The 141,809-nt window shown below is 54.3% G+C and overlaps 1 protein-coding gene across 1 annotated transcript; it reads left to right on the top strand.

The window, feature by feature from the left end:
* Positions 1-20,548: 20,548 nt before the first annotated feature.
* GFRA2 (GDNF family receptor alpha 2) lies at positions 20,549-66,485 on the top strand. Its single transcript, XM_085559155.1, has 9 exons — positions 20,549-20,875; positions 32,971-33,330; positions 39,399-39,482; positions 47,274-47,622; positions 63,644-63,753; positions 63,828-63,968; positions 64,045-64,220; positions 65,591-65,644; positions 65,750-66,485. The coding sequence occupies exons 1-9, from the start codon at positions 20,836-20,838 to the stop codon at positions 65,876-65,878; spliced, it is 1,443 nt and encodes a 480-aa protein (XP_085415281.1). The 5' UTR covers positions 20,549-20,835; the 3' UTR covers positions 65,879-66,485.
* The last annotated feature ends 75,324 nt before the right edge of the window (positions 66,486-141,809 follow it).

Here is a 141,809-nt window from a genome sequence, read left to right as displayed (position 1 = left end):
GGATGGAGGAGCACAGTGAGAAGTTCATGGAATGCTGATCCCGTTGGATTCAGGACCGGGATGGAGGAGCACAGTGAGCAGCCCATGGAATGCTGATCCCGATGGATTCAGGACCAGGACGGAGCAGCCTGGCAGGGAGGGAAGGCCCAGGGAAGCACAGTGAGAAGTTCATGGAATGCTGATCCCGATGGAATCAGGACCGGGATGGAGCAGCCTGGCAGGGAGGGAAGGCCCAGGGAAGAACAGTGAGCAGCTCATGGAATGCTGATCCCGTTGGATTCAGGACCGGATGGAGGAGCACAGTGAGAAGTTCATGGAATGCTGATCCCGATGGATTCAGGACCGGGACGGAGCAGCCTGGCAGGGCAGCGCCGGGTTTATCCGGCAGAGCTGCCGGGAGCGCCGGGCTGCGCCTGTGAATCAGCGCCCGCAGTAATCGGGTTAGGAACTCCATCAGCGGCGCCCAGCTCCGCGTTTCCATCATCCCAGGCGCATGGAGTCCCCAGACTCCCGCCTGTTTCCAATTAGGCCGGAGCTGCTGGCCCCGTGCCCGCGACAGTCGGGCTCTCATCATCCTCCCCCCGTTCCCTGGGCTCGCAGCCCCGAGGGAAAACGGGGAATGGAATCAGGGAATCTCAGCACGGAGCTGAAATCCCATGGGCAGGGACCCCTCCATGGGCAGGGACCCCTCCATGGGCAGGGACCCCTCCATGGGGCAGGGACCCCTCCATGGGCAGGGATCCCTCCATGGGGCAGGGATCCCTCCATGGGCAGGGATCCCTCCATGGGCAGGGATCCCTCCATGGGGCAGGGATCCCTCCCTGGGGCAAGGACCCCTCCCTGGGGACCCCTCCCATGGGGCAGGGACCCCTCAATGGGGCAGGGACCCCTCCATGGGGCAGGGATCCCTCCTTGGGGACCCCTCCCATGGGGCAAGGACCCCTCAATGGGGCAGAGACCCCTCCCTTGGGCAGGGACCCCTCAATGGGGACCCCTCAATGGGGCAGGGACCCCTCTAAGGGCAGGGACCCCTCCATGGGCAGGGACCCCTCAATGGGGACCCCTCAATGGGGCAAGGACCCCTCCCTTGGGCAGGGACCCCTCAATGGGGACCCCTCAATGGGGCAGGGACCCCTCAATGGGGCAGGGACCCCTCTAAGGGCAGGGACCCCTCCCTGGGGCAGGGACCCCTCAATGGGGCAGGGACCCCTCAATGCAGCAGGGACCCCTCCATGGGGCAGGGATCCTTCCATGGCAGGGACCCCTCCATGCAGCAGGGACCCCTCCTTGGGGACCCCTCCATGGGCAGGGACCCCTCCATGGGCAGGGACCCCTCCATGGGCAGGGACCCCTCCCAGGGGCAGGGACCCCTCCCTCCATCCCGGGCTGGCCTGGGGTGCTGCCGTGCCCAAGGTTTGGGCACCCCATGGATGGAGCCGTGGGGATGAGGAGAGCCTGGGATGGGATCTGGGATGGGATCTGGGATGGGATCCGGGATGGGATCTGGAATGGGATCTGGGATGGGATCTGGGATGGGATCTGGAATGGGATCTGGGATGGGATCCTGGCCCTGCTGCCCTGATACGGAATCTGGAATGGGATCTGGGATGGGATGCTGGGATCCTGGCCCTGCAGGAAGCAGAAGAGCTGGCCCGATATGGGATCTGGGATGGGATCTGCGATGGGATTTGGAATGGGATCTGGAACGGGATCTGGGATGGGATCTGGGATGGGATGCTGGGATCCTGGCCCTGCAGGAAGCAGAAGAGCTGGCCTGATATGGGATCTGGGATGGGATCTGCGATGGGATCTGGGATGGGATCCAGGCCCTGCAGGAAGCCGCAGAGCTGCCCCTGCTGCCCCGATATGGGATCTGGGATGGGATCTGGGATGGGATTTGGAATGGGATCTGGAATGGGATCTGGGATGGGATTTGGGATGGGATCTGGGATGGGATCTGGGATGGGATCTGGAATGGTATCCTGGCAGAGCTGCCCCTGCCTCCCCGACATTCCCATCCCCGCTGCTCTTCCCCTTCCAGGCTCATTCCTGAGCAGCCGATTCCCATTTTTCCTGGAGAGTGCCGCGCTCCCCCATTACCCTCGAACCTTTATCCCATTCCTGCAGCTCCTTTTCATCCCTTTGCTGTCCCCAGAGCCCCGTTCGTGTCCCCCCTCCGCAGGGCTCCTGCCTCTCTCCCTCCTGGATCATCGATCCCAAACCCCCTCCAGGGGCTCTGCTCTCTCACCGCTCCACTTCCCTGCGGCTGCACATCCCCAAACCCCCCACGGCATCCAGCCGGGATTGGGAATTCCAGGATTTTGTGGGCAGAGACCAAAGCAGGAGAGGAGACGGCTTCGAACAAACCCCCCGGGCAGGCGGCGAACCGCGGGACTCAGATCCAGTCAAAGAGAGAAACGAGAGTTTCCAGCCAGGCAGAAACCTGGGAAAGAGATAAATAAGAATGTAAATAATTCTTTATCTCTCTTGTTTCTCACATTGTTCATAGTGAAGTTCTATCGCTGTGTGTCAAGCACTGTACACCAATGAGTTGGGTTGTTTTCACTTCAGGACCAATGGATTTGGTCCTCACAAGCTCTGTATAAAAGAACGGGGTATTTTAAATAAATCAGAGTTTTGCTCTCAGTTTTTTTCCATTAGTCCAATGGATTTGGTCCTTGCGAAGCTCTGTATAAAAGAGCGCTGTATTTTGAATAAATCGGAGTTTTACTCTCAGTATTTTTTCCATTGGACCAATGGAGTTGGTCCTCACAAGCTCTGTATAAATGAGCGGTGCATTTTGAATAAATGGGAATTTTACTCTCAGGAGTTGGTCCTCAGGAAGTTCTGTATAAAAGCATGGTGTATTTTGAATAAACCAGAGTTTTACTCACGGTATTTTTTCCATTGGACCAATGGATTTGGTCCTTGCGAAGCTCTGTATAAAAGAGCATTTTGAATAAATTGGAGTTTTACTTTCAATTTTTTTCCATTGGTCCAATGGAGTTGCTCCTCACAAGCTCTGTAGAAGAGAGCGCTGTATTTTGAATAAATGGGAATTTTACTCTCAGGAATTGGTCCTCAAGAAGCTCTGTATAAAAGCACGGTGTATTTTGAATAAACCAGAGTTTTACTCTTAGTTTTTCTCCATTGGTCCAATGGAGTTGGTCCTCACAAGCTCTGTATAAAAGCACCGTGTATTTTGAATAAATCAGAATTTTACTCTCACAGACTTCCGAGTCGAGTCTTCTCATTCCCATCCTGCCTCGACAGCGACAGCAAGCAGAGTTTCACCTGTGCCGGGAGCGCTTTCCTTGGGAAAAAAGGGGGGAAATTCCCAAAACCCACCTTGCCACACCCCAGAAAAAGCCAAAATCAGCCTGAACATCCCCCAACGGGGCTTTAAAAAAAAAAAAAAAAGCAGGAATTATGGAGAGAGCCTGGGGAATGGGGGGAAAATGTGCCGGGAATGGGGTTTGGAATAGGATTAGGGTGTTCATACCCTGGACAGGAGATGTGGGATTGAGAAATGGGGGAAAATGAGCTGGGAATGGGGTTTGGAATAGGATTAGGGTGTTCATACCCTGGACAGGAGATGTGGGATTGAGGAATGGGGGGAAAATGAGCTGGGAATGGGGTTTGGATTGGGATTGGGGTGTTCATATTACGGGAAGGGGATGTGGGACTGAGGAATGGGGGAAAACGAGCTGGGAATGGGGTTTGGAATGGGATTGGGGTGCTCATACTGCAAACAGGGGGTGCAGGACACAGGAATGGGGGAAAAGGAGCTGGGAATGGGGTTTGGAATGGAAAATTGTGTGTTCATACCCCGGGGAGGGACTGTGAGACCAAGGAATGGGGGAAAAATGAGCTGGGAATGGGGTTTAGATCGGGATTGGGGTGTTCATACCCTGGTGAGGGGCTGAGAGATCGAGGAATGGGGGGAAATGTGCTGGGAATGGGGTTTGGAGAAGGATAAATGTGCTCACACCATGGGGATGAGGCTTGGAGCAGGATTAGGGCGTTCACACCGCAGACCGGGGATGTGGGATGAAGTAAAACGAGCCGGGGATGGGTCTGGAGCGGGATAAGCGCGTTCACACTGCAGACAGGGAATGTGGGATGAAGGGATGGGGCGGCACAGGAGCCGGGGATGGGTCTGGAGCGGGATAAGCGCGTTCACACCGCGAACAGGGAAAGTGGGATGAAGGGATGGGGTGGCACAGGAGCTGGGACTGGGGTCTGGAGCGGGATAAGCGCGTTCACACCATGGACAGGGAATGTGGGATGAAGGGATGGGGTGGCACAGGAGCTGGGACTGGGGTCTGGGGTGGGATAAGCGCCTTCACACTGCAGACAGGGGATAGGGATGAAGGAATGGGGTGGCACAGGAGCCGGGGATGGGTCTGCAGCGGGATAAGCGCGTTCACACCGCGGCCGGGCAGCGCCCTGCTCGCCCACGCCGCTTCCCCTCCACCACGGGCGGCCGGAGCTGCTCCCGCAGGCCCCGGCAGCGGCCGGGCTGCGGCAGGGAAGATTAGGGCTGTTTCCTTTTCGCCGCCGAGGAGCCTAATCCCCGCTTTGAAAGGCGCATCCTGCGCTTGATGCTTCCTGACATCAATATTATCATCCCCGAGCAGCCGCAGAGCCCGGCTGTCGCCCGCGATTAGGGCGCTGACACAGATCGCTGCCAGATCTCACGGGCGGCTCATTGCGGCTGACTCGGGCTCGGCGAGGCTTCCTGGAGCTCCGCCGGCACCGAGCTGCCACCCGCGGGAGCTGCTCCGCCCCGGAATGCCGGGCTGGGGGCTGGAGCCGGAATGGGAAGGGTTAAAGGATGGCCGGAGCCTCGGAGGGGTGAGAGGAGCCCCCAAAATCCTCTGGAGAGTCAAACTGGTTCCAGTGGAAGAGAGGAATTGGAGCAGGGCTGGGAAGGGTTAAAGGATCTCCAGAGCCTCGGAGGGGTGAGAGGAGCCCCCAAAATCCTCTGGAGAGTCAAACTGGTTCCAGTGGAAGAGAGGAATTGGAGCAGGGCTGGGAAGGGTTAAAGGATCTCCAGAGCCTTGGAGGGGTGAGAGGAACCCCCAAAATCCTCTGGAGAGCCAGAGAGGTTCCAGTGGAAGAGGAGGAATTGGTGCAGGGCTGGGAAGGGTTAAAGGATCTCCAGAGCCTCGGAGGGGTGAAAGAATCCCCTAAAATCCGGGTTTTCTGGAGAATCAGAGTGGTTCCAGTGGGAGAGAGGAATTGGTGCAGGGCTGGGAAGGGTTAAAGGATGGCCGGAGACTTGGAGGGGTGAAAGGAGCCCCCCAAAATCCTCTGGGGAGTCAGAGCAGTTGGAGGAGGATCTGTCAGGGGTGTGCTGCAGGTTTCTGGGGTTAAAGAATCTTCAGAGCCTCGGAGGGGTGAAAGGAGCCCCCAAAATCCTCTGGAGAGTCAAACTGGTTCCAGTGGAAGAGAGGAATTGGTGAACGGGTGGGGTGCGGGGGGTTAAAGGATCTCCAGAGCCTCGGAGGGGTGAAAGAATCCCCTAAAATCCGGGTTTTCTGGAGAAGCAGACTGGTTCCAGTGGGAGAGAGGAATTGGTGCAGTGCTGGGAAGGGTTAAAGGATGGCCGGAGACTTGGAGGGGTGAAAGGAGCCCCCCAAAATCCTCTGGAGAGACAGAGTGGTTCCAGTGGTAGAGGAGGAATTGGAGCAGGGCTGGGATTTGGGTTATAGGATCTCCAGGCCCTAGGAGGGGTGAGAGGAGCCCCCAAAATGCTCTGGAGAGCCAGAGTGGTTCCAGTGGAAGAGAGGGATTGGTGCAGGGCTAGGCTGGGGGGGTTAAAGGATCTCCAGGCACTTGGAGGGGTGAAAGGAGCCCCCCAAAATCCTCTGGAGAGTCAGAGCGGTTGGAGGAGGATCTGTCAGGGGTGTGCTGCAGGTTTCGGGGGTTAAAGAATCTTCAGAGCCTCGGAGGGGTGAAAGGAACCCCCCAAAATCATCTGGAGAGTCAGAGAGGTTCCAGTGGAAGAGAGGAATTGGTGCACTGGTGGGGTGGGGGGTTAAAGGATCTGCAGAGCCTTAAAGGGGTGAAAGGAACCCCCCAAAATCATCTGGAGAGTCAGAGAGGTTCCAGTGGAAGAGGAGGAATTGGAGCAGTGCTGGGAAGGGTTAAAGGATGGCCGGAGACTCGGAGGGGTGAAAGGAGCACCCCAAAATCATCTGGAGAGTCAGAGAGGTTCCAGTGGAAGAGGAGGAATTGGAGCAGGGCTGGGAAGGGTTAAAGGATGGCCGGAGACTCGGAGGGGTGAAAGGAGCCCCCCAAAAACCAGTCTGGAGAATCAAACTGGATCCAGTGGAAGAGGAAGAATTGCTGCAGGGCTGGGATTTGGGTTAAAGGATCTCCAGGCCCTTGGAGAGGTGAAAGGAACCACCCAAAATCCTCTGGGGAGTCAGAGTGGTTTGAGGAGGATCTGTCAGGGGGATGTCACAGGTTTGGGGGGTTAAAGGATCTCCAGACTCTTGGAGGGATGAAAGGAGCCCCCAAAATCCGGGTTTGCTGGAGAATCAGACTGGTTCCAGTTCCAGAGGAGGAGCTGGCACAGGTTGGGGGGGTTAAAGGATCTCCAGACTCTTGGAGGGATGAAAGGAGCCCCCAAAATCCTCTGGAGAGTCAAACTGGTTCCAGTGGTTGGAGGAGGATCTTTCAGGGGGATGCTGCAGATTTGGGGGTTAAAGGATAGCCAGGCCCTGGGAGGGGTGAAAGGAGCCCCCCAAAATCCGGGTTTGCTGGAGAATCAGACTGGTTCCAGTTCTAGAGGAGGAGCTGGCACAGGTTTGGGGGGTGAAAGGATCTCCAGGCCCTGGGATGGGTGAAAGGAGCCCCCCAAAATCCTCTGGAGAGTCAAACTGGTTCCAGTGGTAGAGGAGGAATTGGAGCAGGGCTGGGAAGGGTTAAAGGATCTCCAGAGCCTCGGAGGGGTGAAAGAATCCCCTAAAATCCGGGTTTTCTGGAGAAGCAGACTGGTTCCAGTTCTAGAGGAGGATCTTTCGGGGAATGTCGCAGACTTGGGGGGTGAAAGGACCCCCAGACCCCTGTGGGATGTGGAGGGGAACGGGGCTGTGGAATGGGAACCTCTGGAATTCCGGGATGGGCACTGGGATGCTCTCGATGCAAACCTGGCTCAGGAAATTATGGAATCCCAGGCTGGGAGCTGGGATGTTCCCGGTCCATCCCACCCCAGATGGGAACCCGTGGAATTTTCCCAGTCCATTTCATCCTGGATGAAAACCTGTGGAATTTTCCCGGTCCATGACAACCTGTGGAATTTTCGTGGTCCATGAAAACCCGTGGAATTTGCCCCGTCTCGGGGGTGCCGAACTCTGAGGAGTTTTTTGGAGCCTCCCCCGGGATTTGCGCCTCCCCAATCCCGGTTTTTGTGTTCTAGGGACGCTTTTTGGGGCCGGGAATCCCAAGAACGCCGCGAGAGCCGAGCTGCCGCCGCCGCCCGGGAATTCTTTCCGCGCTCCCTGAGCGGGAGCGGGACCGCGGACACCTCGGAGCCGGGGATGCTGCCGGGGATGCTGCAGCTGCCCAGAGCGGCCTAATTAACGATAAATCATTAATGACGAGCCCTGCCTCGCTGCCAGGCTCCTGGTGGCACGGGTTTGGCAGCGGGTGACGATCCCGTGGGTGCTCCACGCGGATCCCACGGGTGCTGCCACCTGAAATCCTCCCCACCCCTTCCCGCGTCCCTTTGTCCCTCCTGCCGCTGGCGAGAGCGGCCTAATTAAGGATAAATCATTAATGACGAGCCCTGCCTCGCTGCCAGGCTCCTGGTGGCACCGGTGGAGATGTGGCACCGGTTTGGTGACGATCCCGTGGGTGCTCCACGCGGATCCCACGGGTGCTGCCACCTGAAATCCTTCCCACTCCTTCCCGCGTCCCTTTGTCCATCCTGCCGCTGGCGAGAGCGGCCTAATTAAGGATAAATCATTAATGACGAGCCCTGCCTCGCTGCCTGGTGGCACCGGGGGGGATGTGGCAGCGGGTGACGATCCCGTGGGTGCTCCACGCGGATCCCACGGGTGCTGCCACCTGAAATCCTGCCCACCCCTTCCCGCGTCCCTTTGTCCCTCCTGCCGCTGCTGAAGCCCCGCTGTGACATCTCCTCCCGACGCCCAGCCCCAGCCTTGTCATTAAATGGAAATTACCGGGAATAATCGCTGCCGGGAGCAGCCAGGAGTGAAATCGGGATGGGCTCGGAGGGGAAAATGGAGAGGGAAAACAAAATCTGGGCCCTTGGAAAGAGAAGGAGCGGCCACTTCCCCCTCCGGGCTGCTGGCCCAGCGGCGGGGGCGCCGCTGCCGCTGGCCCGAGGGGTGGATGGAGGGAGGGGAGGAAGGGCCGCTCCCTGTCGGATCCCAAATCTCCTTTTCCCGCAGCCCCGGAGCCTCCAGCGCGGCCCCGGCTCAACCCCCTTAATCCGCTCCTGTCAGCTGCTGCAGCGAAACCGAAATCCGCCTCCCTAAATCCGGCAGGAAAACGCCAGGCGGGGAGGGAGATGCTATCAGCGCTCCCGCTCCTTCTTCTCTTCTCTTCTCTTCTCTTCTCTTCTCTTCTCTTCTCTTCTCTTCTCTTCTCTTCTCTTCTCTTCTCTTCTCTTCTCTTCTCTTCTCTTCTCTTCTCTTCTCTTCTCTTCTCTTCTCTTCCCTTCCCTTCCCTTCCCTTCCCTTCCCTTCCCTTCCCTTCCCTTCCCTTCCCTTCCCTTCCCTTCCCTTCCCTTCCCTTCCCTTCCCTTCCCTTCCCTTCCCTTCCCTTCCCTTCCCTTCCCTTCCCTTCCCTTCCCTTCCCTTCCCTTCCCTTCCCTTCCCTTCCCTTCCCTTCCCTTCCCTTCCCTTCCCTTCCCTGCAGGAATTCCTATTTTGGGATTCAGGAATTGCTGGTTCTGGAATTCTGGTTGGGGATGCAGGAATTGCTGCTTTGGGGTGCAGGACCTGGTCTCGGATGCAGGAATTGTGGTTTGTTTTGGGATGCAGGAATTCCTGTTTCAGGATGCAGGAATTGCTGTTCTGGGATGTAGGAATTGCTGGTTCTGGAATTCTGGCTGGGAATGCAGGAACTCGTTTTTGGGATGCAGGAGCTGGTCTGGGATGCAGGAATTGCTGTTTGTGTCAAGATGCAGGAATTTCTGTTTTGGGATGCAGGAATTTCTGTTTTGGGATGCAGGAATTTCTGCTTTGGGATGCAGGAATTTCTGTTTTGGGATGCAGGAATTTCTGCTTTGGGATGCAGGAATTCCTGTTTTGGGATGCAGGAATTGCTGTTTCGGGATGCAGGAATTGCTGTTTCGGGATGCAGGAATTTCTGTTTCGGGATGCAGGAATTGCTGTTTCGGGATGCAGGAATTGCTGTTTCGGGATGCAGGAATTTCTGCTTTGGGATGCAGAAATTGCTGTTTCGGGATGCAGGACTGGAAGGAAGGAAGGAGGGAAGGGAGGGAGGGAACAGGGATCAGTGGATGGATGGATGGGAACAGGGATCAGTGGATAGATGGAACAGGGATCAGTGGATGGATGGAACAGGGATCAGTGGATGGATGGGAACAGGGATCAGTGGATAGAAGGGAACAGGGATCAGGGAATGGATGGAACAGGGATCAGTGGATGGATGGGAACAGGGATCAGTGGATGGGAACAGGGATCAGTGGATGGGAGGGAACAGGGATCAGTGGATGGATGGATAGATGGGAACAGGGATCAGTGGATGGATGGGAACAGGGATCAGTGGATGGGAACAGGGATCAGGGAATGGATGGAACAGGGATCAGTGGATGGATGGATGGGAACAGGGATCAGTGGATGGATGGAACAGGGATCAGTGGATGGATGGGAACAGGGATCAGTGGATGGGAGGGAACAGGGATCAGTGGATAGATGGAACAGGGATCAGTGGATGGATGGGAACAGGGATCAGTGGATGGAAGGGGACAGGGATCAGTGGATGGGAACAGGGATCAGTGGATGGGAACAGGGATCAGTGGATGGATGGAACAGGGATCAGTGTATAGAAGGGAACAGGGATCAGTGGAAGGATGGGAACAGGGATCAGTGGCTGGATGGAACAGGGATCAGTGGATGGATGGGAACAGGGATCAGTGGAAGGATGGGAACAGGGATCAGTGGATGGATGGGAACAGGGATCAGTGGAAGGATGGGAACAGGGATCAGTGGATGGATGGGAACAGGGATCAGTGGATGGGAACAGGGATCAGTGGATGGATGGGAACAGGGATCAGTGTATAGAAGGGAACAGGGATCAGTGGAAGGATGGGAACAGGGATCAGTGGATGGGAACAGGGATCAGTGGATGGATGGAACAGGGATCAGTGGATGGATGGAACAGGGATCAGTGGATGGGAACAGGGATCAGTGGATGGATGGAACAGGGATCAGTGGCTGGAAGGGAACAGGGATCAGTGGAAGGATGGGAACAGGGATCAGTGGCTGGATCTGATCTTTCCCATCCTGAAGAATTCCCGGATCCCACAGGAACAGAGGGAGGAGACTCCAGCCCTGCCCCTGGACACGGCCGGGAGCTGCAGGATCCAAACCCATTCCAGGCTCATCCCAGCGGCTCCAGGGGCAGCCCTGCAGGGCAATCAAGGCCAGGGCGCTAATGAGAGGCCCTGAGTTAATTGGCAGGAGCCGCTGCCTAATGAAGTTCCGCGTGCGCGGGAGGAGCCGGGATCGGCCTGGATTCCGAGCCGGGCACATCCAATCTGCGCCTGCAGCAGCCTCGGGAAGCTCAATTAAGCTGCTCTGGCTTTTCTCATCAATCCCACCCCGCTCCCCCCGGCCTGGTGAGGGGGTGAGGCCACCAGGGCCATGCCCGGAATCCGATTCCTTTGGAATTGCCATCCTGGGATCCACGGGCAAAAGGGAATTTCCTCCCCTTATTTGTATTTTGATTTTTTTTTTTTTCTGGACTTACGAATCAACCCCCAGGTTTTCCTTTGGAAAGGAGCTCCTGGAAAAAGCAGGTTTGGCTTTTGGATGGCGCTGGAAACGTCATTCCCAAGGGAGACGGTCTTGGAGCTGCAGGATCTGCCTTTTCCAGAGGCTTTGGATTATTTGGAATATTCTCAGGGCACCCTCTTGCCCTCCTGGAATGTTCCTCAGGGCATTGCAGGAAAATGTGATTTTCCCATCGGGGAAGTGGAGCCTTTGCTCTGCAGAAAAGGAGGAATTTCCCAAGGTTTCTCCAGCAGGGATTCCCCGGTGCCTCAGGGGAGCGGGGCAGAATTTGGGATGGGGGTGGAGGTGTGGATGGATTCCTTGGGCTCTTGGAGCATCCCCGAGCTCCTGATTTCCCCCATGGATCCTTTCCCTTGGGAACGGCCTGAGGGGCAGGAAAACCTCCCCAGGGCAGAGGATTTCCTCCCTGAGGAAGAGGCTGGAGCGGCCGCAGGCCGTGCTGGGATCAGCCGGGTGAAATCCCATTTTCCCCGCAGCCAACCCGGGCCGGCCCCGCTCTCGTCGAGGGGTCGGCGGAGCTGCTGAGCGCCCCAGCTCCCTCCTGACCCCCAAAAGATCCCGAATTAAAGTGGGAAAGGAAAGCGGCAAATCCCAGCTGGAGAGCCCCGAGCGCATCCCCGCCCTGCGCATCCCTGGGAATTCCCAGGGCACCTCCCGAGTGGCATTTCCCGGGTGGAATTTCCCGAGTGGCATTTCCCGGGTGGCATTTCCCGGGTGGCATTTCCCGGGTGGCATTTCCCGAGTGGCATTTCCCGAGTGGCATTTCCCGAGTGGAATTTCCCGGGTGGCATTTCCCGAGTGGCATTTCCCGGGTGGCATTTCCCGAGTGGAATTTCCCGGGTGGAATTTCCTGAGCGGCATTTCCCAAGTGGCATTTCCCGAGTGGCATTTCCCGGGTGGCATATCCCGAGTGGCATTTCCCGATTGGCATTTCCCGAGTGGCATTTCCCAAGTGACATTTCCTGAGTGGCATTTCCTGAGCAGCATTTCCCGGGTGACATTTCCCGAGTGGCATTTCCCAAGTGGCATTTCCTGAGTGGCATTTCCCAAGTGGCATTTCCCGGGTGACATTTCCCGAGTGGCATTTCCTGAGTGGCATTTCCCGAGTGGCATTTCCCGGGTGGCATTTCCCGTGTGGCATTCCCTGGGTGACATTTCCCGAGTGGAATTTCCCGAGTGACATTTCCCAGGTGGCATTTCCTGAGCGGCATTTCCCGGGTGGCATTTCCCAGTGACATTTCCTGAGTGGCATTTCCTGAGCGGCATTTCCCGGGTGACATTTCCCGAGTGGCATTTCCCAAGTGACATTTCCTGGGTGGCATTTCCCGGGTGGAATTTCCTGAGCGGCATTTCCCGAGTGGCATTTCCCGAGTGGCATTTCCCGAGTGGCATTTCCCGAGTGGAATTTCCCGAGTGGCATTTCCCGGTTGGCATTTCCCGAGTGGCATTTCCCGGGTGACACTTCCCGAGTGGCATTTCCCAAGTGACATTTCCTGAGTGGCATTCCCTGGGTGGCATTTCCCGAGTGGCATTTCCCGAGTGGCATTTCCGGGGTGGCATTTCCCGAGTGGCATTTCCGGGGTGGCATTTCCTGAGCGGCATTTCCCGGGTGGCATTTCCCGGTTGGCATTTCCCGAGTGGCATTTCCCGGGTGGCATTTCCCAAGTGACACTTCCCAAGTGGCATTTCCCGGGTGGCATTTCCCGAGTGGAATTTCCCGAGTGGCATTTCCCGGGTGGCATTTCCCGAGTGGAATTTCCCGAGTGGCATTTCCCGAGTGACATTTCCCAAGTGGCATTTCCCGAGTGGCATTTCCCGAGTGACATTTCCCAAGTGGCATTTCCTGAGTGGCATTCCCTGGGTGGCATTTCCCGGGTGGCATTTCCCGAGTGACATTTCCCGGGTGGCATTTCCCGGGTGGCAGGGCGAGGAGCCGGGATCTGTCCCTTGGCACAGAAAATTCCCGAGCGCTTCCCCCGGCCGAGGGTTGGGATGGAAACGTCAGCGGCGATTTGGGGCCGCCGAGGCTGAGGAGAGCGGCGGAGGTGACAGCGCCTCGGGGAGGGGACACGCCTGTCCCCCCGGGGCCACCAGCGAGTGGCTCTGCCATGTGCAGGTCACTGCGAAATCCCAAAAATTCGGGGACAGGAGGGAGGTGGCTGCACCATCCCTGGTGGCACTGGGTCTGTCCCCAACTGGGGACACCAGCGAGTGGCTCTGTCGTGTGCAGGTCACTGCGAAATCCCAAAAATTCGGGGACAGGAGGGGTGGTTGTGGCATCCCTGGTGGCACTGGGTCTGTCCCCATCCAGAGCTATCTGCCATGTGCAGGTCACTTTGAAATCCCAAAAATTTGGGGACAACAGGGAGTGGTTGTGATATCCCTGGTGGCACTGGGTCTGTCCCCAACCAGGCCCATCTGCCGTGTGCAGGTCACTGTGAAATCCCAAAATTTCGGGGACAGCAGGAGGTGGCTGCACCATTCATGGTGGCACTGAGTCTGTCCCCCCCGGGGCCACCAGCGTGTGGCTCTGCTCTGTGCAGGTGTGAATTCCCAAAAATTTGGGGACAACAGGGAGTGGTTGTGGCATCCCTGGTGGCACTGGGTCTGTCCCCATCCAGAGCTATCTGCCATGTGCAGGCCACTGTGAAATCCCAAAAATCTGGTGACAGGAGGAGGTGGCTGCATCATTCATGGTGGCACTGGGTCTGTCCCCAACTGGAGCCACCAGTGTGGTGGCTCTGCCATGTGTAGGTCACCTCTAATTCCCAAAAATTCAGAGGGAGGTGGCTGCACCATCCCTGGTGGCACTGGGTCTGTCCCCAGCCAGGGCCACCTGCCATGTTCAGGTCACCTCAGACCCCCAGAAATTTGGTGACAGGAGGGGGTGGCTGCATCATCCCTGGTGGCACTGGGTCTGTCCCCAGCTGAGGCCACCAGCGAGTGGCTCTGCCATGTGCAGGTCACCTCAAACTCCCAAAAAATTTGGGGACAGCACGGGGTGGTTGTGACATCCCTGGTGGTACTGGGTCTTTCCCCAACTGGAGCCACCAGCGTGTGGCTCTGCCATGTGCAGGTCACTGTGAAATCCCAAAAATTTGGGGACAGCACGGGGTGGTTGTGGCATCCCTGGTGGCACTGGGTCTGTCCCCAGCCAGAGCCACCAGCCATGTGCAGGTCACTGTGAAATCCCAAAAATTCGGTGACAGCAGGGGGTGGCCACAGCAGCCCTGGTGGGTCTGTCCCCAGCTGAGGCTGCCTCTGTCATGTTCAGGTCACCTCAAACTCCCAAAAAATTCGGCTCCATGAGGGGGTGGCATTTATAGGGTGACTCGGAGCCGTCAGGAAGCAGCAGGGAAGGGCTCGGATTCCCCGGCAGAGGTTAAAGAGGCAAAATCAGCTCAGAGAAAACAGCAGCGAGGGCGAAAATAGCCGGAGCTCTGCGTGGAGCTGTCGGGGCCCATCAGTGTCGGGGCGCTCCGAGGACTCGCGGCGCCCCTGGCCACGAGCCGGCTGCTCCCCGCGGGATCGCCCGTGGGAAGGGCGAGCTCGGCCGGGCCCGCGGCTCCGAGCCCCGGGGCCGAGGGAGGATGAGGATGAGGATGAGGATGAGGATGCGGGGCTCGCCCGGCTGCGGGAAGTGACAGGAGCTCCGGGCAAGGGGAGGGACACGCGATGTCCCCAAGGGTGTCCTTGTGCCCGCGGTGAACCTGCTGGGGCGAAGCTTGCCCCGAGTGAAAAATGATATTAAATGCTGGATCACATCTGCAAGGGCAGGGAATTGTTATGTGCAGGAGATAGAACTCGTGCCATTTCCAGTATGATAGATGTGATATTGAATATTTGTTGGAGTGTACACGTTTGTATCAGGAGTGACCCAAACCTGGTGTGTGTTGGAACCCGATTTACGAGTAAAAGGATGTGGCTGGGCAGGAGATGGGGATGGGCCATGGCTGGAGAGATACATCACATAAACAACCGGAGATGGAAATCATGGAAATCATGGAAATCCTCGGGCAGATCCGTGTGAATGCAGCGTTCCTGTAAACCAAATCTGGACACTGAATTGTTCTTCCTCATGTTATGTGCAGGAGATAGAACTCGTGCCATTTCCAGTATGATATGTGTGATATTGAATATTTGTTGGAGTGTACACGTTTGTATCAGGAGTGACCCAAACCTGGTGTGTGTTGGAACCCGATTTACGAGTAAAAGGATGTGGCTGGGCAGGAGATGGGGATGGGCCATGGCTGGGGAGATTCGGGACCCCAGGCGCTGATCACCGCGTGAACGACCCGGGATGGATCTCATGGAAATCCTCGGGCAGATCCGTGTGAATGCAGCGTTCCGTAAACTCCATCAAGGGATTCACCAACTCCTGACACTGAATTGTTCTTCTTCATCACCAAAAAGAAAATCTCATTAGCCTATGGACTCTGGATGGAAGAAAAGCCTGACTGCTGAAATCTTGGCCTCAGGAGGAATTTTCCCTGTAAAAACCGCTGGTGGCAGGATGGAGGTGTGGGCATGGAGGAAATCCTCTGCTGAGGCTGACTCCTCGCACACCCAGGGCCGACCCCGGGCTTGGTTCTGGTTTTTGTTTTGTTTTTTGTGGCTGGCTAGATAGACTTTGACTGCTAATAAAACTATTTTTATTTTGAATTTGGCTGAATAAATTTTGATTTATAACAGTGGCGCTTCCAGGGAAAGAGGCAGGGAGGGATCCACCCGTCCCGTGGATCAACTCCCCTGTGGGAACAAAGGCACCCAGGGAGGGCTCTGCATCCCCCAGGGATCGCTGGAGCCCTGGGAGCGGGATGGATTTGGGAGCACTGGGAGCACTGGGTGGGACTGGGAGCACTGGGGGCACTGGGAACACTGGGAGCACTGGGGGCACTGGGTGGGACTGGGAGTACTGGGAGCACTGGGGGCACTGGGAGCACTGGGAGCACTGGGAGAACTGGGGGCACTGGGAGCACTGGGAGGGCACTGGGAGCACTGGGAACACTAGGTGGGACTGGGAGCACTGGGAGCACTGGGAGGGCACTGGGAGCACTGGGAGCACTGGGAACACTGGGAGCACTGGGAGCACTGGGAGGGCACTGGGAGCACTGGGAACACTAGGTGGGACTGGGAGCACTGGGAGCACTGGGAGGGCACTGGGAGCACTGGGAGCACTGGGAGCACTGGGAGCGCTGGGAGCACTGGGGGCACTGGGAGCACTGGGAGCACTGGGGGCACTGGGAGCACTGGGAGCACTGGGAGCACTGGGAGGGCACTGGGAGCACTGGGAGCACTGGGAGCACTGGGAGCACTGGGAGCGCTGGGAGAACTGGGGGCACTGGGAGCACTGGGAGGGCACTGGGAGCGCTGGGAGCCGGCTGTAATCGGCTTTGCTGATTAACCTCGTCACCCCACAAAGGCCGGGAATAAAGTTGTGGAGCTTCTTGTGGTTTTGTAGGGTTTCTATATGGTTTCTGTACAGTTTTTGTAGAGTTTTGTAGGGTTTTGTAGGGTTTCTCTAGGGTTTTGTAGGGTTTCTATATGGTTTCTGTAGGGTTTCTGTAGGGTTTCTGCAGGGTTTCTGTAGAGTTTCTGTAGAGTTTCTGTAGGGTTTCTATATGGTTTCTGTAGGGTTTCTGTAGGGTTTTGTAGGGTTTCTGTAGGGTTTCTGTAGGGTTTTGTAGGGTTTCTGTAGGGTTTCTGTAGGGTTTCTGCAGGGTTTCTGCAGGGTTTCTATATGGTTTCTGTAGGGTTTTGTAGGGTTTTGTAGGGTTTCTGTAGGGTTTCTGTAGGGTTTCTGCAGGGTTTCTATATGGTTTCTGTAGGGTTTCTGTAGGGTTTCTGTAGGGTTTCTATATGGTTTCTGTAGGGTTTCTGCAGGGTTTCTATATGGTTTCTGTAGGGTTTCTGTAGGGTTTCTGTAGGGTTTCTATATGGTTTCTGTAGGGTTTCTGCAGGGTTTCTATATGGTTTCTGTAGGGTTTCTGCAGGGTTTCTATATGGTTTCTGTAGGGTTTCTGCAGGGTTTCTATATGGTTTCTGTAGGGTTTCTGTAGGGTTTCTGCAGGGTTTCTATATGGTTTCTGTAGGGTTTCTGCAGGGTTTCTATATGGTTTCTGTAGGGTTTCTGTAGGGTTTCTATATGGTTTCTATATGGTTTCTGTAGGGTTTCTGTAGGTTTTTTCCCCTCCTCCCCCAGAGGAGAGGTTCCTGCTCTCCATGAGGCCTCGCCGCTCTCCTCTGAGCCCAAAACCCGTCTCTGATCCCACCCTGACCCCTCCGAGCTTCTCTTTTCCTTCCGACCAGGAGAAGCAGCCCCAGCAGAGTCCCCTTGTGCTGGGATGGCCGCGATGTCCCCTGCGTGTCCCCTCCCCGAGCCGCCCCCGCTGCTCGCAGGGAGAATCCGACCTCCCGTTCCCCCCAAAACCCGCCCGAGGAGGGACGAGGATCCGCGGGGCGCCGCCCCCCGATTCCGGGAGCCGCCGGGCCGTAATAAATCCCGAATTATTTATTTGATTCATGATTGATCAGGAGCCGCCTGCTCCTGACAAGGCGCCGCGATCCGTCCCGCAGCGGGAACGCTCCGGGATCAACCCCTGAGCCCCATCCCACCCCTCCCTCACGAGCCAATTAATTAGCTGATTAATTAGTCCTTGGGTAATTAGAGGGGCGTTTTAGCTGGATCCAGGGGTCCAGGAGGGATTTATCCAGACATGGGTTATCCAGGGATCCAGGCAGGATTTTTCCAGGGATTCAGGCAGGATTTATCCAGACATGAATTATCCAGGGATCCAGGCAGGATTTGTCCAGACATGGGTTATCCAGGGATTCAGGCAGGATTTTTCCAGGGATCCAGGCGGGAGTTATCCAGGGATCCAGGTGGGATTTGTCCAGACATGGGTTATCCAGGGATCCAGGTGGGATTTATCCAAATATGGATTATCCAGGGATCCAGGAGGGATTTGTCCAGACATGAGTTATCCAGGGATCCAGGCAGGATTTATCCAGACATGGGTTATCCAGGGATCCAGGCAGGATTTTTCCAGGCATTTATCCAGACATGAATTATCCTGGGATCCAGGCAGGATTTATCCAGACGTGGATTATCCAGGGATCCAGGCAGGATTTATCCAGGAACCCAGTCAGGATTTATTCAGGGATCCAGATGGAATTTTTCCAGGGTTCCAGGCTGGATTTTTCCAGGGATCCAGGTGGGATTTTTCCAGGGATCCAGGTGGGATTTTTCCAGGGATTCAGGTGAGAATTAACCAGGGATTAATCCAGGCTGGATTAATCCAGGCAGGCTTTATTCAGGAATCCAGGCTGGATTTATCCAGGGTTCCAGGTGGGGTTTTTCCAGGGATCCAGGTGGGGTTTTTCCAGGGATCCAGGCTGGATTTATTCAGGGTTCCAGGTGGGATTTTTCCAGGGATCCAGGTGGGGTTTTTCCAGGGATCCAGGTGGGGTTTTTCCAGGGATCCAGGTGGGGTTTTTCCAGGGATCCAGGCTGGATTTATTCAGGGTTCCAGGTGGGATTTTTCCAGAGATCCAGGTGGGGTTTTTCCAGGGATCCAGGTGGGGTTTTTCCAGGGATCCAGGTGGGATTTTTCCAGGGATCCAGGTGGGGTTTTTCCAGGAATCCAGACTGGATTTATCCAGGGTTCCAGGTGGGATTTTTCCAGGGATCCAGGTGGGGTTTTTCCAGGGATCCAGGCTGGATTTATTCAGGGTTCCAGGTGGGATTTTTCCAGGGTTCCAGGTGGGATTTTCCCAGGGATCCAGGTGGGATTTTCCCAGGGATCCAGGCAGGGAAGGAGCGGGAATTTTCCCTGCTGAGGAAGAGGCAGAGGGAGCTGGCCGTGGCCTGGAGCAGCTCCCGCTGCTGCGATCCCCGCAGAGCAGGGAGGGGAGGGAGCACAGCGGGATCCGTGTCCTGGGAATGGATTTTGGGAATCCGGCTGCAGGTGGAGCACCCAGAGCAGCGAGTCCATGGTCACTGCTGGCTCCTCCTCGGGGATGGGCAGAGCCCGGCGCTGCACCCCCACCCCCTCCTGCCCCCCAGGCCCTTTTTGGGGTGATCCCAGTGCAGCCTTCCTCCTCCTCCTCCTCCTCCTCCTCCTCCTCCTCCTCATTCCTGCTTCCCAGGATGGGATCCCCATCGCTGGGGCTGGGAGGGTCCTGACCCCAAATCAGGGGTAGAGGGAGGGGAGAGAGCTTCCAGCACCCCCTGGGGCTGGGGATGATGATGATGATGATGATGATGATGATGATGATGATGATGATGAGGAGGAGGAGGAGGAGGAGGAGGAAGGTGCCCCGTGACCCGCAGTGGGGTGGTGACCCCGTTCCCACTCCCGGCGTGGGGCAGAGGGGCTGGACACCGGGAAGGATGAGCAGGATGCCGTGCCGGGAGTGTCCGATGGGAATTTGGGGTTCCCTGCCTCGGGGGTGTGTGGGTGTGACCCCCTCCCCCCAAAAGAACCCCGCCCCCGCTGGGTGCCCTGGCAGCGGGTGGCACCGCGGCCCCTCTCGCGTTCCCGGGGCTCTCACCCACCCAGGGGTGCGGCACCCCGGCCCTGCCACCCTGGGATGTCCCCCTGCCATCCCAGGGTGTCCCCCTGCCATCCCAGGGTGTCCCCCTGCCACCCCGGGGTGTCCCTCTGCCACCCTGGGGTGTCCCCCTGCCATCCCAGGGTGTCCCTCTGCCATCCCAGGCTGTCCCCCTGCCATCCCAGGGTGTCCCTCTGCCATCCCAGGGTGTCCCTCTGCCACCCTGGGGTGTCCCCCTGCCATCCCAGGGTGTCCCCCTGCCACCCCGGGGTGTCCCCCTGCCACTCCAGGCTGTCCCCCTTCCACCCCAGGGTGCCCTAATTTCCCGTCCCCAAGGTCCTCCCTCACCCAGGGACCCTTCCCCACCCCACAGCGTCTCCCCTCTCCCGTTCCCGGGGCTGTCACCCACCCAGGGGTGCGGCACCCCGGCCGTGCCACCCCTGGGTGTCCCCATTTCCCGTCCCCAAGGTCCTCCCCCACCCAGGGACCGTTCCCCACCCCACAGCGTCTCCCCCCTCCCGTTCCCGGGGCTGACACCCACCCAGGGGTGCGGCACCCCGGCCCTGCAGCCCCCCCGGGTGCCCCCTCCCATCCCCCGCCCCTCGGACGGAGCACCCGGGGGGCGGAATTTGGGGCGGGCGGAGGGGTCCCCCGGTAGGGTCCCCCGGAGGGGTCCCCAGGTAGGGTCCCCCGGAGGGGTCCCCCGGAGGGGCCGGGCAGGTGCATCCCAGCCGGGAGGGATGGATGGGGAGACGGGCGCGGAGGACGAGGAGGACGGGGAACCGCACGGAGCCCCCCCCGACCCCCGCCCCGGGCGGAAGGGCGGCCCCGGGCCCGGCGGAGGGGCGGGGAGGGGACGGCGGCCCCGGCGGCTCTGCCCCTTGGCCGGGGCTCGGCGGAGCGCGGCCGCCCCTCGCCGCGCCCCCTCCCCGGCAGCCGGAGCGCGGCAGCAGCCGGCGGAGCCCGGCGGAGCCCGGCGGAGCCCGGCGGAGCCGCCGAGCGCGGAGCGCGCAGCGGAGCCCGGCGGGGATGCGGCCGGCGGCGAGCGGCTGAGAGCCGGCTCCGCGCCGGGCGGAGCACGCCCCGCTGCCCTCCGCTGCCTTCGGGATCTACCGGACCGCCTTGGGAATTATCACGTTATTTTTTATTGTCCTCCCCCCCCCTCCCTTCCCTCCCCCCCCTTTTTTTTTTTTTTTTTTTTTTTTTGCCTGATTTTTACCATATTTTTTTTCGCACACGTGGAGGAGCGCGTGGATTTCCTACCATGATCTTGGCAAACGCCTTCTGCATCGTCCTCTTCCTAGGTGAGCGGCCCCAGCGGGGGTGCCGGGGGCGGGGTGGCGGCTGTCGCCGGGCCGGGGTGGCGCGTCCCCCGCCGGGCACGGGGGCTGCGGGGGCTGAGGCGGCGAGCGAGCCCCTCCGAGCTGCCACCGGCGCTGCGGCAGCGCAGGGGCACGGCCGGGGGCTGAACTTCATCTCCTATTCCCTGCCAACTTGAAACGGGGAGGGGGACACGGGGGACACGGGGGACACGGGGGGACACGGGGGGACACGAGCCCCGCCGCCCCCTGGGCGCCGGAGCGGGCAGGATCGGGCAGCAGCCGAGCCCTGCCCGTCTCCCATGCCCGCTGCCCTCGGCAATCCAGCCGGGATTTGGGGGAGATCTCCCGGTTCTCCCCCTCCCAGCCGTGCCTCCCGCTGCCCTCCATCCTCCCCCCGCGCCGTTCCGGAGGTTGGGAACGCGGCGTGGAGACTCGGAGGGGAAAGTTGAGCTGGCGGCTCGGGGAATCGCCGGCTCGGCTCGGCTCGGCTCGGCTCGGCTCGGCTCGCCTGGGCTGGGCTTGGCTGGGCTGGGCTGGGCTCGGCTCGGCTCGGCTCGGGGCTTTGTGCCGGGAGATCGCTCCCGCTGCCAGCGCAGCCTCCCCCGGCGGGAGCCGCTGGAACGGGGAGCGGCCGCAGCCCGCGCCGGGTTTGGGGTGAAAAGGGAAGGAAACGGGAATGCTCGGGCAGCGCTCGGGCAGCGCTCGGGCAGCGCTCGCCCTCCGCGCCTCGGGCGTGTCGCGCTCCCGGGGCCGTTCCCGGCTCCCGGGGCCGTTCCCCACTCCCGGATCCGTTCCCGGTTCCCGGGGCCATTCCCCTCTCCCGGGGTCATTCCCCACTCCCGGATCCGTTCCCGGCTCCCGGGGCCGTTCCCGGCTCCTGGGACCATTCCCCACTCCCGGATCCGTTCTCGGCTCCCGGGGCCGTTCCCCACTCCCGGATCCGTTCCCCTTTCCCGGGGTCATTCCCCACTCTCGGGGCCATTCCCCACTCCCGGATCCGTTCCCCTTTCCCGGGGTCATTCCCCACTCTCGGGGCCATTCCCCACTCCCGGATCCGTTCCCCAATCCCGGATCCGTTTCCCAATCCCGGATCCGTTTCCCACTCCCGGGGCCGTTCCCCACTCCCGGATCCGTTCCCCAATCCCGGATCCGTTCCCCAATCCCGGATCCGTTCCCCACTCCCGGGGCCGTTCCCGGCTCCCGCGGCTCCCTGGGATGCGATCCCGGCTCGCTGCAGCGCCCCGGGAACTTCGCGGAACCGGCCTGGGCTCGGCGACAGGGACAGGGACAGGGACAGGAGACAGGGGAGAGGGATATGGATAGGGGACAGGGACAGGGGAGAGGGGACAGGGACAAGGGACAGGGACAGGGACAGGGACAAGGGACAGGGATATGGATAGGGGACAGGGACAAGGGACAGGGACAGGGGACAGGGGACAAGGGACAGGGGAGAGGGGACAAGGGACAAGGGACAGGGACAAGGGACAAGTACAGGGACAGAGGGCAGGGATATGGACAGGGGACAGGGGAGAGGGATATGGATAGGGGACAGGGACAGGGGAGAGGGGACAGGGACAGGGACAGGGGACAGGGACAGGGACAGGGACAGGGACAGGGACAAGGGACAGGGATATGGATAGGGGACAGGGACAAGGGACAGGGACAGGGGACAGGGGACAAGGGACAGGGGAGAGGGGACAAGGGACAGGGACAGGGGACAGGGGACAGGGGACAAGGGATAAGGGACAAGGGACAGGGACAAGGGACAAGTACAGGGACAGAGGGCAGGGATATGGACAGGGGACAGGGACAGGGACAAAGGACAGGGACAAGGGACAGGGACAGGGGACAGGGGACAGGGGACAGGGACAGGGACAGGGACAGGGGACAAGGGACAAGGGACAGGGACAAGGGACAAGTACAGGGACAGAGGGCAGGGATATGGACAGGGGACAGGGACAGGGACAAAGGACAGGGGACAGGGACGGGGACAAAGGACAGGGGACAGGGGACAGGGCCAGGAGGCCGCTGAGGGAGACTTGAAGGTTGGCACAGCCTCGTTCCTGGGGGGCTCGGGGCGCGCTCCCGGCTGGAACGGGGGGCACCGGCTCTGCCCAGCTCCCAGCACCGCCCCAGCGACCGAAGGGTGCCCGGGGGGTTCGGGTGCCCCCCAAGCCTTTGGGGAGACGGGAACAGAGGCCCGAGCAGGCGGGGCCGAGCCCTGGCTGGGGGAGCCCCTGCCCGGGGGTGCCGGGCTCGGGGGGTGCCCTCAGACAGGGGCGCTCGGGGGGCGGGGTGGGGTGGCAAGGGTGCTCCAGCTGGCTGGGGGCACAGCTGCACATCTGGACATGTGTCCGGGCACAGCTGGATGGCTCAGGGAGAGATTTGGGGTGCAGGGACCTCCGGGGGGACAGGGGTGCCTCACCTCAGGCATCCAAAGCAGAGCCCACCCGCCCTCCCAGCGGGGCTGGCATTGAAGCAGGACCCTGTGTGTGTCCCCCTGCCCCACCCCTGGGTGTCCCCCCTACCCCATTACTGGGTGACCCCCCCATCCCTTTGTGTCCCCCCCATTTCTGGATGTCCCCCCAGCCCTGGGTGTCCCCCCATCCGTGTGTGTCCCCCCCATTTCTGGATGTCCCCCCCATCCCTGGGTGTCCCCCCCACTCCATTCCTGTGTATCCCCCCCCATTTCTGGATGTCCCCCCCCATCCCTGGATGTCCCCCCGCCCCATCCCTCTGTGTCCCCCCCATCCCTCTGTGTCCCCCCATCCCTGGATGTCCCCCCGCCTCATCCCTCGATGTCCCCCCGCCCCATCCCTGGATGTCCCCCCGCCCCATCCCTCTGTGTCCCCCCCATCCCTCTGTGTCCCCCCATTCCTGGGTGTCCCCCCGCCCATTCCCGGGTGCCCCCAAGGTTCTGCGGGCACAGGGCGAGGAGCTGGCCCCCGAGCAGGGACCCTGCACCCCCAAATTCAGGGTTGGGCTGAGCAGGGCGTCTGCACGGCGTGGCCTCGATTTAGGGAGGCTCTGAGCATCCTGGAGCAGGGAACATCCAGCTCTTCCCAGCCGGGATCATTCCCGGGGAGCCAGAAAATCCTTTCTGCTCCTGGCTGGGAATTTGCGTGTTCCGGAGGGATCCTGGCGAGCAGAAACAATTCCCGCTGAAGCTGCCGGGTGTCCGGAGGTCTCCGGCAGAAGCGGAGCGGGAGAAGATGGATTAGGGCTCGGGAAGAGGCTGCTGGAGCCGGGAGAAGCCGTGCGAGCGGCAGGAAAAAGAGGCCGGCGCCTTCTGCAAATCCTCGCCGAGCTCCGGCACCCTCGAGCCTGCCGAGGATGAGCCTCGGTGGGATCGAGGAGCCGGGAGGAGCGGGGGGCTCCAGGGAAAGATCCCAGCCCGGAAAAATCCCCAATCCTGCGGGATTTGGGGGCAGCACAACAAAGGGATGCGCCCGCCCTTCCCGCTCCGGGATCCGCCGGCGCTGCCCGGGGACTCGCAGGACCCCGTTCCCCGCAACAGCGTGGGAGAAAAGTGGGAAAAATGGCAAAAAAAACAGGAAAATTTGGGCCAGCTCGCCCACGCCCCCCATCCCTGCCGCTTCCAGAGGGAGGAATTCTTGCGGGATTCCCAGGATTTTCCAGGTGGGGCTTTGGTGCCAGGGCAGGGAGGTGGCCCTGCCCTGCCCATGGGGACAGGAAGGCGCCGGAGGAGGGGATTTTTGGGAAGAGGCTTCTGGAGAAGCGGGAGCTGGGAGAGGATGGAATGTGGTGGAGCTCTGGGATGGCTCTGGGGTGGCTTTTCCCAGCCCGTTCTCCGAGCCCAGCAGAGCTCAGCAGTGGCTTTTCGTGCCCGGTGGATCGGTGGAATTGCTCTCCGTGCCTGGTGGAGCTCTGGAATGGCTTTCCATGGAATTCTGGAACAGCCTCCGTGCCCATGGAATTCTGGAATGGCTCTCCACGCCTGGTGGGGCTGAGGGATGAATCTCCAGTTCTGCTGGAGCTGTGGGATGGCTCTCCATGGGATTCTGGAATAATCTCCATGGGATTCTGGAATAATCTCCGTGCCTGGTGGATGCCTGGAACAGCTCGCCACACCCAGAGGAGCTCTGGAATAATCTCCATGGAATTCTGGAATAATCTCCATGGAGTTCTGGAATAATCTCCATGCCTGGTGGATGTCTGGAACAGCTCGCCACACCCAATGGAGTTCTGGAATGATCTCCATGGGATTCTGGAATAGTCTCCATGGAATTCAGGAATAGTCTCTGTGGAATTCTGGAATAATCTCCATGGAATACTGGAATGATCTCCATGGAATTCTGGAATAGTCTCCATGCCTGGTGGATGCCTGGAACAGCTCGCCACACCCAGTGGAGCTCTGGAATGATCTCCATGGGATTCTGGAATAGTCTCCATGGAATTCTGGAATGATCTCCATGGAATTCTGGAATAGTCTGCTTGGAATTCTGGAATAATCTCCATGCCCAATGGATGTCTGGAACAGCTCTCCACACCCCGTGCAGCTCTGGAATGATCTCCATGGAATTCTGGAATAGTCTCCATGGAATTCTGGAGTAGTCTCCGTGCCCGGAGGATCTCTGGAATGTCTCCAGTGCCCTGCAGGGTTTCCCGTGGCCATGGCCCAGCAGGTCCAGGTTTTCCCACTGGATGCCTCGGGATGGGATTTCCCAGCGTGTGAAGCCGCAGAGTCCCAAAGGATCATCCCGAAGCTTCACCCCTGGCGTGGTGGGGCTCCGGCATTCCCGGCGCGGGGCTCCGGCATTCCCAGCACGGGGCTCCGGCACCCCTGGCGCGGCGGGGCTCCGGCATTCCCAGTGCGGGGCTCCGGCATTCCCAGCACGGGGCTCCGGCATTCCCGGTGCGGGGCTCCGGCACTCCCAGCACGGGGCTCCGGCATTCCCGGCACGGGGCTCCGGCACTCCCGGCGCGGGGCTCCGGCATTCCCGGCGCGGGGCTCCGGCATTCCCGGCACGGGGCTCCGGCACTCCCGGCGCGGGGCTCCGGCATTCCCGGCACGGGGCTCCGGCACTCCCGGCGCGGGGCTCCGGCATTCCCGGCGCGGGGCTCCGGCATTCCCGGCGCGGGGCTCTGGCACTCCCGGCGCGGGGCTCCGGCATTCCCAGCGCGGGGCTCCGGCATTCCCAGCACGGGGCTCCGGCATTCCCAGTGCGGGGCTCCGGCACCCCTGGCGTGGCGGGGCTCCAGCATTCCCAGTGCGGGGCTCCGGCATTCCCAGTGCGGGGCTCCGGCATTCCCAGCGCGGGGCTCCGGCATTCCCGGCGCGGGGCTCCGGCATTCCCAGCACGGGGCTCCGGCATTCCCAGTGCGGGGCTCCGGCATTCCCGGCGCGGGGCTCCGGCATTCCCAGCACGGGGCTCCGGCACTCCCGGTGCGGGGCTCCAGCATTCCCGGTGCAGGGCTCCGGCATTCCCAGCACGGGGCTCCGGCACTCCCGGTGCGGGGCTCCGGCATTCCCGGCGCGGGGCTCCGGCATTCCCAGCACGGGGCTCCGGCACTCCCGGCGCGGGGCTCCGGCACTCCCGGTGCGGGGCTCCGGCACTCCCGGCGCGGGCTCGGCGCTCAGGCGCCTGTTCCTCCGTGGATCCGTGTGGAACCCAATCCTTCCCAGGGGAATCTGCGGCTCCGGGCTGGATCGAGCGAGGGTCTGGGGGCTCCCGGACACCCCGGAGCTGGCGGGACCCGGCGGGGCTCGTCTGGGCACATCGGCCGGGCGCCGGCATCGGTGGGGTCCGGTCCTGGCAGTGCCGGCACTGCCACCTGGGCGCTGCCCACCCTGCTCCTGTCCCTCCTCAGAGCCCCCCGGCTCTGCCCCGAGCGGGGCAGAGATGGCCACAGCCACCCGTGCCGTGCCACCCGTGCAGTGCCACCCGTGCCGTGCCACCCGTGCTGTGCCACCCGTGCAGTGTCAGCCGTGCCGTGCCACCCGTGCCGTGCCACCCGTGCTGTGCCACCCGTGCCGTGCCACCTGCTGCAGTGTCACCCGTGCCGTGCCACCCATGCCGTGCCACCCGTGCAGTGCCACCCGTGCAGTGTCACCCGTGTCACCCGCTCCTGTGCCACCCGTGCAGTGCCACCCGTGCCGTGCCACCCACTCCTGTGCCACCTGTGCAGTGCCACCCGCTCCTGTGCCACTTGCTGCAGTGCCACCCATTCCTGTGCCACCCATGCAGTGTCACCTGCTCCCGTGCCACCTGCTGCAGTGCCACCCACTGCAGTGTCACCCGCTGCAGTGTCACCCGTCCCGTGCCACCCGTGCCCTGCCACCCGTGCAGTGACACCCGTGCAGTGCCACCCACTCCTGTGCCACCCACTGCAGCGTCACCTGCTGCAGTGTCACCCACTCCCATGCCACCCACATCTGCTCCAGGGCCACCCACATCTGCTCCAGTGTCACCCGCACTGGCTTCAATGCCACCCACACCCGCTGCAGTGCCACCCACACCTGCTCCAGTGCCACCCACACCTGCTCCAGTGTCACCTGCTCCCGTGTCACCCACTCTAGTGCCACCTGCTCCAGTGCCACCCACACCCGCTCCAGTGTCACCTGCTCCCGTGTCACCCGTTCTAGTGTCATCTGCCCCAGTGCCACCCACACCCACTCCAGTGTCACCCACACCCGCTCCCGTTTCACCCGCTCCCGTTTCACCCGCTCCCGTTTCACCTGCTCCCGTGCCACCCACACCCGAGGACGCAGTGGGACGCGACGCGTGCCCACCCGGGGGTGGCAGGGCAGCAGCCCCACCCGTGGGGGGACACTCGCGTGGCCCGTGTCGCGTTCCTGCAGGTGCCACTGTCCCCCCGCCGGGCTGGGCAGGGGCTGCCAGCGGCGGTGCCACCGGGAGGGGACAGCGACGGGGACCCCCGAGGGGTCACCCCTGCCCATGGGGCACAGAGCGGGGTCCCCTCCGCGTCACCCCCGGAGGTCCCCCCAGGTCCCCCCAGGTCCCGTCATTCCCGTTTTTCCCTGCTCCAGGGTTTTCCTGGCCCTGGAGGCCGGAGCGGGCCCAGGGTGCCAGCGGGTCCTGCCCGCCCTGTCCCCATCCCCGCGGGGGTGCCTGTCCCCAATTCCCCCGAGCGGGGACGAGCCGGGCTTGGCCCGGGCCGGATTTAGCAGGAATATTTCCAGAGGGAAAAGCAGAGGCGGAAGTGATGGGGATGGCTGTGGGAATGCGGGGGCAGGGACAGGAGGGGACAGGGACGGGGCTGGCCCGGTGCCACCCCGGGAAGCGCCGGACGGGAGCCGCAGCTGCCCCGCGGGGCTGCCGGGGCCGAGCGCTCCAACAGCCGGGAGTCAGATCCCCCAAAAATCCCGGGATGGGCCGGGAGGGATGAGCAGCCAAATGCAGGGCGTGCGCGGGGGGGAGCCGGGATCAGCCGGGATGGAGCCGGGATGGAGCAGGGATGGAGCCGGGATGGAGCCGGGATCAGCCGGGATGGAGCCGGGATGGAGCAGGGATGGAGCCGGGATGGAGAAGGGATGGAGCTCCGGGATGGAGCCGGGATGGAGTCAGGATGGGGCAGGGATGGAGCAGGGATGGAGCCGGGATGGAGCCGGGATGGAGCCGGGATGGAACCGGGATGGAGTCAGGATGGGGCAGGGATGGAGCAGGGATGGAGCCGGGATGGAGCCGGGATGGAGCCGGGATGGAGCAGGGATGGAGTCAGGATGGAGTCGGGATGGAGAAGGGATGGGGCCAGGGAATGGAGCCGGGATGGAACAGGGATGGAGCTCCGGGATGGAGCCGGGATGGAGCAGGGATGGAGTCAGGATGGGGCAGGGATGGGGCTGGGATAGAGCCGGGGCCCCGGGGAGCTCCGGGATCAGCCCGGTACCGATCAGCTCTCGTGGAACGAGGAACACGAGCAGCATCACGAGCACCCCCCGGGCTGAGGTGTGGGGTTAACCCCACACCTTCAACCCCACCCGGGAATCTCGGGGGCAGGGACATCCCTGGGAGTGCTCCAGGCCGGGCCGGACGGGCTGGGAGCAGCCCGGGGCAGGGAGGGTGGCCCTGCCCGTGGTGATTTCCCACCCAAAGCATTCCAGAACTGTGGGAGCCCAGTCCAGACCCTGCCATGGGCAAGGACACCTTCCACCATCCCAGGGTTCTCCAGGGTGCCTGGAGCACTTCCAGGGATGAGGCAGCCACAGTTCCTGTGGAAATTTCATCCCAGCCACTCCCAGAAAGGAATTTTTCCTTCCTTTCCTTTCCTTTCCTTTCCTTTCCTTTCCTTTCCTTTCCTTTCCTTTCCTTTCCTTTCCTTTCCTTTCCTTTCCTTTCCTTTCCTTTCCTTTCCTTTCCTTTCCTTTCCTTTCCTTTCCTTTCCTTTCCTTTCCTTTCCTTTCCTTTCCTTTCCTTTCCTTTCCTTTCCTTTCCTTTCCTTTCCTTTCCTTTCCTTTCCTTTCCTTTCCTTTCCTTTCCTTTCCTTTCCTTTCCTTTCCTTTCCTTTCCTTTCCTTTCCTTTCCTTTCCTTTCCTTTCCTTTCCTTTCCTTCCCTTCCCTTTCCTTTCCTTTCCTTCCCTTCCCTTTCCTTCCCTTTCCTTCCCTTCCCTTCCCTTCCCTTCCCTTCCCTTCCCTTCCCTTCCCTTCCCTTCCCTTCCCTTCCCTTCCCTTCCCTTCCCTTCCCTTCCCTTCCCTTCCCTTCCCTTCCCTTCCCTTCCCTTCCCTTCCCTTCCCTTCCCTTCCCTTCCCTTCCCTTCCCTTCCCTTCCCTTCCCTTCCCTTCCCTTCCCTTCCCTTCCCTTCCCTTCCCTTCCCTTCCCTTCCCTTCCCTTCCCTTCCCTTCGGAAAATTCCTCTCCTTCGCTGGGAGAAAAAAGGCAGAAAAAAGCAAATTAAAACCCGCGCTGGATAATCCCAGCTGCTCCAGGCACAGGCACAGCTCCTGCACCGTCAGCTCCAGCTTTCCCACCCTCAGCTCCGGCTTTCCCACAGAATTCCAGAATTCCCGGCCCATTTTAGGCTGGAAAATATGAGGAAAAAAATCTCATCGGAGCCCCCCTGCCACGGGCAGGGAGCTCTGCTGCCGGCCCAGGGGATTTTGGCACAAACGCAGCCGGGTCCGGGGGCTCAGCGCTGAGGCGCCCACCTGGAATTCCTGGGGTTCCACCTGGATTTCCTGGGGTTCCACCTGGATTTCCTGGGGTTCCACCTGGATTTCCTGGGGTTTCATCCGAATTTTGTGAGGTTCCACCGGAATTTTGTGGGGTTTCATCCGAATTTTGTGGGGTTTCATATGAATTTTGTGGGATTCCACCTGAATTTTGTGGGGTTTCATCCGAATTTTGTGGGGCTCCACCTGAATTTTGTGGGGTTTCATATGAATTTTGTGGGGGTTTAATCTGAATTTTGTGGGGTTTCAACTGAATTTTGTGGGGTTCCATCTGAATTTTGTGGGGTTTCATATGAATTTTGTGGGGGTTTAATCTGAATTTTGTGGGATTTCATCTGAATTTCCTGTGATTTTCACCTGAATTTCCTGGGGGTTTCACCTGAATTTTGTGGGATTTTCATATGAATTTCCTGGGATTTTCACCTGGATTTCCTGGGATTTTCACCTGAATTTCCCGGGATTTTCACCTGGATTTCCTGGGATTTTCACCTGAATTTCCTGGGATTTTCACCTGAATTTCCTGGGATTTTCACCTGAATTTCCTGGGATTTTCACCTGGATTTCCTGGGATTTTCACCTGAATTTCCTGGGATTTTCACCTGAATTTCCCGGGATTTTCACCTGAATTTCCCGGGATTTTCACCTGAATTTCCCAGGATTTTCACCTGGATTTCCCGGGATTTTCACCTGGATTTCCTGGGGTGCCCATTCCTCTTTCCTGGTTCATCTGCCCTACCTGGGGGCTCACCTGGGTTTTTAATCTGAATTTCCTGTGGCTTTTGATCTGAATTCCTCAGGGGTTTTAATCTGAATTTCCTGGGTGCCAATTTCTCCTTCCTGGGGGTTTTAATCCGGATTTCCTGGGGGTTTTAATCTGAATTCCCAGGGATTTCGATCTGAATTCCCGGGGGTATTAATCTGAATTTCCTGCCCATTTTTCCTCCCAGGGTCCCCATCTGCCCTTTCAGGGGTGCTCACCTGGAGTTTTAATCTGAATTTCCAATGGGTTTTAATCTGAATTCCCGGGGGTTTTAATCTGAATTCCCGGGGATTTTATCTGAATTTTTTTTTATTTTCACCTGGGGTTTTAATCTGAATCTCCCATAGGTTTTAATCTCAATTTCCCAGGGCTTTTATCTGAATTTTTAAAATTTTCATCTGGAATTTTAATCTGAATTTCCAATGGGTTTTAATCTGAATTCCCGGGGGTTTTAATTTGAATTTCCCAGGGGTTTTATCTGAATTTTTTTGATTTTCACCTGGGGTTTTAATCTGAATCTCCCATGGGTTTTAATCTCAATTTCCCAGGGCTTTTATCTGATTTTTTTTTTTCATCTGGGGTTTTAATCTGAATTCCCGGGGGTTTTATTCTGAATTTCCTGGGGTGCCAATTTCTCCTTCCTGGAGATGTCAATCCGGATTTCCCGGGGTAATCTGAATTCCCCGGGATTTTAATCTGAATTTCCTGCCCATTTTCCTCCCGGGGCCCGCCTGCCCTTTCAGGGGTGCTCACCTGGGGTTTTAATCTGAATTTCCGATGGGTTTTAATCTGAATTTCCTGGGGCTTTTATCTGAATTTTTTATTTTCATCTGGGGTTTTAATCTGAATTCCCGGGATTTTAAGCTGAATTTCCTGGGGTTTTAAGCTGAATTTCCTGGGGTTTTAAGCTGAATTTCCTGGGGTTTTAAGCTGAATTTCCTGGGGTTTTAAGCTGAATTCCCGGGGATTTTATCTGAATTTTTTTTATTTTCATCTGGGGTTTTAATCTGAATTCCCGGGATTTTAATCTGAATTTCCTGGGGTTTTAATCTGAATTTCCTGCCCGTTTCCCTCCCGGGCCCGCCTGCCGTGTTTGGGCTGCTCCTGCAGGGCGGTGCGTGCCTCCCTCGCTAACCTGTGCCCTTTCTTCTCTTCCTCCCTCACCTGTGCCCTTCCTCCTCTTCCTCCCTCACCCGTGCCCTTCCTCCTCTTCCTCCCTCACCTGTGCCCTTCCTCCTCTTCCTAACCCGTGCCTTCCTCCTCTTTCTTCCTAACCCGTGCCCTTCCTCCCTGACCTCTGTCCTTCCTCCTCTTCCTCCCCAACCCGTGCCCTTTCTTCTCTCCTCCCTCACCTGTGCCCTTCCTCCTCTTCCTCCCTCACCCGTGCCCTCCTCTTCCTCCCTCACCTGTGCCCTTCCTCCTCTTCCTAACCCGTGCCCTCCTCCTCTTCCTCCCCAACCCGTGCCCTTTCTTCTCTCCTCCCACACCTGTGCCCTTCCTCCTCTTCCTCTCTGGCCGGTGCCCTCCTTCCCTGACCTGTGCCTTCCTCCCTGACCGTGCCCTTCCTCCTCTCCCTCCCTGACCTGTGTCCTCCTCTTCCTCCCTTACCCATGCCTTTCTCCCTGCCCGTGCCCTTCCTCCTTTCCCTCCTCTTCCTCCATGCCCGTGCCCTTCCTCCTTTTCCTCCTCTCCCTCCCTTCCTCCTTTTCTTCCTCTCCCTCCCTGCCCCGTGCCCTTCCTCCTCTCCCTCCTCTCCCTCCCTTCCTCCTTTTCCTCCTCTCCCTCCCTTCCTCCTTTTCCTCCTCTCCCTCCCTGCCCCGTGCCCTTCCTTCTTTTCCTCCTCTCCCTCCCTTCCTCCTTTTCCTCCTCTCCCTCCCTTCCTCCTTTTCCTCCTCTCCCTCCCTTCCTCCTTTCCCTCCTTTCCCTCCTTTCCCTCCTCTCCCTCCCTTCCTCCTTTCCCTCCTCTCCCTCCCTTCCTCCTTTTCCTCCTCTCCCTCCCTTCCTCCTTTCCCTCCTTTCCCTCCTCTCCCTCCCTTCCTCCTTTCCCTCCTCTCCCTCCCTTCCTCCTTTCCCTCCTCTCCCTCCCTTCCTCCTCTCCCTCCTCTGCCTCCTCTCCCTCCTCTCCCTCCTCTCCCTCCCTTCCTTTCCCTCGCTGCCGGTGCCCAGACGAGGCGCGGCGCTCGCTGGCCGTGCCCGCCGTGCCCGCCGTGCCCGCCGTGCCCGCCGTGCCCGCCGCTCCCTCCCCGCCGCCGGGGCCGGTGCCGCCGGGCGGGCGGGCGCCCGTGGACTGCGTGCGAGCCACGGAGCAGTGCGCGGCCGAGCCGGGCTGCAGCTCCCGCTACCGCACCCTGCGGCAGTGCCTGGCCGGCCGCGACCGCAACACGCTGCTCGCCAACCCCGAGTGCCAGCTGGCCCTGGAGGTGCTGCACGGGAGCCCGCTGCAGCGCTGCCGCTGCAAGAGGGGCATGCGGAAGGAGCTGCAGTGCCTGCAGATCTACTGGAGCATCCACCTGGGGCTGGCCGAAGGTACGCCGGGGTCCTGAAAGCGGAGTTTTGGGGTGGGGGGATCCTAAAGGGAGAGTTTTGGGGTGGGAGGGGTCCTAAAGTGAAAGTTTTGGGGTGGGAGGGGTCCTAAAGGCAGAGGTTTGGGGTGGGTGGAGTCCTAAACAGAGAGTTTTGGGGTGGGGGGATCCTAAAGGTGGAGTTTTCGGGTGGGGAGATCCTAAACTGAGAGTTTTGGGGTGGGAGGGGTTCTAAAGGGAGAGTTTTGGGGTGAAGTGGATCCTAAAGGGAGAGTTTTGGGGTGGCAGGGGTCCTAAACTGAGAGTTTTGGGGTGGTGGTGGTCCTAAACTGAGAGTTTGGGGTGGGCGGAGTCCTAAAGTGAAAGTTTTGGGGTGGGAGGTGTCCTAAACAGAGAGTTTTGGGGTGGGGGGATCCTAAAGGGAGAGTTTTGGGGTGGGAGGGGTCCTAAACTGAGAGTTTTGGGGTGGACAGAGTCCTTAAGGCAGAGTTTTGGGGTGGGGGGATCCTAAAGGTGGAGTTTTCGGGTGGGGAGATCCTAAACTGAGAGTTTTGGGGTGGGAGGGGTTCTAAAGGCAGAGTTTTGGGGTGAAGTGGATCCTAAAGGGAGAGTTTTGGGGTGGGAGGGGTCCTAAACTGAGAGTTTTGGGGTGGTGGGGGTCCTAAACTGAGAGTTTGGGGTGGGCGGAATCCTAAAGGGAGAGTTTTGGGGTGGGCAGAGTCCTAAATGTGGAGTTTTGGGGTAGGGAGATCCTAAACTGAGAGTTTTGGGGTGGGGGGATCCTAAAGGGAGAGTTTTGGGGTGGGCGAATCCTAAAGGGAGAGTTTTGGGGTGAAGTGGATCCCAAAGTGAGAGTTTTGGGGTGGGCAGAGTCCTAAATGTGGAGTTTTGGGGTAGGGAGATCCTAAACTGAGAGTTTTGGGGTGGAGGGGTCCTAAAGGGAGAGTTTTGGGGTGGGGAGATCCTAAACTGAGAGTTTTGGGGTGGGGGGATCCTAAAGGGAGAGTTTTGGGGTGGGGGGATCCTAAAGGGAGAGTTTTGGGGTGGGGGGATCCTAAAGGGAGAGTTTTGGGTGGCAGGGATGGGGAGTCCCTGAATGGATCGGCGTGGGTGATGGAAAGACTCTAAAGGAGCGCCCTGGGGGTGAAGGCGATGGGGAGACCCCAAATGGAGAGTTTTGGGGTGGGAGGGGTCCTAAAGTGAGAGTTTTGGGGTGGCTGGAGGTCCTAAAGGGACATTTTTGGGGTGGAGGAGATGGGGAGACCCTGAATGAAGAGTTTTGGGGTGAGAAGGTCCTAAAGGGAGAGTTTTGGGGTGGTGGGGATGGGAGACCCCGAATAGAGAGTTTTGGGGTGAGCAGGATCCTAAAAGGGAGAGTTTTGGGGTAAGGCAGGTCATAAATTGAGAGTTTTGGGGTGGGGGGTTCCTAAAGGAGAATTTTGGGGTGGATCCTAAAGGGAGAGTTTTGGGGTGGCGGGGATGGGGAGGCACCAAATGGATCGGCGTGGGTGATTGGGAGGCCCTAAAGGAGCGTCCTGGGGGTGATGGGGAGACCTCAAAGGAGAGTTTTGGGGGTGATGGGGATGGGGAGACCCCAAAGGAGAACCCTGGGGTGATGGGGAGACCCTAAAATGCACCCTGGGGGTGATGGGGATGGGGAGACCCCAAAGGAGCACCCTGGGGTGATGGGGAGACTCTAAAAAGCACCCTGGGGGTGATGGGGATGGGGAGACCCCAAAGGAGAACCCTGGGGTGATGGGGATGGGGAGACCCTAAAAGATCATCCTCAGGGTGATGGGGAGACCCCAAAAGAACACCCTAGAGGTGATGGGGAGACCCTAAAAAGCACCCTGGGGTGATGGGGATGGGGAGACCCCAAAGGAGAACCCTGGGGTGATGGGGAGACCCTAAAAAGCACCCTGGGGGTGATGGGGATGGGGAGACCCCAAAGGAGCACCCTGGGGTGATGGGGATGGGGAGGGGTTTGCTGGAGGTTTGAGGGGGTTTGGGTGAGTGGGGGGAAATGGGGTGAGGGGTGGTTAGGCAGGTGGGCAGGCCAGGGATGAAACCCCACAAAATTCAGGTGGAACCCCACAAAATTCAGGTGGAACCCCACAAAATTCAGATGGAACCCCACAAAATTCGGATGAAATCCCACAAAATTCAGATGGAACCCCACAAAATTCAGATGGAACCCCACAAAATTCGGATGAAATCCCACAAAATTCAGGTGGAACCCCACAAAATTCAGATGAAACCCCACAAAATTCGGATGAAACCCCACAAAATTCAGATGGAACCCCACAAAATTCAGGTGCAACCCCACAAAATTCAGGTGGAACCCCACAAAATCCAGGTGGAACCCCACAAAATTCAGATGAAATCCCACAAAATTCAGGTGGAACCCCACAAAATTCAGGTGGAACCCCACAAAATTCAGATGAAACCTCACAAAATTCAGGTGGAACCCCACAAAATTCGGATGAAACCCCACAAAATTCAGGTGGAACCCCACAAAATTCAGGTGAAACCCCACAAAATTCAGATGAAACCCCACAAAATTCAGATGAAACCCCACAAAATTCGGATGAAACCCCACAAAATTCAGGTGGAACCCCACAAAATTCAGATGAAACCCCACAAAATTCAGGTGGAACCCCACAAAATTCAGATGGAATCCCACAAAATTCAGATGAAACCCCACAAAATTCAGGTGGAACCCCACAAAATTCAGATGAAACCCCACAAAATTCAGGTGGAACCCCACAAAATTCAGGTGGAACCCCACAAAATTCAGATGAAACCTCACAAAATTCAGGTGGAACCCTACAAAATTCAATTGAAACCCCACAAAATTCAGGTGGAACCCCACAAAATTCAGGTGGAACCCCACAAAATTCGGATGAAACCCCACAAAATCCAGGTGGAACCCCAGGAAATCCAGGTGGAACCCCAGGAAATCCAGGTGGGCGCCTCAGCGCTGAGCCCCCGGACCCGGCTGCGTTTGTGCCAAAATCCCCTGGGCCGGCAGCAGAGCTCCCTGCCCGTGGCAGGGGGGCTCCGATGAGATTTTTTTCCTCATATTTTCTGGAATTCTGTGGGAAAGCTGGAGCTGAGGGTGGGAAAGCCGGAGCTGAGGGTGGGAAAGCTGGAGCTGAATGTGGAGGAGTTGTACCCAAGGATGTGGGAGAAATCTTCCAGAAAAGCTTTCCCAGAGGGTGGGAAAACTCTTTTGAGGGGTGGGAAAACTTTTCCAGAGGTGGGAAAACTCTGCCAGAGGAGGGAAAACTCTGCCAGAGGTGGGAAAACTTTTCCAGAGGGTGGGAAAACTCTTCCAGAGGCAGGAAAATTCTTCTGAAGGTTGGGAAAACTCTTCCAGAGGATGTGGAGGAGCCGTACCGGAGCCCGGGGCCCCGCTGGGTGAAATTCCCTTCAAATCCGGGTCAGCGCAGGCAGCAGAGCCCCGAAGCCCGGCCCAGAGCAGGAATTCGGCCCGGATTGTTTCCTGCCGCTCACGAGCTGCCCTCGTGGAGCGCTTTCCCGAGGTTTTGCGGGAATCCCTGAGGGAACGGGCCGGGAATGGCACCCGCAGGAGGAGGGCAGCGCCGCGACCCGGCCGAGCTTCGCGGAGAGGCAGAGGCTTCGCGGCCATCCTTTAGCGGCGGAAAAAGCGCCAATTTTGAGCCTTTTTGGGGAGATTTTGGGGCTCCCCCCCCCCATCCGAGCTCCCCCTGCCATTAGGGAGGCTCCAATTAACCCCCTGCTTCCCGGGGGTTAATTGCGGCCCCAGGCGGCTCCAGCGCCCCGGTAACGCTCGGTAATTTCCCCGGCGAGCAGCGGGAGCCAAGCGGGGGTTTAATTATTGATGGAGCGTTGGAGGAGGTTACCGGCAGCCGAGACGCTCTTTTTTCCAGCGGGAGAGCCGGAGAGGGAGAGGGAACGGCCTGGAGCGGGATTTGGATCCCGTTCCCATTCCCAGGGAGGATCAGGAGCGGCTGGATCCACCCTCAGGGCGTTGTCCCCAAATTCCATCGCCCTGGGAGCGGTGGTGACCCCGCTGGGAACCCGCAAGGAACAGGGACATCCCAGCTCCCTCCTGAATTCCCCCATTTCCATCCCAAATTTCCCGGGAACAGCCTGGAGCGGGATTTGGATCCTGTTCCCATTCCCAGCGAGGATTAGGAATGGCCGGAGCCGCCCTCGGGGCGTTGTCCCAAAATTCCATCGCCCCGAGAGCAGCGGTGATGCCGCTGGGAACCCGCAAGGAACAGGGACATCCCCGCTCCCTCCTGAATTCCCCCATTTCCATCCCAAATTTCCAAGAAATGGCCTGGAGCGGGATTTGGATCCAGTTCCCATTCCCAGCGAGGATCAGGAGCGGCCAGAGCCGCCCTCGGGGCGTTCTCCCCAAATTCCATCACACTCGGGATGGGGACAGCTACGGGCTCTTTCCGTCCCAAATTTCCTGGGAATGGGCTGGAATGGGATTTGGATCCTGTTCCCATTCCCAGCGAGGATCAGGAGCGGCTGGATCCACCCTCAGGGCGTTGTCCCCAAATTCCATCGCCCTGGGAGCGGTGGTGACCCCACTGGGAACCCACAGGGAACAGGGACATCCCAGCTCCCTCCTGAATTCCCCCATTTCCATCCCAAATTTCCTGGGAACACCCTGGAGCGGGATTTGGATCCTGTTTCCATTCCCAGCGAGGATTAGGAATGGCCGGAGCTGCCCTCAGGGCATTGTCCCAAAATTCCATCACCCCGAGAGCAGCGGTGATGCCACTGGGAACCCACAGGGAACAGGGACATCCCAGCTCCCTCCTGAATTCCCCCATTTCCATCCCAAATTTCCCAGGAATGGCCTGGAGCGGGATTTGGATCCCGTTCCCATTCCCAGGGAGGATCAGGAGCGGCCAGAGCCGCCCTCGGGGCGTTGTCCCCAAATTCCATCACACTCGGGATGGGGACAGCTATGGGCTCTTTCCATCCCAAATTTCCTGGGAATGGGCTGGAATGGGATTTGGATCCCGTTCCCATTCCCAGGGAGGATCAGGAGTGGCTGGAGCCGCCCTCGGGGCGTTGTCCCCAAATTCCATCACCCTGACAGCAGCACTGGGAGCCCACAGGGAACAGGGACATCCCAGTTCCCTCCCAAATTTCCACCTTTCCTTCCCAAATTTTCCCCTTTCCCTCCCAAATTTCCCGGGAATGTCGCCAGGCTCGGAGCGAACCCTCCTGCTTTGCTCCCTGCCTGGATTTCCTTACGGGGGTTTCCAAGGATTCCCAAATTCCGTTTTTAGGTGGTTTTTTTAGGGGGTTTTGAGAACAGGTTTTTAGGGTTTTTTTTTTAATATTTTTTGTGGTTTTTTTAGGGGAATTTTTAAATATAAAAGAACTCAGAGTTGAGAACAGGTTTTTAGGTTTTTTTTTAATATTTTTTGTGGTTTTTTTAGGGGAATTTTTAAATATAAAAGAACCCAGAGTTGAGAACAGGTTTTTAGGGTTTTTGTGGGTTATTTTTTGTGGGTTTTTTTTCAGGTTTTTAGGTGTTTTTAGAGGCTTTTGTAACAATAAAAGCACCCAGAGTTGAGAACAGGTTTTTAGGGTTTTTTAGATATTTTTTGTGGCTTTTTAGGGGAATTTGTAACAATAAAAGAACCCAGAGTTGAGAAAAGGTTTTTAGGGTTTTTGTGGGTTATTTTTGGTGATTTATTTTTAGGTTTTTATAGGGTTTTAGGTGGTTTTAGAGGATTTTGTGACAATAAAGGAACCCAGAGTTGATTGGTGACCCCAAAACCTCCAGCCTCGACTCAGTGTCCCCCCTGGAATACCCCAATCCCAATTCCCTCATCTCCTGGAATCCTTTAGGACTGACCACCCCCAAACCTGGCTGGCCCCCAAAAAATCTCCCAAATCCCCTTTTTCCTTCCATTCCAGCGCCTGGAAATCTTTTTGCTTTTCCCCCGCCGAACCAGGGGGGTGCCTGCGCCTGCGACCGGCTGCGATTATTCACCGCGGGCTTTAATTTGCTTTTTTCTCCCTTTTTTTCCCCCTGCCTTTCCTGCCACCAAGGAGAGGAATTTTATGAAGCCTCCCCGTACGAGCCGGCCACCTCTCGTCTCTCTGATATATTCAGGCTCGCTTCAATTTTCTCAGGTAATGAAAGCGCCGTGTTTTATCTCCGAGCCAGGGAAAACCTCCCCCTCCGTCCCCCGGGCGCCGTCCTTTGCTCCTCCAGCCTCTCCTCCCCTCCGTTCCCCCCAAATCTCAGCATCCTTTTGGGCGTTCGATGCGTTTTTGGGGTGGATTCCTTCGGTTTCGGGTCACGCCCGGCTGGGATTTAGGATTTTAGCTCTTTGCCTCCGGTTTGGGTTGATACGGGGTTGCTGAAATTCCCTGAATTCCCTGGATTTGTGCTGTGGGGGAGGCACAAACCCACTGTGCAGCCCCTCCCGGGGAATTCTCAGCGGAATTCTTGTCCTGGAGGATTCGGGAGCCTCGGGATGGGGTTGAGGAGCTGAGGGGGGCCCGGTTTGCTGAGCCCTCCCGGGGCAGCAGCCGCGAGCCGAAATCTGGGAAGCTGCTGGGAGAGGGAGGCTGGGACCTTGGAGCATCCCTGGGGCCCCTTGGAGCAGCCCAGTGTTCCTTAGAACCCCTTGGAGCATCCCAGTATTCCTTAGAACCCCTTGGAGCAGCCCAATGTTCCTTAGAACCTTTGGAGCATCCCAATGTTCCTTAGAACCCCTTGGAGCATCCCTGGGGCCCCTTGGAGCATCCCTGGGGCCCCTTGGAGCATCCCTGGGGCCCCTTGGAGCATCTCTGGGTCCCTTTGGAGCATCCCAGTGTTCCTTAGAACCCCTTGGAGCAGCCCAATGTTCCTTAGAACCCCTTGGAGCATCCCTGGGGCCCCTTGGAGCATCCCAATGTTCCTTAGAACCCCTTGGAGCATCCCAATGTTCCTTAGAACCCATTGGAGCATCCCTGGGGCCCCTTGGAGCATCCCTGGGGCCCCTTGGAGCATCCCTGGGGCCCCTTGGAGCATCTCTGGGTCCCTTTGGAGCATCCCAGTGTTCCTTAGAACCCCTTGGAGCAGCCCAATGTTCCTTAGAACCCCTTGGAGCATCCCTGGGGCCCCTTGGAGCATCCCTGGGGCCCCTTGGAGCATCTCTGGGTCCCTTTGGAGCATCCCAGTGTTCCTTAGAACCCCTTGGAGCAGCCCAATGTTCCTTAGAACCCCTTGGAGCATCCCAGTGTTCCTTAGAACCCCTTGGAGCATCCCTGGGGCCCCTTGGAGCATCCCAATGTCCCTTAACACCCCTTGGAGCATCCCTGGGTCCCCTCTCCCACCTCTGCCACCGCTGTCACCTCTGTCACCTCCCCGGCAGCGCTGTCCCATCCCCCTGCTCCTTCTCCTCCTCATCCTCATCCTCCTCCTCATCCTCCTCCTCATCCCCCTCCTCCTCCCCTGTCCCCAGCGGCCGCGGGGACACGCAGAGGGGACCACTGGTGGCCCCAGGACCGCTGGTGTCCCCAGGACCGCTGGTGTCCCCAGGACCGCTGGTGTCCCCAGGACCGCTGGTGTCCCCAGGACACCTGGTGTCCCCAGGACCACTGGTGGCCCCAGGACCGCTGGTGGCCCCAGGACCACTGGTGGCCCCAGCGCTCCTGCCCGGCTCCTCGGCCGCCCTTTCCTCCTCTGCTCATGCAATCTTCATGCTCGTGCTTTATTGCCGGGCTCCGCGGGAGCGCGGCGCTTCCCAAGCCGCGGCTCCGCCGCTGGGACGCCGCCGGGTCCCCGCGGCGCTCGGGAGAAGCTCCCGAGGAGGATCGAGGGGCTGCCGCTTCCCGGGGATCCCAAAATCCCGGCTCGGTGCCGCGAATCTGCTGCTCGCCCTTGCCAGGGCTGGATGATCTGGGGTGCAGGGAGGGCTCCCCGAAAACGGGGAGGAGAGAGACCCCGGTGTCCCCCACCTCTTAAATCCTCCTTTTCCCCATCTCCAATCCCCCTTTCCCACTGGAATCCTCCTTTATCCCACCTAAATACACCTTTTCCCCACCTTTTCAATCCCTTTTCCCGGCTAAATCCTTCTTATCCTCACTTCTCCAACCCCCTTTTCCCCACCTAAATCCTCCTTTTCCTCAATCTCCAATCCCCCTTTTCCCACTGAAATCCTCCTTTTCCCCACCTGAATCCTCCTTTTCCCCACCTCTCCAACCCCTTTTCCCGGCTAAATCCCATTTTTCCCACCCGAATCCTCCTTTTCCTCACTTCTCCAATCCCATTTTCCCCACTTAAATCTTCATTTTCCCCGTCTAAATCCTTCTTTTCCTCACCTCTCCAACCCCCTTTTCCCACCTAAATCCTCCTTTCCCTCACTTCTCCAATCCCCTTTTCTCACCTAAATCCACCTTTTCCCAACCTCTTCAATCTGCTTTTTCCCACCTAAATCCACCTCTTCCCAACCTCTTCAATCCCCTTTCTTCCCACTTAAATCCAACTTTTCCTCACCTCTCCAACCCCCCTTTTCCCACCTAAACCCCCTTTTTCCCACCTAAATCCCCCTTTCCCTCACTTCTCCAATCCCCTTTTCCCATCTAAATCCTACTTTTCCTCACCTCTTCAAGCCTCTTTTCCTCACCTCTTCAATCCCTTTTTTCCCACCTAAATCCATCTTTTCCCCACCTCTCCAACTCCCTTTTCCCACCTAAATCCACCTTTCCCAACCTCTTCAATCCCCTTTTTTCCCACTTAAATCCAACTTTTCCTCACCTCTCCAACCCCCCTTTTTCCCACATAAACCCCCTTTTTCCCGGCTAAATCCTCCTTTCCCCCACCTCTCCAATCCCCTTTTCCCACTGAAATCCCCCTTTTCCCCACCTAAATCCACCTTTCCCAACCTCTTCAATCCCTTTTCCCCCACTGAAATCCTTTCCCCCACACCTTCAATCCCTTTTTCCCCACTTAAATCCTCCTTTTCCCCACCTCTCCAACCCCCTTTTCTCACTGAAATCTTCCTTTTTCCCACCTAAATCCTCCTTTTCCCACCTAAATCCCCATTTCCCACCAAAATCCTCCTTTTCCCCACCTCTCCAACCCCCTTTTCCCCACGAGCTGTGTTCATCCTCTGGAGAAAACCCAAACCATCCGTCCCTGCCCCATCCCGGATTTGGGATTTGGCCGCCAGGGCTGGGGTGGCGTCTCCAGCCTCTCCAGGGGTGTCCAGATCTGGAACGGCACCTTTGGGTGCTCTTCCCAAACACCTTTTCCCCCTGGATTTGGGATCTCCTGGCAGCTCAGCCTGGGGGGGCTGAGCCAGGGCGGAGGGGACAGGGGAAGCTCTGGGTTGTCCCCAAAAAATCCAAATGTCCTCCAAGGGCAGCAGGAGGTCGGGATGGCACTGGAAAGGGGCTTTGCCTTTTAATTGGGATCCCTGAATCCTTCGGGATCCCTGAATCCTTGGGATCCCTAAATCCTTGTGATCCCTGAATCCTTCAGGATCCAGAATCCTTCGGGATCCCAGATTCCTTCAGATCCCATAATCCTCAGGATTCCTGGGATCCCTGAATCCCTTAGGATCCCTGAAACTTTGGGATCCCTAAATCCTTGTGATCCCTGAATCTTTCAGGATCCCAGAATCCTTTGGGATTCCCAAATCCTCAGGATCCCCGAATCCTTTGGGATCCCTGAATCCTCAGGATCCCAGAATTCTTCAGGATTCCACAATCCTTCCAGGATCCCTGAATCCTTTGGGATCCCTGAATCCTTGGTATCCCTGAATCCTCCAGGATCCCCAAATCCTTGGAATCCCTGAATCCTTTGGGATCCCTGAATCCCCCAGGATCCCAGAATCCTTCAGGATCTCAGAATCCTCAGGATCCCTGAATCCCCCAGGATCCCAGAATCCTTCAGGATCCCAGAATCCTTGGGATCCCTGAATCCTCGGGATCCCAAATCTTTCAGGATCTCTGAATCCTCAGGATCTCAGAATCCTTCAGGATCCCTGAATCCTTGGGCTCCTGAACCCTTGGGACACCAGAATCCTTGGGATCTTAGAATCCTTTGGGATCCCCAAATCCTCCAGTATCCCCAAATCCTCCAGGATCCCAGAATCATCAGGATCCCTGAATCCTACAGGATCCCAGAATCCTTGGGATCCCAAATCTTTCAGGATCCCTGAATCCTTGGGATCCCAAATATTTCAGGATCCCTGAATCCTTGGGATCCCAAATCTTTCAGGATCCCTGAATCCTCCAGGATCCCAGAATCCTCAGGATCTCAGAATCCATCTGGATCCCTGAATCCTCAGGATCCCTGGATCCTCTGGGATCTCAGAATCCTCTGGGATCCCTGAATCCTCAGGATCCCTGGATCCTTTGGGATATCAGAATTCTCTGGGATCCCTGAATCCTCAGGATCCCTGGATCCTCTGGGATCTCAGAATCCTCTGGGATCCCTGAATCCTCAGGATCTCCTGCAGGGCCGCGCTGGTGGCTCTGGCCTTGGGGACAATGGGACAGAAGACCCCCCAGCCCTGTCCCCTTCAGGGGGGCTCACCTGGGATTTGACGTTGCTAATTAGCAGCGCCCTCCAATTAGGCCAATTAGGAGCAGCAGAAGCTGGGAGCCAGCAGAGGAAAATCCATGGATTTGGCCGGGATGTGGAGGGGAGGGAATGAGGGATGAGGAGCCTTCAAAAGCAGCACCTGGGCCGTGGAGGGTGATCCGTCATTCCCAGAAAAATAAAAAAAGAAGGAAAATTCAGCGTTTGTTCCCAGGCTGGGGCTGGGCCTCGTCTGTCCTCTCCTGAGGGATGGGATTCCTGGGATGAGATTCCTGGGATGAGATTCCCGGGATGGGATTCCCGGGATGGGATTCCCAGGATGGGATTCCCGGGGTGGGATTCCCGGGATGGGATTCCTGGGCTGGGACTCCAGGATGGATGCAGGTTGGGATTCCTGGGGTGGAGGTGAGATGGGATTCCCAAATGGCTGCAGGATAGGATTCCCGGGATAGGATTCCTGGGATGGGATTCCTGGGATGGGATTCCCAGGATGGGATTCCAGGATGGATTCAGGTTGGGATTCCTGGGATGGAGGCGAGATGGGATTCCCAAATGGCTGCAGGATAGGATTCCCGGGATAGGATTCCTGGGATGGGATTCCTGGGATGGGATTCCTGGGATGAATTCCCAGGATGGGATTCCCGAGCTGTGGGTGGGATGGGATTTCCAGGATAGATTCAGGCTGGGATTCCTGTTATGGAGGCGGGATGGGATTCCCAAATGGCTGCAGGATGGGATCCCCAGGATGGGATTCCTGGGATGGGATTTCTGGGATGGGATTTCCCGGATGGGATTCCCAGGATGGGATTCCTAGGATGGGATTCCCAGGATGGGATCCCCAGGATGGGATTCCTGGGATGGGATTTCTGGGATGGGATCCCCAGGATGGGATTCCTGGGATGGGATTTCTGGGATGGGATCCCCAGGATGGGATTCCTAGGATGGGATTCCTGGGATGGGATTCCCAGGATGGGACTCCTGGGATGGGATTCCCGGGATGGAAGCTGTATGGGATTCCTGGGATGGGATTCCCGGGATGGGATTCCTGGGATGGAGGCAGGATGGGATCCCCAGGATGGGATTCCTGGGATGGGATTCCCGGGATGGAAGCTGTACGGGATTCCCGGGATGGATATGGGATTGATCCTCTTGTCCCTTTCCTCCGTCTGGAGCTGTCCCGGTTTTGGGGAGCCCCGGGAGGAGCTGTGGGTGCCACAGTGGATTTGGGTTGATTATTCCACTTTTCGGAGCTGAATAACGATTCATTAATTAATAATTAATAATTACTCCTTGAAGAACTGACAGAAGGAAATGCTGCAAATGCACGGCCCAGAGGAACCCGGCTTGGGGGCTGTGCTGGAATGGGGTGGGGTCAGCCCAGGGACGCTGGGAGGTGACACCGGCGACACACGGGTGACACACGGGTGACACACGGGTGACACACGGGTGACACGGGTGACAGACGGGTGACACGACGGTGTTGCATCTCCCCCAGGCCGAGGGCATTCCCCCATCCTGGTTTTGAGGGCATCTCCCGGGGTTTGAGGGCTTTTCCCTGCCCCAGCTTTGAGGACACCTCTCCAGCTTCGAAGGAGAGGTCAAGGGCATTTCCCCATCCCAGGCTGGAGGACTTCCCCCAGTTTGGAGGAATTCTCCTCATCCCAGAGTCAAGGGTGATTCCCATCCCAGGAATGGGATTCTTCCCAGCTTTGAGGGCTTCTTCCCATCCCAGTTTTGATGGCACCTCCCCGGCCTTGAGGGCATCTCCCAGTCCCAACTCAGGGGCGTTTTCCCATCCCAGCTTTGAGGGCATCTCCCCAGCTTTGAGGACATCTCCCCAGCTTTGAGGACATCTCCCCAGCTTTGAGGACATCTCCCAGTCCCACTCAGGGGCATTTTCCCATCCCAGCTTTGATGGCATCTCCCCAGCCTTGAGGGCATCTCCCAGTCCCAGGTTAAGTGTGTTTTTGAGGGCATCTCCCTGGCTTTGAGGGCATCGCCCAGTCTCAACTTAAGCGTGTTTTTGAGGACATCTCCCCAGCTTTGAGGACATCTCCCCAGCTTTGAGAGCATCTCCCAGTCCCAGCTCAAGGGTGTTTTTGAGGGCATCTCCCCAGCTTTGATGGCACCTCCCTGGCCTTGAGGGCATCTCCCAGTCCCAACTCAGGGGAGTTTTCCCATCCCAGCTTTGAGGGCATCTCCCAGTCCAGGTTAAGCGTGTTTTTGAGGGCATCTCCCTGGCTTTGAGGGCATCTCCCAGTCCCAGCTTAAGGATGTTTTTGAAGGCATCTCTCCAGCTTTGAGAGCATCTCCCAGTCCCAGCTCAAGGGTGTTTTTAAGGGCATCTCCCTGGCTTTGAGGGACTCTCCCAGTCTCAACTTAAGGATGTTTCTGAGGTCATTCCCTGGCTTTGAGGGCATCTCCAATCCCAGCTTAAGGGTGTTTTTGAGGACATCTCCCTGGCTTTGAGGGCATCTCCCAATCCAGGTTAAGGATGTTTTTGAGGGCATCTCCCTGGCTTTGAGGGCATCTCCCAGTCCCAGCTTAAGGATGTTTTTGAAGGCATCTCTCCAGCTTTGAGAGCATCTCCCAGTCCCAGCTCAAGGGTGTTTTTGAGGGCATCTTCCCAGCTTTGATGGCACCTCCCTGGCCTTGAGGGCATCTCCCAGTCCCAACTCAGGGGAGTTTTCCCGTTCCGGCTTTGAGAGCATCTCCCAGTCCCAGGTTAAGGATGTTTTTGAGGGCATCTCCCTGGCTTTGAGGGAGTCTCCCAGTCTCAACTTAAGGATGTTTCTGAGGTCATTCCCTGGCTTTGAGGGCATCTCCAATCCCAGCTTAAGGGTGTTTTTGAGGGCATCTCCCTGGCTTTGAGGGCATCTCCCAATCCAGGTTAAGGATGTTTTTGAGGACATCTCCCCGGCTTTGAGGGCATCTCCCAGTCCCAGGTTAAGCGTGTTTTCAAGGGCATCTCCCTGGCTTTGAGGGCATCTCCCAATCCCAGGTTAAGGATGTTTTTGAGGGCATCTCCCTGGCTTTGAGGGCATCTCCCAGTCCCAGCTTAAGGATGTTTTTGAGGGCATCTCCTCGGCTTTGAGGGCATCTCCCAGTCCCAGGTTAAGGATGTTTTTGAGGGCATCTCCCCGGCTTTGAGGGCATCTCCCAATCCAGGTTAAGGTTTTTTTTGAGGGTATCTCCACGGCTTTGAGGGCATCTCCCAGTCCCAGGTTAAGGGTGTTTTTGAGGACATCTCCCCACCTCTGAGGACATCTCCGAGGCTCAAGAGCATTTCCCCCACCTCAATCCCATCTTCCTACACCCCAAACCATCTCCCACCTTTGCCGTCACCTCCCCAACTTTACGACCGACCATCTCTGTCCCCGGGGCAGGAATGGACCCGGCCACCGCCTCCAAGAGCAACCACTGCCTGGACGCGGCCAAGGCCTGCAACCTCAACGACAACTGCAAGCGCCTGCGCTCGGCCTACATCTCCACCTGCAACCGGGAGCTGTCGGCCGCCGAGCCCTGCAGCCGCCGCAAGTGCCACAAGGCCCTGCGCCAGTTCTTCGACCGCGTGCCCGGCGAGTTCACCTTCCGCCTGCTCTTCTGCTCCTGCAAGGACACGGCGTGCGCCGAGCGCCGCCGCCAGACCATCGTCCCCTCCTGCTCCTACGAGGACAAGGACAGGCCCAACTGCCTGGACCTGCGCGGCGCCTGCCGGGCCGACCACCTGTGCAGGTGAGGGGAGCGCCGGGGTGGGGGGGTCTTGTGCCGTGGGAGGGGTTGGTGTCACTGCCGCGGTCATCTGGGTCACCTCCCTGGCATTGGTGTCACCTCCTGGCCATCAGTGTCACCGCCGCGGTCATCTGGGTCACCTCCCTGGCATTGGTGTCACTGAGCCGGCCATCAGTGTCACCGCCCTGGCCATCAGTGTCACCGCCGTGGCCATCAGTGTCACTTCCCTGGCATTGGTGTCACCTCCTGGCCATCAGTGTCACCTCCCTGGCATTGGTGTCACCGCTGCAGCCATCAGTGTCACCCCCTGGCATTGGTGTCACTGAGCCGGCCATCAGTGTCACCTCCCCGGCATTGGTGTCACTCCTCGGTCATCAGTGTCACCCCCTGGCATTGGTGTCACCTCCTGGCCATCAGTGTCACCTCCCTGGCATTGGTGTCACCCCCTGGCCATCAGTGTCACCTCCCCAGCATTGGTGTCACCGCCATGGCCATCAGTGTCACCTCCCCAGCATTGGTGTCACCTCCTGGCCATCAGTGTCACCTCCCCAGCATTGGTGTCACTCCTCGGCCATCAGTGTCACCTCCCTGGCATTGGTGTCACTGCCCCGGCCATCAGTGTCACCTCCCCAGCATTGGTGTCACTGAGCCGGCCATCAGTGTCACCTCCCTGGCATTGGTGTCACCTCCCCAGCCATCAGTGTCACCTCCCCGGCATTGGTGTCACCTCCTGGCCATCAGTGTCACCTCCCTGGCATTGGTGTCACCGCCTGGCCATCAGTGTCACCTCCCCGGCATTGGTGTCACCGCTGCAGCCATCAGTGTCACCTCCCTGGCATTGGTGTCATCCCCGGCCATCAATGTCACTGCCTTGGCCATCAGTGTCACCTCCCCGGCATTGGTGTCACCACCACAGCCATCAGTGTCACCTCCCCGGCATTGGTGTCATCCCCGGCCATCAATGTCACTGCCTTGGCCATCAGTGTCACTATCTTGGCCATCAGTGTCACCCCCTTGCCATCAGTGTCACTGCCCCGGCCATCAGTGTCACCTCCCCGGCATTGGTGTCACCCCTTGGCCATCAGTGTTTCCACCTCGGCCATCAGTGTCACCCTCAGTGTCAGTGTCATCCCCAGTGTCAGTGTCACCCCCCTGGCATCAGTGTCACCCCCCTGCCATTGGTGTCACCCCCAGTGTCAGTGTCACCCCCCTGGAATCGGTGTCACCCCCAGCATCAGTGTCACCCTCAGTATCAGTGTCACCCACAGTGTCAGTGACACCCTCAGTGTCAGTGTCACCCCCCTGGCATCAGTGCCCCCCCCGGCATTGATGTCACCCCCCTGGCATCGGTGTCACCCCCCTGGCATTGATGTCACCCCCAGTGTCAGTGTCACCCCCTGGCATCGGTGTCACCCCCCTGCCATTGATGTCACCCCCAGTGTCAGTGTCACCCCCTGGCATCGGTGTCACCCCCCTGCCATTGATGTCACCCCCAGTGTCAGTGTCACCCCCTGGCATCGGTGTCACCCCCCTGCCATTGATGTCACCCCTGGCTCTGTTTGTCCCCGCGTTTGGCTCAGGAAGCGGCGCTGGGACAAGGCCCTGGGGACATCCAGGGGACAGATCCCAAGGAAGGGGATCCCCCAAATCCTTCCCATGGGATTGCCGCCGTGTCCCGCTGGGAAGCGCCGAGCTCCTGCCCCTCAGAGCCCCGCTGGCCACCGGCCGTGTCCCCTCGTGTCCCCCTGGGCAGCCGGTTCCGTGTCCCACCAGGAGCGGGATCTTCTCCCGTCGGGGTGATGGAGCTTCCCGGCGCTCGGCGGGGAGATAAACGCGAGCTCCGGGCCTCGCTCGGGTTTGAAATGTGGGAATGTGGCTTTTCATCAAAAAGTAATCCGGGGAGCCGGGGGCCGGGAAGAAAAGACAGCGGGAATGGCAGCGCCTCTCCATCAGCGCGCTCCGCGGCGACGGATCCGCGCTCCGAGACGGATAACGGGGCCGGGAGAGCCGGGGGGGCTGCAGGGGCCGGGCTCGAATTCCTGCACGGAACGAAATCCCACTCCAGGAGGGAAGGTGGGAAAGGGCGAAGGGGTGGCAGCTGCTGGGAGCATTTTCCAAGGCGGAAATGTGGATTTTTTTGGGGGTCTTGCTCTGGAAAGTGCCCAAAGCTGGGATTTATTTGTGTTGGTTTTGCTGTAGAGCTTTGATGAAATCTTGGGGATTTTTTACTTGGGATGGAGTATGGATGCACTCCTTGGATCTGGGTTTTTGGGAGAAAATCCCATCCCATCCGCTCCCCTCTGGCATCTCCAGCTGGGAATGTTGGGACATGAAACCCCCGTGTCCCCTCCTCTGGGAGGACAAGGCAGAGTCATGGGATTTCTCATTATCTGGGAGTTTATCTCCTGATCCTGGAGGATGAGGCAGGGCTGTGGGATTTCCCATTATCCAGGAGTTTATCCATCCCAAACTCCTGATCCTGGGGACAAGGCAGTTCCATGGGATTTCTCATTATCTGGGAGTTTATCTCCTGATCCTGGAGGATGAGGCAGGGCTGTGGGATTTCCCATTATCCAGGAGTTTATCCATCCCAAACTCCTGATCCTATAAGACAAGGCAGGGCTGTGGGATTTCCCATTATCCAGGAGTTTATCCATCCCAGACTCCTGATCCTATAAGACAAGGCAGTTCCATGGGATTTCCCATTATCCAGGAGTTTATCTCCTGATCCTGGAGGATGAGGCAGGGCTGTGGGATTTCCCATTATCCAGGAGTTTATCCATCCCAAACTCCTGATCCTATAAGACAAGGCAGGGCTGTGGGATATCCAATTATCTGGGTCCATCCCATTATCCAGGAGTTTGTCCATCCCAAACTCCTGATCCTGGGGACAAGGCAGTTCCATGGGATTTCCCATTATCCAGGAGTTTATCTCCTGATCCTGGAGGATGAGGCAGGGCTGTGGGATTTCCCATCATCCAGGAGTTTATCCATCCCAGACTCCTGATCCTGGGAACAAGGCAGTTCCATGGGATTTCCCATTATCTGGGAGTTTGTCCATCCCAAACTCCTGATCCTGGAGGACAAGGCAGTGCTGTGGGATATCCAATTATCTGGGATTTTGTCCATCCCAAACTCCTGATCCTGGAGGATGAGGCAGGGCCATGGGATTTCCCATCATCCAGGAGTTTGTCCATCCCAAACTCCTGATCCTGGGGACAAGGCAGTTCCATGGGATTTCCCATTATCCAGGAATTTCTCGATCTGACATCCCAGCCCGATGCTCATCCCGATCCGACAGGGGCCTGGCGAGGCTCTGGAGCCGGAGCAGATCCCAAAGGGCTCCCGGAGCTGGAGGTGACAGGAGACGAGATAATTCTCCTGCCAGAGTAATTAACCTGCCAGGATAATTAATTAACCCTCCTGGCTCGAAGCCTAATGAGGGAAATCCCTCTCTGGCGGGATAGGATTTTCCAGAGGGATTTTTCCTGCATGGACATCGACCCAGCCCCTGTAGGACGAGAATTCCACCCCGAAAAGAAGCAGAAGAATTGGAGGAGAGGGAAGATGAATATTCCAGCATGGAAAAGAGCTTTTCCTGGCTCTCCGTGCTGTTTTCCGATTGTGTGGGGTTGGACACCAGGGTCACAAAGGAGCCGCAGCTGCTCCATCCTGCCGGGAATGGCTCTGCCTGTGGAATGTTCTGGAGGCAGGAGGGGTTGGACCATTCCCTGTTGTCCGGGGTGTCCCTCCTCGTGTCCCCTCAAGGATTCCCATCCCAGATCTTTGGATCTGGTTCATCCTGGACTGAAATCCCGGGATTTCTGCTCCACATAAATCCATTCCAACGGCCTTGGCCCGGACTCAAATCCCACGGGAGCTGCCCCAGGAGTCCGGGAGCAGCTGAGCTGGGGTTTGTGCAGCTCCAGAGGTATTTCCCAGCTTTTCCTGCAGCTTTTTCCCAGTTTTTTTCCCTCGTGTTTTTCCACCCCAGTTTTTCCCCCCAGTTTTTCCACCCAGTTTTTCTCCCAGGTTTCCTCCCACTTTCCCCCCACATTTCCCCCAGCTTTTCCCCAGATTTTTCCCAGCTTTTCCGCCAGCTTTCCCCCCACTTTTCCCCCAGCTTTTCTTCCAGCTTTTTCCTCCCAGTTTTTCCTCCCAGTTTCTCTCCCAGTTTCTCTCCCAGTTTCTCCCCCCAGTTTCTCCCCCCAGTTTTCCCCCCCCTGTTTTTTCTGCCCATCTTTCCCCCCATTTCCGCCCCCGTTTTTTCCCCTATTTATCCCCCTATTTATCCCCCCATTTTCCCCCCCATTTTTCCCCCCAGTTTATTCCCCCTCCCAGTTTTTTCCCCCAGTTTTTTCCCCCCATTTTTCCCTCCATTTTCCCCCCCATTTTTCCCCCTCATTTTCCCTCCAAGTTTTCCCCCCATTTTCCCCCCATTTTTCCCTCCATTTCCCCCCTTTTTCCCCCCATTTTCTCCCCCATTTCCCCCCCCCAGTATTTCCCCCCAGTTTTTCCCCCCCATTTCCCCCCATTTTCCCCCCATTTCCCCCCCTTTTTCCCCCCATTCCCCCCAATTTCCCCCCAGGTTTTCCCCCCATTTTTCCCTCCATTTCTCCCCCCATTCCCCCCCATTTCCCCCCATTTTCCCCCTTATTTCCCCTCCAATTTTCCCCCCATTCCCCCCCCCAGTTTTTTTCCCCTAGTTTTTCCCCCCATTTCCCCCCATTTTCCCTCCATTTCCCCCCCATTTTCCCCCCATTTCCCCTCCATTTCCCCCCCATTTTCCCCCCATTTCCCCCATTTTCCCCCCCATTTTCCCCCCATTTCCCCCATTTTCCCCCCCATTTTCCCCCCCATTTTTCCCCCCAGTTTACCCCCCTCCCAGTTTTTTCCCCAGTTTTTTCCCCCATTTTTCCCTCCATTTTCCCCCCATTTCCCCCACTTTTTCCCACCCATTTCCCCCCACAGTTTTTCCCCATTTTTTCCCCCCAGTTTTTCCCCCATTTTCCCCTCCATTTCTCCCCCCTTTCCCCCCCATTTTCAGCCCCCCATTTCCCCCCATTTTCCCCCTATTTTCCCCCAATTTCCCCCCAATTTCCTCCCCATTTCCCCCCTTTTTTTTCCCCATTTTCTCCCCAGTTTTCCCCATCATTTCCCCCCCATTTTCCCCCCCATTTTTCCCCCATTTCCCCCTTTTTTTTCCCCCATTCTCCCCATTTTTCCCCCATTTCCCCCCCCCATTTCCCCCCTATTTTCCCCCCTGTTTTTCCCATATTTTCCCCCCCAGCTGGCAGGAGCCTGCCAAAATCGGGGATTTTCGTGCCTGATTGCAAGGGACAGCTTTTAGCTCCCGGAACACAAAAACCTTTGGCGAAGCACAAACCTCAGCGAAGGGGAAAGGGAAGGGAAGGGGAGAAAAAAGCTGATTTCAGCAGCTGCAGCTCGCTGGATTTTTCATCTTGCATCAGCAAGTCGGGAGCACAAATAATCTGCTCTTACACGCTCCAGTGGTGCCGGCGCCGGAGAAATTCCCAGCCTCCACTGGCTGCAGCTCCTCAGCATCCAAAGTCAGGATCTGGGGTCATTTCCCGAATTTTTATCTGATTTTTTGGTGTTTTTAAACCCAAGGAGGGGTCAGGGATGCTCCCCTTTGCAGGATATTTGTGTGAAGAGGATTTTGGTCAAGGCTGGAACATCCAAAGTGGGGATGTGGGGTCATTTCCCAAACTTTTATCCCATTTTTTGGTGTTTTTAAATTCAAGGAGGGGTCAGGGATGCTCCCCTTTGCAGGATATTTGTGTGAAGAAGATTTTGGTCAAGGCTGGAACATCCAAAGTGGGGATGTTGGGTCATTTCTTGGGTATTTTATCCCAGTTTTGCTGTGTTTGAGCCAAGGGTATCAGGGATGCTTCTCCTCTCAGGATATTTGTGTGAAGGGGATTTTTGTCAAGGTTGGAGCATCCAAAGTCAGGGTCTGGGGTCATTTCCCGAATTTTAATCCCATTTTTTGGTGTTTTTAAACCCAAGGAGGGGTCAGGGATGTTCCCCTTTGCAGGATATTTGTGTGAAGAGGATTTTGGTCAAGGCTGGAACATCCAAAGTGGGGATGTGGGGTCATTTCCCAAACTTTTATCCCATTTTTTGGTGTTTTTAAACCCAAGGAGGGGTCAGGGATGCTCCTCTTTACAGGATATTTGTGTGAAGAGGATTTTGGTTGGGGTTGGAACATCCAAAGTGGGGATGTGGGGTCATTTCCCAGATTTTTATCTCCATTTTTGCTGTGTTTAAATCCAGAGAAGTCAGGGATATTCCCTTTTACGGGATATTTGTGTGAAGAGGATTTTGTCAGGGTTGGAGCATCCAAAGTGGGATTTTCTATCCCAGTTTTTGCTGCGTTTAAATCCAAGGAGGGGTCAGGGATGCTCCTTCGCTCAGGATATTTGTGTGTCAAGGATGTTGGTCAGGGTTGGAACATCCAAATTGGGGCTGTTGGGTCATTTCCCAGATTTTTATCCCATTTTTTGGTGTTTTTAAACCCAAGGAGGGGTCAGGGATGTTCCCCTTTACAGGATATTTGTGTGTCAAGGATTTTGGCCAAGGTGGGAATGCTGGATCGTCTCCCGGATTTTTGTCCCCATTTTTGCCATGTTTAAATCCCGGGGGTGTCAGGGATGTTCCCCCTCCCGGGATATTTATCACCGTGATAAAAGAGCAGCTCAGCCCCTCACTGCTCCCTGCAAGGAGAGCCGGTCTGCGAGGGGAGGGAGCAGGGAAAAATTCCTCCAGGATTTAACGGGAGCTGGGAGAGCTTGGGGAAAAACGGGAAAATCACTGAAATTCCCCAAATCTGGTGGATTTTGAAGTGGAGGGGCAGCAGCCGGGGGATTCCCCCACAGGAGGAGGAGGCTGGGGAAGAAGAGGAGAAGAAGGAGCAGGGAAAGAAGGAGGAGCAGGGAAAAATTCCTCCAGGATTTAACGGGAGCTGGGAGAGCTTGGGGAAAACCGGGAAAATCACTGAAATTCCCCAAATCTGGTGGATTTTGAAGTGGAGGGACAACTCTGGGGGATCCCTCACATGAGGAGGAGGCTGGGGAAGAAAAGAAGGAGCAGGAGAGGAGGAAGGAGCCAGGGAGAGAAAGATGGAACAGGGAAAGAATCCTCCTGGATTTAATGGGAGCTGGGAGAGCTTGAATAAATCTGGGAAAATCAGTGAAAATCCCCAAATCTGGCGGATTTTGAAGCAGAAGGGCAACACTGGGGGATCCCTCACTTGTGGAGGCAGCTGGGGAAGAAGAGGAGAAGAAGGGAAAAATTTCTCCAGGATTTAACGGGAGCTGGGAGAACTCGGATTCTGAGGGATAGGATGTGGAGGAGCTTCCAAACCCAGTTTGGGATTGGGAAATCAGTGAAAATCCCCAAATTTGGTGGATTTGGAAGCCATGGGGCAGCAGCCGGGGGGATCCCTCACATGAGGAGGTGGCTGGGGAAGAAGAGGAGAAGAAGGAGCATGGAAAAATTGCTCCAGGATTTTTGGAGCTCGGAGAACTCGGATTCTGAGGGATAGGACATGGAAGAGCCTCCAAACCGAGTTTGGGATTGGGAAAATAGTGAAAATCCCCAAATCTGGTGGATTTTGAAGCTGAGGGGCAGCAGCCGGGGGGTTCCCCCGCAGGAGGAGGTGGCTGGGGAAGAAGAGGAGAAGGAGCAGGGAAAGAAGGAGGAGCAGGGAAAAATTGCTCCAGGATTTTTGGAGCTGGGAGAACTTGGAGAAATCAGTGAAAATCAGTGAAATTCCCCAAATCTGGTGGATTTTGAAGCGGAGGGGCAGCACCTGGGGGGATCCCTCACATAAGGAGGAGGCTGGGGAAGAAAAGAAAGAGAAGGGGAAAATTGCTCCAGGATTTTTGGAGCTGGCAGAGCTTGCAGAAATCTGGGAAAATCAGTGAAATTCCCCAAATCTGGTGATTTTGAAGCCAAGGGGCAGCACCTGGGGGTTCCCCCGCAGGAGGAGGTGGCTGGGGAAGAAGAGGAGAAGAAGGAGCAGGGAAAGAAGGAGGAGCAGGGAAAATTGCTCCAGGATTTTTGGAGCTGGCAGAGCTTGCAGAAATCTTGGAAAATCACTGAAATTCCCCAAATCTGGTGGATTTTGAAGCTGAGGGGCAGCAGCCGGGGGGTTCCCCTGCGGGAGGAGGTGGCTGGGGAAGAAGAGGAGAAGAAGGAGCAGGGAAAAATTGCTCCAGGATTTTTGGAGCTCGGAGAACTCGGATTCTGAGGGATAGGACATGGAAGAGCCTCCAAACCGAGTTTGGGATTGGGAAAATAGTGAAAATCCCCAAATCTGGTGGATTTTGAAGCTGAGGGGCAGCAGCCGGGGGGTTCCCCCGCAGGAGGAGGTGGCTGGGGAAGAAGAGGAGAAGGAGCAGGGAAAGAAGGAGGAGCAGGGAAAATTGCTCCAGGATTTTTGGAGCTGGGAGAACTTGGAGAAATCAGTGAAAATCAGTGAAATTCCCCAAATCTGGTGGATTTTGAAGCGGAGGGGCAGCACCTGGGGGGATCCCTCACATAAGGAGGAGGCTGGGGAAGAAAAGAAAGAGAAGGGGAAAATTGCTCCAGGATTTTTGGAGCTGGCAGAGCTTGCAGAAATCTGGGAAAATCAGTGAAATTCCCCAAATCTGGTGATTTTGAAGCCAAGGGGCAGCACCTGGGGGTTCCCCCGCAGGAGGAGGTGGCTGGGGAAGAAGAGGAGAAGAAGGAGCAGGGAAAGAAGGAGGAGCAGGGAAAATTGCTCCAGGATTTTTGGAGCTGGCAGAGCTTGCAGAAATCTTGGAAAATCACTGAAATTCCCCAAATCTGGTGATTTTGAAGCCGAGGGGCAGCAGCCGGGGGTTCCCCGCGGGAGGAGGAGGAGGCCGGCGGAGGACCCGGCTCCCCGCGGGCTCGCCGGGCTCTCAGCAGGAGAATCAATCAATTCTCCCTGACTAATTAACTGCCGGGGCTCCCCAATTATTGACCGGACGGGTCGGCGCGCCCGCCTCGGGCGGGCTCGGCTCCGGTCTCCTGCTGGGTTGTCTCTGCCTCGGGAGGTGCTCCCATGGTTGGTTGTGGGGTTGTGGTTCTCCACAGCCCCCGGGAGAGGAATTCCAGAGGGTGGGAAAGTCCTCCAGGAGCAGAGTCCAACCTTTGGTCGCCGCCGTGTCCCCAGCCCAGAGATCTGAGTGGAACCTCCAGGGGTTCCTTGGACACCTCCAGGGGTTCCTTGGGCACCTCCAGGGGTTCCTTGGACACCTCCAGGGGTTCTTGGACACCTCCAGGGATTCATTGGACACCTCCAGGGGTTCCTTGGGCACTTCCAGGGGTTCCTTGGACACCTCCAGGGGTTCCTTGGGCACTTCCAGGGGTTCCCTGGGCATCTCGAGGGGTTCCCTGGCACATCCAGGGGTTCCTTGGGAATCTCCAAGGGTTCCTTGGACAGCTCCAGGAGTTCTTTGGACACCTCCAGGAGTTCCTTGTACACCTCCAGGCCATTCCTGGACACCTCCAGGGATTCTTGGACACCTCCAGGGGTTCCCTGGACACCTCCAGGGGTTCCTTGGGCACCTCCAGGGGTTCCTTGGGCACTTCCAGGGTTCCTTGGGCCCCTCCAGGAGTCCCCTGGACACCTCAGTGACCTCACCCCACCACGGGCAGCCCCTTCCCACGCCTTTCCCCCTTTCCAGGAGGAAATTCCTTGGGAATTCAGGCCCGGAGCCTCCGAGGAAGGAGAGAAAATTCCCTTTTTTCCCTCCGAGCTCCCTCAGCCCAGCCCAGAAGAGGCGACTCCCGTCCCCAGAGAACTTCTCCAGCTGAAACAAATCCAGCCCTGGATCTCCTGCCCTCCCCTGCCGGCTCCGTCCGTAAAAACCGCAAAAACCGCTTTTATCCCAGTTTTTTAATCCCACTTTTTCTTCCCGCTCCCCTCTTGGCTCCAGCTGCTCCCGCTCCCTGGGACTCTTTGAATTTACCTGGGAGCGTTTGGGGGGAATTGTTAAAAAATCTCCCAGCTCCAAAGGAATTCCTCTCCAGCAGGACGGGGATGTGTGGGAGCGGGATTTTCGTGGCTCACCGAAATTTTTTTCCGTGCGGTCGCAGCTTCCTGAACATCCCCAGCGGGAGCGGATTTTTTTCCCCCAGTTTTTATTTTAAAAATTCCCTCGCTCTCCATAAATTCCCCATGGGGAAAAGAAAAATATTCCCACCTCTGGAGGAATCCCGCTGGTTTTTCCCGTGAAATATTCAGGAGCGGGATGCTGTTGGATTGAGGGGTGGGAGTAATTAACAGGCAATTAAGCGCTTAAAAAAAATCACAGAAAACAAACCCAAACCCATCCCAAAAGTTCTGGGTTTGGTGAATTTTAATGTCAGAGCCAGAGGGGTTTCGGTGGTGCGGAATTCCTGCAGGAAAACAGGGAATGGGAGAGGAGTTTGAGGCAGGAGGGATGCGCGAAGTCCCCAAAATTTGAGATTTATGCACTTGGGATAATTGTACAGGTACCAAAAATCCCTTACAATTGGGATTTATACACCTGGGATAATTGTACAGGTACAAAAAATCCCTTAAAATTGGGATTTATGCACCTGGGATAAAGGTACAGGTACAAAATGTCCCCTAAATTTGGGATTTATGCACCTGGGATAATTGTACAGGTAACAAAAATCCCCTAAATTTGGGATTTGTGCACTTAGGATAAAGGCACAGGTACCAAAAATCCCTTAAAATTTGGATTTATGCAGCTGGGAGTAAGGTACAGGTACAAAATGTCCCCTAAATTTGGGATATTTGCACCAGGTGTATGCAAAGGAATCCACAAATTCCCTTAAATTTGGGATTGAAGCACTTGGGATAAATGTACAGATGCAGAGAACCCCCTAAATTTGGAATTTATGCACCTGGGATAATTGTACAGGTAACAAAAATCCCTAAATTTGGGATTTATGCAATTGGGATAATTGTACAAGTACAAAATGTCTCCTAAATTTCGAGTATTGGCACCAGGTGTATGCACAGGAATCCACAAATTCCCTTAAAATTGGGATTTAAGCCCTTGGGATAAATGTACAAATGCACAGAACCCCCTAAATTTGGAATTTATGCACCTGGGATAAATGTACAGGTACAAAATAACCCTTAAATTTGGGATATTGGCACCAGGTGTATGCACAGGAATCCATAAATTCCCTTAAATTTGGGATTGAAGCACTTGGGATAATTGTACAGGTACCAAAAAATCCCCTAAATTTGGGATTTATGCACCTGGGATAAAGGTACAGGTACCAAAAAAATCCCTTAAAATTGGGATTTATCCACCTGGGATAATTGTACAGGTACAAAATGTCTCCTAAATTTGGGATTTATGCACCTGGGAGTAAGGTACAGCTACAAAATGTCCCCTAAATTTGGTATATTGGCACCAGGTGTGTTCACAGGAATCCGCAAATTTGGGATTGAAGCACTCGGGATGAACGTACAGGTGCAGAGAACCCCCTAAATTTGGGATTTCTGCACGGGGAGTACAGGGATGGAATTAGAAGCTGGAATCTCCTCCAGAATTGGGAATGCAGCCCCTGCGGCGGGTTTGGGATGGCACATCTGAGTGCATATCCTGAATTAATTATTTTAATCCCTTCTCTTCCGCTCCTTTGGGGTTTTTTTTGGTTTTTGGGGGGAAGGGGAGGCAACTCTTAGGAAAATCCTCCTCCATCCCTCATCCAGAGGCGGCCTGTTCAGGGACACAGAATCCCGGGATGTGATTCCATGGAGGTGTTTTTATTGAGAACTCTGGGAATCGGGTCCACACCCAAATCTGACTCCGACACCGCTCTTGAGCTGAATATATTTTATATTCTATCCCTCTATAACTTATGTATTAATTGTTAAATTTACATTGTTTAGGAGCACACAGAATCCCGGGATGTGATTCCATGCAGGTGCTTTTATTGAGAGCTCTGGGAATTGGGGGTCCAGACCCAAATCTGACACTCCAACATGGCTTTCGAGCTGAAAATTTTTATTTTCAGAAAGAATATTTTATATTCTATCCTTATATCATTTACATATTAATTGTTAAATTTGCATTGTTTAGGAGCACACAAAATCCCGGGATGTGATTCCATGCAGGTGTTTTTATTGAGAACTCTGGGAATCGGGGGTACAGACCCAAATCTGACACTCCAACATGGCTTTAGAGCTGAACGTATTTTATATTCTATCCCTCTATAACTTATGTATTAATTGTTAAATTTACATTGTTTAGGAGCACACAGAATCCCGGGATGTGATTCCATGCAGGTGTTTTTATTGAGAACTCTGGGAATCTGGTCCAGACCCAAATCTGACTCTGACACGGCTTTTGAGATGAACATATTTTATATTCTATCACTATATAACTATATATTAATTATTAAACTATATTGTTTTATTTTATACATTGACACGAGTTTCTAATGATCTTTCTCAGGCCCCTGACCACAGTTTCTCATGATTATTCTTACGATTAAACAGTAATTATATTTAATTACTAAACAATCATCCCATCTAACAATTATATCATTTACCATGTACAGGTGCAGTTCTAGCAAGTTCAAGTTCTCCATGTGCTCAGGGTGTTTATTTTTCCAGGGCCTACGGAGCTTATTTTTCCTTTTAACCCGAAATCCCCACGATTTTAAAACCCTTTTACTATCCAGCCCAGCTCTTCCCGACTTTTCCAGGCCGTGCGCAGCTCCTGCTCCAGCTGCCGGCAGGGATCTGGCACCGATCCCTCCTGGTTCCCGCCGAGGTGGACTCGGCTCCTTCTCCTTTCCCGGTTTTTTTCCTTCCTCCGGAGCCCTCGGAAACCGCCGGGCCGAGGCCGAGCCTTCGCTCCTGGAGGCAAATCCCACCCGGCGGCTTCCAAAGTCCAAGGAACCCCTGGAGGTGTCCAGGGATGGCTTGGAGGTGTACAAGGAACCCCTGGAGGTGTCCAGGGATGGCCTGGAGGTGTCCAAGGAACCCCTGGAAGTGCCCAAGGAACCCCTGGAGGTGTCCAGGGATGGCCTGGAGGTGTCCAAGGAACCCCTGGAAGTGTCCAAGGAACCCCTGGAGGTGTCCAGGGATGGCCTGGAGGTGTCCAAGGAACCCCTGGAGGTGTCCAGGGATGGCCTGGAGGTGTCCAAGGAACCCCTGGAGGTGTCCAGGGATGGCCTGGAGGTGTCCAAGGAATCCCTGGAGGTGGCAAAGAAACCCTTGAAAGTGTCCAAGAAACCCCTGGAAGTGTCCAAGGAACACCTGGAGGCGCCCAGGTCACCCCTGGAGGAGTCCAGGGATGACCTGGTGGTTCTAAAGAAACCCTTGAAGGTGTCCAAGGAACCCCTAGAAGTGCCCAAGGAACCCCTGGAGATATCCAGGTATGGCCTGGAGGTGTCCAATGAACCCCTGGAGGTGTCCAAGGAACCCCTGGAGGTTCTCAATGAACCCCTGGAGCTACCCAAGGAACCCTTGAAGGTGATCAAGGACCCCCTGGAGGTGCCAATGGAACCCCTGGAGGTGCCCAAGGAACCCCTGGAGCTGCCCAAGGAACCCTTGAAGGTGCCCAAGGAACCCCTAGAAGTGCCCAAGGAACCCCTGGAGCTGCCCAAGGAACCCCTGGAGGTGCCAAGGAACCCTTGAAGGTGTCCAAGGAACCCCTGGAGCTGTCCAAGGAACCCCTGGAGGTGTCCAAGAATCCCTGGAGCTGCCCAAGGAACCCCTGGAGGTGTCCAAGGAACCCCTGGAGGTGCCACTCAGATCTCTGGGCTGGGGACACGGTGGCGACCAAAGGTTGGACTCTGCTCCTGGAGGACATTCCCACCCTCTGGAATTCCTCTCCCGGGGGCTGTGGAGAACCACAACCAACCACAGCAAACCACGGGAGCAGCGGTGCCAAACATTCCTGGCGCTCGGCGCTTCCCGCGGGAATCGCCGTCCCTTCGCCTCGGAGCTGGGAAGAGCCGGAAACGCTGTCGGGAATTTTATTCCTCTCCCACGGAGAAGCTGGGGAAGGAGCAGGTTTTTGGATTTCTGCCATTCCCACCCTGGAGCTGTTTGGCTGCAGAAAAAAAAAAAATTCCTGGAAAAGCTTTTCCTGGGCTTTGTGCAAGGAAAATTCCCTTCCAGGAGCTGAGGATCTGCCTTGGGAATGGGAGTGGGATGGAGCTTCTCCGCTCCATGTGGAGTTTGCCATGGGCTGAGTCACAAGGAAGGAAAATAATCATGGAAATAAACATGGAAATAAAATAAACATGGAAATAAAATAAACATGGAAATAAAATAAACATGGAAATAAAATAATCATGGAAATAAACATGGAAACAACACTCCTGGAGGGGCAGTTTTACTTCCAGGAAGAAGGAGAGGAAAAAAGTTTCCTCCTTGCCTCATGCACCACGGCAGAACTGCAGAATCCTGGTTTTCCCTGGAATTCCGGCTTCATCCCGAGCTCTTCCTCCTTCCCCATCCTCCCATCCCCATCACGGAGTAGCCCCTCAAACCCACCCCAATTCCATCCTTTCCTGAGGAGATTCCGGTTGTGGTTTTGCTGTTCGTCAGGATCTGAGGCCATTCCTGGGATCCTGTCTCAGTCATTCCCAGGATCCCATCTCGGCCATTGCTGGGATCCCATGTTGGGCATTCCCGGGATCCCGTCTCAGCCATTCCCAGGATCCTGTCTCGGCCATTCCCGGGATGCTGTCTTGGCCATTCCTGGGATCCTGTCTTGGCTGTTCCTGGGATCCTGTCTCAGTCATTCCCGGGATCCTGTCTCAGTCATTCCCGGGATTGTGTCTCAGCCATTCCCAGGATTCTGTCTCAGCCATTCCCAGGATCCTGTCTCAGCCATTCCCGGGATTGTGTCTCAGCCATTCCCGGGATCCTGTCTCAGCCATTCCCAGGATCCTGTCTCAGCCATTCCCGGGATCCTGTCTCAGCCATTCCTGGGATCCCATCTCAGTCATTCCCAGGATCCTGTCTCAGCCATTCCCGGGATCCTGTCTCAGCCATTCCCAGGATCCTGTCTCAGCCATTCCCGGGATCCTGTCTCAGTCATTCCCGGGATCCTGTCTCAGCCATTCCCGGGATTGTGTCTCAGTCATTCCCGGGATCCCGTCTCAGTCATTCCCGGGATCCTGTCTCAGCCATTCCCGGGATTGTGTCTCAGCCATTCCCAGGATTCTGTCTCGGCCATTCCCGGGATTGTGTCTCAGTCATTCCCGGGATCCCGTCTCAGTCATTCCCGGGATCCCGTCTCAGTCATTCCCAGGATTGTGTCTCAGTCATTCCCGGGATCCTGTCTCAGCCATTCCTGGGATCCTGTCTCAGTCATTCCCAGGATCCTGTCTCGGCCATTCCCGGGATCCTGTCTCGGCCATTCCCGGGATTGTGTCTCAGCCATTCCCAGGATTCTGTCTCAGCCATTCCCAGGATCCTGTCTCGGCCATTCCCGGGATCCTGTCTCAGTCATTCCTGGGATGCTGTCTTGGCCATTCCTGGGTTCCTGTCTTGGCTGTTCCTGGGATCCCGTCTCAGCCATTCCCAGGATCCTGTCTCAGTCATTCCCAGGATCCTGTCTCAGTCATTCCCGGGATCCTGTCTCAGTCATTCCCGGGATTGTGTCTCAGCCATTCCCGGGATCCTGTCTCGGCCATTCCCGGGATCCTGTCTCAGCCATTCCCGGGATCCTGTCTCGGCCATTCCCGGGATCCTGTCTCAGCCATTCCTGGGATTGTGTCTCAGCCATTCCCGGGATCCTGTCTCGGCTATTCCCGGGATTCTGTCTCCTCTTGGGAGCACTTGGATAACCCAGCTGGAGAGCCTGAATTGCCTTGGAATTTCCCAGCCTGTGTGGGGATGTTGGGAACGGGGCGCTTTTATTCCATTTAAAAATTCCCACATTCCCAGCGGCCGCGGAGTCGCTCTGGGCCGGATCCGGCGCTGGAATCCCATTGTTTTCCCACTTTTCCTCCTCTGCAGATCCCGGCTGGCCGATTTCCACACCAACTGCCAGGCCACCTTCCAGTCCCCGACCAGCTGTCCCGGGGACAACTTCCAGGCGTGCCTGGGCTCCTACGCCGGGCTCATCGGTGAGTGCCGGGAGTCGGGATCGGGAATGGCTTTTCCCGCTGGGATTTCACCCCCGTTCCCTCCTCCTCGCCAGGCTTTGACATCACCCCCAACTACGTGGACGCCAGCACCACCAGCATCACCATCTCGCCCTGGTGCTCCTGCAAAGGCAGCGGGAATATGGAGGAGGAGTGCGAGAAATTCCTGCGGGATTTCACGGAAAATCCCTGTCTCCGTAAGGCGCTTCCCCGCCCCACCCCTTTCACCTTGCTTCATCATTCCCATCCTTCCTAAATCTCTCCCGCCGCCAGGAAACGCCATCCAAGCTTTTGGGAACGGCACCGACGTGAACCTGGTTCCCAAAAATCCCAATCCCGCCGCGACGGCGTTGCCGAAGGTGGAGAAGAGCGCGGCGCTGCCGGACGATGCCGACGACGGCAACGCCGCCTACGGCACGAGCCTCAGCAGCACCTGCACCTCCCTCCAGGTGCGGCCCCAAACTGGGAGCACTGGTGGGGCCGTGGGACTTTTCCCGTGGGATGGGAAAACGTCCCGCTCGGATTCATCCGCGGGCTGGAAGGAGCCGGGTGCGGTTTGGGGTCTGGAGTGCGGAGGGAAATGGGATTCCCCGCCCGTCTTCCCCTTCACCGACTCACTGCGCCTGGTTTCTCCTCGTCTGGGAGCTGGGATTCCATGGTTTTTGGGAAATCTGGAAAATCCGTGTGGTCCCGCCGAGCGCGGGGCTTGGGCGTCCGTGTTTTGTTCCATGGGTGGAAAAGGAATTCAGGGAAATGGGATTTGGGGAATGGCCGGGGATGTTCCAGGAATTCAGGTAAATTTGGGAAATTCAGAGATTTGGGGAATGGCCAGGGATGTTCCAGGAATGGGAGGGAAATGGGATTGGGGAATGCCCAGGAATTTCTCAGGAATTCAGGGAAATGGGATTTGGGAATGGCTGGGGATGTTCCAGGAATTCAGGGAGATGGGATTTGGGAATGGCTGGGGATGTCCCAGGAATGGGAGGGAAATGGGATTGGGGAATGCCCAGGAATGTCCCAGGAATTCAGGGAGATGGGATTGGGAAATGGCTGGGGATGTTCCAGGAATTCAGGGAAATGGGATTTGGGAATGGCTGGGGATGTTCCAGGAATTCAGGGAGATGGGATTGGGAAATGGCTGGGGATGTTCCAGGAATTCAGGGAGATGGGATTGGGAAATGGCTGGGGGTGTTCCAGGAATTCAGGGAAATGGGATTGGGAAATGGCTGGGGATGTTCCAGGAATTCAGGGAGATGGGATTTGGGAATGGCTGGGGATGTCCCAGGAATTCAGGGAGATGGGATTTGGGAATGGCTGGGGATGTTCCAGGAATGGGAGGGAAATGGGATTGGGGAATGGCCAAGGATGTTCCAGGAATTCAGGGAGATGGGATTGGGAAATGGCTGGGGGTGTTCCAGGAATTCAGGGAAATGGGATTTGGGAATTGCTGGGGATGTCCCAGGAATTCAGGGAAATGGGATTGGGGGTGTTCCAGGAATTTGGGTTGGGGAATGGCTGGGGGTGTCCCAGGAATTCAGGGAAATGGGATTAAGGAATGTCCGGGGATGTCCCAGGAATGCAGAGGAGTGGGGTGGGGACTGGTGGGGTGTCCCGGGATTCCCGGCAGGATTCCAGGCAGGATCACAGTGCAGTGAGGCGGAATCCATGGAAACCCCTGGGCTCCCGTTGGATGAGCCGTTCCCAAATCTCCCTGTGCTCCATCACCCGCTCTGAGCTGATTCCCACAGGGAAATTCGGGACCCCAAACCACCTCCAGGGTCACATTCCTCCCCTAACCATTCCCAATTCCTCCTGCCAGGATCAAGGCCTGAATCCCAACAAATCCAAGGAGCAGAGCTTGTGCTACTCCCAGGTACTTGGAGGATCCCGGGGCTGGGAATTCTTTCCCAAAGCAAACAGCTTGGAGGTCTTTCCCAACTTTTGGGATGCTCTTCCCTAAAACCCCGCTCCTCCCCAGGCCCAGCTGACCACGGATGCGATGCCGGAGCAGAAGACGTTCACGGATCCCAAGGCGGGAAGTAGCCGGCAGCGGGAGATCCGGATCCTGCTCCTCGTTCCCATCCTGATCCCGGCGCTGGGGCCATAGAGGGGCGGGAAGGAGCGGCCGGTGGGACGGGGACGCTCGGACCGGTGCCACCGGTGCCACCAGTGCCACCAGTGCCACCAGCGCCACCAGTGCCACCAGTGCCACCAGCGCCCACCGCTGCCGCGCTTGTGCCGCAGACTGGAACGCTCCCAAATCCCGGGAATGCCGAGCTCCGGAGAGGCAGGAGGAGCCTTCACCACGCTGGGAAACCTCGGTGGTTTTCTTCCTACTTTTCATTTTTCCCGGTTTTTTTGGGGTGGTTTTTATTTTTTTTTGGTCTTTTCCGGGTTGGTTTTTCCGGAGCGGCTCCTGGGAAAACTCCCTGGGATGGGCCTGGAATGGGGGTCTGGAGCTGCCAGCGGTGCCGGGGAGGGGAAAACCATCGGAGAAAAGCTTTGGAAAGGTGAATTGCAGGAATTTTGCTCCGGGGTGGCCACAGGGACAGCGAGGATTCCGCACGGGAACATCCCGGAGGACGAAGGCGCCATCGGGAGCCGCCTGGACGGGACTCCCGCAGCTCTTCCCGTTGGTTTTTGGGGAATTTTGGTTGGGATTTTTCCTCGGAGAGTTTCCGAATGGAAAAGAAAAGAAACTGGTGTGAAACGTGTGAGGCTGTGCTGATGTTTTCAATCATTCCAGGGGAAGAGGTTCCATTTTCCTTTTTTTTTTTCCTTTTTGGAATTTGGGTTGGGAGTGGATTTTGACCCATCCAGGGTCGGAATTCCCTATTTTCCCTCTCCGCTTTATTTCCTATATACATATAACATACGGATATTCCCATATACACAACTGACCCATCCTGTGGCTTTTTAATTCCCATTTTCCCCTTTATTTTCCCACTTTATTTTTTTTTTAGTTTTTTTTTTTTAATTCCTCTGATTCCCACAACAACTTCCAAATGTATTCTTGGAAAATTTATTTTTTTTAACGATGTCTATAATGGAAAAAAAAAAACAACAAAATAAACCAAGGAGAACAAACCAAGGAATGAAACTGCCCTGAAATCCAAGATTCCATAAAAATCCCCATATCTGGTGGGGGGGAGGAAAAACGGGAACGCTTCGGCTTCAGGAATGCCAAGTTTTGGGTTTAAATTCAACAATTCTCGGCCTTTTGTTCCTGCAGGAGACAACAAAGAGGAAAACATTCCCAAGCAGCTGCCACATTCCCATTTTTTAGTGGGTTTTTTTTTTGGGAATTTTCTATGCAAGAATTTCAGGTTTCAAAGTCCAGCCCACCCCTTGGGCTGGAATTGGAGTTCGGAAATTTTCTCTCCCAAGCAACTTGGCAGCGCGGGAAATGTCGGGATTTGGGGCACGGGAGGAGTGAGGGGCTGGAATTTTTTATTTATTTGGGAGTTTTATTTATTTTTGGGGTTTGGGGAGCAGAAATGGCAATTCCCATCCAGCTGTGTCCATGGAAAAAGGGGATTTGGGGAATCTTGGGAGCCTGGGGATGGTAAAATTGTGGAATCACAGAATTCCCGACTGGGATGGAGCTTAAAATCATCTCATTCCAGCCTCTGCCGTGGACTGGAACAATTCCCATTATCCCGGCTTGCTCCAAGCAGGCCTTGGACATTCCAGGGGTGTGGAAAAGGGGCTGGAAGGATCCCAGCGCTGTTTGCCAGGAGCTGGAGCTGGCGGAGAGGGGAGGGAGGGATGAACATTCCCTTTTCCAGCATGGAAAATCCGATGGGGGACGCGGGAGCTGGCGCCGGGAACATAAACAAACCCCGTCTCTCCTGGAATTCCTGCCGCAATCCCGGGCTGCTTTTTCCCGGGAAGGGGCAGCTCTGAGCCGGAGCCAGGTGTGGGGCAGCCAAAAAAAACGGGATTTGGGAGCTCCACGGGAAAATTTGGGATCCCTCCTGGGGGTGATTCCCAAATCTGGGGGTTCCCAGTTTGGCTGAGCGCTGCTGGGTTTCCTCGGGAAAGAGGCTGGAAAATCCAGCATGGATTTCTTCCTGGCGCTGGGAAAGCTGGGAGTGCTCCGGGATTTTCCAGAAGGAGCAGGAACTGCTTGGAAAGGCCAGGGAAGCGTCTCCATCCATCAGCACTGGGTATTCCCGGAATTCCCTGCTCGGGAGTTGTGATCCATGGAGCTCCTGGGGTTACTGGGAAGCACTGGGAGTGGAGATTTGCTCCAGGATTGCCTTCAGGAATGATGATCCCAGTATTCCATCTAGGAATGGCAATTCCAGCACTGGGAATGAGGATTTGCTCCAGGATTCCCACTGGGAATGGAAATTCCAGCACTGGGAATGGGGATTTGCTCCAGGATTCCCGCTGGGAATGGCAATTCCAGCACTGGGAATGGGGATTTGCTCCAGGATTCCCACTGGGAATGGAAATTCCAGCACTGGGAATGGGGATTTGCTCCAGGATTCCCTCTGGGAATGGCAATTGCAGCCCTGGTAATGGGGTCTTGATCCAGAATTCCCTGTGGGAATGGCAACTCCAGCACTGGGAATGGGGTTTTGCTCCAATATTCCCTCCAGGAATGGTGGTTCCAGCACTGGGAGCGAGATCTCACTCCAATATTCCCTCTGGGAATGGCAATTCCAATATTTCCTCCAGGAATGGCAATTCCAGCAGTGGAAAAGGGTTTTGCTCCATGATTCCCTCCAGGAATTTTGATTCCAGAACTGGGGGCAGGATCTCACTCCAAGAATTCCTGCAGGAATTCCAGCACTGGAATGGGGTTTTGATCCAGAATTCCCTCTGGTAATGGTGGTTCCAGCACTGGGAATGGGTTTTGCTCAAATATTCCCTCTGGGAATGGCAATTCCAGCATTCCCTCCTGGAATGGTGATTCCAGCACTGGGAGCAGGGTCTTCCTCCAAGAATTCCTGCAGGAATTCCAGCACTGGAATGGGAATTTGCTCCAGGATTCCCTCTGGGAATGGCAATTCCAGCACTGGGAATGGGGTTTTGATCCAGAATTCCCACTGGGAATGACAATTCCATCACTGGGAATGGGGATTTTCTCCAGGATTCCCTCTGGGAATGGTGGTTCCAGCACTGGGAGCGAGATCTCACTCCAATATTCCCTCTGGGAATGGCAATTCCAATATTTCCTCCAGGAATGGCAATTCTGGCACTGGAAAAGGGTTTTGCTCCATGATTCCCTCCAGGAATTTTGATTCCAGCACTGGGGGCAGGATCTCACTCCAAGAATTCCTGCAGGAATTCCAGCACTGGGAATGGAGTCTTGATCCAGGATTCCCTCCAGGAATGGCAATTCTAGTGCTGGGAGCAGGATCTCACTCCAAGAATTCCTGCAGGATTTGCTCCAATATTCCCTCTGGGAATGGAAATTCCAATATTCCCTCCAGGAATGGCAATTCCAGCACTGGAATGGGTTTTTGATCCAGAATTCCCTCTGGTAATGGTGGTTCCTGCACTGGAAAAGGGTTTTGTTCAAATATTCCCTCCAGGAATCACAATTCCAATATTCCCTCCAGGAATGGCCATTCCAGCACTGGAAGAGGGTTTTGCTCCATGATTCCCTCCAGGAATGGCAATTCCAATATTCCCTCCAAGAATGGTGATTCCAGCACTGGGAGCAGGGTCTTCCTCCAAGAATTCCTGCAGGAATTCCAGCACTGGAATGGGAATTTGCTCCAGGATTCCCCGTGGGAATGGCAATTCCAGTACTGGGAATGGGGTTTTGATCCAGAATTCCCACTGGGAATGGCAATTCCAGCACTGGGAATGGGGATTTTCTCCAGGATTCCCTCTGGGAATGGTGGTTCCAGCACTGGGAATGGGTTTTGCTCCAATATTCCCTCTGGGAATGGCCATTCCAGCATTCCCTCCTGGAATGGCGATTCCAGCACCGCTCCATGCCAGGGTTTGGAGTCACTCCCATCCCCTCTCCGCTCAGATTCCCAAAATCTCCCCAATTCCACCCAAACCCCAGCCCCTGGCGCTTCCTCCACCACATTCCCAGCATATTAATTCCAGGAGAGGAGAATTCCCGTGCTTTGTGTGGAAGTGGAAAATGCCGGGATGTAAAACCCCGGCTGCCAGGACGGATAATTAACTCTGGAGATAATTCCCTCTTCATTTGGACTCAATTGCTTTCCTGATAGGAGAAAGTGCTGAAAACACAATTTTTTTTTAAATTTTTTTTTTTTTGGGATGTGACATAAAATAATAATGGGAAAAAAAAAATCCACTCAAGCTTTTCCTGGGAGAGCTTTTCCTTCCTGGGATAAAGGAGAGGATAAATCCCAGTTAATGCTCCAGAATTCCAGCTTGGCATCACCCTCCCGTCCTTGGAATGTTGGCTTTGGGGACAAAAAGAGCATTCCGGGGGTTTTTGGGATGGCTCAGCTGGAGTGGGAATGTCACAGGGTTTGCTCCGAGGAGGAATTCCTGGGAAATGAGGTTTTTGTGGGATGATTTGGAATTTTGGAAGCGTTTAAAGGAATATTTTGTGTCCCTGGGGGTCATCTTGTGGTTCCTGCACCAAAACTCCCACAAATCCTCAAATCCCATTAAGAATTTCCGGTATTTCCCAGCTGGAATCTCCACATTCCCAGCAATTCCAAGGGGAACAAAAAGCCATTTATCCTATTTGGAGAGCAAAGCATTTCCTGGAATATTCCGCATGAATTCCCAAGCTTTTTCCTCCTGGCCATGTCTGGATTTTGTGATGGGAATTTTGGCTCCTTTGAGGAATTTTTTCCTCTCCAGGTGTTTTTATTCCATCTCTCTGTGCCCGGGGCTGTAAATCCCAGCTGGGCCCTTCCAAAGGAAATATTCCAAGAGTTTTTTTTTTTTTTTTTTTTTTTGCATCCAGGTTTCTGGAGCGGTTAAAAAGTCCCCGCGCTCCTCGGAGGAAATGCCAAGCAGTGGGAGCAGGGAGGAAAAAAATAGATGGAAAAGGGTTGCAGGGAGGGTTTTAAAAATAGCGGATCTTTGGAGGAGAAATCTGGGAAGATGTCAGGAGGGAGCCTCAAACATGAGGGGGAAAGAATTTTCTGGAAAATTGGGATTCGTTCATTGCTGGATTGGGGCTGTCTTGGTGTTCTGGGGTTTTTCTCCTGAAAATCCAAGGAAAAGGGAGGGAAATGCGGGAGAGGGATGGGAGGATTTGCAGCTGTTTGGGATGGGAGCGGGAATGTCGCTGGTTTTTCATCCAGGGGATCCAGGAGAGCTGGAAAAGGGATGGGAAGACACAGGGAATGACTTCCCACTGCCAGAGAGAAGGGTTAGATGGGATTTGGGGAAGGAATTCCTGGCTGGGAGGGTGGGGAGGGGCTGGGATGGAATTCCCAGAGGAGCTGGGGCTGCCCCTGGATCCCTGGAAGTGCCCAAGGCCAGGTTGGGATAATCTGGGATATTGGGAAGTGTCGGAGCTGGGACTGGCTGATCCCTAAAATCCCTTCCAACCCAAATGCATTCCAGGATTCCATGGTATTCTCTCCCAAAAACTTTGCCAGAGAGACCAAAACTTCCAGTGGAGGAGGCTTCAATCCCAGTAAATTCCAGTAAAATGCCTGCCTGGAGGCTCCTTGGTGGGAAAAAAGAAAACTCCAGCAGGATAATGACAGCCACGGAAGCTCTCCTATTTAACCTCTGGCCTCAGGAGGAAATCCATGAAAACGAGGAACAGCTCCCGGGATTTCCACGGGGTTAAACGCAGCAAATCCTGGGATGTGCCGGCAGGAATTCCCTGCCAGCTGGGACGTTACCCCGCAGTGGGAGTGGGGGCACAACCGGCAGCCTTTTCCAGGAGGGGAATTCACGGAATCATGGAATGCTCCGGCTCGGGAGAGACCTTGAAGCTCCTCTCATCCCACCCCTGCCAGGGCCAGGGACACCTCCCACGATCCCAGGGCGCTCCGAGCCCCTGCCTTCAAATTCCTTGGATTTGGGTGCCTTTTAAAGGGCTGGAAAACCGGGAAAAGCTTTCCCAAGCCTCTGCAGGGGGAGGTTTTGCTGTCGTGGCCGGGGCAAGGCCCGCGTGGAGCCTTTTCAGCATCCTCCTGAGTTATTCCAGAATTATTTGGGAATTATCCCTGCCTCCCGCTCCAGCGCCGCATCTTTGCATCCGTTAATTAGGCTTGGTGGGTGAAATGAATCCCGGCCCTAATTCCCTGCCTGGATATTCATTATGGAAGCAGCAGCAGCAGCCGGGATGTCAAGGAGGATTAAGGCAGGAGCTGGGAAGTCACAGGTGGCTCCAGCACGGATTTCAAACCCGTGAATGGAAAAGCTGACGGATCCCGCTGGAACCAAACCCAAAATCATCCCAATTTCCCTGGGGCAGCATGGAAAATTCCTTCCCGGTGCCCCCATTTCCCCCCAGGCTGGCGCTGAACCGGTCACGGAGTCCTGCTCCCTGTTTTTCTCGGGGATGATCAATGGGGCTGGATCCCCCAGCTCCAGGAATTCTGCCGGCCCCAATTCCCAGAGCTCGAGGCATAAAGGCAGCATTTTCCCAAGGATCCGGCAGCCCCTGGATGATCCCCAGGAGCCCCGGGAGGAACAAGGGCTCCGCTGTCTCCGGCAGCCCCGCGGCCCCGGGCTCCTCTGGATGACCTCGCGCGGTCATTCCTGGAGAAAATCGAGTGGATGGGAAGCAGGAAGTGGGGGGAAAACCTTGGAATTGTCCCCCTGGATCTGGTCCCGACCCCTCCCCGTGCCTGGATGGGCGCGGGGGCCGAGCAGCGACCGCAGCTCGGAGCGTTTGGGAATCAACCCCGGCGCTCATCCCGAGGATTTGGGACACGTTCCCAGCCCCATTCCCAGTGCTCATCCCGAGGATTTGGGATCCGTTCCCAGCCCCATTCCCGGCTCTCATCCCAAGGATTTGGGACGCGTTCCCAGCCCCATTCCCGGCGCTCATCCCGAGGATTTGGGATGCGTTCCCAGCCCCATTCCCGGTGCTCATCCCGAGGATTTGGGATCCGTTCCCAGCCCCATTCCCAGTGCTCATCCCGAGGATTTGGGACACGTTCCCAGCCCCATTCCCAGCTCTCATCCCGAGGATTTGGGACACGTTCCCAGCCCCATTCCCGGTGCTCATCCCGAGGATTTGGGACACGTTCCCAGCCCCATTCCCGGCTCTCATCCCAAGGATTTGGGACACGTTCCCAGCCCCATTCCCGGCGCTCATCCCGAGGATCTGGGACGCGTTCCCAGCCCCATTCCCGGCGCTCATCCCAAGGATTTGGTACGTGTTCCCAGCCCCATTCCCGGCGCTCATCCCGAGGATTTTGGATGCGTTCCCAGTCCCATTCCCGGCGCTCATCCCGAGGATTTGGGACACGTTCCCAGCCCCATTCCCGGCGCTCATCCCGAGGATTTGGGATGTGTTCCCAGCCCCATTCCCGGATCTCATCCCAAGGATTTGGGACGCGTTCCCAGCCCCATTCCCGGCGCTCATCCCAAGGATTTGGGACGCGTTCCCAGCCCCATTCCCGGCGCTCATCCCAAGGATTTGGGACACGTTCCCAGCCCCATTCCCGGTGCTCATCCCGAGGATTTGGGACGCGTTCCCAGCCCCATTCCCGGCGCTCATCCCGAGGATTTGGGACACGTTCCCAGCCCCATTCCCGGCGCTCATCCCAAGGATTTGGGATGCGTTCCCAGCCCCATTCCCAGTGCTCATCCCGAGGATTTGGGACACGTTCCCAGCCCCATTCCCAGTGCTCATCCCGAGGATTTGGGACGCGTTCCCAGCCCCATTCCCAGTGCTCATCCCGAGGATTTGGGACACGTTCCCAGCCCCATTCCCAGCTCTCATCCCGAGGATTTGGGACACGTTCCCAGCCCCATTCCCGGTGCTCATCCCGAGGATTTGGGACACGTTCCCAGCTCCATTCCCGGCGCTCATCCCAAGGATTTGGGATGCGTTCCCAGCCCCATTCCCAGCGCCAGCAGAGCGAAGGTGTCCCGATCTCCCGAATTCCCGAATTCCCGGTGTCCCGGGGAGGCAGCGCTGGCCCGGGGTTTAATTAAGCGCTGAACATGACGCCGGTTTTAATTCCGTGCATTCGGAGCTGCCCACACACCCCCGGTTGCCGTGACAACCTTAATTTGTTTTGGAGCCTTCGCTCGGGTGGATTTGGGAATTTTTTTTTTGTTTGTTTGTTCACCTCCTTTTCCTTCCCCCTCCTCTCCTTCCCCCTCTCCGCCTTCCGTTCTTCCCATTCCCTCTCTCCCGACTTTTCCCCCTTGTTCTCGCTCCCCCCTCTGAGTCCCTGAATTAAAAGGACCAAAAAATTCCTTGCATGGAATAAAAAATTCCTTCCTCGACCCCTGGCCGGGCATCCATACCCCACAGCCTCGGGTTTCCTGGGATTTATCCCGGCTGCCTTCCCAAATCATGCTCCTGCTCCCAAAACATGAAGAGATCCATGGTTTCCCTTCCCCACACCCTGTCCCGGGCTGAAAACCAGGAAAAAATATCTTTTGGAAGGCCTGGCTGTGGTGCTGGGATTCCTTGGAATGTTTGGAAGGGATTTTCAGGATTCCTTGGAATGTTGGAAAGGGATTTTCCATCTGCTGAGCTGGTGAGGGAGAGAAATTAAGGGAAAGAACCAAGGGACGCTCATTTCCCGCTCCCTCCATCCATAAAATCCTATGGCAAAGGGATCGATCCACAGATTTCCTTGGGAATGGTGGAAAAGCAACATTTGGGGCAGCTTCTCTTCTAATTAGTGTAATTAAGAGGAGCAGCCTCCAGAGCATTCCATGCCTTATCCTGGGAGAAGCTGGGTTAGGATCTGATTCCCAATTTCGGATCCAATTCCCATTTTCAGATACATTTCCCATTTTTGGATCCAATTCCCATTTACGGATTCAATTCCCATTTTAGGATCCATTTCCCAATTTAGGATCCAATTCCCAATTTCGAATCCAATTCCCATTTTATGATCCAATTCCCATTTTAGGATCCAATTCCCATTTTAGATTCCATTTCCCATTTTAGAATCCAATTCCCATTTTCAGATACATTTCCCATTTTTGGATCCAATTCCCATTTACGGATTCAATTCCCATTTTAGGATCCATTTTCCAATTTAGCATCCATTTCCCATTTTAGGATCCAATTCCCATTTTTGGATCCAATTCCCATTTTAGAATCCATTTCCCATTTTAGGATCCATTTCCCAGAATGTGTTCCCAGCCTGGGTTACGGGAGGTTTTCCTAAAAGGCATTGAAACATCAGGATTTTTGGGAATTTTTGCTTCCCGCTCCTGGCTGGAGCAGGATTGAGCCTGGAATTCTGCCCTGCCCTACTTCGGGAGTTAAAAGACGATTTGTGGATACCTCAGGGAAGAGGAAAAAATGGGAATTTTTGTCCTTCCAGTGGGAACCACGCATGGCTTTTCTTCTGTCCAATGGAAAATTCCCATTTTTTGAACTCCTGGGCTTCACCCCAAATCCCAGATTTTAAACCAACACGTGCCTTCACCTCCCAGAAATCCGTGGATTTGCCCAGGCCGTGTTTTCGTGTGGATTAATGATTCCAACACAGAATTTCTTGTTCCATAATGGATAAATTCCCTGTTCGGGGAGTGCCAGCCGTTATTAATTAAGCCCAGCCCAAGGATTTGTTTGCTTTGATGTCTAAAGCTGCAGCTTTTCTCTTTTTTTCCTCCCTGCTTGTTAAACTTAATCAAAAGCAATCAAAAATGCTTCCCTAAATTAGAGCAAATTAATTCCCAACAAAAGGAGAAAGTCTCCGGTAGCACAAATGGAAAAGGAATTAAAAATAATCAGAGATGGGAGTCGGGCTAATCTAAATTTAAATATCAGGTTTGGCTCCTGGGCTGCATTTTGGAGGGGTGGGGCAGGGTTAGGACAGGTTTTAATGCTGCTTTTGGTACTGGGTTTAATTCTGGGTGGGATAGGAAAGGTTTAAATGCTGGGTTTGGTTATTGGGGTTTATTTTGGGTGGGATAGGACAGGATTAAATGCTGGGTTTGGTTATTGGGGTTTATTTTGGGTGGGATAGGACAGGATTAATGCTGGGTTAGCTGCTGGGTTTAATTTTGGATGGGGTAGGAAAGGTTTAAATGCTGAGTTTGGTGCTGGGTTTAAGTCTGGTTGGGTTAGGACAGGTTTAAATGCTGGGTTTGGTTATTTAGTTTAATTTTGGATGGGTTAGGACAGATTTAATTGCTGGGTTTTGTTACTGAGGTTTATTTTGTATGGGTTAGGACAGGTTTAAATGCTGGATTTGGTTAGTGGGATTTATTTTGTATGGGTTAGAACAGGTTTAAATGTTGGGTTTGGTTACTGGGGTTTATTTTGGATGGGTTCTGACAGGTTTAAATGCTGGATTTGATTATTGTGGTTTACTTTGGATGGGTTAGGCCAGGTTTAAATGCTGGGTTTGGTTATTGGGGTTTACTTTGTATGGGTTAGAACAGATTTAAATGCTGGGTTTGGTTATTGGGGTTTTTTTTGGATGGGTTAGGACAGGTTTATATGCTGGATTTGGTTATTTGGTTTAATTTTGGATGGGTTAGGCCAGGTTTAAATGCTGGGTTTGGTTATTGGGGTTTATTTTGGATGGGTTAGAACAGATTTAAATGCTGGGTTTGATTATTGGGGTTTACTTTGGATGGGTTAGGCCAGATTTAAATGCTGGATTTGGTTACTGGGGTTTATTTTGGATGGGTTAGGACAGGTTTAAATGCTGGGTTTGGTTATTTGGTTTAATTTTGGATGGGTTAGGCCAGGTTTAAATGCTGGATTTGGTTACTGGGGTTTATTTTGGATGGGTTCTGACAGGTTTCAATTCCCGATCAGAGCCTGCAGGCCGGAGCTCCCGGATCCCGGTGAATTCCAGAGGCTCCCGTGTCCCTGTTTATCCCTGTTTATCCTTGATCCTCCCTGGCACCGCCTGCTCTGCGTGGGAAGAGCCGGGAAATCGCGGCTGCCCACGAAATCCGGGAGCAGGAGCAGGAACGGTGCCCGGGAGCTGTTCCCAGTGCCTGGAAAAGTGGGATTTGGGCAGCGAGGAGCGGCAGCCTGGATGCCAGCAGCTCAGGGAGAATCATGGAAGCATGGAATTCCAGAGTGGTCTGCGTGGGAAGGGACCATAAATCCCATCCACTTCCAACCAGGAGAGCTCCCGCTGTCCCAGGCTGCTCCAGCTCGGCCTTGGGCACTGCCAGGGATCCAGGAGCAGCCACGGATTCTCTGGGAATTCCAGTCCAGCCCTTCTTCACCCTCCCAGCCGGGAATTCCTTCCCAGTATCCCAGCCCTGCCCTCTGGCAGTGGGAATCCATCCCTCGTCCCCAGTCCCTTTCCCTGCTGAAACACATCCCACACAAAGCAGACACTGAAATTTCAGGGAGCATCACATCAGAGGTTTTAAACTTTTCCATTTGGGAAAAATCCAGGCTGTACATGGAGAAAGGTGCCTGAAAGTCCTTAAGAAAGGACCTTTCCTTCCCAATATCCCATTTAAACCTCTTTCCCAGTGGGAAGCCATTCCCTGTGTCCTGTCCCTCCATCCCTCGTCCCCAGTCCCTCTCCCTGCTGAAACACATCCCACACAAAGCAGACATGGAAATTTCTGAAATTTCAGGGAGCATCACATCAGGGGTTTTAAAATTCCCACACACACTTTCAGTGTGTTCCATTTGGGAAAAATCCAGGCTGGACATGGAGAAAGGTGCCTGAAAGTCCTTAAGAAAGGACCTTTCCTCCGCAGTATCCCATTTAAACCTCCTCTTTCCCAGTGGGAAGTCATTCCCTGTGTCCTGTCCCTCCATCCCTCGTCCCCAGTCCCTCTCCCTGCTGAAACACATCCCACACAAAGCAGACACGGAAATTTCTGAAATTTCAAGGAGCGTCACATCAGGGGTTTTAAAATTCCCACACACACTTTCAGTGTGTTCCATTTGGGAAAAATCCAGGCTGGACATGGAGAAAGGTGCCTGAAAGTCCTTAAGGAAGGACTTTCTTCCACAATATCCCATCCATATCTCCCTTTTCCCATTGGAAGTAATTAACAGAATCACAGAATCACAGAATAATGAAGCTGGAAGAGACCTCTGAGATCATCAAGTCCAACCCATGCCCTGACACCTCACTAGACCATAGCACCAAGTGCCAAGTCCAGTCTTTTTTTAAACATATCCAGAGATGGTGATTCCACCACCTCCCTGGGAAGACAATTCCAGTATTTTATTATTCTTTCAGTGAAATTTTTTTCCTAATATCCAACCTAAACCTTCCCTGGTGTAGCTGAGGCTGTGTCCTCTGGTTCTGTCAGTGCTGCCCGGTGGGAGAGACCGACCCCACCTGTCTGAACCTCCCTTCAGGAGCTGTGGAGAGCACTGAGGTCACCCCTGAGCCTCCTCTTCTCCAGGCTGAACAACCCCAGCTCCCTCAAACGTTCCTCACGGGGTTTGTGTTCCAGCCCCTCTCCAGCCTCGTTGCCTCCTCTGGACGCGCTCCAGCATCTCAATGTCCTTCCTGAACTGATGGACCCAGACTGGACACGGCACTCGAGATGTGGTCTCACCAGCCCCGAGTATCGGGGAAGAATGACCTCCCTGCTCCTGCTGGTCACACAATTCCTAATGCAGGTTTAAATTCCCCAGGTTCTGTCCCTCCATCCCTTGTCCCCAGTCCCTCTCCAGCTCTCCTGGCCCTGAAGGGGCTCGGAGCTCTCCCTGGAGCCTTCCCTTCTCCAACGACTCCAAGTCTTTGCTCATCCCAGGACTCTGTTGGATTTCTGGGTCAAACTGAGCTCCTTATCCCCCAGCATCCCAAATTCCTTGTCCCACCTGTCCCTGGACTTGGAGCCACCTGGGACAATGGGAGGTGTCCCTGCCCACGGGACTGGCTGGGATTTAAGGTCCTTTCCAACCCAAACCTTTCGAAGCAACATGGAACCCCAAATTCCCGCTCCAAGACCAAGCTCTGGGGAATTTTGGTTAAAGCGAAAACAAATTCCTGAGATTGAGGAACAAGCATTTTAAATATCCCTGGCTGCTCCATAAACACCCAACTGGGGAATATCCCAAATCCGTCCCTTCCCGCTGGAATTCTCCAAACCACGCGTGAACCATTGGAATATTCCCCAAGCGGGGTTTCCCGGCGTCAGACACTCGGGGTAATCCGTTCAGGCACTGCGGGAATTCGCTGCCACCAAGAGCCGTCCCCGGTGTCACCCGCGCTCAGCGTCAGGACCCGCTCCTTGTTGGCGCCAGCGCCGAACACATTCCGCTGTTCTCCCGTCTCCGGGAGAGGGGAAAAAACCCTTCCTGACAGCTTGGATAACCTTTCCCTGCTCCCGTTCTCGCTCGGGAAGCGCTGACGTGCCCGGCTCGGGGCAGCTGTGAAGAGCAGAGGGCGGGGAGCGGCGGGTGGGAAGCGTGGCGTTGTGCCGGCTAAAAATACGGCGAGTCTGGCACGTTCTGCCTTTCCCTTGGAATTCAAAATCCCTCCTGTGCTGCTCCAAGGGTGGCCCTAATTAGGGGTGTCAGAGCGTGAACAGATTTTTTGGAGTGCGGGGATTTTTTTATTCCCCTTTTCGCACCGCAAGGTTTATTTTTTAGTGTGTGTGGGGGGGTTGTTTAGCAGCAAACCGCGCTCGGAAAGAGGGGAATGGCTTCCCACTGCCACAGGGAAGGGATAGATGGAATTTTGGGAGATTCCCAAAGAAAACTTTGGGTGGCTGCCCCATCCCTGGAAGTGTCCCAAGCCAGGTTGGGATAATGGCAGGTGGCCCAGTGGGACAGGATGAGATTTAGCTCCGTTCCCATCCCAACCACTCCGGAATTTCATTCCTGGCGCCGTTTCCTGCTCCAGCGACCCACGGGCGGGAGGGCCAGGAGCCTTTGTGTCCCCCACTGGTGCCGGTGACGTCCTTGCAGAGGAAAAGCCCCCAAACAAAGGCAGGAGTCGTCAGTTAATTGCGTTCTAACAGCAAAATAATTCCGTGAGTCAAAGCCATTGATTGACTCAATCCCGTCCTTCTGCGGGGGCTGCGGATTCGGGGGTGGTTTATTCCCATTAAATTCCTGCTGCTCCTGCCAGGGGATGCTGGAGAAGGTGATGGGAGGCCCACAAAAGCTGCTTGGTTTGGGATGGATTTGGGGTTTTGGGGATGCTGGGGAGGACCCCAACAACTGCAGCATCCCTGGTCCCCAAATCCGTGTCCTTGTCCTTTTTCCGCAGCCTCCGGATGGATCCCAGCTTTGGGGTCCTCTCATGATCCCAGATCAGCCAGTGGGAGGTGAGACCCTTCTGGAAGTGCCTCTTTTCCCCCTTTTCCCCCGTTCTGACTCGGGTGACTCACACAGCTCCTCCAGAGAAAGCTTTTCCTCGGGGGAGCCGCAAAACCCGCGGCGCTTGAGGAACAGCGGAGCTTCAAACCTCGGCAAACGCCAGGCTGCGAATCTGGCCCGGGATTTTTTCAATTAAGCTTTTCAGTTCAGATTTTTTTTTAATGTTTTGTGTGTGTTTTTTTTTTTTCTCTTCCCCCTTCTCTGTGAGGCGAATTAATTGATATTTGCTCAGTGTGTCAAAATAGCTGCGGTGCGTTGGAGTGCCGCGCGCGGATCGGGGAGGGAAGGGAAGGGAAGGGAAGGGAGGGTGACTCAGTGGGAAGGGAATTAAAAGCAGCAGCTCCTGCTCAAGGCCAAGCTCAGTTCTGCTCCGAGGAACGGGAGGGGAGCACGTGGATTGCAGGGAAGCTGCTCCCGGGAAACAGGCCCCGAGCTGCTTTGGGGAGATTCACCTCGTTTTGCCTCTTCCCGGGGGTTTTATGGAAAAGTTGGAGTGCAGGGTTGGGGTCTGAGGCAAAGTGGGGTGGAATTCCTGGAGAATCTGTGGCTGCTCCATCCCTGGGAGTGTCCAGGGCCAGGCTGGAGCCACCTGGGATAGTGGGAGGTGTCGTGGTTGGAATTCCAGGTCCTTCCCACCCAAACCATTCCAGGATTTTGTTTTCCCATCCCGCTGTGGGTGCTGCAGGAACGCCCTGGATGCCGGGAATCTGCTGGGAAGGAGGGCCTGGAGTGCCAGGACACGGGGAATGGCTTCCCACTGCCAGAGGGCACAGTGAGATGGGATTTTGGGAAGGAATTCCTGGCTGGGAGGGTGGGGAGGGGCTGGGATGGAATTCCCAGAGGAGCTGGGGCTGCCCCTGGATCCCTGGAAGTGCCCGAGGCCGGGCTGGAGCAGCCTGGGACAGTGGGAAGTGTTGGGATTTGAACTGGATGGGATTTATGGTCCCTTCCCAACCCAAAGCATTCCATGATTCCCTGATTTTCAACTTCCATGGAGGATGAAGAGGGGTTGGGCTGCTGGATTTGGGAATTCCGTGGATCCGTTCTCATGGCTGGATAAACACATCCCTGGATTTGTTTGCCCTGGCAGAGACACCCTTCCTTGGGGGATGAATCCTCTTGGAAATGTTAATTCTATTAAAGGTAATAATTAAAACTCTATTAATCTACTATTAATCTATTAATCTAATCTATTAATTTTACTATTTTCTCTCACCTGGGGCATCCTCGGCCCCTCCTGGCAGCAGGAAAATCCCTGGATGTGTTGAATTCCAGCTTTCCCAGCTCCCATCGCAGAAAGCCAGAATCCCCAGTTCCAGGGGTTCCGACTTTCCCGATGAAATCCCGTTTTTTCCATGCCTCCCTCCTCCCGCTCTGCTCCCATTTATCTCCCCTCATTTGTCACCTTGATCCGTTCCCAATCTCCCACCGGGGCCGTGGAGTTGAGCGCGGGATTAGGGGGAGTTTAATTGGATCTTCCTCCCACCATCAGCTCCAATAAAACTTTATGGGAAGATAAAAATCTCCCGGGGTTTTCCGGAACAAAAGGGGCCGGGGAGGGGACCGGGATCACTTTTTCCACCTCCCATTTAATTTTTTTTTTTTCTTTTCTGGCTGACTTCTCTGGCGAGGCATGTTCGAGGCTGATTAAGCAGGGAAGGGAGGATTTCTGGGAGCTGTGTTATCCCGTTTTTCCGTGTGTAAGCACTCGCTGGCTGCTGCTCTCGCCCTCTCGCCGTGATTCCCCCTGACAGGAAGATGAATTGGGCTCCGGCCGGGGAGAAAATAACATTTATTTCACATGGAAAAAGTGCTGAGCCGCGGGAGAAGCGGGAGCAGGGAGGTCAGGATGGGAGAGCGGGGATGGAAGGGAGGGATGAGCCTGGATTTGGGATCCTTGGATGGAAAACCCTCAGCTTTCCAATTTAGGGGCTCAGGTTTTACATTCCAGGAGTTGGGAATGTGTTATCCTGGTTTAATGGATCATCCCTGAGGATCTCCAGGCCTTGGGAATGTGGTATCCCCGTTTGGTGGATCATCCCTGAGGATCTCCAGGCTTTGGGAATGTGGTATCCCAGTTCGGTGGAGCATCCCTGAGGATCTCCAGGCATTGGGAATGTGTTATCCCAGTTTGGTGGAGCATTCCTGAGGATCTCCAGGCTTTGGGAATGTGTTATCCCAGTTTGGTGGAGCATTCCTGAGGATCTCCAGGCTTTGGGAATGTGTTATCCCGGTTTGGTGGAGCATCCCTGAGGATCTCCAGGCTTTGGGAATGTGTTATCCTGGTTTGGTGGAGCATCCCTGAGGATCTCCAGGCACTGGGAATGTGTTATCCCGGTTTGGTGGAATATTCCTGGTGATCTCCAGGCATTGGGAATGTGTTATCCTGGTTTAGAAGCTCCTGTTTAACATCCCTGAGGATCTCCAGGCATTGGGAATGTGTTATTCTGGTTTGATGGAACATTCCTGATGATTTCCAGGCTTTGGGAATGTGTTATCCCAGTTCGGTGGAACATTCCTGGTGATCTCCAGGCACTGGGAATGTGTTATCCCGGTTTGATGGAGCATCCCTGAGGATCTCCAGGAATTGGGAATGTGTTATTCCAGATTGGTGGAACATTCCTGAGAATCTCCAGGCTCCAGGATTATGTTATCCCAGTTCAGTGGAACATTCCTGATGATCTCCAAACACTAGGAATGTGTTATCCTAGTTTGGTGGAGCATTCCTGATGATCTCCAGGCATTGGGAATGTGTTATCCCAGTTCAGTGGAACATTCCTGGTGATCTCCAGGCACCAGGAATGTATTTCCAGCCTGGAATTTCCATGGGAAGGCACGGTGTGGTTTTTGGGGGCCTGTGGCCCCTCCAGCCTCTCCCATCCCAAATCCCCATCCCGTTGTGCTCATCCCATCCCGTTTTCCCAGCACACCAAGAAGATCCCGCTGGCCTTATCCCGCTCCTTTTCATCCAGGGATGATTGAGGTGTTCCAGAGGGGTCCGGGATGGACGGGAGCTGATCGAGGCCACTGGCTCTGGGAAAATCTGGGAATGATCCCAATTCCTTCATCTTCCACTTCAGAGCCCCAAAAACCTTCCCCTACTGCGGGATGCCCCAGCCCAAAGCAAAATTCCCAGGAAAAATGGGAAATGCCTCCACTCCAGAGGAACTCAGCTGGATCCAGCTGAGCCTTGCTGGAAAATCCAATTGAAATCTGGGAAAATCTGCCCTTTCCTTGCTGGTTTTGCTCCTCTCCCTTATCCCGGGAGCTGTTCCTGGCAGGGAAAAAGATCCAAGCTAATCATTAGGGTGGGAATTGTTCCCATTCCCGTTAAAAATAATCCTGGTTGGGTTTTTTTCCTGCTGCTTTTGAGTCTTTTGGGTTCTCGGCCCAACTTTTTCTTCTCCTGGAGTGACATTTGGAGGGGAAAGTGGGGGAAGTGTGAAAGGAGGAGGCGGAACAAAGGAAGGGCATGAAAATATGGAAAATTGGGGGTGGCTGGTGGGGAAAGAAGGAGGGGAGAGTTTGAGGCTCTTGCAGAGTGAAATTCCCATCCAAAACCCCTCAAAAAACAGGGAAAAAGCTGCAGGGAAGGTGGTTGATCCTGCAAAGAGGATCCTGCTGGGAATTGAGGGGTGGGGAGTGGGGCTGGAGCACCCAAAGGGGGATGTTGGGGTTGGAGAACACCTTGGGGCTGGGAATGTTGGGGTTGGAGGACCCCTGGGAGCTGGGAATGTTGGGGTTGGAGCATCCAAAGTGGGACACTGGGGTTGGAGAACTCCTTGGGGCTGGGAATGTTGGGGTTGGAGAACCCCTTGGGGGTGGGAATGTTGAATTTGGATCATTCCTTGGGGCTGGGAATGTTGGGGTTGGAGCATCCATGGGATCTGAGAATATTGGGGTTGGAGAACCCCTTGGGGTTGGGAATGTTGGGGTTGGAGCATCCATGGGAGCTGGGAATGTTGGGGTTGGAGAATCCCTGGGAGATGGGAATGTTGGGGTTGGAGGACCCCTGGGAGCTGGGAATGTTGGGGTTGGAGCATCCATGAGGATAGGGAATGTTGAGTTTGGAGCATCCCTTGTGGCTGGGAATGTTGGGTTTGGAGCATCCCTTGGACCTGGGAATGTTTGGGCTGGAGTATCCATGGGAGCTGGGAATGTTGGGGTTGGAGCATCCAAAGTGGGATGTTGGAGTTGGAGAACCCCTTGGGGGTGGGAATGTTGAATTTGGAGCACTCCTTGGGGGTGGGAATGTTGGGGTTGGAGCATCCATGGGATCTGAGAATATTGGGGTTGGAGAACCCCTTGGGGTTGGGAATGTTGGGGTTGGAGCATCCATGGGAGCTGGGAATGTTGGGGTTGGAGAATCCCTGGGAGATGGGAATGTTGAGTTTGGAGCATCCCTTGGGGCTGGGAATGTTGGGGTTGGAGCATCCATAGGGACAGGGAATGTCGGGTTTAGAGCATCCCTTGGGGCTGGGAATGTTGGGGTTGGAGCATCGATGGGAGCTGGGAATGTTGGGGTTGGAGGACCCCTGGGAGCTGGGAATGTTGAATTTGGAGCATCCCTTGGGGCTGAGAATGTTGGGTTTGGAGCATCCATGGGAGCTGGAAATGTTGGGGTTGGAGAACCCCTGGGAGATGGGAATGTTGGGGTTGGAGCATCCAAAGTGGGACACTGGGTTGGAGCACTCCTTGGAGCTGGGAATGTTGAATTTGGAGCATCCCTTGGAACTGGGAATGTTGGGGTTGGAGAACCCCTCGGGGCACATTTCCCGTGTTTTTTCCCTTCCCGAATTCCCGTGCCTATCCCAGCCCACCCTGGAATTCCCTTCCCTCCAAAGCCCTTCGGGAAGCATCAGGCAGGGAGCTGGAGACAATTCCAGGCCGAGAGAGGAAATTCCTCTGCCGGAATCGGAGAGGACCTGGATTCACTGCCAGCTCCTCCAGGGACTGCGGCAGGGACAAAGGGACATTGTCAGGTCCTTTCCAGCCCCAGATCCGGAATTTGTCAGAGTTTTCCAGAGCCCAGCTGGATCTGCCGTGGGCCGAATATCCCGGCATGGAACAGGGGCTGGAATTGCACTGGTGAGATCATTTTTTACCGGATCTGAGCTTTTAAAATTTGTGGTTCCACACAGAACTATTCTGTGCCTCAGTTTCCCCGCTGCTGACAGCTCTGACTTTGCTTTCCCTTTGTTTTCCTGCTCCCCTGCTCCCATAATTCGGATTTTTTAGGCTCAGCCGGTGAAATTTTGGGCGTTTCATTGCCTTTGGTTGGGGTCTCTCCGAATCCCCCCCTCCCTGCTGCTTTTCGGGGTTGCCCTGTGCAGCTTTCCCACCCCAGAGCTCGTTCCAGCGCCGTTCCTGCCGCTCCAAGGGCTTCCAAAGGAGCACTGGAGCCTTCACGGCTCCATAAATTGCCCGATTCCCGTTTTCCAGGGACAATCCGACACTTTTCCCATCTGGCGCCTCTGCCTGCTCCCAGGACCTGCTCCAGAGGGAAAATCCCAATTTATTTTGCCTTGTGGTGCCTGATCCAGGCCAGCCTGGATCACCCCATCCCCCTGGCGTCTCCAAGCTCAGCTCTTGGAGTAAAAAACGAGGCAAAAACGTGGATTTTTGGCCGATCAGCGCGTTCCCAGCAGGATTGGGGGTGTGGGGCTGTGATCAGCGCTGATCCAGGGATGCAAATCACCCAGGAGCGACCCAGCAGCATCAAGAGGAATTAATTACCGGCGAATCGCTAATGAGGCGTCGTGAGTCAGCAGCGGTTTGATCTCAGGGACAGGAGGAAGGAGCTGCTGGAGAAGGGTTTGGATTGAAGTTGTTGGGATTGAAGCCATTCCAGCCCCGCCATCCCATGGGTGGGGACGGGCTGTGATTGCAAATGAGGCTCCCGGAGCATCCCAAAGCTCTCCGGGTTTCCAAAGGAAGCATCCCAAACCTTTTGGTTCACGTTCCCAGCTCCGTAGGATGCTCGGGATAGCGCTGTCACTGACCCCAAGCCATCCCATGCCATCATTCCCACCTGGAGCTGCTCCAGCTCCTTTGGAATCCACGCCAGCAAAGTCCAGCCTGGGTCTGGTGTGGCTGTGAGGGCTTCTGGGTGTGAATCCTGTGCCGAATATTCCTAAAATTATCCCTCAAAATCCACCCCAGCAGTGCCGCGGGGCGCCCAGCACTGCCCTGAGCCTCCCATGGGGTTGGGAAGGTGAACCCCAGGGAGGGGTTGGTGGCACTGGGGACACCTCTGGGCATTGGTCCCCTCCCCATGGAGGGGTTGGTGGCACTGGGGACATCTTTGGACATTGGTTCCCTCCCCCACAGGGGTTGGTGGCACTGGTCCCCTCTTCTTGGAGGGGTTGGTGGCACTGGGGACACCCCCAGGCATTTGTTCCCTCCTCATGGAGGGGTTGGTGGCACTGGGGACTTCTCTGGGTATTGGTCCCCTCTCCTTGGAGGGCTTGGTGGCACTGGGGACATCTCCAGGTTTTGATCCCCCTCCCCATGTCAGGGCTGGTGGCACTGTGGGGGACATCTCCGGGCACTGGGATCCTTCTTCCCTCAGAGGGGTTGGTGGCACTGGGGACACCTCTGGGCATTGGTCCCTCCCCATGTAGGGGTAGATGACACTGGGGACATCTCCAGGCATCGATCCCCCTTCCCCTCCAGGGGGTTGGTGGCACTGGGGACAACTCTGGGTATTGATCCCCCAAGGGTGACACTGGGGACATCTCTGGACATTGATGCCTCCCCCAAAGGGGTCGGTGGCACTGGGGACAACTCTGGGTATTGGTCCCCTCTTCCCATGGAGGGATTGGTGGCACTGGGGACATCTCCGGGCACTTGTCCTTTTCCCATGTAGGAGTTGGTGGCACTGGGGACACCTCGGAGCGCTGGTCCTCTCCCATGTAGGGTTTGGTGCCTCTGGGCACAACTCCAGCATTGTTCCTCTCCCCATGGAGGGCTTGGTGGTACTGAGGACACCTCCAGGCACTGATCCCCCAAGGGTGGCACTGGGGACATCTCTGGACATTGATCCCTCCCATGTAGGGGTTGGTGGCACTGGGGACATCTCCGGGCACTTGTCCTTTTCCCCTGTCAGGGTTGGTGGCACTGGGGACACCTCGGAGCACTGGTCCTCTCCCATGTAGGGTTTGGTGGCTCTGGGCACAACTCTGGGTATTGGTCCCCTCTTCTCATGTAGGGGTTGGTGGCTCTGGGCACATCTCCAGCATTGTTCCTCTCCCCATGGAGGGCTCGGTGGTACTGAGGACACCTCCAGGCACTGATCCCTCAAGGGTGACACTGGGGACATCTCTGGACATTGATCCCTCCCATGTAGGGGTTGGTGGCACTGGGCACACCTCCAGCATTGTTCCTCTCCCCATGGAGGGCTCGGTGGCACTGAGGACATCTCCCAGCACTGATCCCCTCCCCATGTCAGGGTTGCTGCCACTAGTCCCGTTTCCCCGGATCTGCCTCTCCAGGCAGGGAAACCTCTGGAACGAGCGGAAAATCCAACGTTTGCGGAGCTCTCCCACATTTCCGAAGCCAAAGGGCGGCGGGCGAGGGAGGCGGCTCCGCTCAGCCGGGTGATGGCTCGTGGCTGACAAGGAGCTTCTGTTCTCCTCCTCGGAAAAGCTTTTAAGAGCCGCGGGAAGGACGGGCAATTACGGGAATGTTCGCGCTCTCCGCGGGGCCTCGCGCATCGCTCGTGGATGTTCTGTCGAGAGGGGAAAAAAAATGGGATTTTGGAGAGAGGAGAAAGCGGCGCGGTCAGAGCGGGCCCTGGCGCTGCTCCTGGGGTTAATGGCGCTCCGTAATTAGCGCTGTCATTAGCGCTGCTCATCAAGGGAGGGGGGGGCTCATCCACACAAAAATCCTGGAGAGGTCCAAAGGGTAAAGCCGGGGGAGATGGGGAAGCGAGTGAAGGAATTTTGGGGTTGGCTCAAAGGGTGAGTGCAGCCGGGCCTGCGGCCTTTGCGAGGGGTTGGTGGCCCTGGGGACATCTCCAGGCATTGGTCTCCTCCTCCACAGAGGGGTTGGTGGCCCTGGGGACATCTCCAGGCACTGGTCCCCTCCCCATGGAGAGGTTGGTGGCACTGGGGACATCTCCAGGCATTGGTCCCCTCCTCCACAGAGGGGTTGGTGGCACTGGGGACATCTCCAGGCATTGGTCCTCTCCTCCACAGAGGGGTTGGTGGCAGTGGGGACATCTCCAGGCATTGGTCCCCTCCTCCACAGAGGGGTTGGTGGCACTGGGGACACCTCCAGGGACTGGTCTCTCCCCCATAGAGGGGTTGGTGGCACTGGTTCCCTCCTGCCTGGAGGGATTGGTGGCACTGGGGACACCTCCAGGCATGGTTCTCCTACCCCCAAGGGATTGGTGGCACTGGTTCCCTCCTTCCTGGAGGGCTTGGTGGTCCTGGGGACACCTCTGGGGACTGGTCCCCTGCCCCACAGAGGGGTTGGTGGCCCTGGGGACATCTCCAGGCATGGGTCTCCTACCTCCAAAGGGGTTGGTGGCACTGGGGACACCTCCAGGCACTGGTCTCCTACCTCCAAAGGGGTTGGTGGCACTGGTTCCCTCCTTCCTGGATGGCTTGGTGGCCCTGGGGACACCTCCAGGGACTGGTCCCCTCCCCATGGATGGCTTGGAGGCCCTGGGGACACCTCTGGGGACCGGTCCCCTGCCCAAGCTGGGGTTGGTGGCACTGGTCCCCTCTTCTCAGAGGGGTTGGTGGCCCTGGGGACACCTCCAGGCACATGGGGTCCCTCCCCACGGGGACAGCTGAAGTCTGGCACGAATCCCAACCTCTGCCCAGCCTTTCCCGGGATTTTTCCCAGCTGGAAGTGGGTCAGGAGCAGCTCCCAGAGCTGGGAACTCAGCAGCAATTTTAATTTCCCCCGTGCAATCCCCCCTGCTCAGAGGCGCCATCCTGATTTATTCCAGGGATTTCCAACCTGCTGGAGCCTCTCCCAGGATCCCCAAAGAGCCGAGCTGGAGGCTCCCAGAAATCCCAGGAAATTCCAGAATTCCAGGGGCTGAAACTCCCTGTCCTTCCCTGCCCATCACCCGGCACTGGCGTCATTCCCGATTTCCTGCTGAGCCACCAGTGGGGAAAGGGGGATTGGGGGATTTCTCCCCCCTCCTCCCACGCTGTGCTTTTCCGCACGGCTGGGAATTGTGGTTTTTTCCATGTGTTTTCACTGGAATCCTAATTCTGAGGAAAAAAACCCTTTCCATACGGAGCTGATTTAATTCCCTTTCCCTTGGCTCTGCTTTCCCTTCACTCTGCCACCGCTTTCCCTTTTCCAGGGGCAAAATTCCCTGTGAGTCCCTGAGGTTCCTCCTGGAGAGGAAAAGTGGGAGCAAAGCAAGATTCCCAGAGCCTGGATGAGGCTTTTTTTTGGGATCAAACCACTCGGCTGCCTCCATCCCTGTTAATTCCATGTGCAAGCCGTTTTTCCAGGGAATTTCTTGCGTCACTGGCATCCCAGCAGGGCTCCATCCACCTCCTGTCGCTCGCCCTTCACCCGGAAAAGGTGATGGATGCTGTTCCCACTGCCAGCCCCTTCCCACACGGATCCTGTCGCTTCCCAGGGGCTGGAAAAATCCACAATAATTCCCTGCGTCACCTTCGCTGGGCTGCCAAGGCCCAGGGGGAAAAAAAAAAAAGCTGTGGAAAAAGATGGATTTTATAAAATCCTAAAGGTCAGAGCAGCTGTCAGGAAATCAATGGTGCGATGATTCCATAAATCAGGTGGAAAAACAGGCAAAGGGAAACCGGGAGTGGCAGCAGCTTGTGGGGCCAGGGAGGAAAAAAATAATCCTGGGATGTGCTGGAGGACAAATTTCAGGAAAAGAATCGGATCCAGATGGCCAGGGCTGGAAGTTGGGGATGGGAATTGTCCTTCTGGAGCCAGATCCAGCTGGAACGTGGGAATTCTCTGTTTGTCCCTGATTATTTCCATGCGCCAGGGATTATTTTTCCCACGAGGAGAAAGTGGATGCTCGGCTCTGCTCTTTTCCAGGCGGGATCAGACCTTCACCCTCCTCACCCCATGGATCTCTGGTGGGTGGATAATGAATTCCGGCTGGGCTCTGGAATTCCTGCTCTGGAGAGGAATTGCAGGAGCAGGGCGGCTCCGAGCCCCAGGAATTCCTGCGTAAGGTGCAGTTTTCCAGTGGGAAATTTTTCAGCTCCTGTCTCTTCCAGCAGTGCCAGGATTTGGTGGCAGATCCACCCAAAATTTATGGAGATTCTGTGGTGGAGCCATCCAAATTTACGGGGATTTGGTGGGAGATCCATCCAAATTTACGGGGATTTGGTGGGAGATCCATCCAAATTTACAGGGATTCAGCAGAAGATTCATCCAAATTTATGGGGATTTGGTGTCACATCCATCCAAATTCGCTGGGATTTGGTGGCAAATCTGTCCAAACTCTCTGAAATTCAGTGGCAGATCCATCCAAATTTATTGGGATTTAGTGGCACATCCATCCAAATTTATTTGGATTTGTTGGGAGAGACATCCAAATTTACAGGGATTCAGTGGTGGATCCATCCAAATTTACAGGAATTTGGATCAGGAATTTGGTGGGAGATCCGTCCAAATTTACTGGGATTTGGTGGCAGATCCATCCAAATTCACTGGGATTCATTGGAAGATCCATCCAAATTTACCAGGATTCATGGCAGATCCATCCAAATTTATGGGGATTTGGTGGCACATCCATCCAAATTTATTTGGATTTGTTGGGAGAGCCATCCTAATTTACTGGGATTCGGTGGCAGATTCATCCAAATTTACAGGAATTTGGTGGGAGATCCATCCAAATTCGCCGGGATTCATTGGCAGATCCATCCAAATTTACTGGGATTCGGTGGCAGATCCATCCAAGTTTTCTGGGAGTCAGTGGTGGATCCATCCAAATCAGGGAGCCCAGCATGTCCAGGAGAATTCCCGGATTTGTGGAGCCATTCCCAGGAACCCACATGCGTTGCTCCCCTCCTGCTCTTCCTCACTGTCCTGGACTCCACGGGGAACTGGGATTGGGATTCCCACTGGGATTCCCACTGGGATTGGGATTCTTCGCTTCCCACCCTTGGAGCGGGAGCTGGAACGTCTCCATCACCTGTGCGTGTCCCAAAATTTGGAGGATGCTGGATTTTGGCCTCAGGATTCCTACAAACCCCTTGGAACTGCATCCCACAGGCTCCGATCTTCGCTCCCCGTCTCCCACGGGATCCCATTGGAATCACCGTGTTCCCAGTGGGACTTTTCCCTGTTTAATGAGCAGGGAATGGTGGTTCTGGAGCGGGGGACAAAAGGGATGAGGAGCCAGAATAACTTTTCCAATATTTTCTTTTCCCCGCTAAAAATCTGGATCTGATGATCCCAGTTCGCTGCTTCTCATTATCCCTCCTGCTCATTAATTAATTATCAGCCCTGTTCCACATCCTAATCCCTCACTAATCCCTGGATGGGATCGCTGCCAGTCGGAAGCGCGGGATCCCAGAGGCGACATTGATTTCCCAGCCCTGAGGAGCTTCCCACGTGTGAGCGGGAAGAAATTTTGGGAAAAAGATGAAAAAAAGGGGAAAACTTGGAGAGGAGGATCCCAAACTGAGGTTGCCCCATCCTGGGAAGTGTCCAAGGCTCCGGGAGGTGTCCCTCAGGTTCTTCAGAGCTTGGATTCATCCCCTCGGAGCCGCCGGTGAAATCCTGGAGCAGCCTTGGATTTGTCCGAGCTTTTCTTCCCATGGATTTGCAAGCTCATTACACGGCCAGGCCCGACGGCGTTCCAGGGAGGAGCAGAGCGGGATAATCCCACCACGATCCCCAAAATCCAGCCCGGAGCTCCACGGAGGTGTGTCCGGGGGGAGCTCTGGGCAGGGGGATGTTCCCACATCCCGCATCCCAAACCCCATGTCCCAACACATTCCAAACTGCACATCCCACATCCCAAACCCCATATCCCAAACCCCACATCCCACATCCCAAACTGCACATTCCACATCCCAAACCCCATATCCCAAACCCCACATCCCTCATCCCAAACCCCACATCCCACATCCCGAACCCCACATCCCACATCCCAAACCCCACATCCCTCATCCCAAACCCCATATCCCAAACCCCACATTCCTCATCCCAAACCCCATATCCCAAACCCCACATCCCACATCCCAAACCCCACATCCCTCATTCCAAACCCCACATCCCACATCCCAAACCCCATATCCCAAACTGCACATCCCTCATCCCAAACCCCACATTCCACATCCCAAACCCCATATCCCAAACTGCACATCCCTCATCCCAAACCCCATGTCCCACCACATTCCAAACCCCACATCCCACATCCCAAACCCCATATTCCAAACTGCACATCCCACATCCCAAACTGCACATTCCTCATCCCAAACCCCATATCCCAAACCCCACATCCCACATCCCAAACCCCACATCCCTCATTCCAAACCCCACATCCCACATCCCAAACCCCATATCCCAAACTGCACATCCCTCATCCCAAACCCCACATTCCACATCCCAAACCCCACATCCCGAACCCCATATCCCAAACTGCACATCCCTCATCCCAAACCCCATGTCCCACCACATTCCAAACCCCACATCCCATATCCCAAACCCCATATTCCAAACTGCACATCCCACATCCCAAACTGCACATCCCACATCCCAAACCCCATATCCCAAACTGCACATCCCACATCCCAAACCCCACATCCCACATCCCAAACCCCATATCCCAAACCTCACATCCCACATTCCAAACCCGATATCCCAAACCGCACATCCCTCATCCCAAACCCCACATTCCACATCCCAAACCCCACATCCCTCATTCCAAAACCCACATCCCACATCCCAAACCCCACATTCCAAACTGCACATTCCACATCCCAAACCCCACATCCCATATCCCAAACCCCACATTCCACATCCCAAACCCCATATCCCAAACTGCAAATCCCACATCCCAAACCCCACATCCCACATCCCAAACCCCACATTCCACATCCCAAACCCCACATCCCACATCCCAAACCCCTCATCCCACATCCCAAACCCTACATCCCCCATTCCAAACCCCACATCCCACATCCCAAACCCCACATCCCAAACCCCAAATCCCAAACCCCACATCCTGCATTCCAAACCCCACATCCCACATCCCAAACCCCACATCCCACATTCCAAATTCCAAAGCATCTCCAAACACCTCGGGAGGCAGAATTCCCACCCAGCCATAGATCTGTGATTCTGATCCCTAAAAATGGCCCAGAACACCAGGATTCCCAGGATTCCAGAATTTTCAGGATTTAGGAGCAAGAGGTGAGATCTTGGATAACCAAGGACATGGCTGGGGGGGATCCTGACAAAACACAGCAGGTCCTTATTCCTGCTGCTGATTCCAGGAATTCCTGATCCCTGGCATTGTCCGAGGCTGGGTTGGAGATCCTGGGATAGGGAAGCTGTCCCGTGCCAGGGATGGGATCTAAGATCCCTTGGCATTCCATGATTCCACAATTCCCAAGCAGGCTCCAGGAAGGAGCTGCTGATTAAACCCCCCTGACCCTGTCCCGATGCTCCCAGGGCTGCGAGATCCATAAAAAACGGGCCCAGGAAATCAATAATTCCAAGGAGCATCTGGGAGGCAGCAGGGAGTGCTTGGAATGCTGAGGGCACATTCCCGGTAAGATCCTGAGGGCTGCAGGAAAGGTTTGGGAATTCTTTAATTAACGTGATTTATGTCCCTTCCCTTGATTGAATCCCCGGAGCCTCCGGAATCCGTCAGAAGGAACGGGTAGCATCGATTCCATGTCCAGCCTGGAATCCCAGTGGATGTGGGGTGGTAGTGAGGAAAAATCCTGCTGGAAAAGCAGCTGGAATGTGCCTGGATGGGCAAAACCAGGAATGAGGGTCAGGGATCCAACAAGCGCCATGCCTGATCCATCGGGGCAGCCTGGGCGGATCCAGAGGATCCAAAAGGAGCCAAAATCAGGGATGGACAAAACCTAAGGAGCCAAAAGCTGGGATTTGCTTAAAATCAGGGAGTCAACGCCAGGGCAGGTCCTTGGGAGCTGAGGAAATGAGGGATTTGTTCCTTGGGATGAGGAGAGGAGGTCTGGAAGCTCCTGGATATCCGGGATCGCAGCCCCATTCCCACATCCTGCTGCAGCTCTTCCTTCCCCGAGCTCCAGCCCCATCCCAGAGCTCCCCGCCGGCTTTTCCCCCTTATTTTTAGGGATTTGGGTGAGTTCCTCCTCCCTCTCCATCCCAATAAAAGCAAAGGGAAAGCGGAATTTGGAGAGGGAGGATGGAACGAGGGGGATGGAACATTTTGTGCATGGAAATGATTCCCGAATTGTGCCAGGAGCTGTGTCCAAAGGGAACCAATAAAGGGATTTAATTGGATTTGGGAAGGGAAGGAGAGCGGAATGAGCAGAGCTCATCCCTTGGGATGTGCTGGAGTGCGGAGAGTCCCAGCAGGAAAGTTTGGGATTGAATCCATCGATTTGGGGATCTCAGAGCAAATTCCCTGGGAATGTGCCGCTGCCGTTCCCCCAGGGATCCTCCCGGGATGTGGGAGAGCCTTTGGAGCAGCCGGGAACTCGTTTCCAGGCAGGAACGGTGGCACCTGGATCCAGGGATCACTGGAAGTGCCCTGATTATGGAAGGGGAAACTGAGGCAGACGTGGATCATGGGAATATCCAAGTCTGGAAAATGTGGGAATGAGACAAGAACCTGCTCCCACCCCCCAGGCAGCTGTGGAGGAGCTTTTGGTGCTGGATTTGGAAATTCTGGGAAGTTCTGAGGAAAGGGCTGGGAAATAGGGAGTGGAGAATTCCCAGAATATCCAAGCTCCTTCCTGGAATCCCCCTTTTCCCCACTGCTCCTCATGGAATAACCAACAGGAATCGGGAATAACAACGATTTTCCAGGACTCGGGAATTCCTACTCGGGGTTTTTCCCTCTCCCATGGATCCCACCTGGACCCCGCCTGGATTTTCCTCCACTTCCATCCCCTCTTTGCCACCTCCACCCCCGGATCCAGCATCCCCTGGAAAAGCGGGAATTGCTCCTCTCCCACCCACGGCTCTCAGAGCAAGGAGTAAATCCAAGCCTTGGATAACGACTTTAATGAATTTTCACCTTTCCAATTAATTCCCACCAGCTGCACTCGGGGCACAGAGCGATGGCGACTCCAGAGGTGGAGATTCCTTCCCATCCCAGGTTTTAAGGAGCAGGAAAGCCGAGCAGGAAGCGGCTGCATTATTTAAAAATGTGCTGCTGAATAATTTATCCCAGGAGTCTGTGCACGTTGGACAATATTCCATTACAATATTCCATTAAAAAAGAAATCAATTACAATTTATGGAAGGAAAAAAAAAAAAAAATCTTCCCTTCCCAGGCTCGTGGAAAAATGCTGTGGAGGCAAAGATCCTGAGGTTTTTTTGGGATCAGGGATGGCTTTTCCCTCTAAAACTGGTTCCTTTTCCATCCAAACTCTGTTCCAGGGGAAAATATTGAGTTTTTTTGGGATCGGGGATGAATTTCCCCCCATTAAACTGGTTCCTTCTCTGTCCAACTGCAGTTTCAGGGGAAAATCCTGATTTTTTTGGGGATCAGAGATGGATTTTCCCCCTAAACTGGCTCCTTTTCCATCCAAACCCCTGTGCCAGGGAAAAAATTCAGAAGTTTTCCCAGTATCAGGGATGTTTTTTTCCTAAAATTGCTTGTTTTCCACCCAGCCCCTGTGCCGGGGGGGTCCTGATCTTTTTTGGGATCATGGGTGGATTTTCCCCCCTAAACTGGTTCCTTTTCCATCCAACCCCTGTTCCAGAAGAAAATCTTGAGTTTTTTTGGGATCAGGGATGGTTTTACACCTAAACCAGCTCCTTTTCCACCCAGCGCTGTCCCAGGGGGAGATCCCAAAGTTTTCTGGGATGCTTTTCCACCCCAAACCATCTTCTTTTCCCTATAAATGCAGAGCAAAGAAGAAATTCCCGGGAAGAGGTGGCGGGAGCAGCTGGCAGCCCCGACCTGTGGCGCTGGGAATATGTTCCCAATAATCATCCGTGTTTATTTAACGGACAATAATTCCGTGCTGGGTTCCAGCGGAATGCGGAGCTCATTAAAAATGGCTTTGGACCCTCCTCCTGGGAGCAGATTTTGGGTTATCCAAGGATTTTTTATTCATATTTCTTTTCCTCTCTTCTCTTCCCTCTGTCCGGCCCTGCTGCTGGTTTTATTTTTCCCTGGAATTCTGGGGCAGGTTCCAGCTGGATGCCCATGGGAAGTGGGCACTCGAAGGGGTTTGGGTTTCATCTCCTGGAATTTGGGGGTTTTTTTCTTGTGGGAAATGGTGAAAATTCACCTCATTTTCCTGGGATTTGGGGCTGGGATGGAGGTGTTGGGTGGGATCACCGAAGGTTCCCCTGGGAGGGAATTCCAGCCCCTTCCCTGCATCCCTGCTGGGATTTGGGAATGCTGATGGAGGCACAGCTGGGGCCCCCCATCCCAAAGGGCAGGAATGGGGTGAGATTTTGGGAAAACCGAAGCTCATGGAGCCCATCCAGGTTGGTACTGGGATTCCGGCACTGTCCCAAATCTTGGCGGGTCATTCCCATGGGAATCAGCATTCCCTGCGACTCATCCATATCCCAGGCCCCCTTTATCCCATAAATCCCACAAATCCCACACCAGGATGCCTCCATGGGATCAGCATTCCCTGCTCTTCTTTCCCAGATTTCCTTGGATGTTTTATCCCATAAATTCCCACTGGGAATCCCCTCATTCCCCTTGGATGTGTTTGATCCCATAAATCCCTACCGGGATGCCTCCATGGGATCTGCTCCTCTTTCCAGGTTCCTTGGATGTGTTTGATCCCCTAAATCCCCACCAGGATGCCTCCATGGGAGCTGCTCCTCTTCCCCAGATTTCCTTGGATGTTTCATCCCCTAAATCCCCACCGGGATGCCTCCATGGGATCAACATTCCCTGCTCCTCTTTCCAGGCTTCCTTGGGTTTTTGATTCCATAAATCCCACTGGAATCCCCAGATTCCCTTGGATGTGTTTGATCCCCTAAATCCCTACCGAGATGCCTCCATGGGATCTGCTCCTCTTTCCAGGTTCCTTGGATGCGTTTGATCCCATAAATCCCCACTGGATGCCCCCATGCCGTGTTCATCCCCGCAATATTCCCACATCCTCCTTCCCGCGGACTCTCCAGGCGGGAACATTCCCCTCTGGCCGTGGAATCGGAGCCGCGGAGGCGCAGATGGGAAAAATTGCCCCCAAACTGTGGAATTCCCGCGGGAAGGGGCTCGGGATCATCCCGCTCCTGTTTCCTCGGAGCGGCCTCTTCATCCCGGCGGATCTGATCCCTCCTGATGCTCCCTAACGCTTCCTGCTCCTCTGTCCAAGGATTTTTCCCTCTTTTTTTTTTTTTATTCCTGTCTCCTCTTGCTTGGATCAGTGCTGGCAGCGTTATCCCACCGTTTTTTTAATTTTTCCTTAGGGATTTTTAGAGCATCGGGTTGGGATTAAAACCAGAGGAGCCATTCCGAGGAATCCAAGCAGCTCCAAATAAAAAATTTAGGGGAAGGTTAACCCGAGACCCGGCTGAATCCAGGTTTATCCCAATAAAATTCACCCCCCCTTTGCTGCTTCCTGCCCTCCAAAGAATCCAGGAGGGAAAAAAATCCCTTTTTTTCTCCTTTTCCCACCACTCCAGGGAGAAGAAAAGGAACAAAAAACCCGTCCAGGCTTTTTTTATCCAAACACTTTCCAAGTTAATTTCCAAAAGCTGGGAGCACTCGATAGTTTTAATTAAGCTGCTGCCTGGGGAAATCTAATTTGTGCAGCCAAAGCCTCTCGCTTTCCTTGGATAGGGATCTCACTCCTGGGAATGCTGATGGTTCCGGCAGCCATGACTCCAGGGATTTAATTTTATTCCATTTGATTCAATTTGATTCTATTTGATTCCATTTTATTTTATGTTTTATTTCACCATGGAAATCCCGTGTTTTTCAGTTATTTCAGCCTGGCTGGGTTGTGCTGCTGGAAAGGGAAATCCAGGTTTTTCCAGGGATCATCTGGAGTCCGTGTGGGAACAGCTTGCTCCCTCAAACTTCAAACCAATCCATCCCAAATTTGATTTTCCCCCTCAGCAACCACCCAGGTTTGATTCCTGATGGGAGCATGGAAAACGTTCCAGGAAAACACTGGAAATACCAGTGGGGTTGGGACTGGGGTTGTTCTTTCCTGATGGGATTTGCTGATTCACTGGAATTAATTAAAGTGATCCAGGAGAAGGGAAAATCCTGGATTTGGGCAGAAATCCCACTAAAAACCCCAGCTCAGCTCCTTCCCGGCCCTCGTCCTGCTGCAGTTCCAGCTTTTCCGGAGGCTGCCAAGGAAAGGGGCATTTCTGGGAATATTTTTAGCCCTGGCACCTGCCCGCGGAGAGGGAAGGTGGGATTTGACTCCATGCGGGATTCGGGAGCAGATGGAGCTCCCTGGCTGCTGACAGGGCTGGGAGGAGAAGCTTGAATTGAAATTCCGGGAGCCTCAGGTGCTTTTCCAGGCGGATTTCTCCTTCCTTTTTATGGAAGGATTGGATTCCGTTTGTTTTCCCAGCCAGGAGCCTCGGGGCACAGCCACAGGGACGGGAATTGCCATCCGGGAAAATTCCTCTCCCTGTTCGCCCATTCCAAGTCCTTTTCCTTGGTGCTTTTCCCATCCAGGAAAATGCAGGAAAATGGGGTTGAAAGTCTCCTGCTGGGATTGGTTGGAGCTTTAGGATCCCCTTTTCCATGGAGCTATTTTTTGGGGAAAACAGGAGCTCTGGGAATCCCTAAAATCAAATTTTGAGCCTGAAAGAAGTTCAAAAATCCTCAAAAACAGAACCTGAAGCAGGGCTGAGCATTCCTGCAAATTATCCGTGGCCACGGAGAGCTGGAGACACACTCAGGAGTGATTCCTCTTCCCAGAACATCTCCCAGTCCATAAATATTCTCCAAAAAAAGCAGGACAAAGCCTGATGGATAAAAGATTGTCTGGAGGATGTGTTATGGCACTCACAGCAATCCCGTCCGGGGGAATTTATGGCACCGATAAATTCCCTGCAAAAGGAGGCTGGAGGAGCTCAATCCATCTCGGATCCGTGGCAAATTCCCAATGTTATGGTTTGGCCATTTAAAGGGGAATTGGGATCGAGTCTTTGGGGGATTTGGAATAAAAATAATCCCAAACCAGCCCTAAAAAAGCTCGTTGGAAAGCCCAGTGGTGCCGCTTGTTCCGGGGTTATTCCGCTGGGATCCGTTCCCGTGCCCGTTCCCACGGCGTGCAGGGATGGGGTTGGGAGTGTGGGAAGATGTTGGGAAGGAGGGAATGGGGCGGTGACAGCGACAATTCCTGGTTTTAGGGTGGCAGAATTCCCCTGGGGGCCGCTTTCCCACTCCCACCCCGGTGCCCGTGTGGATTTTGGGGGGGATCATCGGGAAGCTGCTGCATCCATGTGGGATCTGCCTGTCCGTGGGATCAGAGCATTTCCCATGGCGTCCCCTCATGGATTCGGGGATCCCATGCTCGTTTCCCAGATGATTTTGGAATTTTACGGAAGGTTCGGGACACGGATGGGAATGGGAATGGGAATGGGAATAGGAATGGGAATGGGAATGGGAATGGGAATGGGAATGGGAATGGGAATGGGAATGCGAGTGGGAATGGGAATGGGAATGGGTACGGGAACGGGAATGGGAATGGGAATGGAAATGGGAATGGGAATGGGAATGGGAATGGGAATGGGAATGGGGACGGGAATGGGAATGGGAATGGGAATGGGAATGGGAATGGGAATGGGAATGGGACAGAAATGGGAATGGGAATGGGAATGAAGGTGGAATTGGAATAGAAATGAGAATGGGAATGGAATTGGGAATGAGAACAAGAATGGAACAAAAACAGGAATGGGAATGGGAATGGGAATGGGAACGGGAACGGGAACGGGAACGGGAACAGGAATAGGAATAGGAATAGGAATAGGAATAGGAATAGGAATAGGAATAGGAATAGGAATAGGAATGAGAATGAGAATGGGGTTGGGAACAGGAATGGGAGTGGGAACGAGAATGGGAGTGGGAATGGGAATAGAAATGGGAATGGGAATGGGAATGGAAATGGGAATGGGAATGGGAATGGGAATGGGAATGGGAATGGGAAGGTGGAATTGGAATAGAAATGAGAATGGGAATGGAATTGGGAATGAGAACAAGAATGGAACAAAAACAGGAATAGGAATAGGAATAGGAATAGGAATAGGAATAGGAATAGGAATAGGAATAGGAATGAGAATGAGAATGAGAATGAGAATGAGAATGAGAATGAGAATGAGAATGGGGTTGGGAACAGGAATGGGAGTGGGAACGAGAATGGGAGTGGGAATGGGAATGGGAATGGGAATGGGAATGGGAATGGGATAGGGGCTCCTCCGAGCTGGAACAATTCCCATTTTATGAGCAAGGAAAGGCAAATCATGGAGAGGAGGGATGAAGGATGAGGAGGAGGAAGCTCATCCCACTGCCTGCAGGTGAATCCCGGGACGGGGCAGCAAGGTCCTCCCACTGGAATTCCAATGGAATTGGCTCCACTGCTCCCCTTCCACCACTCCTGGATGCCTCATTCACACTTCTCCTCTCCAGGACTCATCCCAGTGGGAATGGGATGTGGGAATTGCCATCGTGGGACGCTCCGGGGGGATGGAGACGGGCAGGGAGGGTGGCACTGCCACCACAGCTCCCGCTGGACATTGGGATGCTCCAAGGGTGATATTCCAGGGAAAATGGGGAAAAGGAAGGGATGAGGGCTGGGAATTCCCACTGCTGCACGAGCTGGAGCTCCCCCACTCATGGATTTGGAACTGATGGGAGCAGCAAGAACTGGAGAGCGTTAAAGGAGCATCTGGAGCACCAGGGAGCTCAAAACTATGGGAAAAATGGGATTTATTCCAAACTCAACATATTCTGCAGCAATGCCAGCCCGGAGCCTGCGCTGAACTTCCCGGTTCTTTATGGAGGCGACATTTGCATGGGAATGGGATTGAAGAGCGCTTTTAGGGGAGCACATTCCCAGCTGTTCCTGCTGCTGGATGACCTGGAGGGATCATCTGGGATGAGCTGCATCCGTGGGAGGAGGGATGGGATGATCCCTGCTCCTTCCCGTCCCTGCCATCCCTCCCTTCCCAAACCCCCTGGAAAGCCCCAAACCCTGAGCCGATCCCCTTCCATGTATTCCAGCATCAAACTTTGATTTAATGCTGTGTTTTCCCCTCATTCTTTCCCCCATTTTCTGCTCCAAAACAACCCTGGCCAAGTGCTGCTCTTCTGGAGCTGCTTCCTCCCCTTCCCTCCTCATTCCCAGCCCCATTTTTCCCCTTTTCCCTTCCATTCCTGCATTTTCAGCCTTCTCACATGGAAGTTCTGCAGTCCCGGCTTCATTCCGAGGGAATTTGGCCTCGTCCCCGTCTTGCCGAGCCATTTTTAAATCACATCCTCCCATTATTTACACTTTAGAGCCCACTGTGTTTTTCCATGTCCTCTTCCCATCGATTTTTGGGGAGGCAGGAAAGGAGCTCAACTGTTCCCCACAAACCAACATTTTTTATCCACAGCAGGTTTGGGATTTTTATTTTTATTTTTTTTTTTTTTTCTGTGTGTTTGACATTTTTAGAAAATCAATTCCTGGTGGTTGGGTTTGCTCAGACTCCGGGGCCGGAAGGAGCTGACACAAATCTGATGTTTATTCCAGGAGTATCCATCCAAACCCTTATCCCGAATTTCTCTCTGGCCCAAACATTCCCAAACTCTCCTGGCTGGGTTTTGGATGCCTGAGAGGTTGGGAAGTACTGCTATTACTTAAGGATAAAAGAGAGTAAAACCTGAAGGTTTTCACAGCTAAAAAGTAAAAATTAAAACAAAAATAACAATGAAAATGAAATTACAATTGAAATTGGAATTGGAATTACAATTGGAAACAAAATCAAAATGGAAATAGGAACTTTGATAGAAATAGTAGGGATAGAAGCAGAATTGACATCAAAACTGAAATTGGAATCAAAATTTAAATTGAAATTAAATTAAACTTGAAATCAAAGGCATTTATTGGCCCCAGATATTCCTTGTTTTCCTCTCCTGAATTTTCCTGAATCCCCAGGGGAGCAAAATCAATTTTCAAGAGTCAAGAATTCCCTAATTTATTGGTTTTCCAGCTGGGATGGATCCCAGCATGGATCATTCCCATCCCGGTGTTTCCCAGCACAAGCAGATGGGAGATTCCATCATTAAAGCTGCTGAATAATTAATTACCATGCTGTTAATTAGCATGGGGAGGTCAGAGCTTGAGCTGGGCTCATTTTTGATGAATCCAGCAGTTCCCATTCTCCCAAAATCCCGACCTGTCCCAAGGCTACCCAGGCAAAGGGCTTTATGATTTCCCTTAATAATTCCTCCCTCTCCATTAATTACAGCTAATTAGTGCTGATTAGGGTTGGATTTATGAGCAGGTGCAGCGTGGGAAGGGGTCGGGGTCACTGGAATTGTCCCCAATCCATGGGAGAGGTTTTCTGTCCCTTCCCAGGGATTCCTTGGCGAATCCTTTTTCAGGAATTCCAGAGGGAGAGGAAGGGTTGGAGCAGGAGCCCGGGTTGTTCTGAGCCTGAGGCGCTGCATTTCCCATGGATTTATCCTGAATTTTCCATTCTGGGCCTGGAGGGTTGCATTTCCTATGGATTTATCCTGAATTTTCCATTCTGGGCCTGAGGGGTTGCATTTCCTATGGATTTATCCTAAATTTTCCGTTCTGGGCCCGAGGGGCTGCATTTCCTATGGATTTATCCTGAATTTTCCATTCTGGGCCTGAGGGGTTGCATTTCCTATGGATTTATCCTAAATTTTCCATTCTGGGCCTGAGGGGCTGCATTTCCTATGGATTTATCCTGAATTCTCCATTCTGGGCCTGAGGGGTTGCATTTCCTATGGATTTATCCTAAATTTTCCATTCTGGGCCTGAGGGGCTGCATTTCCTATGGATTTATCCTGAATTTTCTGTTCTGGGCCTGAGGGGCTGCATTTCCTATGGATTTATCCTGAATTTTCCGTTCTGGGCCTGACGGGTTGCATTTCCTATGGATTTATCCTGAATTTTCCATTCTGGGCCTGAGGAGTTGCATTTCCTATGGATTTATCCTGAATTTTCCATTCTGGGCCTGAGGGGCTGCATTTCCTATGGATTTATCCTGAATTTTCCTTTCTGGGCCCGAGGGGTTGCATTTCCTATGGATTTATCCTGAATTTTCCATTCTGGGCCTGAGGGGTTGCATTTCCTATGGATTTATCCTGAATTTTCCATTCTGGGCCTGGGGGGTTGCATTTCCTATGGATTTATCCTGAATTTTCCATTCTGGGCCTGAGGGGTTGCATTTCCTATGGATTTATCCTAAATTTTCCATTCTGGGCCTGAGGGGTTGCATTTCCTATGGATTTATCCTAAATTTTCCATTCTGGGCCTGAGGGGCTGCATTTCCTATGGATTTATCCTGAATTTTCCATTCTGGGCCTGGAGGGTTGCATTTCCTATGGATTTATCCTGAATTTTCCATTCTGGGCCTGGAGGGTTGCATTTCCTATGGATTTATCCTGAATTTTCTGTTCTGGGCCCGACGGGTTGCATTTCCTATGGATTTATCCTGAATTTTCCGTTCTGGGCCTGGGGGGGGCTGCATTTCCTATGGATTTATCCTAAATTTTCCATTCTGGGCCTGAGGGGCTGCATTTCCTATGGATTTATCCTGAATTTTCCTCATTTTTCTTGCCTCCATTTTCTCCCTCCCACAACGATGTCCCCATCCAGGCCTGGATGTGGCCACAAACTCATTCCCTGTCCAGTCATGGTGTGACAAAGACAAAATAAAAGAGGTAATAAAGCCAAATAATCCAAAATAAATGGAGGCCACCACCCCACGGAGCTCGGGATGCTGTTCCCGAGCCTTTCCCACAGATCTGGGGCTGTGGTGGGATCCGGGCAGGGCAGGGCCACCAGCGGGGACATCAGCGGGGACAAAGGACAGCCGGTGCTAAATAAAGTTCCCATTATCCCCGGGCAGGAGGAGGGAGGGAAGGAGATCGACCAGGCTGTAAATTTTCGGAATTGCCCCCAAAAAGCTTCTCCAGGGAGAAAATCCGAGGGAGTGGCCGGGCTGGCTGCAGATAATGGATTCCTTATTAATTAATAATGCGCCGTGATGGAGGCTTTTATTGATCCTCCAATACAAACCTGACCCCCCCTCCATGAATAAAACATGGATGAAAAATGGGATCGGAGCGCGGAAGCGGCTGAGTTCCGGCCGGCGATCCCGAAAGGAGCGGGATGGATTGCAGGGCTGCAGGAATTGCTAATGGGTGGCAGCCCCTGGTCCCCTGGGATCCCGCACGGACAGTGGGGGTGTCCCCAGGGCCTGGGGACAGCTGGGTGGGGACAGCACAGCTCCGCTCATGGAAAGGATCGGAAGGATCCTTAAAAAGCAGGATCATGCGGGAATGCACTTCCAGACTCATCTGTGGCCTGGCAGCCACCCAAGGGCCACCACTGTCCCTTCAGGGGCTCCTTAGGGATGTGGAGGAGGTGCTGGGTCCGATCCATCCATCCCTGCCCTTCTCCTGTCTTCCTTCCACCCATCCAAATCCATCCAAATCCATCCAAATCCATCCAAATCCATCCAAATCCATCACCCATCCATCATCCATCCATCCACCATCCATCCATCCATCCCCCATCCATCCATCCATCCATCCATCCACCCATCCATCCATCCATCATCCATCCATCCATCCATCCATCCATCCATCCATCCATCATCCATCCATCCATCCATCATCCATCCACCCATCCATCCATCCATCCATCCATCCATCTATCCATCCATCCATCCATCCATCCATCCACCCATCCATCCATCCATCCATCATCCATCCATCCATCCATCCATCCATCCATCCATCCATCCATCATCCATCCATCATCCATCCATCCATCCATCCATCCATCCATCCATCCATCCCTCCATCCCTTAATCCCCTTAAACCCCAGATCTGTGCCCCAAAAAAAGAACAGCTGAGCATTAAAATCCCTTTCCCGAGCTTTCCTGGTATTTCCAGGAACGCAGGCGAGGACAGTTCACCTTTAACATTTAAATTCCAAAAATTTAACAACTCCTCCCCGATCCTGGGGATTTTTCCCCACCCTTTAAGCGGGGGATGTGTGGAATTCCTGCGGCCTGCAGGGCTGGGCAGGAATGCCAGCCCTGCACAAAATGCATGAAAACAGGGAGAGGAGATGCAATTTCCCGAAGGGAAGAGCAAAGGAACCCTGCGGATCTGCGGCCCGCTCTCCCCTATCTCCAAGGCTCCATGTGCTCCTGGCCCTGCTGTGATAAAGCTCCTTTGAATCCCTTTCCAATCCCTCTCCTCCCCTCCCATTGGCTGCCGCCTTCCCGAAAATCTGCCATGAAAGGGAAAGCAAAAAAAATAAAAAACAACAACAACAGAAAACCGAAAAGACTCAGAGCTGAGCGAAATCTGTTTGTTTGGGATTCATGGAGCATTTTCCCGGGAAGGGAGGGGGATGTTGGCTCCGGGCTGGGAATGGGGGGTTTGGGGTCCCCTTTTCCCACAGGGAATGGGGGAATCAATAAATCCCTGCAGGCTGAAGGATGAGGGATGGGATGGGATCTGTGGGATGGATGGGATGGGATCCGTGGGATGGGATCCATGGGGTGGGATCTATAGGATGGGATAGGATGATATCCATGGGATGGGATGGGATCCATGGGATGGGATGGGATAGGATCCATGGGATGGGATCCATGGGATAGGATGGGATGGGATCCATGGGATGGATGGGATCCATGGGATGGGATAGGATGGGATCCATGGGATAGGATGGGATGGGATGGGATGGGATGGGATGGGATCCATGGGATGGGATGGGATGGGATGGGATGGGATTGGATCCATGGGATGGGATCCATGGGATGGGATGGGATTGGATCCATGGGATGGGATGGGATGGGATGGGATGGGATGGGATGGGATGGGATGGGATGGGATGGGATGGGATCCATGGGATGGGATGGGATGGGGGAATTCGGGGTGGATTTTTTGCTGGACCCAAGCAGGATGCGAAATTCCCGTCCAGGCCTCATCCCACCCTTGCTCCAACAATTCTCCTGGAGGAACATTTGGGGTTACTTGGAGCACTTGAATGTTCATTAGTTATAAACAGGTTGGGAATTGCATTCCCAGGATTTAATTGGCCCCTTCCTGGTGCCAGCAGATGGAAGCTGCTGCCTTTATGGCCACCCCGCTGCTGGAAAATCCCCTTTTCCTGGGAAGGGACAACGATCCGTGTCCCTCTGGAGTGGCAGCTGGGACAGGAGAGGAATGAAACAGTAAAAACACCCCATGAACCCCATCCCCATCATTAATGAACAGCTGTGATTTTCCATTGAAAACCCTGGAATGGGGCCTGGGGGTGGCCTTGGGTTTGTGAACATGCAGGAGAATCCATGGATCTGTAACTCTGTCCATCCTCATGGAGGAAAACTCCGCTGGATTTGTAGTTTTTAGCCCAGAAATTGATTTATTAAATAATTTTTCCTGTTAATTTAATATTTTCAGGTCTGTGCTATCTCAAAGTTTTGGCAAATCTGTGTCCTGATTTCCCATGGTTTTGGGAAGAATTGTCCCAGTTTTGGGGTCCTTCAGCTCCCGAATTTTCCTCCTCTTCCTCTTTTTCCCCCTCCTCCTCTCCCACACCTTCCCAAGTTCCAATGGAACAAAAACCACCACTCGGAAAAATCAGATTTTTCCTTAAAAAACCCCAACACTGCAGCTCCTTGAATTCCCAGCCACTAATTCCATTAATTATGTTATGATGCAATTAAGCATTTCATTTCCTGCCTATTAGAGCCTCAATTATTAATTAATAATTACAGATCATTAACTGATAATGTTCTCTTGGCAGCTGAATTATTCATCTCCCACGACGGAGTTTTTTTTTCTTTGACATTTTTCTCTCATTTTTCCTCAGAATTTGGACCTTTCCCAGCTCTGGGAGAAGCCAGAAATTCTGGGAATCTGCATAAAAATCAGGCGGGAATCAGCTCGTTCCTGGGAATCCCTGATCCGCGCGGGCGGAAATTCCTCATCCCCCAGGTGGAGGTGAAGAAGTGGCTGCTCCAAAGGGGTCCCCAAATCCATAAATTTTGGAAGCAGTGGGGCCAGGGAAAGGTGGGAGAAGAAAACCTGGAATCTTGGAGAACTCCAGGGCCAAGAAAAGGTGGAGGTCACTGGGAATCCTGGAGAACTCCAGGGCCAGGAAAAGTTGGGAGAAGGATATCAGGAATCTTGGAGCTTTCCAGCGGCAGGAGAGGGTGGAGACACCTGGAATTCTGGAGCACTCAGGGGAGGTGGGAGAAGGACACTTGGAATCTTGGAGAACTCTGGGATCAGGAGAAGGACCCCTGGAATCCTGGAGCTTTCCAAGGCCAGGAAAAGGTGGGAGAAGGACACTGAGATCCTGGAGCTTTCCAGGGGCAGGAGAAGTTGGAGACACCTGGAATTCTGTAGCTCTCAGGGATCTGGGGAAGGTGGGAGAAGAACCCCAAAAATCCTGGAGAACTCCAGGGCCAGGAAAAGGTGGAAGAAGGACATCAGGAATTCTGGAGCATTCCGGGATCAGGGGTAGGTGAGGGAAGCATCCTTGGAATCCCGGAGATCTCCAAGGCCAGGAAAATGTGGGAGAAGGACGCCAGGAATTCTGGAGCATTCCGGGATCAGGAAAAAGTGGGATCAGGACCCCTGGAATCCTGGAGCAGTCCATGGGCATCAGGACACCCGGTACCCTTCCCACGGGATCCATCCCTGAATTCATCGGCCCCTTTTCCCCCAAAATTCCCTCCCCATTTCCCCACCCGAAATTCCCCTTTGGAATTGGAGACGCCGCTTCCCAAAGCCTGAGCAGGGAAATGTTTGTTTCCAGCTGGATTTTGGTGGGATAAACGGGGAAAAGCCGATTTCTGGGAAAACAAAGGAACAAACCGAGCAGCTCCCGGCCTTATCAGGCCGAGCTCTCCTTATCTGCTCCAGGATCTCCATCACTTCCTTCCCCTCGGAATGTTTGCGGCTCCGGCTGCTGTTTGAAGGTTGTTTACAACGACGATGGGAAAAAGGGAGGAAAATTCCATAAACGGATGGAATTTCCTGTAAAACAGACGCTGAAAAATGAAAAATCAAAAACCCCGATCGCGTTTTCCTTCCGGAAGCATCCGAAGAGGATTGGCAATGGAATATCAGGGAAGAGGAGAAGATCGGGGCACCTGTGGGCAGAATGTGGTGGGAGAGGGATGGGAATGAGGATTTCTGAGGATTCGGGATGGATTCAGCGGGATGCAGGATGGATTTCAGAATTCAGGATGGTTTTGGAGGATTTAGGATGGTTTTTGGGGATGCAGGATGGTTTTTGGTGATGGAGAACGGTTTTGGAGGATTTAGGACATTTCTTTTTGGGTTATGGGATGGTTTTGGAAGATTTAGGACAATTTTTGGGGATGAAGGGTGGTTTTAGAGGATTTGGGATGGATTTTGGGGATGCAGGGTGGTTTTGGGAGATTTAGGATGGTTTTTGGGAATGCAGGATGGTTTGAGGAGGATTTAGGATGCTTTTTGAGGTTATGGGATGGTTTTAAGGGAAGCGGGATGGTTTGAAGAAGAATTTGGATGGTTTTTGGGGTTATAGGATGGTTTTTAGGGATGTGGGGTGGTTTTAGAGGATTTAGGATGGATTTTGGGGATACATGATGGTTTGGGGAGGATTTAGGATGGATTTTGGGGGTGCGGGGTGGTTTTAGAGGATGTAGGATTGTTTTTGGGGATGCAGGATGGTTTGAGGAGGATTTTGGATTATTTTTGGGGATGCAGGATGGTTTGAGGAGGATTTTGGATTATTTTTGGGGATGCAGGATGGTTTGAGGAGGATTTTGGATTATTTTTGAGGATGCAGGATGGTTTGAGGAGGATTTTGGATTATTTTTGGGGATGCAGGATGATTTGAGGAGGATTTTGGATTATTTTTGAGGATGCAGGATGGATTTGAGGAGGATTCTGTGCCTCCCCAGGATGAGTTTTGGGAGCGGGAGGGATTTTGGGAAGCCGCAGCCCCTTCCAGGCCCTCCTTGAAACCTCCTTCAGAGAGAATTCCCAAGGAACCCACGGGAGCAGCTCCAGGGGTGGATTCTCCTCCTCGTTCCCCTCAGCTGCAGCCGGGGAAGTTCAGGAGCTGAAAACAAAAGAAGGGGGCTTTTTTTCCCCTTTTTTTTTAAATTTAAATGATATTTTCTGAGTCACCTCGGGCCCTTATCAGCGCTTCCCACTTCCCGAGGATCCCATTCCCTTCCCCGTCCTCTCCGAGCTCCAGCCCGGATCTGAGGAGCTCTTCACTATCAGCTCTGCCTCCTGATAAGCTCCTCTTTATCAATTCCCTTCCCCTCCCAGAGATCTCCATTTGCTCGCCTGGGTTTTCTTTTGTTCCTTCCGATTTTTAATGTATTTATTTCCCTTCAAACCGCAGATAAGGGAATTTTCCTCCTTCCTCGGCTCCCTTCCAGCCCTCCCTTCTCCCGGCTCTGCTCCCTCGCCTCCGGCCGCGCTCCCAGCCCCGGCATCACCTCGGGGATTGGGATTTTTGGGGGGTTTTGAGGAATTTCCCCACCTGGAGAATGCCCGCGAGGGGATTTCCCCACCCCGACCCCCAGCCCTGGGTGGGAATTTCGCATTCCGAGGGGCGCGGATCCCGGGAAAGTGCAGGGGGTGCGTGAGGATTCCGGGGGGTGCAGAGGGAATCAGGATTCCAGGGGTTTCAGAGGGAATCAGGAGGATTCCAGGGGGTGCAGAGGGAATCAGGAGGATTCCAGGGGGTTCAGAGGGAATCAGGATTCCAGGGGTTTCAGAGGGAATCAGGAGGATTCCAGGGGGTTCAGAGGGAATCAGGATTCCAAGGGTTTCAGAGGGAATCAGGAGAATTCAGGGGGTTCAGAGGGATTCAGGAGGATTCCGGGGGGTTCAGAGGGAATCAGGAGAATTCCGGGGTGTGCAGAGGGAATCAGGAGGATTACGGGGGTGCAGAGGGAATCAGGAGAATTCCGGGGGTGCAGAGGGAATCAGGATTCCGGGGGTGCAGAGGGAATCAGGAGGATTCCAGGGGGTTCAGAGGGAATCAGGAGGATTCTGGGGGTTCAGAGGGAATCAGGAGAATTCCGGGGGGTGCAGAGGGAATCAGGAGAATTCCGGGGGGTTTCAGAGGGAATCAGGAGGATTCCGGGGGTTTCAGAGGGAATCAGGAGGATTCCGGGGGTGCAGAGGGAATCAGGAGGATCCCGGGAAAGTGCAGAGGGAATCAGGAGGATTCCGGGGGGTTCAGAGGGAATCAGGAGGATTCCGGGGGGTGCAGAGGGAATCAGGAGAATCCCGGGGGGTTCAGAGGGAATCAGGAGGATTCCGGGGGTGCAGAGGGAATCAGGAGAATCCCGGGAAAGTACAGAGGGAATCAGGAGGATTCTGGGGGGTTCAGAGGGAATCAGGAGGATTCCGGGGGTGCAGAGGGAATCAGGAGAATCCCGGGAAAGTACAGAGGGAATCAGGAGGATTCTGGGGGGTTCAGAGGGAATCAGGAGGATTTCGGGGGTGCAGGAAGGTTCAGGAAGATTCTGGGGGGGTGCAGGGACAACCAGGAATATACAGGAGGATGCTGAAGGATGCAGGAGGATCCAGGGGGATGCACGAGGAATCAGAAGGATCCAGAGGGATCCAGAAGGTTCCAGAGGTATGCAGGAGGATGTAGAAGGATCCAGAAGGATCCAGGGGGATTCAGGAGGATGGAAAAGGATCCAGAGGGATTCAGGAGGATGGAAAAGGATCCAGGGGGAAGCAGAAGGATCCAGAAGGATCCAGAAGTTTCCAGGGGGATCCAGACGTTTCCAGAGGTATGCAGGAGGATGTAGAAGGATGCAGGAGGATCCAGGGGGATCCAGAAGGATCCAGGGGGATGCACGAGGAATCAGAAGGATCCAGAAGGATCCAGGGGGATTCAGGAGGATGGAAAAGGATCCAGAGGGAAGCAGAAGGATCCAGAAGGATCCAGGGGGATTCAGGAGGATGGAAAAGGATCCAGGGGGAAGCAGAAGGATCCAGAAGAATCCAAAGGGATTCAGGAGGAAGTAAAAGGATCCAGGGCGATGCATGGGGTTGTAGAAGGATCCAGAAGGATCCAGGGGGATTCAGGAGGAAGCAAAAGGTTCCAGAGGGATGCAGGAGGATGTAGAAGGATCCAGAGGGGTGCAGAAGGATCCAGAGGGATCCAGAAGGTTCCAGAGGGATGTGGGAGGATGTAGAAGGATCGAGAGGGATGCAGGAGGATGTAGAAGGATCCAGAGGGATGCAGAAGGATCCAGAGGGATCCAGAAGGTTCCAGAGGGATGTGGGAGGGTGCAGAAGGATCCTGGGGGATGCAGAGGATCCAGAAGAATCAGGAAGGATCCAGAGGGATGCAGAGGATCCGGGGGATCCAGAAGGATCCTGGGGGATGCAGGGGGGTGCAGAAGGATCCCGGGGGATGCAGAGGATCCAGGGGATCCAGAAGGATCCCGGGGGATGCAGGGGGGTGCAGAAGGATCCCGGGGGATGCAGAGGATCTGGGGGATCCAGAAGGATCCCGGGGGATGCAGAGGATCCGGGGGATCCAGAAGGATCCCGGGGGATGCAGAGGAAGCAGCCCCAGGGAGCTGAGGCAGAGCAGCCCCTGCGGCTCCTGCTCTGGGATGTCCCCAGGTGCCCCAGCAGGAATCGCTCCCAAAGCTCCTTTTCCTGCCAGCCCGTCCCCTCCCCAAGCCCGGCTTTGTTAGACCAGACCCCGCGGAGGAGGTGACAGCCGCGTCCCCCAGGAATGTCTACAGGCCTGCAGGGGGTGGTGGCAGGGCCCATCTGTCACCGCTGTCACCTCATGGTCACCGCTGTCACCTCATGGTCACCGCTGTCACCTCAGGGTCACCACTGTCACCTCAGGGTAACCGCTGTCACCTCAGGGTAACCGCTGTCACCTCATGGTCACCGCTGTCACCTCAGGGTAACCGCTGTCACCTCAGGGTCACTGCTGTCACCTCATGGTCACCGCTGTCACCTCAGGGTCACTGCTGTCACCTCAGGGTCACCGCTGTCACCTCAGGGTCACTGCTGTCACCTCATGGTCACCGCTGTCACCTCAGGGTCACCACTGTCACCTCAGGGTAACCGCTGTCACCTCAGGGTAACCGCTGTCACCTCATGGTCACCACTGTCACCTCAGGGACACCACTGTCACCTCAGGGTCACTACTGTCACCTCAGGGTCACCGCTGTCACCTCATGGTCACCGCTGTCACCTCAGGGTCACCGCTGTCACCTCAGGGTCACTGCTGTCACCTCATGGTCACCGCTGTCACCTCAGGGACACCGCTGTCACCTCAGGGTAACCGCTGTCACCTCAGGGTCACTGCTGTCACCTCATGGTCACCGCTGTCACCTCAGGGTCACCACTGTCACCTCAGGGTAACCGCTGTCACCTCAGGGTAACCGCTGTCACCTCATGGTCACCACTGTCACCTCAGGGTAACCGCTGTCACCTCAGGGTCACTGCTGTCACCTCAGGGTCACCGCTGTCACCTCATGGTCACCACTGTCACCTCAGGGTCACTGCTGTCACCTCAGGGCCTTGCTGCTCCTGCCAGCACCAAATCCATCACCTGCACCAACCAAGGTCCTGCCAGGTCCTGCCAGGTCCTGCCAAGGTCTCCACCAAGGTCTCCACCAACGTCCTGCCAAGGTCCTCACCAAGGACCTGCCAGATCCTGCCAGGTCCTGCCAGGTCCTGCCAAGGTCCTCACCAAGGTCCTGCCAGCCCCGAGATGTCCCAACAGTGCCAGGGCCACCCCGGCCTGGGCACCTCACACAGCCCCGGCCGCTCCCTGGGATTGTTCCCGAGGTTTCCATCCAGGGAAAAGCTCCTCCGGGCAGGGGACGAGTGTCACCCCTTGGGCAGCCAGGGAGGGGACACCCGGGGGAGCAGGGGACACCACAGAGGGGTCAGGGGACACCTGGGGGGACAGGAGACACCACAGAGGTGACAGGGGACACCTGGGGGGACAGGGGACACCACAGAGGGGTCAGGGGACACCTGGGGGGGGTCAAGGGACAGCTGGGGGGACAGGGGACACCATAGAGGGGACAGGGGACACCATAGAGGGGGCAGGGGACACCTGGGGGGACAGGGGACACCATAGAGGGGACAGGGGACACCCAGCAGGACAGGGGACACCTGGGGGGGTCGAGGGACACCTGGGGGGACAGGGGGCACCACAGAGGGGTCAGGGGACACCTGGAGGGACAGGGGACACCTGGGGGGGTTGAGGGACACCTGGGGGGACAGGGGACACCCACATGGACAAGGGACACCCACATGGACAGGGGACACCCATGGGGACAGGGGGCACCACAGAGGGGTCAGGGGACACCTGGAGGGACAGGGGACACCTGGGGGGGTTGAGGGACACCTGGAGGGACAGGGGGCACCACAGAGGGGACAGGGGACACCTGGGGAGACAGGGGACTCCATACAGGGGACAAGGGACACCATAGAGGGGTCAGGGGACACCCACAGGGACAGGGGACACCTGGGGGAGAGGGGACAGACACCCATGGGGACAGGGGACACCATAGAGGGAACAGGGGACACCCACATGGACAGGGGACACCTTGGGGGGGTCGAGGGGCACCCGGGGGACAGGGGACACCTGGGGGGACAGGAGACAGACACCCGGGGGACAGGGGACACCTGGGGGGACAGGGGACACATGGGGGACAGGGGACACCACAGAGGGAACAGGGGGCACCCATGGGGACAGGGGACACCATAGAAAGGACAGGGCACACCTGGGGAGACAGGGGACAGACACTCAGGGGGACAGGGGACACCATAAAGGAATTTGGATGGGAATTGTTGCCATGGAAACGCATCCCGTCCTTTTTGACCGCCGGCGCCGGGGTGGGAGATCCAGCAGGAGGGGGCTGGCTCATAAACCGGGAAAAATCGTGGAAAATTGGGATAAAAACCCCTGTCACGGGGGCCTGCTCATCCCGGCTGCTCCCTGGATGTGCCAAGCCCTGGGAGCATCCTGGGGGCTCTCCCTGCATCCCACCCGGGATATTCCCATCCCTGCATCCCTGCATCCCACCTGGGATATTCCAGCTGCCTGGCTTTGAATCTCCCTGACCACGAATTCCTGCTGGGACCAGCCCTGGCTGTGACATTTCTGGGAGGAAAAGGTTGTTCTGGAGCGGATCTGAGGGCAGAGTTAAAGCAGCCTGGAAATGGTAAAAAAAACCAATTTTCCAGCAAAGTCTTCCCGAGTCTTTTCTTCTCCCTTTTTATTTTTTTCACAGGTGGATTTTAAGGTCGTGGAGCCACCTGGCTCTGCCTTATCCAATCATTCCCACAATCAATTCCTTCCCCTGATAAGGAATCAAATGCCAGGGCAGGGACAGGAGGATTCAGCCGGGTTTTTTGGGAAGCAGCAGGAGCTGAGCTCTTCCTGGGAATGCCAGAGGAGAGAGAGGCCGGGGAGGGGCGAGTGAGGAGAAATTCCACAAGAAACCCTGGAATAAAGGCTTGGATAGGCCGTGCTTTGAGGTTTCCACATTTATTTTTCTTGGAGTTTGATCTGGAGCTGGGGGATGGGGTTTTCCAGGCTGCTGCTGGAATGGTTTGCAATTCCCACTGGGAATGCCGGTCCTGCCCATCCCGAGGAGCTGCCTGGCATTCCTGGGATGAAGAACAGGGAAAATCCCACTCCAGGTGGGGCCGAGGTGGCTCCAGGGCACATTCCCGGGGCATTCCCAGCAAGGTTCCCACCCCATTCTGGATGGGCAGGAAAATCATCCCTGAGTGGGAAAATTATTCCTGGATAGGGGAATTATCCCTGGATAGAGAAATTATCCCTGGGCAGGAAAATTATCCCTGGGTAGGGAAATTATCCCTGGATAGGGAAATTATTCCTGGATAGGGAAATGATCCCTGGGCAGGAAAATGATCCCAGGCTCCATAAGGAGCAGCCCTGCCATGTCCGTCCTTCCATCCCTTCCCTGTTCCCGGGATTCCCATCCCGAGCATTCCCTGCATCCCCTCAGGAGCTCTGGGGGCCGAGAGGGGCTGGGATGGAATTCCCAGAGGAACCCTGGATCCCTGGAAGTGCCTGAGGGCAGCGTGGGAAGGGAAGGGAAGGGAAGGGAAGGGAAGGGAAGGGAAGGGAAGGGAAGGGAAGGGAAGGGAAGGGAAAGGAAGGGAAGGGAAGGGAAGGGAAGGGAAGGGAAGGGAAGGGAAGGGAAGGGAAGGGAAGGGAAGGGAAGGGAAGGGAAGGGAAGGGAAGGGAAGGGAAGGGAAGGGAAGGGAAGGGAAGGGAAGGGAAGGGAAGGGAAGGGAAGGGAAGGGAAGGGAAGGGAAGGGAAGGGAAGGGAAGGGAAGGGAAAAGGGAAGAGTTTTTTGCTCCAGGAGTTTTCCAGGCTGGCATTCCTGCCATTCCCCCCAGGAATCGGCACTCATGAATTTATGAGGAGCACGAGGCTGCTGCGTTTGCCGGGATGTGAATCCCGAGCTGAATGCAAATCATGGGATGGGAGGGAGGGAAAACAACCCTGGGTGCGTGGAATTGAATTTTTCAGAGTTTAGAAAAGACCCAGAGGTGCCCGGAATCCAAAAATTTCAATAAATCTCCCAAAATAACGTGGGAGTGGAGGAATTTGGGGGTCACAGATTCCAGGGATTGAGGGGTGCCCCAAATATCCCTGGAGTGTCTGCTGGAAAAGGGAAATATGGGAGAAAACCTCTGGATGCTGGCTTTTAATTGTGGCGATCCAAGTGGGAATATTGGCAGGGAATTTGGTGTATAAAATTAGGATTTTGGCTGTTAATTGTGAGGGATTGTGACAGGAAATTGTGGCAGGGAATAGTGGAAAGAAATGTGACAGGAATTGTGGCAGGAATTGTGACGGGAATTGTGGCAGGAATTTTGACTGGGAATTGTGACAGGAATTGTGGCAGGAATTGTGACAGGGAATTGTGGCAGGAAATTTGACTGGGAATTGTGGCAGGAATTGTGACTGGGAATTGTGACTGGGAATTGTGACAGGAATTTTGACTGGGAATTGTGACAAGGAATGTGACTGGGAATTGTGACTGGTAATTGTGACAGGAATTTTGACTGGGAATTGTGACAAGGAATGTGACTGGGAATTGTGACTGGGAATTGTGACAGGAATTTTGACTGGGAATTGTGACTGGGAATTGTGACTGGGAATTGTGACTGGGAATTGTGACAGGAATTGTGACAGGGAATTGTGACTGGGAATTGTGACAGGGAATTGTGACAGGGAATTGTGGCAGGAATTGTGACAGGAATTGTGGCAGGAATTGTGACTGGGAATTGTGGCAGGGAATTGTGACAGGAATTGTGACTGGGAAGTCTGACAGGGAATTGTGACAGGAATTGTGCCAGGAAATTGTGACAGGAATTGTGACAGGAATTGTGACAGGAATTGTGACAGGGAATTGTGACAGGGATTGTGACTGGGAATTGTGACAGGAATTGTGACTGGGAATTGTGGCAGGGAATTGTGACAGGAATTGTGACTGGGAATTGTGACTGGAAATTGTGCCAGGAATTGTGGCAGGAATTGTGACTGGAAATTGTGGCAGGAATTGTGACAGGAATTGTGGCAGGAATTGTGACTGGGAATTGTGGCAGGGAATTGTGACAGGAATTGTGACTGGGAAGTCTGACAGGGAATTGTGGCAGGAATTGTGCCAGGAATTGTGCCAGGAAATTGTGACAGGAATTGTGACAGGAATTGTGACAGGAATTGTGACAGGGAATTGTGACAGGGATTGTGACTGGGAATTGTGACTGGGAATTTTGACTGGGAATTGTGACTGGGAATTGTGGCAGGGAATTGTGGCAGGGAATTGTGGCAGGGAAACATAACCGGGAATTGTGCCAGGAATTGTGGCAGGGAATTGTGGCAGGCAGTTTGGGTGGCTCTGGGGGAAGGAAAACGCGGGAGCTGCTGGGGCTGAGCGGAGCCTCCTCGGTGCCGGAATTCTCATCCCAAATCTCCTCATTAACAGTCGGGATTAGCAGCTGCCGGGGTTGGGGCTGAGCCATCTCCTCACGGCAGCCGGGCCGTGCTCAGCATCCCGAGCAGCTTCCCACAATCCCGGGGAAATGGATTCGGGAATTCAACAACCCAAAGGAACCTTTGGATGGAGCTGTCCCTTGCTCTTGGAGAGAATTTGTTGGTGCAGCTCCTGCTCGTAAATCCTGGGATTTGGGTTTGGGATGTGGATCCCAGGGTCAGGATCTTGTTCCTGGTGCTGCCGGGATGTTCCCCTCTCCAAAGCCATTCCCATCCCTCTTCCGGAGGCTGTTGGTGTATCCAGGGAATGCCCGGCTGTGGCACAGCTGGGATCCCATAGCCTTGGAGGCTTTTCCAACCCCAATATTCCATGATCCACCCAAACCAGCTGGGCAGGCCCTTTCCAACCCCTTCCCAATCCTCCGAACTTCCCATGGGAACGCAGCTAAAAATTCCACCGTAGGTTCCTGGGAATGTCAGTCCATCCCAGGAGAGCCAGACATTCCTGAAAACACCGGGATTTGATTCCTGAAAAGGAGTTTAACGCCAGCCCGAGCTGAGCCACGACATTTTCCGCCCCATTGCTCCCATCGATATCCTTGTCTGGGAATAAAGGCTCCAAATCCCGATCGATACCAGCGCAACCGCCCGGCCAGGTTTGATCCATCCCGGGAATGCTGCCAGGGGAGCAATCCCTGGAATCGGGGATGGCGCGGGGGGTAAAAGAAATAATTTGGGATTTCAGGCCAAGCTGGTGAGGCAGACCTGCCCCACATTCCCAAAAAAATCTGCATCAAAGCCACATCAAATAAATACTGTTCCCTGTCGTTCCCTGTCATTCCCAGAGGTTTCCGGCAACTCCGGAGCCGCCGCTCTTGTAGCTCCTAATGCTCCCCGACATTTAATTAACTCCAACAACTGCCTGGAACCCTCTGGAGGAAGGGAGGGCTCCTGCTCCGAGCTGCCGGGGCTGCGGGGAATCCAAGAATCCCTTTTCCCAATATTCCATTACTTCCCCCTTTCTCTGTGTGTCCCATTGTTTCCCCTTTTCCCAGTATCCCGCTGTTTTCCCCTTTTCCTGGGATTCCACCATGAGCAATTTTCACTCCAGGCAGTTTTCGTGTCTCTCTCCTCGCCCCCGTTCCCTTCCCATCTCCAAACATTTATCCTGGAGTTTCATTCTGCCAGCAAATAAATGCTCCCACCTCCTCTCTCCTCTCACCTTGTCTCCCAAATTAATCTCCGGAAATAATTGGGAAGCGGAGGAAGGAGCTGGAGCCAGGGAGGCGGGAGCAGCAAAACAAAGAGCTTTATTTAAATCCTTTCTTTTTGTGGAGTTTCACCCAGAATTTCACCATTCCCACCCTTCTCCTGGGTCTCTTCCTTCTGGTCCCACCCTGCTGCTGGATCCCACTTTTCTCCTGGATCCCATCCTGCTGACGGATCCCATCCTGCCCCTGGATCCCATTTTCCCCTAAACAGGCCAAGTTTGGAGCACGGGAGAACAATCCAAGGATTTGGCCCTTTTATGGCTTTGCCGGGAGCCAGGGGCTGTGGTGTGGCTGAGGGTGGATCTTCCATGAGGTGTCAGAAGAGCGGGAGAGGGAGAGGGAACGGTGGATGGATGGATGGAGGGATGGATGGATGGATGGATGGATGATGGATGGATGGATGATGGATGGATGGATGGATGATGGATGGATGGCTGGATGGATGGATGGATGGATGGATGGATGGATGGATGATGGATGGATGGGTGATGGATGGATGGATGGATGGATGGATGGATGGATGGGTGATGGATGGATGGATGGATGGATGGATGGATGGATGGATGGAGTGATGATGGATGGATGGATGGATGGATGGATGGATGGAGGGATGGATGGATGGATGGATGGAGGGATGATGGATGGATGGATGGATGGATGGATGGGTGATGGATGGATGGATGGATGGATGGATGATGGATGGATGGATGGATGGATGGATGGATGGATGGATGGATGGATGATGGATGGATGATGGATGATGGATGGATGGATTTGGATGGATGGATGGATGGATGATGGATGGATGGATGGATGGGTGATGGATGGATGGATGGATGGATGGATGATGGATGGATGGATGGATGGATGATGGATGGATGATGGATGATGGATGGATGGATGGATGGATGGATGGATGGATGATGGATGGATGGATGGGTGATGGATGGATGGATGGATGGATGGATGATGGATGGATGGATGATGGATGGATGGATGATGGATGGATGGATGGATGATGGATGGATGGATGGATGGATGGGTGATGGATAGATGGATGGATGGATGGATGATGGATGGATGGATGGGTGATGGATGGATGATGGATGGATGGATGGATGGATGGATGGATGGATGGAGGGAATCTCAGATCAAGGAGCTGAAGCCCTCTGGAGCCAGGCTGGGAGCTGGGGGTGTTCACCTGGAGAGGAGAAGCTCCAGGGAGAGCTCAGAGTCCCTGCCAGGGCCTGAAGGAGCTCCAGAAGAGCTGGAGAGGGGGACAAGGGATGGAGGGACGGGACACAGGGAATGGCTCCCACTGCCAGAGGGCAGGGATGGATGGGAAAATGGGAATTGGGAATTCCCAACTGAGAGGGTGAGGAGGGGCTGGGCTGGAATTCCCAGAGGAGCTGTGGCTGTCCCTGGATCCCTGGCTGTGTCCATGGCCAGGCCAGATGGGGTTTGGAGCAACCTGGGACTGTGGGAGGAGTCGCTGGATGGATTTAAGGACCTTTCCCACCCAATCCATTCCCACAGCTCTGCTCCTGCTCCCAAACCTCTTCCCGTTCCCTCTTTCCCCCTCAGAGCTCTGGCTCCAGGAGCTAAAGAGGAGCAACATGTTCCTGAGGGAATCTGAGGAGAAAAAGCCGGGAGAAAGGATGGATAAAATCCTGGGAGCATTTGGGTTTTCCATTGGGATTTAAACGCAGCTTTCCCTCTGGATGGAAATCCCACAGGAACAATGCCATGGGATGGGCTGAGCTGACCCAATCCATGCCCTGCCCCAAATCCGTGCTCTCGCCCCTGCGGGAAGGCGTGGGCAGGGTTTGGTTGGGCCTTTGGAGGTTTGCCCCAGGTTTTCGGAGCGTTTGTTTTCCCCGTTCCCCTCGGCTTGGCGGGATTCCAACCCTTCCCACCTCAATAAAAGCCGCGCGCCGGGCTCCGGGTGTTTTGCTGGAATGACCTTTTCCACACGCACAAAACCCAAAGCTTTCCTCGCGTTCGGAGGGGGAGAGGCTAAAGCTGGGTTTGATGAAAAACAAAGCCTCCGACTCCACGGGTGAGATCCCTCTGTACCAAAAAAAATGGGAATCGTGATGGTTTTGAACTGCGCGGAATTACACCGGGATAATTTGCATTAACACCGGGATATTTCTGCGGGATGGGGGAGAGCTGAGCTGAGCTCCCCCTCAGTGACCCCAGGATGCTCAGAGCCATCCCAGGACCACTTTGGGAGGATATTTGGGATATTCCAGCCTGAATCCAGGAGAACACAACCTGCCTGTTTTCCATCCCCACCTCCCAGTCTCCACAGGGCAGCCTGGGGATATATAATCCTTCTGGAACCCGCTGGAATCCATGGAAGCTCCTCGTGTCCTGGTGCCTCCGTCCTGTTTATTAGCACATTGTTGAGGTTCATTAATCGAGTGTAAAACTGTAATTAAAAATAATTCCCTTCTCTTGAAAGGAAAAAAAAAGAGGACATGGAAGGAGGGAAATAAACACGGAGCCTGAATGGGCTTTAATTGCAGCTGTGGGAACACCGCGGCAAAACAATTTGCTGGGTTTGTTTTTCCTCCTGCGGAGATGAGCCAGGAAAAGCTGGGGAAGAGCCCAACCCCAGGGAGAAAGCTGCAAACATCCCCATCCCAGCTGGAATCTGTCTTTTCCCAACAATCCCGAGCCTGGCTGATCCCTGCTCGCTCTGGAGTGCAGCAGGGTTGGGGTTTCTCTGATTTATCTCCCTGGGTGAGGATTTCATTTCAAGCTGGAGGATGCTCCAAGCAAAGCCAGGCCTGCTCCAGCCTTAATTGGGCCATATTTCAATCCCAGTTCATCTGTTCCGTGTGGATTCCTCGTCCTGGCTCCATAAAGTTTTATTAAGTGATATATCAAGGAATACACACGGAGAGGCTCGGCCCTGCTCTCGGGTTGAGGAAGTGAGGGAGGTGCTGGTGCCTGACTGCTCCGGGCACTCCAAGAATCCTCCCTGCCGCTGGGAACCGCTGGGAATTGCATCCCAGGGAAAAACATCATCGGGAGGGGGGTTTAGGAAAATAGGGGAGAGCCAGGGGGAGTCCATGGACATCACATCCCACCAGGCTTTTTCACGGCTGCTTGGATGTTGTCTGTGGGTAATTCAGGACTTGGGGGATTCCAAGGCTGGAGGAGGAGTGGGATGTCCTGATGGGAGCAGGGAGGAGTGGGATGTGCTGGGATGATGGGAACCAGGAGGAATGGGATGTCCTGATGGGAACCAGGAAGATCAGGATGTCCTGATGAGAACCAGGAGGAATGGGATGTCCTGATGGGAGTTGGGAGGAGTGGGATGTTCTGATGGGAGCTGGGAGGATTAGGATGTCCTGGGATGATGGGAACCAGGAGGAATGGGATGTCCTGATGGGAACCAGGAGCGGGATGTCGTGGGATGATGGGAACCGGGAGGAGCAGTCCTGGGATCATGGGAGTCGGGAGGAGCGGGATGTCCTGATGGGAACCAGGAGGAATGGGATGTCCTGATGGGAGTTGGGAGGAGTGGGATGTCCTGAGATGACAGGAGCCAGGAGGATTGGGGTGTCCTGATGGGAGCCAGGAGGAGTGGGATGTCCTGGGATGATGGAAATCGGGAGGAGCGGGATGTCCTGGGGCAGTTCCAAGGCTGGAGGAGGAACAGGCTATCCTGGGATGATGGGAGCCAGGAGGAGCGGGATGTCCTGGGATGATGGGAGCCAGGAGGAGCGGGATGTCCTGGGATGATGGGAGCCAGGAGGAGCGGGATGTCCTGGGATGATGGGAGCCAGGAGGAGCGGGATGTCCTGGGATGATGGGAGCCAGGAGGATTGGGATGTCCTGCGATGATGGGAGCCAGGAGGAGCGGGATGTGCTGGGATGATGGGAGCCAGGAGGAGCGGGATGTCCTGGGATGATGGGAGCCAGGAGGAGCGGGATGTCCTGGGATGATGGGAGCCAGGAGGAGCAGGATGTGCTGGCATGATGGAAATTGGGAGGAGCAGGATGTCCTGGGATGATGGGAGCCAGGAGGATTGGGATGTCTGGGATGACAGGAGCCAGGAGGATTGGGATGTCCTGGGATGATGGGAGCCAGGAGGATTGGGATGTCTGGGATGACAGGAGCCAGGAGGATTGGGATGTCCTGGGATGATGGGAGCCAGGAGGAGCGGGATGTCCTGGGATGATGGGAGCCAGGAGGAGCAGGATGTGCTGGCATGATGGAAATTGGGAGGAGCGGGATGTCCTGGGATGATGGGAGCCAGGAGGATTGGGATATCCTGCGATGATGGGAGCCAGGAGGAGCGGGATGTGCTGGCATGATGGAAATTGGGAGGAGCGGGATGTCCTGGGATGATGGGAGCCAGGAGGATTGGGATGTCCTGGGATGATGGGAGCCAGGAGGAGCGGGATGTGCTGGCATGATGGAAATCAGGAGGAGTGGGGTGTCCTGGGGCAGTTCCAAGGCTGGAGGAGGAACAGGCTATCCTGGGATGATGGGAGCCAGGAAGATCAGGATGTCCTGACTGGAGTGAGGAGGATTGGGATATCCTGGGATGATGCCATCACACAGGAGCCAGGGACTCCCCTTTCCTGGCCTCTCCCTGCCCTCCACGTGCTTTTCCCACGCCTTTTTCCTGCTCTGCTCTTCTCTGCTCTCTGCCAGCTAAGGTTACTTTGGAAAGCCGTGGAATTACCCCTCGTTATCTGCACTCAGCCGTGTGTCCCACGCCAGCAGCTGACAATGGGCAGTGTTTAAACCGATTGCTGCTGGAGATAAAGGATTCCCCAGAATCTCCATTCTGACAGCAAAAAGAAAAAAGAAATTCTTTTTAAAAAAGAAAAAAGATGCCCTTGGAGAGAGCTGGGCCTCCCCCTGATTCCCATTTCAGATTAGGATGTCAGGAATGCTGCAGGAGATCCGTGAAGCCGCTGTTTGATATTCCAGGCTGGCACCGGATCGTTCCTGAGGAGCCGCCTCGGTGTCCTTGAGGAGAGCTCCGTCAAGTGCTGGAGCCGCTGCCTTTCCCTGTGCTCGGAAGAGCAGCAGGGCTGGGAGCGGGAACGCCGCTCCAGAGGGGCTTCCTCAGGAACAGGGAGGAGGCGGGAGAGGCTGGGGGATAAAACCCGCTGGGGCTGGAGTGGCTGCCGGCAGAGCAGGGAGAAGAGGGAGCTGAGGAACAGCAGGTGACAAAAAGGAATTCTGGAGACCAGGCGGTGACAGGAAAGTGGCCTGAGGGCCAGGAGGTGACAGAAAATATTTCTGGAGAGCATGAGGTGACAGAAGAGTGGCCTGAGGGCCAGGAGGTGACAGGAAAGTGGCCTGAAGACCAGGAGGTGACAAAAAATATTTCTGGAGAGCATGAGGTGACAGAAGAGTGGCCTGAGGGCCAGAAGGTGGTGGAAAAGAGACCTGAGGGCCAGGAGGTGACAGAAAAGTGGCCTGAAGACCAGGAGGTGACAGAAAATATTTCTGGAGAGCATGAGGTGACAGAAGAGTGGCCTGAGGGCCAGAAGGTGGTGGAAAAGAGACCTGAGGGCCAGGAGGTGACAGAAAAGTGGCCTGAAGACCAGGAGGTGACAGAAAATATTTCTGGAGAGCATGAGGTGACAGAAGAGTGGCCTGAGGGCCAGAAGGTGGTGGAAAAGTGGCCTGAGGGCCAGGAGGTGACAGAAAAGTGGCCTGGAGACCAGGAGGTGACAGAAAAGTGGGCTGAAGACCAGGAGGTGACAGAAAAGAGTCCTGGGGAACAGGAGGTGACAGAAGAGTGGCCTGAGGGCCAGGAGGTGGTGGAAAAGTGGGCTGGAGACCACGACGTGACAATTCCTTCGTGAAAAGGAGGAGAAATGAAATTGGTGCTTCATGCAAGTTTCAAAAACTCACCAAGGTTCAAAAACTCATCAAGGTTCAAAAACTCACCAAGGGTCAAAAACTCATCAAGGTTCAAAAACTCATCAAGGTTCAAAAACTCACCAAGGGTCAAAAACTCATCAAGGTTCAAAAACTCATCAAGGGTCAAAAACTCACCAAGGGTCAAAAACTCATCAAGGTTCAAAAACTCATCAAGGTTCAAAAACTCATCAAGGGTCAAAAACTCCTTTGGAGCCACGAGGAGGGGTGGATGCAGAGAGGCTGGAAGTTGGAAACGCGGGATTCCTGTGCTGGAAGCGTGGGAGGGAGGGAGCAGAAGGCTCCGCCAAGCCCTGGCACCATCAGGATGATCCCAACGGCTCCTCCCGGAAACTTCTGGTGTTGTCGCTGCAGCCACCGTGGAGAGATCTTGGCGCACATTAATGGCCCTTGATTTAACTCGAGTTCACGTTAGATCTCCATGTTGATTGCTGGAGTTAATTAGGGAGTTAATTACCAGCTAATAACTTTGTTGCTAATGGCTGTGACGGATTTTTGGCAGAGCTGTCAGGATGGTCTCCTGGGCAGGATCCTTGGTGGGAGCTGGAGAACAATTCCGATGTTTTTTTCATTTGATGAACAGTAAATTATCCTGATACCTCCCACTCTTGTGCTCGCTCGTTATCTGTGGGTAATTAGGAGTGAAGACCTGCTGATAGGGGACGGCAGCAATTTGATTTTTGATGTCACAGATTGGGGTTTGTCCCCTATCCCTTCCCTGCATTCCCAGCCCTTCCAACCTCCACAGGACCCATCCCAAAATCTCTGCCTCCAATTTTGGGAGAATCCCAGGGCTCCCCAGGCCCCGTGGGAAATCAGCCGTGATTTCCCAGGAGCAGCTCTGCCTTTTGCCAGCGGGTTCTGTCCCCTCCTCCCGGAACTCCTCAAGCACTTCCCTCGCCCATCACAAACTGGGATAAACTGGGATAAAAACTGTGCCTGAGCGCGGCCAAGAGCCACCGGGATGGGTGGGGATTTGTCACTATTGGACATGAAATGAGTGCACAGAAGCTTGGGATGTTCAACAGAGAAAACAACCCCGTTTCATTCCAACATCTGGTATTTAGAGAATTCCACAGGTGACCGTGGATTAGAGGATGGAATTACCACCTCTCCAACCACCCTGCTCCAAAGGTCAATCAATCAATCATTTCTCTTCAGCTGCAGAGAAATACGCAAACTATTCTATTTATATATTAAATGGTGTGGGAACTCTGACTCTCAAACATGTAAACATGATCAGAAGGCTGAAGAAGTTTCATGAGAACTTTAAAGCTTTCAAAAGAACTACAAAAGAAAACTCAACACTTTTAAAAATCAGGGCAACAGGGATTCCCAGGCAGCAGCCGGAGCTGGGGGAAGGAGGCTTTGGAGATGATCAGGAAGCAAAGGAAAGAGCAGTGTGAGGTCCCTCAGCTCCAAAGCCAAGGCAGGTGACACGTCTGGAAGCAGGGACAATGCACACTTTGTCCCTGCCAGCTGAGGCAGGGCTTTGGAGCCCTCAGAGCCCTTTTCCCACCTCCCAGCCACATTCCCGAGGTTTGCCAGCTCCCAGAGATCCGCTGGGATTGGTGGCACTCCCGGGGTTCTCCTGTTCTCGCAGCTCCTGGCTCCAAACACGATGGTGCCGGGAAGATCCGAGCCAAGGCTTTGTCACTTCCCTCAGCAGATGGATGGGAGCGTTCCAGGGAGCCCAGACAGCTCCTCCCTGGCTGCTCTTCCCAGCCCTTCCCAGCTCCCGGCGCTCCTGTGGAGCTGGAGATAAAGTTGGGGACAGGGAGAACCGCGGCACCAGCTCGGGGACAAAACATCCCTGAGAAAAATCACTGCCACACCCTGAGGTGCCACAGGGGCTTGGCTCATGTCCTGCTCCTGCTGGAAGATTGGAGAATCCCAGAATCCGGCAATGGTTTGGGTGGGAAACAACTTCAAAGACCAGCCAGTGCCACCCCTGCCATGCCCAGGGACACCTCCCACTGCCCCAGCTCGTCCCAGCCTGGCCTTGGGCACTGCCAGGGATCCAAGGACAGCCACAGCTCCTCTGGGAATTCCAGCCCAGCCCCTCCCCACCCTCATTCCTTCCCAATATCCCACCCAAATCTCCCCTTTCCCAGTGGGAGCCATTCCCTGGGTCCTGTCCCTCCATCCCTTGTCCCCAGTCCCTCTCCAGCTCTCCTGGAGCCCCTCTAGGTGCTGGCAGGAGCTCTGAGCTCTCCCTGGACCCTTCTTCTCTCCAGGTGAACATTCCCAGCCCTCCCAGCTTTTGCAGCCACCCTCCACCCCCACAATCCCTCGGCAGAGCTCTCCTGGCACCAATCCCTGGCTCGGGAAAGCTGCTCACCAGCGAGGTGCCACCTCAGGGGAAAACCTGGGATCTGAGGGAGGCAGAGGGAAAACTCCCAGCCCGGGCATCCCTGCCAGCCTGGGAGGTGTTGGGAGGGTTGGAGTGACGGGCATGGGTGGCAGGATTGGCTTCCATTTCCCGGAGAAAAACGCGGGAGTGAGATCCCAGCCTGGAGCTGATTCCATGGAGGAGGCGGCCAAGCCTGGGAGATCCCGGTGCCAGGGCAGCTGCAGCTGCTTTGGAGAGGTAAATCCCTTCCCAAATATCTCTGGAATGGGGTGGGATGGGGGCTGAGGGATTTCCACCCCTTTTTTGGCCATAACTCACTGTTTTCCCTGAGCTGGAAAACCAGAACCCATTCCCCAACATCCTCGGAGCTCCTCGCAGGAGCTGCCAAGGCCAGGAGGGAGCAATTCCAAGGAGGAATTGTTTTCAAGGAGGGAACAATTCCACGCTGGGAGGATGGAGAGGCAGGAAAACCCTTCCAGACCCACGAGTGAGGGGTGGGAATTCACATCCTGGATGAGGTGGAAGCCTCAAAACTCTGCAACAAATGGAGCAGGTGGAGCTGGGCATGGATTTATCCAGCAGGATGGATAAGCCAAGGCTCTGGAGCAGCCCCTGACCCCGTCCACATGAGTAATTCCATCGATTGCTGTTGTCTGGATGCATCAGGAAATAATGATCTGGGAATCAATAAACACTCACAATTCTGCCCCACAAATGCCATGAACTCATCTCTAAACACCAAGAAAACTCCTCCAAAACCCACTCCGGGTTTTTGTCAGCATCCCCACACTGAGCTTTCCTGGAAATCCAGCACAGGGGAAGGTCCTGACACCTGAAAATTCCATTTTTTTTTTTTTCCCCAGCTTCTTTTCAGGCCGCTGCAGGATTGGAGCTCCCGCGGCTGAATGGATGCAGCTGCAATCAGCCTGCGGTGAATGATGCTCCAAATTGCAGCTCCCGGGATGCCGGGGGGGTGAGAGTGGAGCTGGGAGCAGGTGACGGCGTTTGAATGTCACTTAAAGTTCATTTTCATTATTTTAATTGTCACCGGCAAAATCTCCCCATCCAGGCCTGATTATGCTGGGAGAGAAAATCAGGACTTAAATCCCAATCAATCAGAGCTGGAAGCGCTGCTGCAGCGCAGAGTGGGGCCTGAGCTGTGATTAAAGCGAGGCTTTGGTGATCCGGGAACGCGTGGGATCAGCCAAAACTCCGGGATGAGTTTTCCCGAGGATCAGGTACCATGGACAGCTCGTTCCCGTCTCTGGAAAAGGAGAAGGTTTGTGGGGTCGGGGGCAGGGGGCGTTATCAGATGGAGTTATCAGATTGATTTATCGGCTGGAGTTATCAGCTGGAATTATCAGGTGGAGTTATCAGATGGAGTTATCATATGGAATTATGAGATGGAGTTATCAGCTGGAATTATCAGGTGGAGTTATCAGATGGAGTTATCATATGGAATTATGAGATGGAGTTATCAGATGGAAATATCAGGTGGAGTTATCAGATGGAGTTATCAGATGGAATTATCAGGTGGAGTTATCAGATGGAATTATCAGATGGAGTTATCAGATGGAGTTATCAGTTGGAAATATCAGTTGGAGTTATCAGATGGAATTATCAGATGGAGTTATCAGATGGAATTATCAGATGGAGTTATCATATGGAATTGTGAGATGGAGTTATCAGATGGAAATATCAGGTGGAGTTATCAGATGGAGTTATTAGATGGAGTTATCAGATGGAGTTATCAGCTGGAATTATCAGATGGAGTTATCATATGGAGTTATGAGATGGAGTTATCAGATGGAAATATCAGGTGGAGTTATCAGATGGAGTTATGAGATGGAGTTATCAGATGGAAATATCAGTTGGAGTTATCAGTTGGAATTATCAGCTGGAGTTATCAGATGGAATTATCAGATGGAGTTATCAGATGGAATTATGAGATCGAGTTATCATATGGAATTGTGAGATGGAGTTATCAGATGGAAATATCAGGTGGAGTTATCAGATGGAGTTATCAGCTGGAATTATCAGATGGAATTATCATCTGGAGTTACCAGATGGAATTATCAACTCGAGTTATCAGTTGGAATTATCAGCTGGAGTTTTCAGCTGGAATTATCAGATGGAATTATCATCTGGAGTTACCAGATGGAATTATCAGCTGGAGTTTTCAGCTGGAATTCCAGCCCGCAGCTCCACAGCCACCACCAGCAGAAGGACCTGGAGCTGCTGGAGCAATCCAGAGGAGAACACGGAGCTGCTCCAGGGCTGGAGCCTCCCTGGGTTCTGGGAGAGCCGGGAATGTTCAGCTGGAGAAGGGAAGGATCCATGGAGAGCTCAGAGCCCTTCCAGGGGTCCAGGAGAGCTGCAGAGGGGTTTGGGATAAGGGATGGAAGGACAGGACACAAGGAATGGATTCAGACTGGAAAATGGGAGATTTGATGGGATTTTGGGAAGGAATTCTCGGCTGACAGGGGCTGGGATGGAATTCCCAGAGGAGCTGTGGATCCCTGGAAGTGTCCAAAGAAAGGTGGGAAAGGATCCAAGGAAATCTTGGATCCAAGGAAATCAGGAGAGCTGGAGAGGATTTAGGATAAGGGATGGGACACAAGGAATGGATTCAGACTGGAAAATGGGAGATTTGATGGGATTTTGGGAAGGAATTCTCGGCTGACAGGGGATGGGATGGAATTCCCAGAGGAGCTGTGGATCCCTGGAAGTGTCCAAAGAAAGGTGGGAAAGGATCCAAGGAAATCTTGGAGCCCCTTCCAGAGCCTGGAGGGGCTCCAGGAGAGCTGGAGAGGGCTTAGAATAAGGGATGGGACACAGGGAATGGATTTAAACTGGGAGAGGGGAGATTTGATGGGATTTTGGGAAGGAATTCCTGTCTGGAATTCCCAGGGAAGCTCCAGGGAAACCTCAGAGCCCCTTCCAGAGGCTGAGGGGACTCCAAAGGAGCTGGAAAGGATTTGGGATAAGGGATGGAGGGATGGGACAAAGGGAATGGATTTAAACTGGGAGAGGGGAGATTTGGTGGGATTTTGGGAAGGAATTCTTGGCTGACAGGGGCTGGGATGGAATTCCCAGAGGAGCTGTGGATCCCTGGAAGTGTCCAAAGAAAGGTGGGAAAGGATCCAAGGAAATCTTGGATCCAAGGAAATCAGGAGAGCTGGAGAGGATTTAGGATAAGGGATGGGACACAGGGAATGGATTTAAACTGGGAGAGGGGAGATTTGATGGGATTTTGGGAAGGAATTCTCGGCTGACAGGGGATGGGATGGAATTCCCAGAGGAGCTGTGGATCCCTGGAAGTGTCCAAAGAAAGGTGGGAAAGGATCCAAGGAAATCTTGGAGCCCCTTCCAGAGCCTGGAGGGGCTCCAGGAGAGCTGGAGAGGGCTTAGAATAAGGGATGGGACACAGGGAATGGATTTAAACTGGGAGAGGGGATATTTGGTGGGATTTTGGGAAGGAATTCTCGGCTGACAGGGGCTGGGCTGGAATTCCCAGAGCAGCTGTGGCTGCCCCCGGATCCCTGGCAGTGCCCAAGGCCAGGCTGGATCCGTCCAGTCCAGTGGAAGGCTCCAGCGCTGGAACTGGGTGGGATTTAAATCCCATCATTCCAAACCATTCCGGGATTCTGGAATCCCACCAGGCAGAGGCAGATCCTGCTCCTTTAACGCCAACAATTAAGGGGAGAAAAAAACCAAAAGCTGCTTCCAAAAGGGCTGCAAAGTGGAGGCTCCTTCCAAACAAACCAATTTGAGCAGGATGGAGCCAGTGGGATCCAGCAATAATTTAATAACCAGCTCAGAAAAACAACAATGAATTTAAGAGCATTTTTTTTTGTTGTTGTTTGGTGGTTTTGTTTTTTTTTAGTTGTTTGTTGGGTTTGTTTTTTTTTTCTCTAAGAGAGAAACATCAACTCCGCGGGGAAATAAATGGAATAAACGGAGCCCAATCTACACAAACATTTGTTTTGTTATCTCTGGAAAATCAATAAACACGGGGCAATTATGGCCTCGATGAATCCCCCAACTTCGGATTCTCTCTCCAGGCTTCCTGCTCGATGGGAATTCATTACATTTCCCTTTCTTCATCCTGATAAATTTGCCCGGTTTTCCCCCCTTTTTCAAGCCCAAGTCGGGTTTTTTTCCTTGAAATATTTCATTTTTCTTTCCCTGGCATTGTGGAGGGAGAGGGAAGCTCCTCTCAACTCTGATCTAATCCAATTAAATGTAATTTAATTGCTGGGCAGCCTCGGATTCGTCAAGAATTTCAGCAGCAAATAAATCAGAATAAAAAGCTCGGCCTGACATGGATCTTCCTGGTTTCTAGCTAAAATCTCCCGTTTTGGGTTTCAGCAGCTTGGCCAAGCCTGGCTTTGCAAAAACCGCACTTATTCCTCCTCCCTGCCTGGATTTTGGAGAGATCTGGATCAGATCCAGGGAGGGAGGTGGATCCCAAATTCTCCTCTGCCCCTTGTCCTGCCTGCAGAATCTTTGGGATGCTCCAACCTTTGGGATGCTCCAACCCTTGGGAATACTCCAACCTTTGGGAATACTCCAACCCTTGGGAATACTCCAACCTTTGGGATGTTCCAACCTTTGGGAATACTCCAACCCTTGGGAATACTCCAACCTTTGGGATGTTCCAACCTTCGGGATGCTCCAACCTTTGGGATGCTCCAACCCTTGGGATGCTCCAACCTTTGGGAATACTCCAACCTTTGGGATGTTCCAACATTTGGGATGCTCCAACCTTTGGGAATACTCCAACCTTTGGGATGTTCCAACATTTGGGATGCTCCAACCTTTGGGAATACTCCAACCTTTGGGAATGCTCCAACCTTTGGGAATACTCCAACCCTTGGGAATACCCCAACATTTGGGATGCTCCAACCTTTGGGAATACTCCAACCTTTGGGATACTCTTCCCTATTTTCTGCTGGAGCCATTCCCTTCCCTGCCCCAAAATCTGGGAATTCCCCATGGAGCCAACAACGGCCTCACCCAGCCTTGCCAAAGCCCAGAAATAAATGGGGGACAATTATCAGCCAGTTTTTAGCCTGAGGTGCCCATTTATCAATTTTTAACCAAATTATCGATTTTTAACAAAGAAAAAGCACATTCCCAGCCCAATGGAGAAGCCACTTCCTGGGGTGTCAACACCCTCTGGGAATTCTTCTGCCACGGGGATTTTGCCTCTTCCCACAACACCTTCCATTTTCACACCAGGCTTTTGTTCTGCTTTTATTTTTCCATGTTTGTGGTTTTTTGGGTTTTTTTTTAGGTTAAGGCTTTCCCATGGAAACGTCTTTGGAAATGCTTTTCCAACCTTCTGGAGGAGCCAGAAGGACACAACATCTTCCCACAACATCTTCCATTTTCTTCCCACAACATCTTCCATTTTCACGCCAGGTTTTTGTTCCACCTTTTTTTTTTATTTATTAATTTCCCAAGTTTGTGGGGTTTTTTTTGGGTTAAGACTTTCCCATGGAAACATCTTTGGAAATGCTTTTCCAACCTTCTGGAGGAGCCAGAAGGACACAACATCTTCCCACAACATCTTCCATTTTCTTCCCACAACATCTTCCATTTTCACGCCAGGTTTTTGTTCCACCTTTTTTTTTTATTTATTAATTCCCCAAATTTGTGGGGTATTTTTAGGTTAAGGCTTTCCCATGGAAACATCTTTGGAAATGCTGCTTTTCCAGCCTTCTGGAGGAACCTCTGGAGCACTGGGAGAGAGCCTGGTCTGCTCAGGGGGCTGGAATTTATTTGGGATTTTTGGGAAGCTTGGGAGGATCACTCTGTGTCCCCTCATCCTGTTGCTGTCCCCTGTCCAGGATTTGTGGAGAGCCACCAAATCCTCACTGATCCCTTTTTTTTATTCCAGCATCTCCTCATCCCAGCCACACTCTAAGATTCCAGGACGCAGAAATCCAGAAATCATACCCAAAAAAAAAAAAAAAATAAAATAAAATGGGGGAAAAAAAAAATCAAAATTAAAGAAAAGAACAATCCTGAAGGCAGGGAACGGTTCCCACTCTCGCTGAGGGTTTGGAGCCGCTCCCTCGCCTTTCCCCCGGGGATTTCTGCTTTTCCCGTAATTAGCGGCGAGGTGTGAGTCTCCCTCGGATCCCACGCGGGTTTTCCTCTCCTTTTTTCCCGCTGTTTTCTTCTCGCCACATCCAGTTAAACTCGGACCCGCTGCCAACGAATCCCTGGGAGCAGCTGGAGCGTCCCCGGCGAGCTCCGGGGTGTCCCTGGCACCCCCAGAAGGAACAGCGACAGTCCAGGGGGTTTTCCAAATCCAAATTCCCTGTTTTTTCGGGAAAAAACAACCCAGAGGCGGGAGCGGCTTTAACCGTTTATAGTTCTTTCTTCCATTTGCTCCTCTTTTGCTTCTTATTTAAAACAATTTCAACTTCTATTTTAGAATATCAAAGTGAGAAACGGAATTCCTAGAGAATAGTGATAAATTTGTGGATCAATAATTAATAAATATAGAAAATATATTTTAAATATATTATAAATAATTATTATATTTTAATTATATTATATCATAAATAAATTATACATTAAATAAATAAAATATTTTATTAGTCTTTATTTATAATAAAGAAATAATTAATAAATAGAAATATTAAACAATATAATAGAAATATTAAACAATAGAAATATTAAACAAAATATTAAACAAATAGTAAATAGCACTAAATAATAAATAAATCATATAAACAATAAACAATCTATAATAAAATAAATAATAAATATAATAAACAATACTTAATTGAAAATTTTAGAAACAATAAATTATATAACCAATACACTTCACTTATTCATAAATTCAATAAAATTAATTTAATTTTGAAAATATTTTTTACAACTTTTTCAGCTTTTAACTTCACCAGCAGGACAACCTGAGAAGCTTTATTCTCTCCAAGCCTCACCCATGAATCCTTTTTTTATTTTTTGGCCAAGGCTGATTCTGGGGAGTCCTTTTGATTTTTCCTCGGCATTTTTCACTGCCAAACGGCGAATTGGAATTCCTCCGCTCCGGACAGAAGCCGCGGGGAGCGTGTGAATAAAACATGAAGCAGAAAGCAAATCCTCCCTGGCACCTGGAGCCTTCCCTTCCCAGGGCAATCCCGAGGCTTTAATTTGATTTACTGCCGGAGTCACTCTGCCAGCAGCGATAAATAAAGTTAATTAATATTGGGAAACCCCTGCCAGAGGCTGGGAATTCTCAGGGAACAGATGGGTGGGATTGGTGGAGAAGGGAAGAGCCCAATTCCCTCTCCTCCCTTTCCTTCTCCATCGTCCTTCCCTTGTTTGGCTGCTCGGCTTCAATTCCCGGTGGTTTTCCTTCTCTTTTTCACTCCCTCCTTCCCCAAGGACCCCAAAAATTAATCAGGGAAGAGCTTCTGTGATTAAATACATGGAAATAATGGGATTTTCTCCTGGAGGAAGGAAATCTGGTGCCAAACGTGGAGTGGGAACACCCTGGTATGCCAAAAGACGGGAGGAAAACGGGGAATTATTGATTCCAACAGGACAGAGGCCCCCATCCATCAGATTTCAGCTTTTCCGTGGATGATTTTGTTGGGATGAAGCTACACATCCTCCACAAATCCAGGAAATTCCTGGGGATGGTTTTCATGTTGGATTTAACCACGGAATGGTTTGGAGCACCTTGGGACAGTGGGAGATGTTCCTGGCCTGGGAATGGGGTGGAACAAGATCATATTGAATTTTTGGGATTTAGCAGTAAGAAGAAAATTTGTTTTGAAAATGTCCCAGGTGGGATGAAATTACATGTTCTCCACAAATCCAGGAAATTTCTGGGGATGGTGTTCATGTCGGATTTAACCACGGAATGGCTTGGAGCACCTTGGGATAGTGGGAGATGTTCCTATCCAAGGAATGGGGTGGAACAGGATGAACTTTGAGGTTTTTGGGATTTAACTGTAAGAAGAAAATTCAGGATGAAAAAGTCCCAGGTGGGATGAAATTACATGTTCTTCACAAATACTGGAAATTTCATGTTCTCCACAAATCCAGGAAATTTCTGTGGATGGTTTTCATGTTGGATTTAACCATGGAATGGCTTGGAGCACCTTGGGATAGTGGGAGGTGTTCCTATTCAAGGAATGGGGTGGAACAGGATCAACTTGGAGGTTTGTGGGATTTAACAGCGGGTTTTTAGCCCAAAGAAAATTCAGGATGAAAAAGTCCCAGGTGGGGTGAAATTACACATCCTGACAAATCCAGGAAATTCCTGTGGATGGTTTTCATGTTGGATTTAACCACGGAATGGCTTGGAGCACCTTGGGACAGTGGGAGATGTTCCTGGCCTGGGAATGGGGTGGAACAGGATCAACTTGGAGGTTTTTGGGATTTAACTGTAAGAAGAAAATTCAGGATGAAAAAGTCCCAGGTGGGATGAAATTATATGTTCTCCACAAATACTGGAAATTTCATGTTCTCCACAAATCCAGGAAATTTCTGGGGATGGTGTTCATGTCGGATTTAACCACGGAATGGCTTGGAGCACCTTGGGACAGTGGGAGGTGTTCCTGTCCAAGGAATGGGATGGAACAGAATCAACTTGGAGGTTTGTGGGATTTAACTGTAAGAAGAAAATTCAGGATGAAAAAGTCCCAGGTGGGGTGAAATTACACATCCTGACAAATCCAGGAAATTCCTGTGGTTGGTTTTCATGTCGGATTTAACCACGGAATGGCTTGGAGCACCTTGGGACAGTGGGAGGTGTCCCTGTCCATAGCAGGCATGGAATGAGATGAATTTTAAGGTCGTTCCCACCCAAATCATTCCCTGATCCCACGGCTCATCCTGGGTCTTTTCCAAGGTCGGTACGAACCCAAGCAGCTCGCTCAGCACCAAATCTCCCCACCTTATCCAGGACCAGGATTTGGCCCTGGAATTTTGCTGATTTACCCAGTCAGACCCTCTGACCTGGCCACATTCCCAGGGATTTTTCCCAGTTTTCTGAGCGTCCCCCCTGCAGCCCCTTGGAAATATTCTCCAACATCTGCCAGCCCAACTCCTCCGGGGTGTTTGGGATAAGCTGTGTGCTCTGGAACGACACGGGATTCCTTGGCCAGGTGGAAACTTCTCCTTGGATCATCAGGAAGGGTTGGGGTGGGGCTGGAATCTCTCAGTTTTACATCCCAAATCCCTCCCTGATGGAATTAGCACCCGATGTATCCTTCTGAATGATTCCTTAATTATTTCCTGAGGAAAAGGAGGGTTTGGGATCACTTGGGAGCAGACCCCATGTGCGAGGAGCTGTTTTTATCCCAAATTGGGTCCAAGACGCCCAAACCGATGTTTCATTGTTTATTTTTTCCCAGCATATGGAAAAAAACCTGGCAGCACCCAGCACCTGGAGCAACAAAACCCTGCCGTGAAAAGCTGGATTTTAATCCCAGCCGTGCCAGGGAGGAGCTGAACCCCCTCCTTGTGTCCCTGGGCTCATCCTGGCTCTGTGGGACGTTCTGTCCCCTCTTGGTGGCTGGGCTGTCCCAGAATTTTCCCATCTTTCTGCTTTTCCCATCCCTTCCCTCCATGGACAAAGCTCTGCAGTGCCTGGGGTTGGAACAGGTCGGGTTTCAGAGCAGAATTGGTTGAAATTGCCCAGATTTGTCATTTTTAAGGCCAGAAGTTGCCGCTTCCCACGCTGAACTTGACATTTTGCCTAATGACGGCCATGGAAATTCCCCCAGGAATTCCCAACTGCCCGGGGATGGAGTAAGGCTGTTTTTAAATCAGCACCTGACCTTTGGAAATGGGTCCCAGGATTAATGACCAGGTCAGGTTTTATTTCAGCCAGAGCTTGGTTGGTTTAATTTTCCAGACACCCAGGCTGAGCTCTGCTCCTTTTGCTTTAAAATCCACCAAAGCTGGTCCAAGTGCTCCAAATTTCCTCACCCGGCAGAGTTTTCCTTCCAAGGAACTAAGCTGAGCTTTCCCCACTCTATATTTCTATAAAATAAATAGATTTAATCCCATAAAGCTGTGATTTAATTTGACAAAAACTCCAGAGCTTCACTCCGAGGCCAGGAGTTCAAACATCCCAAACCAGAGCCGCAGAGCCTGGAGGAGAATCCCGAAGAATGGTTGGGAATGGATTTCAGGGAGATTAAAACCCGGCGTGGTCTGGAGCTGGAGAGCCTCGCCAGGGCTGTGGGGAACGGGGATTGTTGGGAACAGGGATGAGATTCGCTTTGGAAAATCCGATCTCGTGGTTGTTAATGTTGGGATTTCCATCCCTCCCAGCCTCTGCGCCGTTTCTCATCTCCTGATTCCCCGGACAAGGATCCAAAGCCCTTCCCTGAAGGCAAAGGAGCTGTCTTGGCATTAGGAGCAGGACATCAGTGGGTGGCTGGAGCCACCTTCCTGGATTTTGGGAGCAGGGAAGGAGAACTGGCTGTTCCCAGAGGACACCAAACCCTGCCTGGGGCTGGCAGGGATGGGAGAAGGAGCTCAGCCTCCGTTCCTGCAGCTCTCGCTGCTGGGAAAGGCTGGAAGGAAATTCTGCGCTGTTTGAAAAGGCCAGACTGGCCCCAAAATTCACTTTGGATTGTGCTGCTCCAGCTCCACGATCCCATCCTGGGAAGAGCTGGAGATGTTGGATTGAGGGATCAGAGGGATGGAGCAGCTCTAGAGCCGGGCTGGGAGAGCTGGGAATGTTCACCTGGAGAGAGGAAGGATCCAGGGAGAGCTGGGAATGTTCACCTGGAGAGAAGAAGGATCCAGGGAGAGCTGGGAATGTTCACCTGGAGAGGAGAAGAATCCAGGGAGAGCTGGGAATGTTCACCTGGAGAAGGGAAGGATCCAGGGAGAGCTGGGAATGCTCACCTGGAGAAGGGAAGGATCCAGGGAGAGCTGGGAATGTTCACCTGGAGAAGGGAAAGCTCCAGGGAGAGCTGGGAATGTTCACCTGGAGAAGGGAAATTCCAGAGAGAGCTGGGAATGTTCACCTGGAGAAGGGAAGGATCCAGGGAGAGCTGGGAATGTTCCTCTGGAGAAGGGAAGGATCCAGGGAGAGCTGGGAATGTTCCTCTGGAGAGAGGAAGGATCCAGGGAGAGCTGGGAATGTTCACCTGGAGAAGGGAAGGATCCAGGGAGAGCTGGGAATGTTCACCTGGAGAAGGGAAATTCCAGAGAGAGCTGGGAATGTTCATCTGGAGAGGGGAAATTCCAGAGAGAGCTGGGAATGTTCATCTGGAGAGGGGAAATTCCAGAGAGAGCTGGGAATGTTCACCTGGAAAAGGAAAGGATCCAGGAGAGCTGGGAATGCTCACCTGGAGAGAAGAAGGATCCAGGGAGTGCTGGGAATGTTCCTCTGGAGAAGGGAAGGATCCAGGGAGAGCTGGGAATGTTCACCGGGAGAGAAGAAGGATCCAGGGAGAGCTGGGAATGTTCCTCTGGAGAAGGGAAGGATCCAGGGAGAGCTGGGAATGTTCACCTGGAGGAGGGAAGGATCCAGGGAGAGCTGGGAATGTTCACCTGGAGAGAAGAAGGATCCAGGGAGAGCTGGGAATGTTCACCTGGAGAAGGGAAGGATCCAGGGAGAGCTGGGAATGTTCATCTGGAGAGGGGAAATTCCAGAGAGAGCTGGGAATGTTCACCTGGAGAGAAGAAGGATCCAGGGAGAGCTGGGAATGTTCACCTGGAGAGAAGAAGGATCCAGGGAGAGCTGGGAATGTTCCTCTGGAGAAGGGAAGGATCCAGGGAGAGTTGGGAATGTTCCCCTGGAGAAGGGAAGGATCCAGGGAGAGCTGGGAATGTTCCCCTGGAGAAGGGAAGGATCCAGGGAGAGCTGGGAATGTTCACCTGGAGAAGGGAAGGATCCAGGGAGAGCTGGGAATGTTCACCTGGAGAGGGGAAGGATCCAGGGAGAGCTCAGAGCCTGAAGGGGCTCCAGGAGAGCTGGAGAGGGACTGGGGACAAGGGATGGAGGGACAGGACACAGGGAATGGCTCCCACTGGGAAAGGGGAGATTTTGGTGTGATATTGGGAAGGAATTGTTCCCTGTGAGGGCGAGGAGGGGCTGTGCTGGAATTCCCAGAGGATCTGTGGCTGTCCCTGGATCCCTGGAAGCGCCCAAAGCCAGGCTGGGATACCCCGGGATGGTGGGAGGTGTCCCCACGGCAGGGGTGGGATGAGGTGATTTGAGGATCCCTCCCAGCCCATTCCATCCTGGAATTCTGCTCGCCGGCAGGATTCCCCTGCTGGGAGCGGCGCTGGCTTTGCCATGTAAATGTGATTTCCATGTGAATGTGTTTTCCATGTAAATGCTCCTGGAAGGCTGTTTAGCAGGAAGTGACAGCGGTGACAGCTCCGATCCTCGCGGGAATCGCTGCAGTCACTGTTGGTTTTCTCCTAAAATGACGGATCTTGATCTCTCCGCCTTTCAACTTCTGTGGGTTTTGGAATTTTTTTTTTTTTTTCCCTTAAACCACCGTGTCCTTGATAAATAAACACAAACAAAAAAGAGCCTTGGAGCCAGGGAGGGAATTCCAGCCTGCAGGGGGAAATAAAAAGGGAAATAAAGCGTGGAAAAAAAGGAAACAAACCGACCCAGCCGGATCCCAAGGGCTGGGAATCCCAAATTCCTGCTCAGTGGGATAAATCCTGGGCATGTCACATCCATCCGAGCACCCCCTCCTAACCCAGTGCACCAGCTTGGCTTTTCCTTGCTTTTTTCATGGAATTTCTGGCCCTTTCAGCCCCACCCTGGGAGGTCCGAACAGCTCTCCCAGGCTCCAGCGCTGCCCTCATTTTTCTGGAAAGGCCCTCCGGGCTGAGGGGTTTGGAATTGAAATCCATTAGCAAAATTCCTCCTTTCCCTCCCTCTTTTTGCATTAAACATTCCATTAATCCAACATCCCAAGCCCCCAAAGCAGGGGGGTGTTAAAATAAAAAAATCACCTCTTATTGCTTCCCAAACCTTCCCAAGGCAAGAATTTAATTTCTGGCTGGATCCCAGAGGGATAATGAGAGGAAGAGGGGAAGGATAGAGGAGGAAGTAAAAATAAAAACCCTCACCCAAACAGAACTTGATGAATTAAATGCAATTGGAGTGAGCAGGGAGAGGAGATGGAGCTGAGGAAAGCTCCTGTTGGGAATGGGAGCGGGATCTCTCCATCATTTCCATTTCCCAGCGCACCGCGACTCAGGACAAGCTATTAAGGAGCTGACATTTAGAAGAGTATTTAAACCCTTCTTAGATTAAAGCTTTTTCTTCCCTCCAACTCCCAGCCCTTCCGCATTCCCGAACATTTGCCCCTTCCTCAGCGGATTTATTCCTGGAGTTCCTCGGTGCCTCCATCCCTTTTTTTTTTTTTTTTCCCTGTATTTACCGCTGAGCTAATGGGGAATAAGTGAGGAGCAAACCGAAGCCGTTCCTGCTATAAATAATTGATGGACGCCGTGGCTCCTCACGGATCCCACGCAGGTCCCGCGCACGTGGGCACGGAACGAGAAATTCCGGCTCCTCGGCACAGACGGGAGAGACATCATAAAAATAAAAAAAAAATTTAAAAAGCAAGAAAAAAGAGAAATATTCCTGCCTGACCCCTTCCAGCTCGGAAAATGCAGGTATTGGCGCCTGGGTGGTGCCATCTGCGCTTGTCCCTGTCCTGTCACCGCGCTGTCCCCGCGCGGGCACAATGCGGCGGAGCAGCCGCGGATAATTAAACTTTGCGGCGAGGAGATAAAGCCGAGATGGGCTTTTTTCCCTCGGAGCTTTTCACATCCCAGCTGGAGGCAGCAGATAAGGTGGAAATTGGCCTATTTTCCAGCCCGGAGTGGCTTTGCAGCGGGAACGCGGCGGAATTTCAGATTTTTTTTTTTTTTTTTTCCACCGGCCCTTCTTTGAAATCGAAATTTGATGGGGTTGTGCGGTGACAGCCCCGCGCCGGGAATGCGGCTTCTCCTGGGATCAGCGGGATGTGTTTCCTGGTGGGAATGAGGGGAAAAGCCTGGGGATAATCCTGAATCCTCATCCCAGGATGTTTTCCCAGGATGTTGAGGGTTGTTGTTCCCATGGCGGGGGTCTATGGGGGCACAAGGAATCAGCTCTAAACCCCAAATCTGGTGGGATTTGTTCAAATTCCAGCCCTGCCTCGGTGGGAATGAATTCCATGAGCCAGGAACAGCCAGGAGGGACCCAAGAGTGATCCAAGAATGTCCTGAGCCCTGCAGGGCAACAACAGCAATTTTTTGCCATATTTGGGTTGAAAATTCTGATTTTAGAGGATTTTTTTCAGCTCTGGAGTTTGAAATCAGCCAGGGAAAACATCTCCATGGGATCTGCTGGGAATGGGAATTGTGGGAGTGGGAATTAAAGAGCGGAGCATCCAGGGGAGTGAAACCCGGGATGATAATCAGGGATCTGGGAAGCAGTGGGAATTCTGTTAGCTCGGATTCATCCAGGGCTTAATTAATTGTAATTTTGTGCCTCTGTAAAAATATATGGATGACTATGGATGTGGATGTGCCAACATTCTGGGCTGGATGGGGCTCAGAATGACCTGGGATAGTGGAAAGTGTCCGTTCCTATGGAATGGATGGGATTTAGGGTTCCTCCAACCCAAATCATTCCTCAAATCCATGATTTATTTAATCAAAAGGGCTCCCAGCCCTGGGGCTCCCTCTCATTTTCCATGATTTGCCTCTTCATCCACTGGGAATTCC

Source organism: Lonchura striata, chromosome 22 (assembly GCF_050655825.1).
Source record: "Lonchura striata isolate lonStrDom1 chromosome 22, ASM5065582v1, whole genome shotgun sequence".
NCBI classification, from domain to species: Eukaryota; Metazoa; Chordata; class Aves; order Passeriformes; family Estrildidae; genus Lonchura; species Lonchura striata.
Note: the sequence above shows the minus strand (reverse complement) of the source record. Positions and strands in the feature narration are given on the sequence as shown.

Bases quoted from the DNA above. Each gene is read 5' to 3' on its own strand.
- GFRA2 (XM_085559155.1), top strand. From the start codon at position 20,836: ATGATCTTGGCAAACGCCTTCTGCATCGTCCTCTTCCTAG. The intron at 33,331-39,398 runs GTACGCCGGGGT...CCTGCCACCAAG, and splicing joins CCACCTGGGGCTGGCCGAAG to GAGAGGAATTTTATGAAGCC. The intron at 39,483-47,273 runs GTAATGAAAGCG...TCCCCGGGGCAG, and splicing joins GCTCGCTTCAATTTTCTCAG to GAATGGACCCGGCCACCGCC.